This window comes from Bos indicus, chromosome 5 (genome assembly GCF_029378745.1).
Source record: "Bos indicus isolate NIAB-ARS_2022 breed Sahiwal x Tharparkar chromosome 5, NIAB-ARS_B.indTharparkar_mat_pri_1.0, whole genome shotgun sequence".
Classification (NCBI taxonomy): Eukaryota; Metazoa; Chordata; class Mammalia; order Artiodactyla; family Bovidae; genus Bos; species Bos indicus.
Genome location: NC_091764.1, coordinates 104,102,065 through 104,235,169, shown reverse-complemented (window position 1 = coordinate 104,235,169; position 133,105 = coordinate 104,102,065). Strand labels below are relative to the sequence as shown.

Genomic DNA, 133,105 nt, shown 5'->3' with positions numbered 1-133,105 from the left:
ACAGCATCATATTATAAGATTTGAAATAGCTCAACTGGAATTCCATCACCGCCACTAGCTTTGTTTGTAGTGATGCTTACTAAGGCCCACTTGACTTCGCATTCAAGGATGTCTGGCTCTAGATGAACGATCACACCATCGTGGTTATCTGGGTCATGAAGATATTTTTTGTACAGTTCTTCTGTGTATTCTTGCCACCTCTTCTTAATATCTTCTGCTTCTGTTAGGTTCATACCATTTCTGTCCTTTATTGTGCTCATCTTTGCATGAAATGTTCCCTTGGTATCTCTAATTTTCTTGAAGAGCTCTCTAGTCTTTCCCATTCTGCTGTTTTCCGCTATTTCTTTGCACTGATCACTGAGGAAGGCTTTCTTATCTCTCCTTGCTATTCTTTGGAACTCTGCATTCAAATGTGTATATATTTCCTTTTCTCCTTTGCCTTTAGCTTCTCTTCTTTTCACAGCTTTTTGTAAGACCTCTTCAGACAACCATTTTGCCTTTTTGCATTTCTTTTTTTGCTGATGGTCTTGATCCCTGTCTTCTGTACAATGTCATGAAACTCTGTCCATAGTTCTTCAGGCACTCTATCAGATCTAATCCCTTGAATCTATTTGTCACTTCCACTGTATAATCATAAGGGATTTGATTTAGGTCATACCTGAATGATCTAGTGGTTTTCCCTACTTTCTTCAAAGATAAACATACAGACTCAAGAAACTTGGTGAGAGCAAACAGGATACGCTCAAAGAAATCCATGACCAGACACATCATAATCAAATTGCTGAAAATTAAAGACAGAAAAACACTCTAAGGCCATTCAGAGAAAGACAATGCGTTTCATATACAAAAACATATATGAAAAACAATGATTCAGATTACAGAAGATTTCTCATTAGCAGCTACAGAAGCCAGAATAAAGTGGAACAATGCTTAAAGTCCTGAAAGAACATTGTCAACTCAGAATTCTGTATCCAGTGAAAATATCACTCAGGAATGAATGTGGAATAAAGACATTCTTGGGTGGAGGAAAAGTATGAGAATTTGTTACCATTGGATCTACTGTAAAAGAAATGCTAAAGGGTGATCTTGAGACAGAAGAGAAATAACAGAAGAGACTTGAGATGTCAAGAATAAAGAAAGAGGTCCTTCCCTAGTGATCCAGTGGTTAAGAATTTACGTTTCCACTGTCTGGCATCAATCCCTGTTCAGAGAACTAGGTCCCATATGTCGCAACTAAGGCCCAGTGCAGCTAACTAAACGAACAAATAGTAAAAAAAAAAAAAAACGTAAAAGGATGGGAAAAGAAGTACCATGCAAATACTAATCAAAAGAAAGATGAAGTGACTGTAGTAACATCAGACAAATGAACTTTAGAGCAAAGAAAATTACCAGGGATGAAGAACAACGATAAAAAGTTGTTTTCCAAGAAGACATAATTCAAAATGTCTCTGTGTCTAACTACAGAGCTTCAAAATACATGAAGCAGAAACTGATATATATCAAGGAGAAAATGGACAAGTCTACAGTTACAGCAAAAAAAAAAGTCAAAACTGCTCCCCCAGTAATCAATGGAACAAGGAAACAAAATCAGTGAATATATAGCTGTATAGGGCAACCCACTCCAGTACTCTTGCTGGGAAATCCCAGAGCCTGGTAGGCTACAGTCCATGGGGTCGCAAAGACTCGGACACAACTGAGCAACTTCACTTCATAAAACTGAATGATGCCATCAAATACCAGGAACTAATTAAAATTTCTAGAAGACTCCCACAAGATAGTATAATACACTTTTTTTTTTCTCCAAGTGCACACAGAGCATTTACCAAGATAGATTATATCCTGGGTCATAAAATTAACAAATTTAAAAGGTCATACAAAGTATACGTTCTGAGCATAATATAATTAAAACTAGAAATCAGTAACAGATAAAAAGGAAGTTGCCAAACACTTGGAAATTAAACAACACACTTCTAAACCCAGAGTCCAAAGGTAGTCTCAAAAGAAATTAGGAAATATTGTGAACTTAACAAAAAGAAAAATATAAAATATTAAAAATATGTGTAATCACTAAAGTAGTGATTACAGGAAAAATTAGAGTATCAAATGCTTGCGTTAGAAAGGTCTAAAGTCAACAATCTGTACCTCTCTACCTTGAGAAGTTACATAAAGATGAGCAAAGGCAAGTAGGAGGAAAACCCAAGAGCAGGAAATAATGAATATGAAAACCAAAAAAAAAAAAGCAATGAAATAAACATTGATTCTTTGAAATGATCAATAAAATTGATAAACCTCTAGCCATACTGAACAAAAAGAAAAAAAAAGAGAAAATACAGATAACCAATATTAGGAATAAAAGGAGATCTCACTGCACACCCCACAAAGATTAAAGGTTAGTAAGGGAACTCTACAAATAATTCTACACACAAATCCAACGGCTTTGATAAATCAGACCAACTCTGAAAGTCATAAGTTACCAAAACGCAACCAAGGAGAGATGTAAATACAAATGTACAACCAGAAGACTTTCAGAAAATAGCAGAAGAAAATCTTAGTCAGATACCAAGAGTTCGGCAAAGTGTCCCTGGATAGGACACCAAAATCATGATTCATAAAAGAAAAAAAAAAAAGTGAGAAGTTAGACTTCATCAAAATTTAGAATTTTGCTTTGAAAAAGACAACACCAAAAAGAGGAAAAAACAAACTACAGAATGGGAGACAATACTTGTAAATCCCTATCTAACAAAAGACTTCTAACTAGAATACATAAGGAAAGCTTGAAACTCAACAATAAGAAAATAACCCAATTTTGAAAAAAGAGCTGAAAGCCTTAGACATGTCATCAAAGAGGTTATAATGATGACAAACAAGTGCATGAAAGGCTGTCCAGCACCATTAATCACCAGGGAAATACAAATTAAAACCATGGTGAGATGTTTATAAACGTTTCACTGTGCATGAAAGAATGCCCACACATCTAATAGAATGGGCAAAATAAAATAGAAGCTGACAATACCAGCTACTGGCAAGGATACAGCAACTGGAACTCTTCGTACATGGCTGCTGGGATTGCAAAATGGTCCAGCACTCTGCGAAACAGTTTGGCATTTTCTCACAAAGTTAAATATGCACTTCCATATGACCTAGAAATCCCATGCCATTTCACTCCTAAAGAAACTAAAACATGTTCACACACGTGTACATGATTTTTTATGGCAGTTCTATTCATAATTGCCAAAAACTGGAAACAACTGGAATGTTCTTTGACAGACGAATGGATGAACAAACCATAAACACACAGTGAAACAGCGCTTGGCAGTAGGAAGGAGTGAACTATTACTATGCACAACAACATGAGTGCCTCTTAAAGGCTTTATGCTGAGTGTAAGAGTCACTCTCCAAAGGTTGCATAGCATAGCAACACCTTTATTGCTGGTTTGGTTCCGGAGTGAGTCAGATGAATTTTTGGTTTCCCAGTGCACATAAAAATTATGTTTTCACCATATGATAGTCTATTATATGTGCACTGGCATTATGTCTAAAAATTAATTAATTTAAAAATGCTTTATTTTAAAATGCTCCATACCTTACTTTAGAAATGCTTCATCCTTAATTTAAAATGCTTCATCGCTAAAAAATCCTCACCATCATCAGGGCCTCCAGCAAGTCGTAATCTTTTTGCAATAGTAACATCAAAGGTCACTGATCAGGGTCTTCCCAGGCGGTCCAGGGGTTAAAACTTCACCTCCCAATGCAGGGGATGCGAGTTTGATCCCTGGTCGGGGAACTAAGATCCCACATGACTCTTGGCCAAAAAAACAAAACATAAAGAAAAAACAGTATTGTAACAAGTTCAATAAAGACTTAAAAAAGCTCACTGGCCACAGATCACCTTTGCAAATATAATGATAACGAGAAAGTTTGGATGTTGCCAGAATTACCTTCTCCAGTGGCTCAGCAGTAAAGAATCCACCTGCAATGCAGGAGCCAGAGGGGACATGTGTTCCATCCCTGGGTCCGGAAGATCCCTTGGAGGAGGGCATGGCAATCCACTCTAGTATTCTTGCCTGGAGAATCCCATGGACAGAGACACCTGGCAGGCTACAGTCCATAGGCTACAGTCGCAAAGAGTTGGGCACACTGAAGCATCTGAGCACGGCATAGAGACATGAAGTGAGCAAAATGTCGGAAAAAATGGTACCAATGGCCCTGCTCAGTGCTGGGCTTCCACAAATGTTTAATTTGTTTAAAAAAAAAAAATGCCAAAAAACAGAATCCGCGAAGTAAATAAAGCAAAGCACAATAAAACAATGTATGCCTGTGTATCATTTCATTATATGACATTCTGGAAATGGTACATTTGTACCAGTGATGAACACATCAGTGGTTGCCAAGGGTTAAGATTGGGGGAAGGGGGTGGCCATAAAGAAGTAGCAGAAGAGGGTTTGGGGTGACAGAACTTTCTTTAGAAATGTCTATGTATGTATTTATTTGACTGTGCCGGGTCTTAGTTGCAGCCTGCAGGATCTTTGAACTCTTAGTTGCGGCCTGTGGGATCTAGTTCTCTGACCAGGGATCGAACCCAGGGCCCCTGCACTAGAAGCTTGGAGTCTTAACCACTGGACAACCAGGGAAGTCCTTTGAGGGAATTATTTTGATCCTGATAGTAGTGGCGCTTCCACAAGTCTGCAAGTGCTCAAACTCATAGAACTCATGCACAGAAATTTTATTGTATGTTAAAAAATATTGAAAAAAAAGCACAAATAAACCAGACATACTGTGCCACTGGCATCCATCATTTTAAACACTATGCTTTGACTTGGGTAAATGTTATAAATTTGAAATTAAAAAAAAAAGTCAAGGAATGTTCTATTTAAAGGACCCCCACGGGGAATCATGCCGCACAGCACGTTAGTATGGTTTGTGTCTGTCTGGACTTTGAGTCCTGGCTCTTGAGTTCTGCTAGGTAGCTGTATGGGGTTCAACAAGTCACCTGTTACTTAAGCAGTGAAGCAGAAGCAGGGGTTTGGAGGGCATCTGTAATTGTTGCTAGGCTGCACTGGAATCCTCTTCAACCTTGAGATTCTGCTTTAGTGAGTCTAGGGTGGTGGTTCTGATCAGTTGCCACTTTGGGGAACATCCAGAGAAGGTGATCTCAAAGGTCTCTTTCAACTCCACGAGCTGTTATATCATATACTGGCTTTGCTTGGAATTAAGATCTATCTGTGCCACCTTCCCTGTGAATTGGGAATTGCCCCCACTCCACATCTAGGCTAAGTTCAGCGGTGGTTTTCTTAGACTCTAGTTTTGTTTACTTTGTTCTTTCTTTTTAAAAGATACGACTTTTAAAATAATTTTATAGGGCTTCCCAGATGGCACTAGTGTAAAGAAACTGCCTGCCAATGCAGATGAAAGAGACACAGGTTCGATCCCCAGGTTGGGAATATGCCCTGGAGGAGGGCATGGCAACCCACCCCAGTATTCTTGCCTGGAGAATCCCATAAACGGAGGAGCCTGGCAGGCTACAGTCCATGGGATTGCAAAGAGTCGGACACAACTGAAATGACTTAGCACACATTTATTTATTTTTGGCTGTGTTGGGTCTTAGTCGCTGTGAGGGCCTTTTTTCTCTAGATGGGGTGATCAGGGGCTACTCTCCAGTTGCAGTGTGGAGGCTTCTCATCCTAGTGGCTACTCTTGTTGTGGAACAAGGGCTCTAGGATGCTTGGGCTTCAGTAGTTGCGGTTTCTGGGCTCTAGAGTGCAGGCTCAGAAGTTGTGGTGCACGGGCTTATTTGATCCGCAGCATGTGGGATCTTCCAGGACTAGGGATCGAACGTGTGTCCTGCATTGTCAGGTGGGTTCTCTACCACTGAGCCACCAGGGAAGCCCTCGCTCCGTTTTCTTTCATCAAACCATTTCCTACATCAGTGTCACCTTGACCTTTCCCCCAGTATTTCTGCTCCTTCTTTTAGAGACTCAACCCCACTCCATGGCCCTTTCTCACACCCGTTTCTCTCCCATCCTCCAGCTTCCTGTGCCCAGATGTCCTAGCCTCAGACCTTCAGACACTTAGTTGGTCTCCATCTGGAGAAAACTGACATCTCAGGGATAATTGTTCAGACCCTGCACGCGATCCAGGTGGCAGGTAACAGAGCAGATGAGGAGAATGGGCTGGATGCTGGGAGAAACCAGGGGTTTAGTGGTGTCTGACTCTCTGAGACCCCCTGGACTGTAGCCCACCAGGCTCCTCTGTCCATGGGATTCTCCAGGCAAGTATACTGGAGTGAGTTGCCATTTCCTTCTCCAGGGAATCTTCCTGACCCGGAGATTGAACCCAGGTCTCCTGCACTGCAGACAGATTCTGTACTGTCCGAGCCGCCAGATGGAGGACCAAACGTGCAGGACAGGGGCAGGGTCACAGGGGCAAAATCAGGTGTCTGTCTCACGCAGAGTCAAACGCATCCTCTGTGCTCATGCACCCCACTCTCATATTTCTGAGCTATGAATCTGTGTCCCCACTGCCAATAGGGCCTGGAAAAAGGCCCATTTTACAAAGCAGGACACCAACTCTGAGAGGTGAAGACTCTTCCCCCAGGCTTGCTCCTGCCGGTCTGTACTCCTAATTTCACCCCTCTCTCTAATTCATAGTCTCCCACCAAGTCTCAGACTCTTCCACCCTGTCATTTTCTCGGGTGGAGGAAATCGTCCAAGTGAGTCTGGCCACATTCTCTGGACACCTGGCAGGTCGAGGCTGGGTCATGGCGACTGAGCCATTTCAAAGAGCTGACCTGGAAATGAAACATCAGCATTCCTCCTGCGTGCTTTCCTGCTCCCTGACCCTCACCTGCCATGGCAGACAGGTCAGGAAAGTGCCAGGGGGCTGGGTTTAGGGCATTTCATTCAATTTTGCTAGTGCCTAGTTTCCCACCATGTATCTTAGCTGAAGAATACCATCACAGGGCTTGCAAATATGAGCTGGGTTTGCAGGGTGGTCATCACCCAGGAGCTGGGAGCAGGGGTGAAAATTGATTTATTCGTGTGTTTGAAGCCAGGACCCAAACGGCAATGCTTGTGAAACCCTGGATGACTCACCTGGATAGAAACCAGGGCAACCCTTGGCCTGCTCCAGCCCCCACTCAGAACTACACCCAAAGAGCGTGGGCACTGGAGCGGGAATCCAGGGTGAGAGGTTGGGCTTGAGCTGCAGCCTGAGACGTTGGAGTGAGAAGGGACACCTACTGCTGCAGTCCAGGGAAGGGAGGTCTTGCCCAAGGCCACATGGCTGGGCTGGTGGCAGAGCTGAGCCAAAGAGCCTGGGGGCTCCTTCTACACTCCCATGCTCTTTCACCTGCTGCCTCCTCAGGAGATTGATGACAGTTCCTCCACTCCCAGAGGAAGAAACTAGGGGCGACCTGGACAGGGCACAGTTTACACTGGAAGTTGAGGACTGGGGACGCTTTGAGCTCCAATTTAGCATCCCAGGTGGAGATGAATTCTCTCCTGTTTGACTTCTGGGATTTCTGGATTCATCACTGGTTAGTTCCTTTGACCCTGGAAGTGCATCGTCAGTGGCTGGGTGACTAAGACTTAGTACCTGATCTGAACAGGATGTCAGTGCTTGGTTGCTCACGAGCTCACCTTCGTCTGCCCATTGTGTGTCTGGATAAATCTGCTTCAATCTGTTTGCCTGTCAAGGACACGGGAAAATCTCCTTCCCAGAGAGGACCCGGTGCTGTTTTTACCTTTGATTTATCAACTGACAAGGGCAGCAGATGTTTATAAAGCAGAAACCACCCTCAGACTCTCACAGGCACTCTCCATCACTGGTGAGTTCCCGGGAGGGACAGGGTGACCCATTTGCTGAGCCAGGTCAAGCAGGAGCGAATGTCTTGAGAAATTAGAGCTTCTCAAGCTGGTCCAGAGCTGCTCAGGTTCCAGGCTAATTTTCTTCCCTGGGCTCAAATTCTCAACAACTGGGGCTGGAGGTTTTGAAGAAAACTGCTGCCTCGAGTTCCTCCCGTTTGAAGACTGGAGCGGGGTCCTTCCTGCTCTGTACCCCAAGTGTTCCTGCCCACAGTCCAGGCAAGAAATGCCCAAGCGACAAGGGGCAGAAAACTTGTCGGACACCTACAGGTGTGCCCCGCCACCCCCTCAAAAGCGAGGAAGCCTGCAGGACAGTCGCCCTCAGTCTCAACCGCAACCCAGCCTGGCCACACGCATTGCTGCTTCTCATGAAGCACTGACAGCCCCACTGCGCGACCACGCGGTGCTGGGCTTGAACGAGTTAAGAAGGCCGCACACGGAGACAGAGGGAAGGTAAGGCGACTAGAGAAGGAAATGGCAACCCACTCCAGTATTCTTGCCTGGAAAAGAGTTCATGGGGTTGCAAAGAGCTGGACACAACTCAGCGACTAAACACAAGGTGACTAGGAGACAGGAGGGTTGAAACTGAACATGGAAGAGATCAACAAAGCCAGACACAACACCATCAATCAACTATACTTTAATAAAATACATTAAAAGAAAAAAAAGTAAAGCCAGATGCCTACTTGGTCTTTTTTCCATTCTCCTTTATTTCATAAACACCTAGTTACAAGTTGCACAAATCAAAAAATAAAGGCAGAGAGGGTATGGGGAAGACCTTTGTGATGTGAAGCGGGTTGGAAGGGAGAAAGGGCTGGGGACAGGTCCTCTCCCTCCACACACAGCCCTGGACGAGGGCTGTGGCCCCTACAGTAGGGGATCCAAGGAGGAGGTGGGCAGAGAGCCAGGGTCGCTGGGGCCCCTAAACCCAGAGCTCACCCTCAAAGCCCCTTCAATGCATGGCAGGAGTAGAACAAGGAAGGGAGGGAGATTCAGAGATGGAGTAGCAAAGTGAAAAATCAAGTCATCCTGGTAAAGAGGTTTAAGAAGGAAAGGAAAAGGGGCAGTGAAAGGTTCTCCCTGAGACCCCCAGGGAGGGGCTGGGGCCAGTTTGCCTGTTAATTTAATATTAAATTGGGAGTGGGAGTTGAAGAGGAAAAGTTATCTCAGGGGATGACGTCTCAGCCTCTCAGCTTGTACCTGGGATGGGAAACAGAAACACACAAATTAAAAGGAAGACAAGACACAGAAGCCAGGAGTTCTGTCTTTCTGTACCAATTAGAACTTCTACTTGGGGGCTTCCCTGGTGGTCCAGTGGCTAGGATTCTGTGTTCCCAATGCAGGGGGGCCTGGGTGTCATCCCTGGTTGGGGAACTAGATCTCACAGGCCATAACCTAAGACCTGGTGCAGCCAAAATAAATAAACATTAAGGGACTTCCCTGGTGGTTCAGTGGCTAAGGCTCTGCGCTCCCAACGCAGGGGACCTGGGTTTGATCTCTGGTCAGGGAATTAGATCCCACATGCTACAACTAAAACTTGATAACAGCCAAAATTTTAAAAATTTTTAAATAAATACAAAAAAAAAAAAAAAACAAACCCAAAAAAACCAACCTCTTCTACCATCCAAGGTGGTGGTTGCTGGGTACCTAGGCTGCTTCTGCCTCAAGGCTGAGTGACGCTCACATTACACGCCTCACCCCCTCCTGTCCCTGCCCACCCCCTGGTACTTACAAGAGATACAAGACAGGCTGAGGGCCCAGGGCCCTCACCAGTCGTAGCGGCGCGACTGTCGGGATGGGGAGTCCTCAGGTCCCTGTATAGCCAGGCGGGGAGGCCCCTCAGCCCTTCGTCCTCCACCCCCAGAAGCCTCATGCCTCCGAAATTCCAGAGGGCGCTGCTGCCGGAATCGGGAAGTCTCTCTCCGCCACTCGTCATCAAATGCTGCGGCCTCACCTGAAGAGGACATGGAGACCACACAGGGCACCTGAGTACCACCCCACTTCCCAGGCAGACCCGTGCCCGATGCAGGCTTGAGCCACAGTGTCTGAGACCAAAACCCAAGGCTGAAAGGCCTTGGGGCAGGGAGGTGGGGGGAGGGGAGAAGGGAAGTTGGATTCACCATGGTTTCCCAAAGCCATGAGCAGGAAATCAGAAATGGATACTTAGTTAAGGAGCATAATCCCATACACACCATATTTAATACATGTTGGCTGATTTGAAAGAAATAAAGATGAGAAAGGAAGACACTGATGGAATAGGGTAGATTACTATCAATATCTGACTTAGGTGACAAGAGTTTGCCCTCCCCGGTGAGGCCATCTCCTGTACTGACTTAGCCCTAAGCTGACAAAGAGGCCCCGAGTAAGTGAAGAACATGGAGCTCATCCATAATGTTGCCCAAGAAACACGTACAGAACTAGGGAACATGCGTGAGGGCTCAGTCGTGACTGACTCTTTGCAACCCCATGGACTGTAGCCCACCAGGCTCCTCTGTCCATGGGATTTTCCAGGCAAGAATACTGGAGTGGGTTGCCATTTCCTTCTCCAGGGGATCTTCCTGACCTAGGGATCAAAGCAGGGAGAAAAAGCTGCCATTTCTCAGCTCACGAGAAGGGGGCTAGGGGCTGGTGGCAGGAAGCCGGCAGGCTGGAGCTGGAAGGGGGCTTACTCTCGTCCAGGTTGATATAGTCCTGTCGCTCCTCCTGGTCCCCCGTGCGGTGGTTTCGGGAGCGCTGGAGGATGTGAGCCCGATCCCGGATGTGATGCCCAATGGACATCTGCTCCAGCCCGCTGTCGGAGTCGCGCACGGTCCGCCGGGTCTCCCGGATCTGGTGGAGGCGGAGAGCCACATGCTCAGTTGATCCTTCCAAACCTGGCTTCGCCAGCCGGGAAACACCACCCGAGACCTCCTCTTGAAAAGAGCCAGCCAGGCCACCTGACCGTGCCTCCCTGGGATAGGATGAGCCCTCCAACTCACCCCGCCTGGGGCCGAGCGCATCTCTGACGTCTCTTGGTAGACCTTGGGGGCTCCATCGCCAGTGTTGGAGTAGGAGATGACAGTGGAGGAGGAGAAGGTCTGGCAATTGCCTCCGGCTGTCATGTGCTCCTGGGGAGGGAAGGGAATTGCAAGGCTGAGTGGGCAGGGCCTGGCTTCTGGAGCAGGGATCCCTCCCTGCAGCCCCGAAGCAAACTGAGGACTCACCATCACCCCCCCAATCCCTCTGAGTCCAACAATAAGCCAGGCAGACCTGGAGAGACCGAGCCTTAACTGCCCATTTCATGAGATGCCCGCCGCTGCTTCCCACTCAGGACCCCTGCGCTCCCCGGGTCTGGCCGTCTTATCCAGCCTGCAGGCCTCTGTGAGCACAGCCTTCCCCACTCCCACCTCCAGGGACTTGCCAGGGGAGGTGGGACACAAGACCCTCACCATGTTGCCGATCATGTCGTTCATCATCCCAAACATGTCCATGAAGCCGCCTGACTGGAGCAGAAAGGAAACCGAGTCAGGTTGCCGAATTCAGGCTCCCATAGGCTACCTGGCTACACGGTCCCTCTCTCCCCTTCCTTCACATCTGGCAGCGGCTCCTCCTCATTCCTCGTGAGCAGGAGCAGAACAAGTGTGCCTCTCTCGACGCTTCTCTTCCCACCCACCCCGCCCTCCTCCTCAGGCTCTGTGGCTACTAGGATCCCGTCTTTTTCCTGCCTGCCTGACCTATTTCCTCCTACTTTTAAGAAGCAAGTCTGTGTTACTGGAGTCTAACCTATAAAGGGGTTGTTTCTGAAGCTGTAGAAAAATCTCCTACACATCATCTCTAGTTGGCCCTCCAACAGCACCTCCCTCCTCAAAGACATTTTGCCAGGCAATTATATCTCCCTGATGGGCATGACTCCTAGAAGCACAGGAGTCAGTAAGTTAGCTTCATCAGCTCACAGGACTCAGCACACAGCAGGCCCGGAGATCTGTGAGCACATGAAGACTCTAGGGTTACCCATTAGCCTATATTTCAGAGAGACAAATTTGGAACTAATATCTAAGGGTTACAGAGCATGTTTGAGATGGAAGGATGCAGGGAGATGAAGACTTACCATTCCCAGCATTCCAAAAGGGGAGACAGCCCCAGCCTACGGGAACATGTCAGGAATAGAAATCAGAGGCCACATGCGACCTCACCCTCCCAAACCAAGCCCATGGCCTCCCTTGCTTTTTTCCATCCTCCTCTCAAAGGAGCATCACAAAGCCTGTCTTCCACACCCCTTTCCCCACTCCTAGAAGGCATACCACTTGCTAAGTCAGCCAGCATGCAAGAAAAATGAAGCACTGCATTAACCACCCTCCCACCTTTCCTCGAGTCTCAGGTCTGTGGCAGCACCATTACCTGCATCCTGCGGCTGGCAGGCCGGGTCCCTGGCAGATTGCCATCTGTGATGCTGAGGAAGGGGCTATATCCAAACCCCCCTGACAACATCCGGTTCATGTGCTGACGGTGAATGGCAAAGGGGTCCCTGTGCAGGGAGAGTACAGAGCAGATGGCAGAAGGGGCAGCGGTCAGCACCTCCCCGCTCCCCCTCCCCCGAAAGAAAAGAGCCATAGGGAACCAGCGGCACAGACATCCCCTCCAAGACTAAGCTGGAGCTTAGAGTGGCCACCCAGGTGTGATCTGAGCCCGCAATAGGAGCCCAGGTGTCTGTCTCAACTACTCAGAGACTGAAGTGGACGGATGTATGCTCTGGAGCAAGAGGGGGAGGGGATACTCACATCAGGAACATGGGGTCCTCGGGCTCCACGTCCCTCATGAAGCGAAACATCCTGATTTCAGCTCCAGGGAGCTCCACACTGTGAAAATGTGGAGGCTCAAAGGTTGGAAGCGGCCAGGCTTTTTGCACACCCGCTCAGGGCAGAGACTCTCAGAGCGTGATCCCTTCCAAACACTGTAACTGGCCCCCAAACTCCAGGGAGACCCTTCTCCAGGTGTTCAACATCAGCTTCTAGGGAGAGCAGAGCTCTTAACCCTCTCTCCGACGGGGGACCATGGAAAATTTTCCCGAGCCTGTTTTCTGCCTCCCCCACTCAGAGCCATCCTCTTCCCAAAGCCACCGCCAAAGGCACACTCCCCCAACCCCCGACGCCACCTTTCCGGATGCGAATCTCAAGTGCCGCCCCCCACCCCCGCCCCATAAATGACCCCAAACACTCCGCTCCCCCTTCACACCCCGGCCGCCGCCAGACCTCCCCCGGGTGGGCCTCATCGTCCCCGCCGAGCCTGGCGCCTGGCCCCCTCACCCCGAACCCTGCTTTCCTGCCGGGTGAGCAGGAGAGGCAGGCTTGACCCGCTCCCCTCCCCGCATCCCAGGCTCCCGGGGACCCTGCAGCCCGGCGGGCCGCTCCCGCCCCGAACCAGCTGCCCGGTCCGCTAGAGCCTCACCGGTCCCCGGTCCGGGCTCAGCGGCCCATCCGGCCGGTCTCGCCTCTCGTGCGCGGCAGGATCGGGGCTAGCGGCCCGGGACGCTGGACTGGTCCGGGCGTGAGCTCCTCGGCCTCCCGCACCGCCTCCTCTCACAGATGCCACCTCCGTGCACCCCCCGCCCGTCGGCCCACGGAGCCCGAACCCCAGCCAGGCCCGGACGGAAGTGACGTCACGATGGGACAGCCCACCCCAGGCCGGGCCTGCGGAGCTCCGCCCACCGGCGGGCGTGGGGCGCACGCGGGGCCGGCTCCCAGGCCTAGCTGCTGTGGGCCTCGGGGTCCTCTGGGACTCGGGGAGCGGAGGCCTCGTTAGTAACCTGGACTTGGGTTCTGTGGCCCCGAGGAGGCTCCCTGTCAGGGTGCGGGGGAAGGAGCAGCGGAGTCCATCGCCGGGAGGGGAAGAGGAGGGAAGAGGACGGGGGCAGATTCCCCCGGACAGGGCAGGCTCTCAGTGGGTGACGAGGTGGGGCGGATCCCTGGGGAGAGCTTTCAGCAGATTTCTACCGGGGAAGCATTCATCGCGAGCGGGAGGAAGGACGGCAATTCTGCGGGGGAGGCGCTGGGGCCAGTCCCCTCGGGAGGAGGCGCGTTCCAGGCCGGGGCGGCGTCCTCGGAGTGACGTAGCGGGAGGAGGTGACAGTGCTGCCCAGGTCTTCCTCTAGCTTCGAGAACTCGGGCTGGGGCACGGAGGATCCAGGCTAGGGATCTGGCCGCCAGATGGCGCCCTTCGGCCGGGCTAGAACTGCAGCCCCTGGGGAACTGGCGTTGGCGGGGCTCTAGAGACCACCCCCCGCACCCCCGCCGCCCCCAGTTACCCTGCTGTGAGGAGTCAGACTGGGGAGAGAGTTCTGAAATCTTTTCATTGAATGCCAACCTCCCCTTTCTTTTCTCTGAGTATCCTCAAGAGCTCCCAGTCCGCACTGATCTTTCTTGTCTCTAGTCAGGCAGGTTGCTAGGTAGGTCGAGGGAGAAGAGAGCTCCCGGTTCACCGAACTCACCGAGGGGCAGAGTTGCGAACAGGCCCAGGAGACCTGACTCAAAGGCCAAAAGCTGACACTTTGACATACTAAATGTGTTGCACAAAATCCGGCCCAACTGGAGAGAAGGGCCCTCCCCCTGGGTGTCCAGGGATTTGGGCTGTCCGGGCTGGACTTTAGACTGGACTCATCCGGACGCCAGTTCGCCTAGTTCTTTACACTGGCCGCTAGCCACGTTCGTGCTCTGTGGGCCTGACAGCCAGAGAGACTTGTTCCCATCTCCAGCACTTGCCTGGAGAGGAAGAGGGGTTGCTCCCTGGTGACTCAGGAAAAAGTGGTACGAATGGGGCTTCTCAGGTTTCTTTGGACTTGATTATTATTAGAGAGGGAAAAACAAAATAGTGGCAACAGAGGGGAACAGAGACAGAGAAATTAGAAGCTGGCAGACTGGCAAAGCCAAAGATAGAATAAAAGAAAATGTGTTTTCCATTGATATTTCTGGGGAATAGACTTAGTAAAAGCTTTTGTCTTCCAAATGATCTATCTCTGAACAGCCCACCATGCCAGTGCCCCTTTCCTCTTGCCTCCAAACAAAAGCATTGTGACAAGTGGTTAAGAGTTGTCCCTGTGAGAGTTCTGCAGCCCAAACTTAGTGAAGTGTGGGCCTCACCTTCCAGCATCTCCGTCCCGGTTTCATCATGTCCAACCTACCCAGAGTTGGATAGGAGATGCAGCTAGTCTAGCCTTCTCCTTCCGTCTTCCATTGCTTGGTGTTCCGTGTTGTTTAGTCACCAAGTCATGTCCAACTCTTTGCAACCCCATAGACTGTAGCCCATTAGGCTCCTCCGTCCATGGGATTTTTCAGGCAAGAATACTGGAGTGGGTTGCCATTTCCTCCTCCAGGGGATCTTCCTGACCCAGGGATTGAATCTGTGTCTCCAGTGTCTCATGTACTGCTGCTGCTGCTGCTAAGTCGCTTCAGTTGTGTCCGAATCTGTGCGACCCCATAGACGGCAGCCCACTAGGCTCCCCCGTCCCTGGGATTCTCCAGGCAAGAACACTGGAGTGGGTGGCTGTTTCCTTCTCCAATGCATGCAAGTGAAAAGTAAAAGTGAAGCTGCTCATTCGTTTCCGACTCCTAGCGACCCCATGGACTACAACCCACCAGGCCCCTCTGTCCATGGGATTTTCTAGCCAAGAGTACTGGAGTAGGTTGCCATTGCCTTCTCCGCTCATGTACTGCAGACAGATTCTTTTCCACTGAGCCATTGGGGAAGGTGCCTAGTAGAGCTCTTTTTCTTCTTCCTTCCAAGACTTAGGAATCTGATACTGGGGACTTCACTAGCCATCCAGTGGTTAAGATTGTTTTCACTCCAGTGGCCATGGGTCCCATCCCTGGTCAGGGAACTAAGGATCCAGTATGCCACAAGGCACAACAACAACAACAACAACAAAAAAACAACCCTGATATCAGTCATTTTTACTTTTGCATGATTTTTAATCAATCACCTCCCCTAAGAATAATTACAAATGACAGTTTAGCATCCATCTATGACACAAAGCTCTAAACCTAGGCTTTCTCTCAGGTTAAAAAGAGAGCTTTGAAGAGGTGGGGATGAAGGAGGAGATGCAAGAGTTCATTCTCAGCATGCTCAGCAATGGACTATATAGGCAGCCATCCACTCCAGGAATTGAAGGAATGTAATTTTACAAGCAACCTTTCTGTCCAGACAGAGTTTGTATCTGTTTTCCTTCTCTGTCACCTTCCTATTCTTTCCCTTCCCTCCCCCATTCACTGCCTTCTCTTCCTTTCTTCCTTCTTTCCCTCCTTCCCTTCATCCCTCCTTCCTTCCTTTCTTAAATATGTCTCTGTCCCGTAAACTCTGATGAACAGAAATTCCTCAGTCATCAGAGTTTCCTGTAGATGATAAAATGTAGGAGGGAGGGTGGGCCCAGTCCTGGGTGAGGCTGAACTCGAAGGGGATAACCATTGTTGGGAGGAAGAGAAACAGTTTCTCCTCACTGCTTTATGTGATGAAGCCAAAGTCGGGATGTCCTTGAGAGGGGAAAGAAAGTGTTAGTTGCTCAGTCATGTCAGACTCATTGTGACCCCACGGGCTGTAGCCCACCAGGCTCCTCTGTCCGTGGGATTCTCCAGGCACTAATACTGGAATGGGTTGCCATCTCCTTCTCCAGGGGATCTTCCCAACCCGAACCCAGGTCTCCCGCAGATGGAATCTTTACCATTTAAGCCGCTAGGGAAACTCAGAGGGGAGATCTAGGTCAGAAAAGTGCCCTTGTCAGATGTGAGGTCTGGCATCTGGAACAATCCCAGGGCAGCTGGCTTCTGGAGCAGAGTGAGGATGGGGTGATGGTGGACTTACGGGACACTGGATTCCAACTTGAGCTAACATGGATGGGTGTGACTGAGTGTATGTGTGTATGTGTATTGGAAGAGGGAGATAAATCCTGACATTGAGCATTAAGTTGCCCCAGGAAGAGAGAGTGAGTTGTATAGTGGACACCAGATCAGAATGAGATTGAAAAATGGCTTATGAACAGTTTTTTAAGTCCATCTTTTCAGTTTGTTTTATATCCATGTCCACTTAACAAATATTTATTGAGTACCTACTGTGTGAGGCTTCCCAGGTGGCGATAGTGGTAAAGAACTCGCCTCCCAGTGCAGGCAACATAAGAGACGTGGGTTCAATCCCTGGGTTGGGAAGATTCCTTGGAGGAGAGCATAGCAACCCACTTCAGTATTCTTGCCTGGAGAATCCCAAGGACAGAGGAACCTGGTGGGATACAGTCCATGGGGTCACAAAAAGTCAGACACAACTGAACAACTAACACTTTCATTTTTTACTTTCCAGTGGTTAGAATTCAGAGCTTTCACTACTGTGATCCCAGGTTCAATCCCTGGCTGGAGAACTAAGATTCCCTACAAGCCATGAGGCATAGCCAAAAATAAATAAAATAAAAATAAACAAAATTTTTAAGTGACTCTGGGTTTTTTTTTGATCTGGGCAATCTGAATGAGAAATAAATGACCATTCTGTATCAGGACAGGCTTGAGAACATATGGAAATTACGTCTGGCTGAAATTGTGATCCTGACCAAGTGGCTACACAGGGTAACTGAGTGGACAGTCTTCTCTTTACTATTATTTTTTTAATCTATGTATTTTATTTTACAGCCAGGGCATGTGGCATCTTAGTTCCCCGATGAGGGATCAAACCTACACCCCCTTGCTTTGGAATCGCAGAGTCTTAACCACTGGACCACTAGGGAAGCCCCACAGTCTTCTCTTTAGAATTGAGCCACCTGAAGCGGAGGAGGGTGACAGGAATCCAGGAATCCTGAGGCTAGTTCGACTATCAGATATGAGATGTTGGATCACCTCGGGTAGATATGCTAATATTAATGGTTGGCATGAGCACTGGAGTTTTAAGTCTTAAGAACTTCCTGTTGTCCCTTGATCATTTCAAGGAGCCATCCCTAAGGAGGCCATGTATCTCATGATTAACATGGGCTTTAAGGATTGAAGTTGGTGCTACCTGTGTGGTGAAAGTGAAAGTCACTCAGTTGTGTCCAACTCTTTGCGACCCAATGGATAGTCCATGGGATTCTCCAGGCCAGAATACTGGAGTTGGTAGCCTTTCCCTTCTCCAGGGGATCTTCCCTACCCACAGATCAAAACCCAGGGTCTCCCACATTGCAGGCAGATTCTTTACCGGCTGAGCCACATGGGAAGCCTGGGTGGTAGTTCCTGTCAATAAACATTTATGGGGCTCCTACTATGTGCCAGGCACAGTGCAAGGTGCTGGGGATGAAAGACAAATAAGACATGGTCTCTGCTCAGCAGGGTTCACAGCCGCAGTGAGGTGACCAACATGGAGTCAATGATAATCCAGGGATGAAAGCCGTCATAGAAAGATAAAGATGTATATTCAAAGGGGAAAGGTGGTTGAGAAAAGGGAGAGGGTGGCTTGGGAACTGGGGCAGGGCAGCCAGGAGAGTATTCTAATTTTTTGGGGGGAGCCACCCCATCTTCATATGGGACCTTAGCTCCAAGACCACGGATCAAAACCACACCCACTGCATTGGAAGCATGGGGCCTTAACCACTGGTCTGCCAGGAAGTCCCCAGGAGACCATTTTAGGTTGAAGGTAAGATCAAAGCAAAGGCACTGGGACTCCTCTGGCCATCCAGTGGTTAAGACTTCATGGTTCAATGCACGGGGCGTGGGTTCCACCTCTGGTTGGGGAACTAAGACCCCACATGCTGTGCAGTGTGGCCAAAAAAATAAAATAAATTTTAAAAAGAAAAAAGCAAAGGCACAGAGGTAGGCTCCATTGGGGAGGAGCTATGAAGAGTTAAAAAAAAATGCCAAAGCAAAACTTTTGAGGGAAACTTGGTGAGAGCCAAGGCTACAGAGGTTAAAAGAGACCAGATCTTGAAGAGCCATATTTACTTCTGGACTTTATCATTGGCCTGGGGAAGCTATCAGGAGGTTTTGTGGAGGGAGATGACAACAGTCTATTTGTATTTTGGGTAGAAAGGCAGTTTATACATTTCAGCAAACATTTCTGAGCCACAATACACCATATACCGAGTTAGGTGTGAAGATCCAAAAATTCTTAAATCATGACTGAAAACCCAAATTAATTAAGCTTAAAGTCAAGTGAGTGATGTTGACCTCTGGAGCAGGGGCAAGACTGGGCTTGGAGAGAAGAGAAGAAGCTCAAGGAATCTTTAGAAAGTGAAATGTGAGGAATCTAGGGAGGGAAAGAAGAAGCCATGTCTCAGATGACCATTTGGCATGAATGAATGGGTGGAGAACAGGACCTTTAACTGAAATAGAAAAACGAAGGAACTGCAGTTGGAAGGTGTGGGGTTGAGGCACTGTGGAGGATCCAGGGAGAGAAGACAGAAGAGAATTGGAGTCATGATTCGTGCTCAGGAGTGAAGCAGGCACTGGAGGTGTGAATTTGAGAGTCATCAGGGTTTTTGTTGTTGTTGTTTTCAATGGTTTTTTAATTTACTTATTTTAATTTTTGGCTGTACCCTTCGGTATGTGGGATCTTGGTTCCCCGAACAGGAATGACCAGGGATCAAACCTGCACCCTCTAGATTGGAAGGGGGAGTCTTAACCACTGGACTGCCAGAGAAGTCCCTGAGAGTCATCAGGGTTGGAGGTCTGTGCTGGCAGTGGGACTTAAGCCACTGGAGATGCATGATGGAGTCACTTAGGGAGACTGAAGGCAGGACCCCCGAGACCCAAGCTCTGGGGTTTCCCAGGTGCACACTAGTGGTAAAGAACCTGCCTGCCAATGCAGAGACCTGAAACATGGTTTCAGTACCAGGGTTGGGAAGATCCCCTGGAAGAGGGCATGGCAGCCTCCTCCAGTGTTCTTGCCTGAAGAATCCCATAGACAGAGGAGCCTGGTGGGCTAAAGTCCATAGCGTCGCACAGAGTCGTACACAAATGAAGAGACTCAGCATGTGTGCATGACCAGATCATCTCCTAATTTCTCAGTTACTTAGGCTCTTTGAGGAAAAGTATGTTCATTCACCTGAGATCTGAGCCACCTGGAAGGGATCAGTTGACCCGGCAATCGCCTCCTCCCGGTTGTGAAGTCCTCTCTCGGCCTTTTACCTGCTGGGCAAAATAAGCCTCTAGCTGTCACTCCTGGTCCGAGTCCCCTAGCCTTTTCTATTTTTTTTCATGATAATTTAGTTTACTTCTGAATATTTTAAATATAATGGAAACAAATATAACAGTTTTGTTTCAAAACTCGAGGTATCAACCATTAAAAGATGGGGATTTGGTAAAAAAAAAAAAGTGGTTTATTGAATACTTACAATGTTTACACATTTAATATTAATTCCACTTAGTTTTAGAGGATGGAAGTGCACAAAACAAGGAGCTGTTGGAAACATCTTCAAAGTGGGAACCACAGCAGATGGAACCGTGGTGCCAGACATCCACCCCCCGTGGTGGTGGTGGCTCAGTCGTATCTGACTCCTGCAACCCCATGGGCTGTAGCCCCCCAGGCTCCTCTGTCCGTGGCATTTCCTAGGCAAAAATATTGAAGTGGGTTGTCATTTCCTTCTCCATCCCCTAGCCTTTTCAATTTCACTTTCCTCTCCTCTGGGTCAGCCACATAGTCTATTTCGTCTGTGAAAATGTGGAAATTCTGAGCAAACATGCATCTGTGGTAAAGTACATGACAAGAGTGGCCCACGTGACCCTCCAACACGGCAGCCAGAGTTGCTCTTGACTTTTCTACCTACCGAACACTGGGATGGAGATGGAAAAAGAGGCAGAAAAAGAAAAGGAGGTTTAGGACCAAGGTCTGAAGTGGTGCTGCACCATATGGTAGCCACTAGGCACAGGTAGTATTTAAATTTAATTAAAATTGGGAATTCCCTGGCAGTCCAGTGGTTAAAACTCAGCAATGTCACTGCTGTGGCCTGGGTTCAACCCCTAGTCAGGGAACTAAAATCCCACAAGTCAATTAGCACAGCTGGAAAAAAGAAAAAAAAAGAGTCAGACTTATTTTAAATACATAATACATTTAATGAAAATTAAAGTAAAAAAAAAATGCAGTTCTTCAGTTGCACTAGCCACATTTCAAGTCTTCAGTAACCACACATGGCTCATGGCCACTGTATTGGAAACTATAGATATAGAACAGTCCCACCACTGTAGAAAATTTTACTGGACAGAGTCAGAAAGCATTTATAAATACTACCTTCTTCTGGACTTTTTTGAAGGCCTGTGAAGGCTTTTGGAAAAGAAGAAGGGAAAATTGGATGAAGGCAGTCAAAAGGTATAAGCTTCCAGTTATAAGGTAAATATGAGGATGTAACATACGTGATAAATATAATTAGCAGTGTTGTATGCTATACATGTAAGAGTTCTTACACAATGAAAAAAAACTTTTCTAATTCATTAATTTTGTATCTGCATTTGATGATGGATATTCACTATTCACTAAACTTGGCCCTTCCCAGGTGGTAAAGAACCTGCTTGCCAAAGCAGGAGACATATGAGACACGAGTTCAATCCCTGGGTCAGGAAGATCCTCTGGAGGACAGCATGGCAACCACTCTAGTATTCCTGCCTGCAGAATCCCATGGACAGAGGAATCTGGCGGGCCACAGTCCATAGGGTTGCAAAAGAGTCGGACACAACTGAATGAACTTAGCACACATGTACGCATGTTCACTAAAATTATTGTGGGTATCATTTCACGATATATATAAAGTCAAATCATTATGCTGTACACTGTAAACAAACAGTGCCAGATGTCAATTATATCTCAGTAAAACTGAAAGAAAAAAAAAAAGAAAGAAAAGCACACATAAAGGGGAGAAACTGAAAGGAGGGGAGCGAGGAATTGGGCAACAGCAAACTCTTAAGTATAAAAGTGAAGGAGGTCATGAAGGATGCACAGAGAATAAGAAAAGCCAATCGAAGAATCTAGAGGAGAGCTATGATGATAAAACCCATGATTTTTTTAAAGTTTTTTAAAAACTTTATTCATTTTTGGTTGTGCTGGGTCTCTGTTGCTGCACAAGGGCTTTCTCCAGTTGCAGTGAGCAGGGGCTAATCTCTAGTTGCAGTGCTCAGGCTTCTCTTGTTGCAGAGCATGGGCTCTTAGGTGCATGGGCTCAGTATTTGTGGCACATGGGCTTAGTGGCCCCGAGGCACGTGGAATCTTCCCGACCAGGGATCGAACCCGTACCCTGCATTGGCAGGTAGATTCTTAACCACTGGACCACCAGGGAAGTCCAAAACCAATGATTTTTGCTAGAAAGAAAACTCATGAGGAAGTAGGAAAGCCATAGAAATTTTTATTGTGATGCCGATATCGTAAAAGACAGACTGACCACCAGGACACCAGTAGTTGCTGAGAAGACCCCAAGTCAGAGAGAGACCAGCCCATACCCTGATGCATGCCCTGTGCTTCCACAGCTGCTCAAGGAAGGAAAGCTGAGAGCGCTCTGAGGCAGAATCGAAGATGCGGTGTCAGGGTTGTACAACTCAAGGATGTACTGAACTTTTGCTCCTTTGTGCCTAGCCTTGTGCCAGACACCCTTCTCAGGAGAAGGAGACATCAGTAAGGGTTGGGGAGTGAGGAAGGCAGTCTGGAGTTGGGAACAAGAGGTCTAGAATCCAGAGAGATCAGGGAGGTACCCCAGAAAAGGAGCACCCCTGGACATGGGACGGGGTGCTATCCGGCGCAAGACAGTGCTGGACACCTGTCCTTTTTCAGGTTTGTACTTTGAATGACCTCTCCCATCTCTTCCTGGAGGGCACGGAGGGACCAGATCTTTTCCATTCAGCTTTGTGTCTCCATCGCATAGCACAGGGGCTCATCACAAAGAGGAAGCAAGCAAGAGCAAAAGTGAAAGTCACTCAGTCGTGTCTGACTCTTTGCGACCCCATGGACTATACAGTCCAAGGAATTCTCCAGACCAGAATACTGGAGTAGGTAGCCATTTCCTTCGCCAGGGGATCTTCCCAACCCAGGGATTGAACCCAGGTCTCCCACATTGACAACTTGAGGGGGCATGTTCCTGACAAACGTGGCTTCATGTTGTCATGAAGATGCTTTCTTGGGACTTCCCTAGCGGTCCAGCAGTTAAGAATCTGCCTTCCAATGCAGATTCGATCCCTAGTGGGGGAACTAAGATCTGACACGCTGCAACTACTGAGCCCGGAGAAGCTCAACAGGAAGAATAAAGAAAGATGATTTCTTTAGGAACACTTCTGTGGGTAACATCATCAAAGCAAACTTGACCAAAGTTAGGCTGGTTGAAATCTCTTTAGCAGTCTGTCTCCTCTTGACTCTGACTCCCCACTGTCCTGAGTTTTGAAATAAAAAAGTTTTTTTTTTTTTTTTTTTAGCAAAGGAAAAATGAGGAATAGCAAATGAGGTCATTGGGAGTGGAGTGAGATGAAGAGCATAGTGAGGAGTGGAGGGGTCCAGCTTTCAGGTTTCTGTCCTCCCACCCTTGAATAATAGCTAACTAGGCCTTCCTTAGCACTTTAACTAACAAATAGGCAAGCTAGAAAAAAAAAAAAAAAAAAAAAAAACACACCAGGAAGCTAGAGAGGGAGAATTAACTTAAGAATGAGATGGAAATAGTTGGAGTTGAACATCTTCCACACAGTGGTTGAGGGAACTGCTAGGATGTCGGAAGGCAGAGTTTCCAGGGGGCTCAGGCCTCCCCTTTTCTCACCTGGCCTCCCTTTTCCCACCTCCAGAAAATGTGTAAGAAGCAGAATTTCCCCCCATTCAACTAGTGGAAAATTCTCTGTTGAGCTCTAGAGTAAAAACTCTAGAACAGGCAAGGCCTCAGAGATGGTGCTCTCGAAAGGCGAAAGGCGCAAACAGACAAGGTGGCATCATTTAACTCTCGTGGCCCCAGAGATCAACCCCAAGGAATAGGAGGTGCGCTTTCAGCACCCCACTCATTCCAAATTCATCCTAAGTGTCCTGTCTAGCTTTTCTTTCGTGAAGCCAAGGCTTCGGGAGACTGATCTGCTGTCCAACCAGGCAGCGAGGGCTAAGGGGTGCTTCTCTCAAGCAGGAAAGGACTTAGATCCAGGCCTTCTGCTTTCTAGATCTTTTTCCTTTGGTCCCTGCGGACCCTAGTGTCCAAACTCTTAAATTCTCAAGGCTCTCCCTTGGGCCTTGGGGCAGGATTCCCATTCTCTGTCTCTCCATCTCCCTGGAATTTTCCACTGCAGCTGCCTCCGCTCCCAGACACCCCTCCCTGGGCAAAATTCCCGGCTCCCTCCGCCTCCCCTTCCCTAATCACACCTCGATCCCACCCCTCGGCCCTTAGGCCCAGCCCACAGTCCAACCCACAGCCCACACAAACCCCGGTGGTCCCAGTTAGAGAAATGGGAGGCCAGACCCTTATAGAAGGGTGAGAGGGAGGGACCCAGGCTCCCTCCGGGGAAGGGAGAAAGGGCAGTGGAGGGGTTGGCCCCCTGTGGGGCTAGAATGGGGGGAGTGGCCCTCCTCAAATCCCCATATAAGGCAGGGCAAGCAGTGAGGCTCCTGGATTGGCTGATTCAAATGAGCATTCCACCTGGCAACAGGGTTTCTATTGGCTCTCAGGAAAAATAGGAGGAAGGTGGACGGAGGTTGTTGGTGGCGGTGATTGGAGGGGGGGAGGGGAGTGGAGGTGACCGGAGTGGGGGGCGGTTACCAGGGCAACAGGGTAAGAGCCCAGCAGGGTGTCCGAGACAGCAGGCGGGGCTGCGAGGTGGAGAAGAGGGGAAGAGGAAAGGAGGGTGGGAGGGAGAGGAAAGAGACTGACGGGGAGGGAGCCAGACAGGGAGACTGGGGCGGGCGGGCGGTGGGGGGGGGGGGGGGCGGGTTGGAAAGGAGGGGGAAGAGGGAGGTAAATGAAGCCAGAGAGAACAGAGATGGAGAGGGTCAGTGATCGCTAAAGACATCAGCGAGTGTGTCAGAGAAACAGAGAACGAGAGATGGAAAGATCTGAGCAAGATGGACAGAGTTCGGCAAGGAAAAACCTGGGTGGGGCTCCAAGATTTTTGAGGAGTCAGAGACTGAGAAACTGATAGAAGAGTCAGAAAGAGAAATTGGGAGGTGTGGACACCAAAGGACCAAAAGAGGGAGTATTAATGGACTCAAAGACTAAATGGTGCTGATGAGTCGGTTATGTCTTTTTTTATTAAGAAAATGAAAATGATGACTGAGGGACAAATACAGGAGTGCACATACACCAAAGATATCTTGGTTCCAACCCTAGCCTTCCATTCCATCCATCTTCCCCACGACCTTTGCTACACATCCCAGCTGCTGTCCCCTCCTGAAACTCCAAGCTTCTCAAAATGACCCAAAGAGACTGAGACTGAGGGCAAGGAGCTGAGGGTGCATGGAACAGTTGTGGGCTGGAAACCCCTGTAGAGGAGGCAGTTATTAATATAATCCAGAAAGGCTGGGGAAGATGGCAGCAGAAGAAGGAGACACCAAGAGAGGGAAAATGAGGGAAATAAGGACGTGAAGAGGAGTTGAGGAAGATGAGCTAAAGATGCAAGGCCGGTGACAGACTCAGATAAGACAAGAACAGTGTTGTCTGGAGAGAGAGGGAAGGCAAACAGAGATGGGAGGTAGAAGAGGGCAACTGAGGAGTGGAGAAGAGGCGACAGAAGATGAGAGATGTGAGGCAGAAATGGATGAGAAGGGATGAGGAGAGATGGAAGGACCAGGCAGAGAAAAGTGAAGTGGGATGGCCAAATAAGAAAGGTCGAAGATGAAAAAAGGGAGAGGAGATTGGAAGGCCTCTGACTTCCCTCAGATTCCAGACAAGAGCAGGAATGGAGGAACCCAGCCGGGGTCACAAATGTCAGCCTCGGGCAGGACGGAGAGTGGGCTGCCTTTTCTGCTCTTCCACCCCCTCTCAAGGCCACCCAGAGAACGAAGATGCCGGAGGAGAGGGGAAATCCAGCGAGAAGTGGAAGTAGCTCCCGCCCTCTTCCTCCTCTTTCAGCTTTTGGTTTCTCAAATACCTGCCCGGCCTTTCCATCTGCTTCCCCCCCACCCCACCCCATCCCTTAGCAAAATCTCAGGGGCTTTTTTTGGCGGGGGGGGGGGGGGGGGGGAGGCGGTCGGCAGGATCCAGGCCATCCCTCCAGTCCGCCCCCAAAACCCAGACTCGACGTTCGCAAGCAGTGGGTAGGGATTCGGGGAGGTCCCTCCCCGCAGGAACCCCACCCCTTCCCACCTCCGCGCCCCACTCCATTCTCCGCGACCACAGTCTCTCCATTTCCCCCTCCTAGTCTAGTGCTCCCTCCCGCCTCGCGCGCGCTCCCTCCCCTCGCTTTCATCCTCCTATCCCCACCTCTCCAACCTCCGCTTTCATCCCCCTCCCCTCTCTTCTCCTCCCAGCTCCCGCCTGCCCCACCCCTGGGAAGCCCCTCCCGTCGGGCAGCGCCGCTTTATAAGCGGGTTCTCTGCCCGGGGGCGGCCGCGGCTGGTCGGCGGCAGCTCTGCGGGTGCGGGGGCGGCGAGCCGAGGACCGAGCGACCGCGGCCTGAGCGCGCCGGCCACCGCCCGCACCCCCCTTCCGCCCGCCCTCCGGTCGGCCGCAGCCCTGCGGGTCTCCGCTCCAGACCCACCCCCGCCCCACCCCGCGCGCCTCTGCCGCCTCTTCCTGAGCCCCAGCTTGCCGAGCGGCCGCCGCTGCCGCTGTCGCCGCCGCCGCCGCCACCGCGCCAGGTTCCGGCCGCGGCCAGCCTCTGCCGTCCAGGGCCCTTCCGTCCAGGCCCCGGGACCCCGACTCCCCGCCAGCCCCGGCCCCGGCCCCGGCACCATGTCGGAGAAGAGCGTGGAGGCAGCGGCCGAGTTAAGCGCCAAGGTACGGGCGGGGTCGGCTGCGGCCCGGCACCCACGCGCCCCCGGGCTCCGCGCAGTCGTGCGCCCCTGGCCGCCCCCGACGGCCTCACATTGCTGCCCGGACGCGGGGTCCTCGTGGACCCCACTCCGCCCTCCCCCCGCGCCCCAGCCTGGCGCTGCCTGCCCCGTTCCGCGCGGCTCGCGCCAGCGCCCTCTAGCTTCCCGATCGCCGCGCGCCCGGCTCCCGGCCCGGCCGCTCCGGCCCCGCGCGGTCCCCACCCCTCTCCGGCCCCGGCTCGCGCGCTTCCACTCCGGCCAGTGCCCGTCGGAGCTTTGCGCGTCTCTTCTACCCTATCCCCTCCCCCGCGTCCCTCTCCGGTTCCCAGTCTCCCGTCACCCCTTCCAGTCTGACCTCACCTTCCTCTGCTAAGCGGTTTGAGAGCCTCTGGTGTAAACAGGGCTCTCCCGGGAGGCTGCTCCTCGAGGCCCCTCCCCTCGAGGCCCGACCGTCTCTCGATCCTCTGCTGAGACAGCTACTGCCTCTGTTTTCTCTTTTCATCTGTATTCATTCCTTCCTCCACTGGCCTTCAGGTTTCCTAGTCCCCATAACCGTCCTCCAGCATCTCCCCCAACACTTAAAGAATCTTGAATTCCTAAATATCACAAGAGGGCCGGCACTAGCCTTCGAAAAAGCTGGGGCTGCTTAGCACTGCATGGCATGGCATCGCGCCGCCCCTGCTCTCATCAGCTCCCTTCCCCGGCCCCATCCCTTCGCCCTTGCCTCTCTTCCAGCCTTCCTCTAATTTCCCTAGGGAACCCGCTGAGTGTCGCTTGGGGAAATTAATTCGGCCAGGGTTTGGGGGCTGGGAGCCCGACCTTGGGCGGGGGTGGCTGCTGAGGAGGTCACAGAGGTCTCCCGGAGGCCGGGGAAGTGAAAGGGGGAACCAGTGGGATTGGAGGCAGTGGGAGAGAGGAGCTCCGTGTGAGAGCTGACAAGGTGTGCCAAGTGGCCCTCCGGTGGCATGTGACTTCACTGAGTAGGTGTCTTTGTGTGTCTGAAATCCAGCGAGTGTGTGGGACTGCCCGTGTCAGTTACATGTGTGCATGCAGAGACGTAGCTGTTCCGGGGCCCTGTTGCTGCTTTGTGAGTGCCGAGTAGCTCCACTGTGCCCTTGTGCTGCCTCGAGAGTGTGTGCCAGAATGCCCAAACACCAGGCCATGTGTCTCCAGATCGCGTGGGTGCCCCTCTGTGCCGTGAGTGTGAATCAGTGTCAGCCTGTGTCAGTGTGTGTGCTTGTGCTGAGTAAATGAGGCCAGAGAGTTGCTTAGCACAAGACCTAGGTCACATACCCCCCTGGAAAAGGATCATAAAAGGACAGTGACCAGAAGGACGGGTCGGGACCAGACAGGTTAGGAGAGGGCCCGGCCCCTTGGACTTTGGCCTCTGGTAGACTCCCTCCCTCCCTGGCACTCACTCACTCTCCCCCACTGCATCAGCCCCATGAGAAACTTGGGCCAGGGCCACGCAGATCTGGTGCTGGGACCCCCAGAGAGAAGCCAAGACTCCCCAGGCCAAGGCTGTAAGGGGAAGCCCACCAGGTAGGAGAAATGCCATAGTGACCATCTGGCAGAGAAATGAGGACAGCAAAGTGGCATGGAGAAACGCAGTTGGAGTGAGAGGAGCTAGTGTTTTGCGTGCCCCGGAAAGGGAGAAGGGAATTGAGCGACCCGCCTGGCCAACCACCCCCACACCAAACCTCTGTCCTACCCCCAACCCTGCTCCAGAAAGGACACACCCTCCCAGGGTGATCCACTCACCCAGAAAACTTCCATCCCCATGGAATCGGATATAGAGTTGCACACCAATACCAGATCCCATCTGATCATCCAGAGCACCACAGTGCCTGCCAAGGGGTGGGGTGGAGAGAGCACAGGAATGTCAATGGGAAGAACCGCTGTGGTGTCCCCAGAGAGTGGGGACTCTTGTGAGCACCTCTCTCAGCCACATCACATCAAGACAAGACATCAAAGGTGTGCCTGCTGGGGTCTTGAGGAGGAGAGAGGGACCAGTGTGTGGAGGGAGGGGACTCCAGGCAGGTACCTTATTCTCACCCGCTTTCCCATCCCACCCACACAGACCTTATGTCTCTTCCTGTACCATGTCCTGTCCCATAGACTTCCCCTTCCACGTTTCCCTTACTCTACTCCCCCTACATCCCCCAGAAATGGTCACTCCTGCCCTTCTACACACCAGTGCACACACCACACCAGGGTACACCTTGTGCCCATGCGCACACTCCAGGTGGTCGGGAGGAGGAAGCCCCCTTGGCCAGGAGTGGGCAGAGGTGAGAGGGGACACTGGGAGTTATTCCCCCGGGGGCTCTCCCTATTCCTGTAGTGTTGGGCCAGTAGGAGCCTGAAGATGAGGGGGGCACACAGACTGAGAGAAACAAAGGCTTTCGAAGCTGAGGGGGAAGCAGGAAGGGATGCCCAGGAGAGAGTCCTCCGGAAAAGGCCCCAGAGGTAGACAAAAGGCAGAGCTGGGCCTGCAGTGGGAGGGGGCAGGCGAAGGAGGGACCTCAAGAGGGGGTGGGGCGTCAGGGCTGCGAGCAGATGGAGGGAGATTTGCTTTGCTGAGCTGAACTCTTCAGCCGGTGAGGCTGGGCAGAGCTTGGTGGGGGTGGAAGGCGATTACCTTGACTGCCTTTCCCCTGGCTTCATCACTCTTCCTCCTCCCTTGGGGAAGCAGTCTGGTCTCAGCCCCTTTGCGGCAGCAGCGACCTTGGGACCTCTGCTGTGTCTCTGAGCCGCCCTGGCCACCTTTTCCATTTTCCACCCCTCTAAGCTTACTGGGGCTTCCCTGGTGGTGGGCTCGACGGTAAATAATCTTCAATGTGGGAGACCTGGGTTCAATCCCTGGGTTGGGAAGCTCCCTGGGAGAAGGGAATGGCAACCCAACTCCAGTATTCTTGCCTGGAGAATCCCATGGACAGAGGAGCCTGGCGGGCAACAGTCCATGGGGTCGCAAAGAGTCCGACTGGACTGAGCAACTTGACACGCAAGCTCACTGCAGAGGGAGAAGTGCAGCTGGAGGGAATTAAGGGCAGCAGATCCTGTGTGGTCAGAGGAAGGTGACCTCTTTCTCTCTCTTGTAGGACCTGAAGGAGAAGAAAGAGAAGGTGGAGGAGAAGGCAGGCCGGAAAGAGCGAAAGAAAGAAGTGGTGGAGGTGCGCAGGGGTCACCTGCCCACTGGGCCCCCAGCCACGTTCCCCCGAGGCCAGCCTTTCCGTGACCCCGCCCACCAAGTCGCCCTGCCCCGGGCCCCGCCCAGGCCCCTTGCCATTGGCGGGGACGATGGGTGGAGGCACTGGGCTAGCCTGACGCCTCCCTCTCCCGGTCCCCGCAGGAGGAGGAGAACGGCGCAGAGGAGGAAGAAGAAGAAACTGCCGAAGACGGCGAGGAGGAGGATGAAGGGGACGAGGAAGGTGGGGAGGGGCGGGGAACCGTCAGGGTGGGTTTGAAGAACTAAAAGCAGGGCTGAGGGCCGCCACAGGGGGTCTCTGCTGGAGCTTCCAGCCCTTCCCCCAATGACCCATTTCTGGCTCCTCAGATGAGGAAGAAGAAGAAGATGAGGACGAAGGGCCCGCGCTGAAGAGAGCTGCTGAAGAGGAGGTTTGGGCTGGGTTGCGGGTGTGAGGGGCTGTCAGGGATACAGCAGGGCCGGGAGCCCTTGGATTTGGACCGAGATGCCGGTGGTGCAGGGATGCAGGGCGGGGTGGGCTGGAGCAGGACAGGGGGCGGTCCCTCTCCTGGTTGACAGCTACCCTAGCTCTTTCCCTCTCCACAGGATGAAGCGGATCCCAAGCGGCAGAAGACGGAAAATGGGGCGTCGGCATGAGCCCCCTGCCAGTGGGCTGGGGGTGGTGGGAGGCCCCTCGGGGCCCGGAGGTGGGGGTGGGGAGCGCCGCGTGCAACCACTTTTCACCTGGCTCCCTGCTCTGAGCCCCGCGCCAGAGTTTCTGCCCTCTCTCCCCCCCAGCCTTCTCATGCCGCACCTACATCCTCACTGCCATCTTCCACCTCCTTACCTGCTCCATCTGAGCTCCCCAGCTGGTCCCCAGTCACCCCCTTCCCTCTCCTTCCTCTCTCCCTGCCCTTCCCACAGCCAGCCCCTCCCTCCTTCAATAGCCTCTCCTTCCTAACCTCTGCATCCCAGCCTCATGTCATCCTGCCCTGCCCGTCCCTACCCTGCCTGATCCCTGGGTCTCCTTCCTCAGATCCCTTTCTCTCAGACAGCGCCAGGACGGGGTGGGGCCAGGGTTGGGGCCGAGCCCCACAGTTGCCCCCCTCCCCTCCCCTTTTTTTGTATAATTTAATAAAGAAACGGTCGCGCTTCTGTTTTTAACCTGTCTCCTGCTTTCCCGGGACAGAGCGAGGAGGGTGGCCTAGGGCACATTCTGTCTGGACCCTTCCCCTCTGAAAAAGCAGCGGTACCTTCCTACCACCCCACCCTCCACCGTCTTGAGAAGATAACTGCTGCACTCCGGGGTGGACAGGGGGCGCTGTGGCTCTGAGAGCCGACTGGCGTCCTGGTTTTGAGTTCCTGGTGATGCTCCTCCCAGCCATACACACCCCCTGTGCTGCGAGCCCACACCAGGCTAGACACTGCTGAGCCCAGTGGAAAGCTACCAAGCCCTATCGTGCTGAGCCAGGCACAGAAGTAGCCTCAGAAACAGGAAGTCCTGCCCCTGAAGTGGGAGAGGGCAGGCAGCCTAAATCTGGGCCTCCTTGGACACAGTGAGAGTTGGCTGGCACCGAGGAAGTCAGCTACCTCCTGGTCAAGCTGGGAAAACTCCAGGGCCTCTTGTGGTCCCAGGCCTGCTTGAGTTTTGGCTCCTTTGCCTGGGCGGGGTAGGAAGCATGAGTTCCCCTCTGGCCTTCTCAGGCTTCCTTTCCTAGTTCTGCCTCAGTTTTTCCTGAGTTTGAGCTGCAGGATTTCTGCATTTTTTCCATATCACCCTCTTAGTTAGGAAGCTCTGGATTGGGAGAGCCTGCTGATTACACAGAGGTCTAATCACAGGAGTGTGTGATTAATTGATGCCATTCACCCCAAAAGATGAGAAGACTGGGAACTTCATTGGCAGTCCAGTGGTTAAAACTACAGGCTTCCACTGCTGGGGGTGAGAGTTTGATCCCTAGTCAGGGAACTAAGATCCCGCATGCTGCATGGCCAAAAAAATAACAAAAAAATAAAGATGAGAAGATACGTATAAGTCACCTGGCATCAGGACTACACACACACACAACTTTTGTCTTCAGACTCCCTGACCTTGGCAAACTGTTTAATCTATGATCCTGCCTCAGTTAACGCATCTGTACAATGGGGGATAAGATTAGATTTCATGAGTTAATGCCCTGCATTGCAGTGCCCAGCACATAATGAAAGCATAATACAGTATAGCTATTCTATCCCCTGTGCTTAGGGTGCCCTTCAGACCTAACACCTTTTAGAGTTCAATACAGCTTCTAGGGGTCATTTGACGGGTAGGGAGGCAGGTGGACAGGGTAATGAAGTTCTGGGACATTAAGGGATGAGCACCAAGGGAAGGGCTTGCCAAGACAGTATGAACCTGGGGCCTGGGGAGGCAATTCAGAAATGAGCAAGTGGGTACTTCGAGGCAGAAGTTCCCCCGGGAAAGAGAACAGTCAGGGTGGGGGAGGGGGAGGGGGCGGTGGGGACACCCAGGACTGAGGAAATAAACAAGGGGAGCGCCACCACAAGGGTGGAGGGTAACGCTGCTGGGAATCAGCCCCCTCAGACTTTCCACTGCGAAGCGAAACCGTGAGCCCCGTGGTGTTGGGGGGGGGGGGGCAATGGGGAGGGGAAGTGGGGAAGGTGGAGGGAAGGCAGAAGGGACAGGGGCCAGGGCCCTGGAAGCAGTAGAACAGCCTCCAGCTCAAGACAGCCACCGTGCCTCCACTCTGCCTGCACCCTGCCCTTTCCTGGGGACCCCCACCCCTCCCCTGACCCCCACCTCAGGCTACCTGATCTGTCTGGCTTTCCTCTAGACTCCAGCTTCTGGTCACTGGTTCCTCCCTCTCTCTCCAAGCCTCCATCCCTCTTTTTTCTAGATTCTCTTCCTCTGACTCCCTCATTGCAGAACCTCTCTTTCAAACTTTAGTCCTTCCCCACTTTCCGAACTCTTCCCTTTGGAGGGTTGTGTGGTCCAGGCCTCGAGGGAGATGCTGTGGGAGGCTTGGTTCCAGGTCTGGCTGTTTCTGCAACTCCTATGGGCGGCTGCAGGTAAGATGGGGACTACTCTCTGGGAGGGTTGACCTCCAGATCCATAGCAGAAGTTCAGCAGGGAGCTCTCGGTGACCACACAGATGCCAAGGTCCTTAGATTGGGTGGATTCTCCTATGCCTTCCTCGGGGCCATTTCAGCCCCCCAAATCTCTCTTCGTCTCCCCCTTGGCAGTGAAGGGGCAGAAACCCAAGGTCTCCCTTCTGCCCAGTTTCTCCCTCGGAAAAACTCGGAGGCTCCTTCTCTGCTTTGAAGTCTCTCGGCTCATGGCCCCTCCCCTTGGCCTCTCTTTTCCTCCCCAGTGGAGGCTCCAGAGCCCGGGGCAGAGGTCCCAGTGGTGTGGGCCCAGGAGGGGGCTCCTGCCCAGCTCCCCTGCAGCCCCACAATCCCCCTCCAGGATCTCAGCCTTCCGCGGACAAGACAAGTCACTTGGCAGCATGTACCAGAGAGGTATGCACCCCAAACTGCGATGACAGGGATCCCCAGATTCAGCGGTAATGGCATCTAGATTTAGGCTCTAAAGCCCAACCCAGCCCTCTGTAAATACAGAGGCGCCCCCCCTATTCCTGCCCCTCCCCCCATCCTCTGCAGACTGCTACCCTCACACCTGCATCCCCAGGCACGGCTGCCTCTCCGGTAGTGGATGGTGCTGGCCCAATTGGAACGAGGGGACAGGACGGTTAGCAGTTCAGAAATCTTCCCTGTGGGTGGACTCCCTCATCCTCAAGGTGTGGTTGGACTGCCTCTTCCCCGGGGCTTCTTCCCCTCGGATTTCTCAGTCCCATCTTTCTCTCCCGTCCAGTGGCTCCGCGGCGCCCACCCCCCGGGGTCCCGGGCCCCGCCGCTACACAGTGCTGAGGCTGGCCCCCGGAGGCCTGCGCATTGGCAAGCTGCCCCTGCAGCCCCGCGTGCAGCTGGAAGAAATGGGCCTCCAGCGTGGGGACTTCTCGCTGTGGCTGCGCCCGGCCCGACGCGCCGACGCCGGCGAGTACCACGCCGCCGTGCGCTTCGGGAACCGCGCCCTTGCCTGCCGCCTCCGTCTGCGCGTGGGCCAGGCGGCGGGTAGGTGGGGGCGGGACGCGGGGAGCGAGGCTGGGAGGAGGGCGCCCGGTATCCCGCGGCCCAGGAGGCAGGAAGGGCAGGGCATAGGCTGCTTGTGCTTCTAAGGATGCGCCCCTGGCCCTGCCGGAGAGCTTCCAGCCCAGGGGCGGAAGGGGGTGGTGAGCCTGTCTGCAGGATGGGAGGTGCCCCCAGAAAAGCACGTCGGGGTGGGGGGGGAGGGTGGAGGGCGGGCTCGGTGGAGAGATCGTATCACCCCTTGAGCTTTCCTTCCCCCACCCACAGCTGGAGTGCCAGGGTGGAGGAGGGGAGGCACCCCTTGGAGGGGAGACTGAGGGGCTGGAGTGACTCAATTTAGATACCTGTAACTCAGAGAGTGGGCTTAAGGAGATCCTCAAGGAAGATCTGGAGAAAGGGAGGGTAGGCCAAGCCAAGTGAACTGGAGGCAGGGGGCGGGGGAAGTAGGCACCGGACTCTTGGGCTTGTATTTGAAGCACCTCCAGGGGCCAGGCTCTGGGCTGGGTAGGTGGTCTGGAGGAGGGTTGGGAGGGAGAAGACAAGGAGGTCTACAACCAGGCGCCTGTTTCCAGGAGCTTCCAGCTTAGCTGACCTGATGTGTTGGGCAAGCAGGCTGATCAACCTTCTCTGTCTGTCCAGTGACCGCCAGCCCCCCAGGGCCTCTGTGGACCTCCAGTTGGGTGGTCTTGAACTGCTCCTTCAGCCGCCCTGACCTCCCAGCCTCCGTGCACTGGTTCCGAGGCCCAGGCAGAGTCCCTGTTCAGGAGTCCCCACATCATCACTTAGTTGGAAACTTCCTCTTCCTGCCCCAAGTCAGCTCCTTGGACTCTGGGACCTGGGGCTGCAGTCTCACCTACAGAGATGGCTTCAATGTCTCCATCACGTACAACCTAGCTGTTCTGGGTAACTCCTCCAGTCTGCCTTCACACTTGACCACAACCCCTTCCTGCCCCCCGACACCTTCTGCTGACTTCTGAGCCCCCAGATCAAGTCTCTGGCAGTGGATGAAACCTGTGATTACTCTGGGCCTCGCTCTCCCACCCCTTTCTTTTTCCCTTTATGGTCTTTCTTTAGCTTCTCCCCTTCGAGTTTTTCCCTGGGCCATCCAGCCTCCCGTGCCAGTCTTTGGTCTTCCGCTTGCCGGCCTGCCTTGGGCATTCTTGGCATCCTTTGTTCATCCACCTTGTTCTGCTCCTTAGCACCCTTTAAACCGGACCACTTCCTTCATGTTTCTGCCCGCCTCCCCCGCAGACCTAGTGCTCCAGCCCCTCTGTACTCCTCAGCTGTAACTCGGGGTTCCCTTTTCTCCGCAGGCCTGGAGCCCCGAGCCCCTCTGACAGTGTACGCTGGAGCCGGTTCCAAGGTGGAGCTGCCCTGCCGCCTGCCTCCCGGTGTGGGGATCCAGTCTTCTCTCACTGCCATGTGGACCCCGCCCGGGGAAGGCCCTGATCTCCTGGTGGCTGGAGACCGGAACAACTTTACCCTTCGACTGGAGGCTGTGGGTCAGGCTCAGGCCGGGACCTACACCTGCCGCGTCCACCTGCAAGGGCGGCAGCTCAGTGCCACTGTCACTTTGGCAGTCATCACAGGTTAGCAGGTGGGACAAGACAGGAAGAGCAGGTTGGTTGGGCAAAGACTGGGCAAGTCCACCTCATGATGCCAGCCCCCTGGGCACAATTGTGCGGGCTGCCCCCTTGGCCTCTTCTTTTCTCGCCCCCATATAATGAACAGAAACTGAAAATCTCCCCTGAGTCACTGGATGAATGTTCCACTCTTCTGTAAGGGACTCCCCAGCTCTGAATTGGGGGGAGGGTCAGAGACGTTAGAAGGAGAGGTCACAGAAGTTTGAATGGTTCCAAAGAGGTGGAATATTTATTTTCAGAATCCTTGCCCACTTTGGAGCCAGGGATTGAGTTAAAGTTGCAGGAGGCAGTCTGGACTGGGGGGAGTTGATAAATCAGTCCTGTAGTCAGCAAATAGGGCTTCCCTGATAGCTCAGTTGGTAAAGAATCCACCTGCAATGCAGGAGACCCAGTTCGATTCCTGGGTCTGGAAGATCCACTGGAGAAGGGATAGGCTACCAATTCCAGTATTCTTGGGCTTCCCTGTGGCTCAGCTGGTAAAGAATCTGCCTGTAAGGCAAGAAACGTGGGTTTGATCCCTGGGTTGGAAAGATCCCCTGGAGAAGGGAAAAGCTACCCACTTCAGTATTCTGGCCTGGAGAATTCCATGGACTGTATGGTCCATGGGGTTGCAAAGAGTCAGACACAGCTAAACGACTTTCACAGTCAGCAAATATTTACTGAACAAGGGCTTTTCAAGACAGTGTAAAAGAAACATAGGAGAAAACACCAGACTCAGAAAGTATGTGTTGATTGACTGGTAACTATCACAGCTTGTCCGTGTCTGCAGTGCTCATCTGTGGCCACTAAATGGTAGTGCCACATAGGTGGTGCTAGTAGTAAAGAAGCCACCTGCCACCACAGGAGACATAAGAGACGCTGGTTCGATCCCAGGGTCGGGAAGATCCCTTGGAGGAGGACATAGAAACCCAGTATTCTTGCCTGGAGAATCCCATGGACAAAGGAGCTTGGCAGACTATCGTCCATAGGGTTGCAAAGAGTCAGACATGACTGAAGCAACTTAGCATGTATGTGTGCACATAGTAGGTGCTTAATAATGTATATTGGTTGAATGAATAAATGAATCTACTAATAAATAACCCATATCTCAAAGACCAGGGCTGAATTTCCACTTGTTTCCCACGTATCTCTACCTAGATATGGTACCCACACTCAGCCTCACTCTGATCCCCATCTTTTCCTCATACCCAGTCCTCTTGCTAAGTCACTTCTGCATCAGTAACTCCAATCATGTTCTACTCATCCTGAAACCTGGCCTCCTTCCTCCTAATCAGTTGCCACAGTCTACCAGTTCTTTCTGTCCAAAGTCATCTTCTTTTTTATTATCATGAATTTTAAAAATATCTACTCACGTCATTGTGGGGTGTGGGGTCTTCGTTGTGGCATACCAGCTTCTCTCTAGTTGTAGCATCAGAGCTCAGTAGTTGTGGTGCAAAGGCTTAGTTGCCATGTGGGATCTTAGTTCCCTGACCAGGGATCGAAACTGTGTCCCCTGCATTAGAAGGACGATTCTTAACCACCGGACCACCAGGGAGAAATACTGTTGTCTGTGTTTTACAGAGAAGGAACTTTCTCAAAGTCACATAGCTGGGAAGAGCCAGGTTGGGGCTAAACTCAGGTATCTATGCCATCAAGTCTTCAGGGGCCTGTACACCACAGTCAGCTCAAGGTCCTTCATCGGTTGTCTCCTCCTACCCCCATCCCTCACCACATGGCTTCCAGTGCTCTGTCTCTAGACCCAGGGATCGAACCCAGGTCTCCTGCATTGCAGGTGGATTGTTTCCCATTTGAGCCACCAGGGAAGTCCCATCTCTAGATCAGTTGGTCTGCTTTCTAGACATTCAGAAATGGGAACAGGGTTCATTTAGGGGACACAGATGTAAGCCATAGCATGGAGGCAGAAAAAGTGCAAAGTCTTCTGGGGACCAACTCACGTGACTGATATTGGGGGTTCTGAGTCTTTGAATAAAAGTCACAAAAAAGAATCTGAAAAGATACCTGTTTATGTGATCCCTCCGGGCCAGTTTGAGTTTGAACATTCCCCCCAAGGCTGTAGGGAGCCTGGAAAGTTTGGGGGTAGCAGAGTGACCTGATCAGAGCTTTGTCTTGAGATTAATTTGGCCTTGACCCTGATCTCCTCTCCTCAAGTTCACCCAGTCAGAGCCCAGGTGAATAAAGACTTGGGCAGAACCTATGCTTTCAAGGAAGGGGATCAGGTCCCCCAAAGATCTCTTCCCTCTATTTTTTCAGTCACTCCCAAGCCCTATGGATCATCTGGCAGCCTGAGAAAACCCTTCTGTGAGGTGACTCCGGCATCTGGACAAGAGCGCTTTGTGTGGAGCCCCCTGGACAAGCGGTCTCAGAGGCGTTCCCCAGGCCCCTGGCTGCTGACACCGGACGCCAGACCCCTCTCTCAGCCCTGGCAGTGCCATCTGTACCAGGGGGAGAGGCTTCTTGGGACCGCGGTGTACCTCACCGAGCTGTCTCATCCAGGTCCGAGACCCACAGCGCCACAACCCCAGCTCCAGACCAGCCCCCTCCATCCCACTTCCAGACCGAATCCCACCCCCACTCTTCCCTTTCCAACCAGGGAGCTGACTACGAGCTCTTGTCAAGGCCCAACCCACTTCCACCACGAATTAGCTGAGTGACCCTGGACAAGTCCCTTAAACTCTCCGGGTTTCATTGTCTGTAAAATATGGCAGTGTGGCTAGATGTCCTTCCAGCTGAGACCCTGTGTGTGGTGTGTGTGTGTGTGTCTCTGTTCCAATCCTGTCCTCTCTCCATAGGTGCCCAGCGCTCTGGGAGAGCCCTGGGGGCGGGGAGAACAGCTCACCTCCCTCTCCTCATCCTTGGTCTCCTGTTCCTGCTTCTGTTGGTGACTGGAGCCTCTAGCTTTCACCTTTGGAGAAGACAGGTGAGCCGGGAACCTCCCTCCCCAGTCCTCAGCATGCTGTCTGGCACCCCTTTCTGAGGAAGATGAGCAAAGTGGACCCTGAACTTGCTTCAGAGTCCCTCTTCATGAGCCTCTGCACACCAGGGATGCCTTGTGCCCAAAGGACCCAAGGAAGGTTCACGGGGCGGGGTGGGGTAGGGGGTGCTGAATGGCCTGGGACCAGATGGGCAGGGAGGGAGCTGGGAAGAATAGCTTCTTCCCTTTCCCCTCTTCCTCCTCCTACCCTCCATGTCTTCTTTCTGCAGTGGCGACCCAGAAGATTCTCTGCCTTAGAGCATGGGACTCACCCCTCTCAGGCTTCGAGCAAGACAGGGGAGCTGGAGCCAGAGCTGGAGCCAGAACCAGATCCGGAGGTAGAACCGGAACCGGAACCTGAGCCGGAGTCTCAGCCACAGCTGCAGCCAGAGCAACCCTGACCTGCAGCAGGCAGCCATCCTCATCTCCTCAGCTCAATCCAAATAAACTCCCCGTCAGCAGCAAGCCTGATTCTGGTCCCTTCTTGCATAGGGGATGTTCTGTCTCTGCCCAACCTCTGGGGCTCCCTTCTCACACTGGCCTTCTGACCTACTTTCCCCAGCCAGGCTCACCTCTTCCCCTTTTCCGTTCCTGGTTTCTTGGAGAGTCTCTCATCCTGGTCTCTCTCTCTCTGTCTTGCTCTTTCTCTCTCCTGGGTAGTCCTTTTCCTGAACGTCTGAGAAGCCCTCACTCCTCTAGTCCGTTCCTCCATCCTTCAGCTCACATTGTGCTGGCTGCCCTGGTTTCCTTTATTTTTGCTGTTTTGGCCCCGCTATGCGCGCCTGACCCTCAGCACTGTCCTTGGCCCTTTGGCTGCAACACACACACACACACACACACACACACACTCTTGGAGCAGCCCTGCCAGTCGAGTCCTCTCCGAGACGGGTGGTGGGGGGTGTCTCTCAACCTTTCTGAGTGGCAGCCTCCACCCCACCCCCATGTTCCACAGCCATGGGTGACCTGTCTATTCCCAGGCACGAGAACACACTGCCACCCAGCGGTCACTGTGTGTCACACACCACCGGAGGTCACAGAGCCGGGGCAGATTGGCAGTGCAGGGACCTGGGACCAGGGGGCTCAGCAGCTGGTGGGCTGGCTCTGTCTCTGTGGCTGCACTGTCCACGGTCTGCACATGAGCATGACCTGGCATCGGTCTCCTGCCTTGTGCACCCTCAGGACACGTCACCGGGTCCCCAGGGGAGTCCTGGGAACAAGTCCCCAAGTAGGGAACAAAAGCAGACACTGGCTGCCACTAAAGCTTCAGAGGTCAGGAGACCCGGCTTCTGATCCTGGATGAGCTGATGTGACCAGAGCTAGTCTCTGAGTCTCAGTTTCTTCACCTGTTAAATGGGATGATGATGCACCCAAAGGGGTTGTTGCAAACATCAGATGATAAAAGGGCCAAGCATCAATTTGTGAAGGAGGAAAGCAGCAAGCCCGCCTGTCCCTCTCCCTCTGTCTGTGTTTGTCTGTCTAAGAGGGGAATGTTCCTCTGGGGCTTGAGAGACAGTGCTTTAGCAGAGCACACGCATACACACACACACACACACACACAGCGGGACTCAGCCCAACCGCACCCAGAGAGAGACCCAACCCTCTGCCTACAGTGTGTGGGCACCCAGCCTGGACTCAGGCTGAAGGGTCTGTCACCCTGGTTGAAGGGGAAACACAGGGCAAGTGGGCAGGAGTGGTTGTGCACCAGTGCACAGATGTGGGTTGTTGCAAAGGGACAGCCTGCTGCTGTCCCCTGCCCCCACCCCCTGCCACTTCCCGACCTGGTGTGCCCTGCTCAGCAACACAGACACAAACCACGCAGCTGAAGACCTGCCCTGTGGAGGCACAATGGTCAGAGACTTGGGGACAGAACAGGGAGAGGGGCCTCTTCGTGGCTGCAGAGCCCTGGTGGGGAGGGGCATCGGTTTGAGGGCACCTGAGGTCCCCAACCTTAGGATGGTGGTGACCCTTGTCTTGTCACAGGCAGAAGTGCACAAAAGAGGCTCTGGGCTAGCCAGGGATGGTGGCACTGTAAGGAGAGGCCCAAGGTCTCTTTGAGCATCCTGTTAAACACCATCCCCACCCCTTGCTGGGGGGCTGCCAGGAGACCCAAGACCTGCTCTTTGGGCAGGTTTTAAAGGGGCAGGGGTTTCCTGGAAAGTTCTGTGGGTGGTATTTTCCTCTCTATGGGGTGACACCCTCTTGCCCTTTGGGCTTCTGAGAGGAGTCACTGAGGATTTATGGGCTCCGTACAGGGACTTCCCCAAGTTCCTGCATAAAGGGGACAGGGAGGGGACAAGAAGCCACCTGCTCCTCCACCCACTGAGGAAGAGAAGAGCAGAGGGAGGAAGGAAGAGCAGGCAGGGGGTGGGGGCAGGGAACAGCAGCTCTCCTTTGATTAATTCTCCCCTCCCACTGTCTCTGTGGGGTCTCTCCTAGGGGGGGTCTCACATTCCTCCTCCTACCCCTCTGGCCTCCAGCCCCAGTCCCCATCCAGCAAGATAAGCTTGGACCCTTTTTGTGTCCTCTTAGGGCCTTCCAGGGAGCCAGGCAAATCCACCCTGTATTAGCAAGTTTATCTCCAAACCGATGTTCCAGGCTGGAGGGAGGGGAAGGGGCGACCAGGAGGCAGGGAGCCCATGGGGGCTGTGAGAGGAATCAGCTTCAGTTCAGTTCAGTTCAGTCTCTCAATCGTGTCCGACTCTTTGCAACCCCATGAATCGCAGCACGCCAGGCCTCCCTGTCCATTACCAACTCCCGGAGTTCACTCAGACTCATGTCCATCAAGTCAGTGATGCCATCCAGCCATCTCATCCTCTGTCGTCCCCTTCTCCTCCTGCCCCCAATCCCTCCCAGCATCAGAGTCTTTTCCGTTGAGTCAACTCTTTTTGTGAGGTGGCCAAAGTACTGGAGTTTCAGCTTTAGAATCATTCCCTCCAAAGAAATCCCAGGGCTGATCTCCTTCAGAATGGACTGTTTGGATCTCCTTGCAGTCCAAGGGACTCTCAGCTTAGGTCCTTGTTAAAAAGGAAGGGAGAGGAATTCCCTGGTGATCTAGTGGTTAGGATTCCAGGGTTTCACTGCTGGGGCCGGGGTTCAAGCCCTGGTCTGGGAACTGAGATCCCACAAGCTGCGTGACACAGCCAAAAAAAAAAGAAGGAAGGGAGTGTATTAGTTGTCTACTGCCGTGTCACAGGGGTTTCAGAGGTAAAGAATCCACCTGCAATGCAGGAGTCGCAGGAGATGCAGTTTCCATTCCTCCGTCGGGAAGATTCCCTGGAGGAGGACATGGCAACCCATTCCAGTATTCTTGCCTGGAGACTCCCATGGACAGAGGAGCCTGGCAGGATACAGTCCATAGCATTGCAACAAAGAGTCAGACACAACTGAAGCAACTTAGCACGTATACCCTAGAGTCCATGCTCTGCAATAAGAGAAGCTATCACCGTGAGAAGCCTGTGCTCTGTGACTAGAGAGTAGCCCTGGCTCTCTGAAACTAGAGAAAAGCCACGCAGCAATGAAGACCCAGCACAGCCATAAATAAATGAAAAAAAAAATGTTTTTTTAATGGTCCACATAAAAAAAAAAATCTTAAAAACAAAAAGGAGGCAGGAATTGTAGGGGCTTTCTTGCACCCTGCCATCCTGGTGGGGAACAGTGCCTGAAGGAGAAATAGGCCAAGACGGGGAAGAGGCCTCTCTGAGTTCCCCATCCCCAGTGCTGCAGGGACCTGCCGGCCCCCTCCAGGTTTGCCATCCAGAGTTCTGCCAAACAAGGTCCAGGGCTTGGCTGAGTGAAGTGTGTCAGCCGAGAGGCCACCCGGTACTCCTTCGGGTCTGCCAGAGTGTCCCCCACCCTGACCCGGTCTGCTCATCTCCTCCGGACAGGACAGTTCCAAAAAGTTCTCTGCCCCATCTATCTCACCGGCCAGAGGTATTGGGGTTCAGGCGCACACAAAGGAGGTGACTTAGGTTTCCCTGGGAGGCCCCACCCCATGACAGGGCTCAGCCTTTGAAGGGAGGGAGGTAGGGGTGGGGGCTGGGCTCTGCCTGCTCCACTCTGTGACTGACAGTTTCTTCAGGGCCTGCAGCTGCCAGCTGGCTGGGCCCAGGCTGGGCTCAGAAATGTGCCTGTTCACACTGCCTGTGGGGCGGGAGGCCTGGGAGCCACCCTCCCAGAGTTGCATAAAGTCGGGAGGAATGTGGCCAGGGCGGAGGAGGCTCAGCCTTGCCAGACTCTGCCTCCCTAGGAACAGCTTCGGTGGTGACCCCTCCCCATCTCCCCCCAGCCCCCAGCCCCCAGCCCTGCCCCACCGCTTTGCAGACGTTGTGAGTGCAGCTGCAGAGTAACTGGTGAGGAGGTCACCGCAGGGCCCCACCTGGGACTTCTAACCTCCGGGCTCTGAGAGCAGCCCAGCACTCTGTCAGCAGCTTGGCCTCCATGTCTTGTTCCCCCACCCCGACTTGGCCTTCCCTACCACCTGAAGGGAGGCAAAACACACACAGTAAAAATAGCTTCGTATCAAGAACTGTATCAGGAGATTTCTGGAAATCCCCATGCTCCATTCCTACAGTCATGTGAGGGGGCAGAGAGCTTAACTGTGGCTTCTTTTTATGTAGAGTGAGGATAGTCGCATTTGCTAACAAATGTGAAAGAGCTGTGAAAACGGAAAATCTCTCTCTAGGTGTGAGGGATCCTGGTGAGGCTGCCTCAGAAGCCCCACATGACCTGATGGCCTCACACCCCCTCCACTCCCTTGGCCTCGTCCTGGCCTTTTTTCTTTCTCTCTCTCTCTTTTTTTTTTTTTTATATACTTTCTTTCTTTTTTAATATTTATTTGTTTATTTATTTGGCTGCACTAGGTCTTTAGTTGTGCACTTGGGATCTTCAATCATCATTGTGGCAACCAGAATCTTTAGTTTAGCATAGGGGGTCTAGTTCCCTGACCAGGGATCGAACCTGGGTGCCCTGCACTGGGAGCAAGGAGTCTTAACCACTGGACCACCTTTCTTTTTTCATTTGAAGTACTGTTGATTTACAATATTATATTCATCTCAACAACATTGTGATGCAATATTTTTATAGGTTATGCTTCATTTAAAGTTATTACAACCTACTGTATAGCTCAGGGGAGAAGGCACTGGCACCCCACTCCAGTACTGTTGCCTGGAAAATCCCATGGATGGAGGAGCCTGGTAGGCTGCAGTCCATGGGGTTCCTAAGAGCTGGACACAACTGAGCGACTTCACTTTCACTTTCCACTTTCATGCATTGGAGAAGGAAATGGCAACCCACTCCAGTGTTCTTGCCTGGAGAATCCCTTGGACGGAGAAGCCTGGTAGGCTGCAGTCCACTGAAGCGACTTAGCAGTATAGCTCAAGGCACCCCACTCAGTACCCTGTGATGACCTAAATAGGAAGGAAATTCAAAAAAGAGGAAATATATGTATATGTATGGGTTCGATCCCTAATCAGGAAGATCTTCTGGAGGAGAGCATGGCAATCCACTCCAGCATTCTTTCCTGGAGAATCCCATGGCCAGAGGTGCCTGGTGGGCTATAATCCATGGGGTCGCATAGAGTCACACGGAGTCGGACACAACTAAAGTGAGTTAGCATGCATGCATGCGTGTATAGGTATAGCTGATTCACTTTGCTGTGCAGTAGAAACTAACAACATTGTAAAGCAACTATATTCCAATAAAAAATAATTTAAAAAATAGTTATTACAAAATGTTGGCTATATTCCCTGTGCTGTGTGATATGTTCTTGCTCCTTATTTATTTTATACATAGTAGTTTGTGTCTTTTAACCCCACATCCGTATCTTGGAGGCCTCTCCCACTCTGCACTTTCTTACTGCAGAGGAGAGCCAGTAGGGTGAGGGGGGACCATCCACGGAGGTAAGTTCAAATCCATCAGCTGTGATTACTAGCTTTGTGACTGCTAGTTCCCTGGTGGCTCAGCAGTAAAGAATCTACCCACAATGCAGGAGACACTGGAGACCTGGGTTTGATACTTGAGTCAGGAAGATCCCTTGGAGGAGGAAGTGGCAACCCATTCCAGTATTCTTGCCAGGAAAATCCCAAGGACAGAGGAGCCTGGCAGGCTACAGTCCATGGGGTTGCAAAGAGTCAGACATGACTGAGCGATTGGGTATGAACAAGTCTCTTAAAATTTTCAAGCCTCAGTTTCCTTATCTGTATGGTCTGGAAAATAATACTCATGCCCGACCACTGATATAACAGTTAAATAAAATACACAGCTATGGAAATGTTCTAAATGTTCAATACATTTAGAAAAAACTTGCTGTCTCTTCCCCTTTTCTTTTCCCATTTCAAAACCCCAAGGACCAATGCCTCAAGAGCCAGGTCCTTTGGGCATCGCTTCCTGGGAATGCTTCTTCACAGGCAGTCACGGGCCACAGACCAAGAGCTGGGTGGCATCACACAATCTGTCTGGTCCATCGGTTGCAAACTGGTGGGCCTTGAGCTCCATCCAGCCCTTAGAAGGCTTTGGGTGATTTATTCAGTGTTAGAACAAAACATAAAATTAGTTGCCAACACCAAAATGAGGAGATATTACATAAATGTCTGGTTTTCCACCTTCTCTTGAAATTTTGGCAGAGGCTGGAGACTCTGGGATCACATTCCAGCACAACCTCCACTGTCAGCTCAGCTGGAGCTGTGCGGTTGGTGGCTGCCCTCCTTAGCTGAGGCAGGGCCTCTGTTTACCTCGGTCCTCACCCCTCTCTGCTGTTACTACCAGCCTGTTTTTCTCAGCTATAATACCAGTAGGCTCCTACAGACCTTTAAGTCTGTGACCCTTATTTCAGCCCCTCCGCATTCATTCAAAAAGTATTTAACAGCCCAGGGCTGGGGGAGGGGGAAGCAGAGAGTTAGGTTTAAGGGGGACAGAGTTTCAGTAGGGGGAGATAAAAAAGTTTTGGAGATGGATGCCAGTGATGGTTGTATAACAGCATGAAGGTACTTAATGTCCACAGAAGTGAACATGTAAAAATGGTAAATTTAATGGGATGTGTATTTACCCTCATAAATTTGATATTGATCAATATCAATAAAATTTAATATCTAAGAAAGTATTCAAAGGGTGGTCCAGTGGTTAGGACTCCATGCAGGGGATATGGGTTTGATTCCTGGTCGGGGAACTAAGACTCTACGTGATGTGAGGAGTGGCAAATATATATATATATATATATATATATATATATATATGTTCGACAAGAATTAACAGTCTACCAGGCCCAAGACACTCTACTGGGTGCTAAGACTGACAAGGTCCTCCTGCAGCCCCTGAAGTGAACTGAAATGAAGTGAAGTGAAAGTCGCTCAGTCGTGTGTCTGACTCTTTGCAACCCAATGGGCTGTAGCCCTCCAGGCTCCTCTGTCCATGGAATTCTACAGGCAAGAATACTGGAGTGGGTCGCCACGTCCTTCTCCAGGGGATCTTCCCCACCCAGGGATCGAACCTGGGTCTCCTGCATTGCAGGCGTCTTTACCATCTGAGCCACCAGGGAGGAAGCCGGTGCAACAGATACTAAACAAGAATTTCATAATTATTTCACTTGGACAATTGCTTTCATGGGAGAAGCTACACAGTGTTCTGGGAGATCTTACCATAAAGGGACCTTCATTCAACTGGGGCGCCTTGGCATCCTTCTCAGACTATGAGGAGGGGTCATGTGGAGGATGAGGGTGTGGAGCAAGATACAAACAGCTGATCCTGCTGCTGGGGTCGGTTTGCTGCTCCCCACCCTTACCCTTCACCTCTGGATCACCCACCTCCAGGCTTCTTTCAGAGGAGAAATTAATTTCAGTCTCATTTCGGCCTCTGTTGTATTGAATTTTCTTTCACTTTTCAGTTCAGTTCAGTTCAGTTCAGTCACTCAGTCGTGTCCGACTCTTTGCAACCCCATGAATCGCAGCACGCCAGGCCTCCCTGTCCATCACCAACTCCCAGAGTTCACTCAAACTCATGTCCATCGAGTTGGTGATGCCATCCAGCCATCTCATCCTCTGTCGTCCCCTTCTCCTCCTGCCCCCAATCCCTCTCAGTATCAGAGTCTTTTCCAATGAGTCAACTGTTCGCATGAGGTGGCCAAAGTATTGGAGTTTCAGCTTTAGCATCAGTCTTTCCAAAGTACACCCAGTACTGATCTCCTTTAGAATGGTTACTAGGACATGCTTTCTGTAAGCTTTTCTCAACACCCCGGTTGAAATAAAGCTCCCCGGGACTTCTCTGGTGGTCCAGTGGTTAAGAATCTGCCTTCCAATGCAGGAGTTCTGGGGAACTAGGACCCCAATACGTACGGCAACTCCTGAGCCTGCGGGCTCTGGAGCCCCCGTGCCGAAAGAGCCCACACACTGCATCTAAGACCCAACACAGTCGAATAAATATTTTTTTAAAAAAGAAGGAAAGGTTCCCTATGATAAGCTGCCCTAGCACCCTGTGGGTCTCCCTTTGTAGCCCTTCTCCAGTTGTGATGGAATTATTAAATACGTAGGGTCCATGCCACAGGCTTGAGAGTAATCATGTTTGGTTTATTTAGCATAACATCCCGGGGTTCCTTGGACTTCCCTGTGGCTCAGTGGTAAAGAATCTGCCTGCAATGCGGGAGAGGGAGGAGACATAGAAGACTCGAGTTTGATCCCTGGGTGGAGAAGATCCCCTGGAGGAGGGCATGGCAACCCACTCCAGTATTCTTGCCTGGAGAATTCCATGGACAGAGGACCTGGTGAGCTGCAGTCCAAGGGGTCACAAAGAGTCTGATAGGACTGAAGTGACTAAGCACAACAGCATACCCTGGGTTCCAGCAGATGCCTTGGACTGGTAAACATGGCATGCTTATTGAATACACAAATGAATGGAGAGAATTGGGCCGGGTCAGGGGTCACAATCTTGAATGCTTACTGGAGCCTGCGAGGCCACATAAATGAGAAAAACAAGCAGGTGGTGTGTAAGATGGGTGTTTACATTCTTGCCTGAAGGAGGACACCCACACTCCCTTGAAGGACATGCCCTAGAGCTCGCACCTAACACCTGCACTTACAAACTTATATCCATTAACCAAAACGGAGTCGTCCAGGGACTTCCCTGGTGGTCCAGTGGCTAAGACTCCTCGCTCTCAATGTAGGGGACCCAGATTCCACCCCTGGTCAGGGAACTAGATCCCACATGAAGCAACTAAGAGTTTGCAAGCCTCAACTGAAGACCCTGAGTGTTGCAACAAAGACCAGCCCAGGCAAATAAAAAAATATAAAAAAAAAAAAAAGCCCTGAGTCATTTAGCCATACCCAGCTGAAAAGGAGGTTGGGAAATATAACTTAAATATTACGTAAATCTGGGCAACCATGAGCTCAGCTAAAAATTGAGGCTTCTATTATCAGGAAGAAAGATAAAATAGGTTTGGGGGACAACTAAAGGTCTGTGCAGAGAGATAACTAAGACTTGAAGAGTGGATACAAAATTTCCAGATTAGTGGGGTTCTCACTGTATGATCCATGGGGACCCTGAGACCCTTTCAGGGAGTCTGCCAGATCAAGCCATTTTCATAAAAATAATAGGACATTATTTGTCCTTGTCACTACCTTGACATTGCAGAGATGTTGCAAAAACAATCTAGGTTAGACTGCTGCCTTAGCACAAACCAAGGCGGTGGTGCCAAACCCTGCTAAGGTCATTGTACTTTCCACTGTCAGGCACTTGTAGCAAAAAAAAAAAAGAAAAAGAAAAAAAAACTAATGCCAGTTTCGATTTAGAATGCTCTTGATGAAGCAGTATATATACTAATGTTATTAACTCTCAACCTTTGGGTATACTGTGTTATGAAAGAAGTAGCAGAAAGTGCTTCAGCTGCAACAAAGCACAATGGTTGTCTCAACAGAAACACTCGTATTAGTTGTTGGAGTTGAAAACTAAACTAGCAACTTTTGTTGTCAGTAGGGGAATGCCATGATGACAGGCGCGTACTGGAATGATCACTCAGGCTGTTGAGCAGATGATGGTCTGCAAGAAGGCAGGAGGGAGACACCAGGAGACCAGGGGGAGGCAGGAGCTGTTGACCAAGTGAAGGGTGAAGATGGCACCCTGGACTCGAACGGTGGCGGTGGGGCCGAGTGATTCCGACAGACTTCAGAGCTACTTAGAAGTGATGTCCCAGGGAATTGGGAAACAAATACTCGGGAGGTGCTGGCTGAGGAACGAGTCAGAGATTACACACAGGGACTTCCCTGGGGGTCCAGGGGTGAAGAATCTGCCTTGCAATGCAGGGGACGTGGGTTCAATCCCTAGCTGGGGAATTTAGATTCCACATGTTGCCTGGAGAAGACCCTTGAGAGTCCCTTGGACAGCAAGGAGATCAAACCAGTCAATCTAAAGGAAATCCACCCTGAACAGTCATTGGAAGGACTGAAGTTGAAGCTAAAGATCCAATCCTTTGGCCACCTGATGCAAAGAACTGACTCACTGAAAGAGACCCTGATGCTGGGAAAGATCGAACACAAAAGGAGAAGAGGGCAGCAGAGGATGAGATGGTTGGATGGATCACTAACTCAATGGACATGAGTCTGAGCAAACTCCGGAGATAGTTAAGGACCAGGGAGCCTAGCGTACTTAATCCATGAGGTCGCAGAGTTGGACATGACTTAGCGACTGAACACCAATGTCATGTGGTATGGTAAAAAAAATACAAGAACAACAACACAAAAACTCAACCAAACAAACAAACAAAAAATCAAATTAAAAAAAGAGAGAGGGGGCGGGGCTTTCCTGTGGTCCTGTGGTCCTGTGGTTAAGAATCTGCCTTGCCATGCAGGGGCAGCGGGTTTGATCCCTGGTTGGGGAACTAGGATACCACAGGCCATAAGGAAACTAGGCCCTCAGGCTACAACTACTGAGCCCGAGGACCATAATGAAAGATCCTGCATACCCCAACTAAGACCTGATGCAGCCAAATAAATAAATATTTAAAAAGAGATTCCACCCAGTTCCTTGGGTTTGAGCAGCTGAGTGGATGGTGGGTCCCTCGCTGAGTGGGGAAGTTGAACAAGGAGTAGGTTTGGCGGGTAGTAGCGTGGAGATGATGGGTTTGTTTTGGGAAGCTGTTTGTTGGGTTTGAGTTTGCTATGTCTGCTGAACATCCAAACGGAGAGACCCCCATCTGGTGCTCTTGAGAGATCTGAACCAGAGAGAAACATTTTCGGACTGGCCAGAAATGAAGGCTCACAGGAAAGAAGCCCGGTCCATGGTCACTCTGATTGTCTCAGGTGCCCCTTCTTAGCCCCGGCCCTTTCTGCCACGCAGGCCCAACTATGATGCCTTTGGTGAGGGAGCCCTGGAAGCACCTGCTGAACAGATATCCTCTGGCCCTGGAGTTCGATGCTGTGTGTGGCTGACCACAGCAGTTATTGTGGTTCCTCCATGTGCCTCCCACTTCTTGTTTCCCTGAAGCCCTGGCCAGACTGTAATATCACTGGTCCATCAATGTTTTTCTTACTAGCCACCAAAAGCACATTGACGCTTTTTCTTGCCATCCACCGAGAAGTGGGACCACATTCTGGGCTCTGGCCGGGTTCTGCGGAATTTTTTCCCTTGACTTTGCCATTTTCATTCTGACATCTTCCCCAAAAGGCAGGGGGTGGGGACCCCAGTCCTAGGTGGTGACGTTGGGGGCTGGCCCAGGCCTGGGGAGTGGAGGAGACTCGCTACCAGGCTTCCTGTCTCTCCTTCTAAGCGTATCTCTGTCTGCAGAAGTAACAGGCGCCCTCCCCAGTGGGCTTCTGCTCCCAACCCTCACAGAGACACACCTGCGCTAGAAGCAGAAGGGAAGAGGGACCCAGGCTGGGAGGTAAGAGGCACAGATCAGGCTTCGTTCCTTTCTGAGGGTTGGGGATGGGAGGGGAGCGAGGCAAGAGATGTGTTGGCGTCACAGGTCCTGCCCAGAGCTCTGGCCATCTTCTCCGGCATTTCCCGAGCCACACTCTCCCCCTGGAAATGTGAGCTTGCAGAAGCCAAGGGATTCTGCCATGCTTCTCTTCACAGCCCCACTGCACACAGCTCAGCTCCCAGGGCGGAAGGGTGTTGACTCGGACTTGGAGATCAGAGAAGAAATGGGCGTTTGAGGGCCCCGGGCTGAAAAAGGCCACTGGTCATGGGGAGTAGAGGAGATAAAGACAGGGAGAGGGGAAAAGAGGGGGGAAAAAGAGGAAAGAAGAAATGAGAGAGACATAGAAAGAACCCACAAATATTAAAGAGGGAGGAGGTCTAGGAAAAAGAAAGGAAAAGAGAAGACAATATAAAAGCAAGAGAAAGAGAAGTAGAACCTGGTCTAGAGACATTTCTCCCCTCAAATTAATTTTCCCAATGACTTACTCACCAAAACTCACACCAGAAATCATATTTGCAGCATTTCATAAGCCATATGACTGATGTAGCCTCCTTCGACTCAGGTTATGTTCCTACACTTTTGTTTGCTTTTCGTGCCTTTTTAGTATTTTTGAACAGTATATCTAAAGACACTTCCACTTCAGCTTAAAAATGATTAATGAGATGACTGAAAGCTAAAATTCTGAGAAAGGGGTAAAGCCAAGCTCCTGGGTGTGACATGTGGTAAAAGGGAGAGAGACGTATTTTTAGGCCACTACATCATTAGAAAAATTGGTTCTAAGAAATCAGTGTTAGGGTCTCAGCTGCTCTAGAAAAGGAGGCTGGTGGCAGGGGGTGGTTAGAGAAGGACTTGCAGACCCTCCCTGGGCTTGGTGGGGTGTGTGTGGGGGACACACAGGAGGTGACACCTGTCAAGCAGAACGCTCGGAAGGACCCCAGCCTCCCACCTCTACATCCTCAGTCCTCCCCCTCTCCTGAGGCCTCCTTGGCCTCCAGCCCTGTTCCCCAGGGTGTCCACTGTCCTCCCATCCTGGCCGAATTCTGTGTATGTGCGGATGGGGGCCTCCTCCCTACAGTCAGATCCCTCAGAATAGAAAGGCCCCACTGTCACTCACTCAAAAACACTGCGCTCTGGGTGGGACAGCTCTTCCTGAATGTCCTGCCCTTTCGGGGTGGGCTTTTCGGGGTGCAGGGCTGAGGGTAGAGCCTGATGCCGGGGAGGTCCGTGCACTGCGTGTTTGACAATTTCTTGCGCTGTGTAGAGTCTGGGCTGGAACAAAATGGCCGCCCTCCTCACCTCAGAAGAAGGGGTTCCCAGAGGACCGTGGATGTCTCCCTCCTTCAGTGTGGGGGCCTCAGGCAGAACAGGTCCAGCTCAGATAAGACTCCCTCCCATCAACCGGTTCTGGGCAGAAGCCCCATCGCCCTTGGACCCTGATCCTGGCCCTGGCATGGCATCAAGGAGTTGGGTAAACAAGGGCCTGGCCGCTTCAGAGCTTCAGTGAGTCTTGGTTGAGTGAAATGCCTTTGATGAGGGTGGGTGTGCGGAGGGGCCAGGCAAGGGGCTGGGGTTTGTGGGCTCCTTGGCTGAGGTCGACTCTGCACCTCTCCGGGATCGTGGAAGGAGAGGGGGCGCTCCGTTCCCCTCCCTGTGGGCGGCGGAGGCAAAGGAGAGGATGGTGGAGGTTTGCAGCCACCGAACCACAAGGGTCCCTTCGAGGGACCATGTCTCTAGGAAGTTACATTCGCACAAAGCTGGAGCGCAGCAGAGGGGCGCATGCAGTAGGGGGCACATCCGCGGCGGGCTGGAGGGGGCTGATGGGGGCCGTGCGGAGGAGATAAAAGTGCCTATGGGACCACAGACTGTCATTGCGGTGGGGCTGTGCCCTCTTCCCCCCAGCCTCGAGCCTCGCTTCTCCGCCCTGCCCGGGGTAGGGGGCGCTGGGGCCCCGAGGGCGAGCAGTGCGTTGCCTTCTTGGCTTCTCCTTGCCTCTCAGTGCTCTGCTCCAGGCCTGTGTCTTGTGTCTCAGAATCTCCTTCTTTCCCTCTGCCCTACCTCGTTTGTGCTACCCTGGGCCTTGTGTGTGAGGATTGTGTAAATGTAGCTGCTGCTTTAATGAGCTAATCTGGGTCCCTCCCCGCCTTTCTCTTTCCCTCCCACCCTCCCGTCATCCTCCCTTGGGACTTCTGTGTGTTCCTCCAAGGAATCTGTCCTTTTTCCTTTGTCCACCCCACAGCCATCTCCCGGGCATCTATCCTGGGCCCCAGGCTGTAGTCTGCAGGTTCTCTTCACACAGAAGCTTGTGGAGACTGCAACCCTCCACCCAGAGGCCAGGATGCTGGTTTCCAGGCCAGGAGGGACTGGAGCTTAGTGGCTGCTGGAGAGAGAAGGGATTCTGAGGGAGAAGAAGCAAGGGGCCCCGCAGGCAAGCCAGGAGAGCTAGAACTGCCTCCTAGCAGAGGAGGAGAGACAGACACAGGGAGCTGAAGGCAGAGGTGAGGGGAAGCACAGATGCGAGCAGAGAAACAGGGAGAGAGAGAGGAGTCAAGGCCTCGGGGACCAGTGGGCCCTCCCGCCAGCCTCAGGAGCCTGCGGTGTACACTGTACAGGATGCTACTGTACCGGGGCAGAGCGCTTCTGGGGAGGCTGAGGATGTGGGGATCAAAGGCCAGCTCTCTGGGGCGGCAGCGGAAGCCCCAGGCATCAAAGCAAACAGCGGCTGGAAACCCAGAACCTCCTCCACCGACCAAGTTGAGCCCTGGGGTGGTGGGTTGGGGCAACACAGGGAACTGGGGGGTGGGAAGTGGGCCTTGCACTGAGGCCAGGATCACCGAGTGGGGAGGAAAAATTGACCACACCTGGGGAGGGACAAGAATGTCCGTAGTCTTGCTCAGGCGTCAAAGCTGACTCTGAACCTCAGGGAAGGGCATCTCACATGGAGACTCCCTCACTCTCTGCTCACCCAGGACACGGTAAGTCTAGGATGGGCGGACAGTGGGACCTACTTTCAGATGTAAGAGTGCTCCGCCCTACTCTCTCACCCCAGCCTCCTGCTGTGTGCCTTGTGGTCCCAGGCCAACTGGTAAACAACTTCACCCGTGACCTAGCCTCCCTCTTCCTTTCCTGGAAACCTCCTCCTCCTTCTTCTTTTTTTTTTTTTAAGATTTATTTATTTATTTTTTGGCTGTGGTGGGTCTTTGTTGCCACATGCAGGCTTTCTCTAGCTGGGATGAGCGGGGACTACTCTAGTTGCGGTGCGTGGGTTTTTTACTGCGGAGGCTTCTCTTATTGCAAAGCTTGGGCTCTAGACGTAGGCTCAGAAGTTGTTGCGCACAGGCTTAGTTGCTCCGCGGCGCGTGCAATCTTTCCGGACCAGGGGCCAAACCGTGTCCTTTGCATTGCAAGGCAGATTTTAACCACTGGACCACCAGGGAAGCCCCCAAAACCTCCCTCTTGACCACTTGTCTTCCTATTTACCTTGTTTTAAAAAAATTCGAGCAAGTTCCTACCAGGCGTTAGGCCCTGAGTAGTTCCTCTTTCAGGCAGATGAAGCAACATCAAGTTGGCCCTTTCCGCTTCAGGACTCTGCCTGCTGCTTTGGCATCTGGTGCCTCAACACCTCTTGAAGAGAAGGCTTCCCCTGCCCAAACCTCACTAGGAGGGTCAAGCCCTTAGCACGCATTCAAGTGCTGCCTCCTTATCATGGATCAGTGGACAACAGAAAACAGAATCCATCTCAGACGGTTCAAGACCACCCCAGAAAGAGCGGTTCCTAACTGGAACCCAGTTAGGGCTTGAATTGCTATTAGGGGGCCACCTGGCAGGAGCTGTTGTCACCATGGGAAGAAAAGGGCAAGGGAGGGAATACAGCTGATGCCAGAAAATATGCCCTGAGCCAGGAGAGAACAAGGATAAAACACGCTAACCTCTCCTCTCTCCCTGGCCTGCTCATCTCTTGTGGGTGCTTCTCATTGGCCAACCCCAACCAGGAGCTGAAGGGCGAGGGAGCCTGAGTGACACAGTGTATAAGGTGTGCAGTGGTCAGCCTTCGTGTGGAGAGCAGGGCAGAGAGCATGGAGAATGCCTGGGGGTTGGGGGTGTGGGCTTCCCTTGCTGGTCAAGTGATTAAGACTCTGTGCTTCTAATGCAGGGGGCGCAGGTTTGATCCTTGATTGGGAACTAAGGTCCTACATGTTTCGTGATGTGGCCAAAAAATTCAAAAAATAAAAAAAAGAAGGTGGAGGAAGTGGGTGGGAGGTTCAAGAGGGAGGGGGCATATGTATACCTATGGCTGATTCATGTTGATGTATGGCAGAAACCAACACAACATTGTAAAGCTATTATCCTCCAATTAAAAATAATTTTAAAAGAAAAGAGAATACTTGAGAGGACTGGCACAAGAGTAGGCTGTGTGGATGGTGATGACTTGGCTTCATCCAGGCCAGGTTTGGGTGTGTACAGACACTTTTTAGTAACAGAATTACCATGTGGAGTCCAGAAAAAAGTAATCGGTGATTTCCCCTCTCTGTTCAATTCAATTTGGTTTAAGTTAACCAAATACATCCCAAGACCCTTCTCTGTGCTCCAGATGGGGCCAGCGGTGGCCTTGCTGGCTGGACCATCATTTCCAGCCTAGAGATCAAGTTGGTGGAGGAGAGTTGTTATTATTCAGTTGCCCAGTTGTGTCCAACTCTTTGCAACCCCTTGGACTGCAGCACGCCAGGTTTCCCTGTCCCTCACCATCTCCTGGAGTTTGCCCAAGTTCATGTCCATTGGATCGGTGATACCATCCAGCCGTCTTATCCTCTGACACCTTCTTCTCTTCCTGCCCTCAATTTTTCCCAGCATCAGGGTCTTTTCCAATGCGTTGGCTGTTTGCATCAGGTGGCCAAAGTATTGGAGCTTCAGCTTCAACATCAGGCCTTCCAATGAATATTCAGGGTTGATTTCCCTTAAGATTGACTGTTGGTGGAGGAAGGGCGGGAACTGAAACTATGGTAGAAGGTGGGATGTGCACATAAAGGGGTCAGAGTTGGAGACTCTGGGAGTTCAGAGCAGACAGCTCACTGAAAGGTGGTCCCCAGCAGAGAGAAAGACCAGGCTGGGGGTTGGGGTTGGGGGAGAAAAGTAGGTCTGGATACACAAGCTGCGTGCCAGGTGTGTGCTGACAGCCCCCAAGGCTGTCACTGCTCTGAGGCCCGCCCTCAATCTGAGGCCAAATTCAGACACTTTAAAAAAAAAAATTGAAGTACAGTTGATTTACAATGTTGTGTTAGTTCCTGGTGTACAGCAAAGTGATTCAGTTATATATACTATACTCTTTTTCATATTCTTTTCCATTATGATTTATTGCAGGATATTGAATATAGTTCCCTGTGCTATACAGTGGGACCTTGTTTATCCATCCTGTATGTAATAGTTTGCCTCTGCTAGTCTCCCAGACTTCTAGTCCAACCTTCCACCACCGCCTCAAAGACACTTGAGCCTGGTCCCGCCTGCCTGCGAGGCACTGTCTGGTGGCCTTCCTTTTGGCTCTACTTCCTCCGTGTCATCTGGTCCCCTTACCATCTGATGGAGCTTCCTAAAGCTCTCAAAGACCTTGTCACATCTCTGCTCCAAAACGAGCAGCGGCTCCCAGCGCCCTGCCGAGCCCAGCCCTAACTCTCCGGCCTGCCCAGCAAGATGCGAGATCAGGCTCCACTCCCCAAGACTTCGCTCCACAGCCACACACCCCACCCCATCACCCCCGATTCCGCAGACTGTGATGGGTGCCCTCCCCTTTCTTTTCCAGCTGTCTCAGGGTTGTCAGACTTGAGCGTGCACCAGTCCCCCAGAGGGCTGTGAACACAGACAGCCGCACCCAACCCCAGCTCCTGATCCCAGAGGTCTAGGGTGGGCCCCAGAGGTTGCCTGTCTCACAAGTTCTTGGGTGATCACACATGGGGAGTCACTGCTCCAACCCAGTGCCGCCCATTCCTCCAGGTCCGTGCAGAGCCCTTCTGCGACCCCCTCTCCCACGGGCCTGTCTGTCTTCCAAGCCCACAGAAACTCCAGAGTATCACCTTTTTGCTTGTCCCACTCAGAGGCCTTCTAGGGAATCACCCTCTGCCCTTTCCCTGACCGCATCCCTCATGCTGAATCAGACTGCAGGTCCTGGGGGTTTTCTTTCAGAACTCCTCCCTTAAGTCTGTCTCTCTGAGTTCAGGCCTCATCTTTTCCCACCAGGATTCTTACAATCCTGCCTCCCATGCTTGACCTCCTCCAGGTCCTCTTCTGCTCAGCAGCTGGAGGGATCCATCCTATAAGTCTACTCCTGTCCTTCTCTAAGTAAAGCTCCCTCGAGCACCCAGGGTCACGGCGTTCTGGGACCTTCATGACCTGGCCTGACTCCCTAGCCCCAGTTCCTACCAATTTGCCACCTTCTCTGATAATTCTTTTCTTCTTTTTTAAAAACTTTAATTCACACCAAAGGCCATTCACTCATTTTATTTTGTAATTCATTGATTGAGTAATAATTTTTGGCTGTGCTGGGTCTTCGTTGTTGGGCACAGACTTTCTCTAGTTGCACCGAGTGGGGGCTACTCTCTAGCTGCGGTGTGAGGGCTTCTCATTCTGGTGGCTTCCTTTGTGGGGCACAGGCTGTAGGACACGTGGGCTTCAGTTGCTGTAGCATGTGGGCTCAGTGGTTGCAGCTCCCAGGCTCAATAATTGTGGCGCAAGGGCTTAGCTGCTCCATGGCATGTGGAATCTTCCTGGACCAGGGATTGAACCCACGTCCCCTGCCTTGGCAGGTGGATTTTTAACCATTGGACCATGAGGGAAGTCTTTTGAGAATCCTTTTCTGATTCCCCCTGGCAAAAAACCCACCCCTGGCCCAGGCACAGCATGCATGGCATGTAACCCGTGGGTATCTTGTTCAGGGGCCTGCACGTCTAGGTTCCCGCCTGGCTGTCTGGGTCATGAAGGGGACCCAGCCAGATGAACGCCTGCTAACTGCTGACTGGTGTCTCCCCCAGGCCCTGCCCTTTCTTCGGGGGAAGGCTCAGGTCCTTGTCTGCCTCAGCAAAGCCACAATGGGCCCGGGGACCTCTCTTAGGCACCTGTTCTTGGTGCTGCAACTGGGTGAGTGCTCAGACTTGGGGTCCGGGTGCAGGTGGCTTGGGAGGAGGGGCTGGTTGGGGAATGCCAGGTGGGGGATGGGGCAACCACAGCCTCAAGGCCCGACCCCCCTGTTTTTCCACCTAGCGATGCTCCTGGCTGGCACTCAGGGAAAAACAGTGGTGCTGGGTGAGGCAGGAGACAAGGCAGAGCTGCCCTGCCAGGCTTCCCAGAAGAAGAACATGGTCTTCAGCTGGAAAGATTCTTCCCAGTCCAATATTCTGGGGAAGCGTGGCCTCTTCTTTTACAAAGGTAGGTAGGTTCTGCTCCCTGTTTACAGAAGAGAGCCCTGGGGAATGAACACCCCCGTGGCAGGGCCTAGCTCCTAGTCAACTCTGGGGTTCTGGAGGGTTCTGCCATCAGCCAGAGTCTCAGGGACTCCCCAAGTCCAGAACCGCCCTCTGTCAGCTATTGGTGGGCTGGGGAATGGCTTCTGGTGGTCTAATATAGTTTCATTATTTTAATATTGATGACCTTATTTTAATGGATATTAGAAAAATAGCTACCATATGAAACCCATGATTTCATGAATATTGTTGTTACAGACCAATGATGATACTTTGTTTACTTCCATTAAGAGCAACAGAATGTTTTCGCCTAGCTTTTTAAAAAAATAATGTATTTATTTTTGGCTGTACTGGGTCTTCATTGCTGCGTGGGCTTTTCTCTAGTTGTGGCGAGCGGGGGGCTACTCTCTAGTTTATGTGTGTGGGCTTCTCATTCCACAGGCTTCTCTTGTTGTGGAGCACCGTCTCTAGGCAAGGGCTTCATTAGTTGAGGCATGTGGGCTCCAGAGCTCAGGCTCAGTGGTTGTGGCACATGGGCTTAGTAGCTTCTCGGCATGTGGGATCTTTCCCCACCAGGAATTGAGCCCATGTCCCCCGCACTGGCAGGCAGATTCTTATCCACTGCGCCGCCAGGGAAGTCTTTTTCTAGCTTTCAAAGTGGAAAGAATTAAGATTTCAAAAATTCTTAGGAACATTATTTTGCAATCTTATTTTTTCACGTAAATTTTACCCTCATGCTCCTGTTTAAGTAACTCTTCTTTCTTCTGGGTATGGCTTCTAATATTCAGTACATTATTGAGTGGGAGAAAGTCACAGAGTCAAAAGTAGAAAAATGCCACCAGTGTGAAATGTATTTATTCTTTATAAGTTTATTTGATTTATTATTGTTTGCATTTCACTGCTTATTTTTTTTAACATTTTCTCTTAATTCAAATGTATATAGAAGTTGAATAAGTATATAATGAACCCCTGTGTATCTCTCTCAGCTTTAACAATGATCAATTCATGACCAATGTTTGTTCATATAACTGAATCATTTCGCTGTACACCTGAAACATTGTAAATCAACTATATTTTGATTTAAAAACACATCTATAATATCATCATCAATGCTTTAAAATTAATTCTTTTATGACCAAAATTATCCAGTGTTCAAATTTTCCCAAATGCCTTATAATATTATTTTTACATCTGGTCTGTTTGAATCAAAATTCAAATAAAAATTCATGCATGGTATTTGCTTGATATGGCCCTTGAATCTCTTTGAATTTATACATTTACTTTCCTTTTTCTGCCCCCTATTGCAACTGATATTTGAAGAAACCAGGCAATTGCCCTATAAGTTTTACATTGTGGTAGCATTTAACATGTTCCTCTGTCCCTTAAATCTCCTAGAAATGGTGACTAGATCTAGAGACATGATCAAGTTTACGTTCATTTTTTTCTCTCAGTGACTTATTTAATAACTGTACTCCATATTACAAAGCATTATAGCCCCATCTTTTTTTAAAATTGAAGTATAGCTTCAATTGCGGTGTTGTGTTAGTTGCTGGTGTATAGCAAAGTGATTCAGTTATATCTATACACTATTCCTCCCCCTTTGGCAACCATAAATTTGTTTTCTTTGTCTGTGAATCTGTTTCTGTTTTGTAAATAGGTTTATTTGTATCATATTTTAGATTTCACATATATGTGATATATGATAGTTGTCTCTCTCTTTCTGACTTACTTAGTATGACAATCTCTAGGTCCATCCATGTCGCTGCAAATAGCATTATTTCATTCTTTTTCATGGTTGAGTAGTATTCCATTATATATACCTTCTTTATCCATTCCTCTGTTGATGGACATTTAGGTTGTTTCCATGTGTTGGTCATTGCAAACAGTGCTGCTATGGACACTGAGGTGCACACGTTTAATCTTTTGACAAGAGCATTTGATAGATGGTGTTTTATATTATCATTTCATCGCATTAGGAGGCATGCAATATTTATTGCTTCTTTTGTACTATTAATACAAAACAATCAGTGGCTCAAGTTTAGTTTATTTATTTGTGCTTCCTAGGTGGCGCTAGTGGTAAAGAATCCACCTGCTAATGCAGGAGACTTGCAGGAGACTTGGGTTCGATTCCTGGGTTGGGAAGACCCCCTGAAGTAAGAAATGCCAACCCACTCCAGTGTTCTTGCCTAGAGAATCCCATGAACAGAGGAGCCTGGCGGGTTACAGTCTATGGGGTTCCAAAGGATTGGACACAACTGAGCAACTAAGTCATTAAGAGATATTAATAAATTGAAAGATTAAGAAGCATATCCAACAAAGACTAGTATCTAGAATATGAACACAACTCTCAAAATTCAATACCAAAAAACCCAAACAATCCAATTAGAAAATAAGCAAGAGACACGAAGAGATATTTCACCAAAGAGGATGTAGAGATGGCAAACAAACACATGAAAATGTGTTCATCATCATTAGTCATCAGGGAAATGCCAATTAAAATCACAAGGAGATATCACCACACGCGTATCAGAATGGCCAAAATTAAAAAAAAAAAAAAGTAACATCCAGTGCTGGTGAGGATGCAGACACCAGTTACTCTTACATTGCTGGTGGGAGTATAAAATGGTACAGCTGCTCTAGAGAACAGTTCAGCAATTAAAAAAAAATTTATTTACTTATTTTTGACTGTGCTGGGTCTTCATTCCTGCTCAGGCTTTTCTTCAGTTTCAGGGAGTGGGGGCTGCTCTCTAGCTGCAGTGCGTAGGCTTCTCACGGTGGTGGCCTCTCCTGTTGGGTAGCAAGGGTGCTAGGCCTTGGGGACTTCAGTTGTTGCGATTCCTGGGCTCTAGAGCACAGGCTCAGTAGTGGTGGCACACGAGCTTAGTTGCTCCATGGAATGTGGGATCTTCCTGGACCAGGGATCAGACCTGTGTCTCTTGCATTGGCAGGCAGATTCTTTCCCACTGAGCTACCAGGGAAGCCCTGGAAATTTCTTTAGAAAGCTAAACTTGCAACAACCTAGCAATTGTACTCCTAGACATTTACCCCTTAGAGAAATAAAGACTTATGATCACACAGAAATCTGTGTAAAATTGTTGACAGCAGCTTTATTAGTAGTAGCCAACAACTAGAAATAACCTGCTGCTGCTACTGCTGCTAAGTCGCATCAGCCGTGTCCGACTCTGTGAGACCCCATAGACGGCAGCTCAACAGGCTCCTCTGTCCCTGGGATTCTCCAGGCAAGAACACTGGAGTGGGTTGCCATTTCCTTCTCCAATGCATGAAAGTGAAAAGTGAAAGTGAAGTCGCTCAGTCGTGTCCGACTCTTAGCAACCCCATGGACTGTAGCCCACCAGGCTTCTCCATCCACGGGATTTTCCAGGCAAGAGTACTGGAGTGGGGTGCCATTGCCTTCTCCGAGAAATAACCTAGATGTCCTTTAATGGGTGAATGGTTGTATGCATACTATGGATTATTTTTCAGCAGTAAAAAGAATGAACTATAGTTTCGGACCACAACCTAGATGACTCTCCAGAGGATTATGCTGTATGGGGAAAAAAAAATGCCAATGCCACAGACTAACATACTATATAATTTCATTTATATAACATTCTCAGAATGACAAATTATAGAAATGGAGAACAGATTAGTGTTTGCCAGGAGTCAGGGCGAAGGGGTCTGGGAGGGAAGAGGATTTGGCTAGAAAAGGGTAACATCTTTATAGTGCTAGAAATGTTCTGCATCTTGAATTGTGTCAATGCCAATATTCTGGCAGCGATACTGTGCTTTATAGTTTTGCAAGCTGTTACTTTTGGGGTGAGCTGGGTCAAGGGTATTCCAGATATTTCTGCGCTATTTCTTATGGTTGCATGATTTTCTCAGAAGAAAACGTTTAAAGAATCATCACAGTAAAATGATTAGCTTTCATAATGTCAAAACAAAACAAACAGAATGAAGAAGCTCCACACACACACACACACTTAGAAGGATGTCAAGCACATTTTGTTAAGTGGAAAGTAAGCTATGTATGTATCAATAATAGAGTCCCATTTTAATTTAAAAATTCAATGTGGGGGCTTCCCTGATGGTCCAGTGGCTAAGACTCAGTGTTCCCAATGCAAGGGCCCTGGGTTTGATCTCTGGTCAGGGAACTAGATCCCCCATGTGGCAACTAAGACCCAGTGTAGCCAAATTAATATTAAATAAAAATAGATACTAAAAAAAAAAGGAAAATTCAATGTGTGTAAATATATAGCTACACAAACAGAAAAAAGCATGAAGAAATCCACAGTAAGTTGTTTGCAGTAGTATTGAGGGTGGGCAAGGAAAGAGAGAAATATTGAGTCTGTGAGTCTGTATAATTTTTGTAGTTCAAATAACTAACTGAAAAAGTAAAGATGATCTTAACACAACTTTAAAAATGTATATTATGAATGTTTTCCATTTTATTGAAAATTATTTATAAATGTCATTTTTAGTGCTCACCTAATAGTTCATCAAGTTAGTATGCTCTAATATGCAGCCATTATCTTTTCATCTAATCTTGCACCCTATTAAGAACGCTGTAATTATTATTTTTGTACCTACATTTTGGCTTGAATTTTAAACTTATTAAGGATAAAGTTCTAGAAATGAAATTAAGGATATGAGCTTTAAAAAAAAAAAAAGTTGGTGTATATAGCCAGATTGCTTCCAGAAAGGTTCTATCCATTTACAGTAAGTCTAGATAATAATGTCACTGTGTGTGTTTCTCTCTCACTGGAGCCCTTGCTGGCACCAAATACTAATATTTAAAACCTTCTCTCTTTTATTTTTTGCTAATTTTGATAGTTGAAAAACATATCATCATTGTTTTAATTTGCATTTCTATGATCGCCTGTGAGCTTGAAACACTGTGCTCCTTTCTAAAAATTCTCACCTCTTTTGTGTTGATGTTTTTGTTCTGTTCCTAAGATCTGAACTTCTTCCAGAATGGCTTCCCTTCCCAACTTCCTGATCTCTGACAACAGCAGGATCACTGTCCTAACTGCTCCCAATTTCTGACCCAGAGTCGATTTTTTTGCCCTACTTCAATCCCTGATTTCCCCTCGGTCCCTGCCTAGGGCCGTTCCTTCCTGTGGAAGTGTTCTTCCGTTTCACCCTCTTTGTTCTCATGGGAACATCTCATTAGCCAAGGCCACCTACCCCTCCCCTGGGTTACAGTGGGAGCTTCCTGGCAATTCCCTTTGCTACTGGTCTCTCCTACTTTGCTTCTCTTCCTCCTACTGCAGCGCTGACTCCCAACACAGTGCCAGCCACTCCCTATTCCACTAGGCTAAGCCTGGAAGAGCCTCTGCCAGACGTTCATTCCCTCAGTATGGGTTCCCGCAGCTCCTCAGCCGGACACCTCACACCCAGATATTGTCCTGACTGCTTGGAGGTGGCTGCCTGTATGACTTTCCTGGAACTTTACCCCCTTCCTAGACATTCTTGCTGCAACACTTTCCTCTAGCTTACTTCTTTTTTTTTTTTTAAAGAAAAACATTTATTTATTTGGCTGTACCAGGTCTTAGTTGCAGCATGCAGGATCTTCAGTCTTTGGCCTGCGGGATCTTGAGTTGAGGCAGGCAGAATCTTACTTTAGTTGAGGCAGGATCTTTAGTTGAGGCATGTGAACTCTTAGCTGTGTCATGTGGAACCTAGTCCCCCAACCAGGGATCTAACCCAGGCCCCAGCACTAGGAGTGTGGAGTCTTAGCCACCAGATCACCAGGGAAGTCCCCTGCCTACCCTTCTTTTAAGGCTTTGTTCTGTACTGGTCTCCTCCAAGAATTGATCCCAGACTCTCTCACACTCTTAGAACTTTCACAAAGTAGAATCGCTTTTACAAAGTATAGAACAGTCTGGACAAGGGGGTCTTGATGAGACCCAGAAGAGCTTTTAACAGGGAAGCAAGGAGGACAGGTTATTTTAGGGAAAGGGTGTTAGATTTCATTTGTAACCAGCTGAGTTTTAGGGTGATGGCAGAACATCCAGATGAAGTCATTCCTTGGGCCATTGGAAACGTGGGCCCAGGAGGAAGGCGAGAGGTTAGGGCTGGGAGTTATCTGCTGAGCGGACATGGGATGCAGGTGAAGTTTTTTTTTTAAATATTCATTTTTATTTGTCTGTGCCAGGTCTTAACTGTGGCATGTTGGATCTAGTTCCCTGACCAGGGATTGAACTTCCTGCATTGGGAGCTCAGAGTCTTAGCCACTGGACCACTGGGGAAGTCATGCAACAGACTAAATTTTAATCCTAGCTCCAGCACTTACTGGAGTTAAAATTCAATCAGTAGCAAAAGGCATAAACGGAAAAGCTGTCTCAGACCTGTCTCATAGGGTTCACTTCCTCTCCCCAGTGACAACAAAGGCGACCATTTCCTTGTGTTCACCTCTACAAATATTTGTTCGTTTATAAGATAGATAGATAGACAGATAGAAATATAGGTAGATAGATGATAAATAACTTTCCCCCTCCTTTTCAAACAGTGGTAGCCTTGAAAATATCTTGCTTTATTCAGTTAACGGTGTTTTTTAGATATTATTCCATCTCAGAATATAAACAGCCTCCTCATTCTTCTTTTATAGCATTCCACTGAAAGGGTGAAGTCTACTTATTTAACCTCTTCTTTCATGGTGGACATTTCGTTCTGTATGTGCATTCGTAATTCTGGGAGTATTATAAATTACCTTCCAGGGGAATGGATAAATTGGGAGATTGGGATTGACATATACACACTACTATATATAAAACAGATAACTAAGAAGGACCTACTGCATAGCACAGGGAACTCTACCCAATACTCTGTAATGACCTGTATGGAAAAAGAATTTTTAAAAAGAGTGGCTATATGTATACGTATAACTGAATCACTTTGCTGTACAGCAGAAATTACCATAGCATTTTTAAATCAACTATACTTCAATAAAAATTTAAAAAATAAGAACAAAACAAATTATTTTCCAAAGAAATTGCACTGGTTTATGTTCCTGCCAATAATGTGTAAGCAAGAGTTTGGACAACTACTCAATTTCTCTAAACCTCTGTTTCCTTATCTGCAAGATAAGCAAAATGGTACCTATTTCTCAGACTTGTGACTGTTACCTGAGATGATGTGTGTAAAGTGTTGGCCTGTAGGAGCTGGTGGAGCTTCCCAGGTGGCTTAGTGGTAAAGAAGCCACCTGCCAATGCAGGAGACTCAGGAGACATGGGTTAGATCCCTGGGTAGGAAAGATCTCTGGGAGGAGGGCATGGCAACCCACTCCAGTATTCTTGCCTGGAGAATCCCATGGACAGAAGAGCCTGGTGGGCTACAGTCCATGGAGTCACAGAGTTAAACATGACTGAAGTGACTTAGCGTGCACACATGTAGAGGCTGGTGCTCTCTAAGGGAGGTTACGATTTTATTTGGGGTTAGTGAGATGCTGTCCTGGCCAGGTAAAGAAATGTGTTTGGACCTCCTCACCAGTCTGGGGTTCTCAGATTAGGACCAGGGCAGATTCTATTGGACATCAGCAACTCAGATCAGAAGAGTCGTGGGTACCACCCTTGCCAGGGATGCACTGTCTCCAGGGTACCCCAACCTCCTCCATACGGGATCTGCTCCCAGGTACCACTGAACTGAGCCATCGAGTGGAATCCAAAAAAAACCTGTGGGACCAAGGATCCTTTCCTCTGATCATCAAGAATCTCCAAGTAACTGACTCGGGGACTTATACCTGTGAAGTGGACAAGAAGACACTCGAGGTGGAACTGCAGGTGTTCAGACGTGAGTGGGGCAGCCTGGGACCTCCAGCCAATTTCCCTTCCTCCTTGACTCACATCCCTGCACCCAAACCAGGGCCTGAGCTGCTGGCATTGCCACAGTCTGAAGACAGATCAGATAGGCCGCTGTGTCTCCTCAGTGCCTCCTCAGGCCTTGGGTCAGGCAAGCAGAGACAGAGACCTGGGGGTGAGCGGGAGGTGCAGGGGCGGAAAGGCAGGAGACAGAGGGAGGAGAGAGAGAGACAAGGAAGAGAGGAGAGCGGGAGGGGAGAGGAAACCCTGCCTTGGGCTGGAGGTGGACAGAAGGGAGATGTTGGAACAAGAGTAACTGCAGATTCTCAGATGGCTCAGTGGTAAAGAATCCGCTTGTCAATGCAGGAGACGCAGGTTTGATCCCTGGATCGGGAAGATCCCCTGGAGAAGGAAATGGCAACCCACTCCAGTGTTCTTGCCTGGGAAATCCATGGACAGAGAAGCTTGGCGGGCTACAGTCCATGGGGTCCCAAAGAGTCAGACACAACTTAGCAACTGAAACAATAAATGGACGACAGAGCGATACCCTAGGCTTCCTAGCTTCTTCTCTTCTTCTTGGGGAGATGGTGTGTGTGTGTGTTTGTGACACAGTTCACCTGCTCCCCTCACAGTGACTGCCAGCTCAGACACCCACGTGCTGCTGGGACAGAACCTGACCTTGACTTTGGAGAGTCCCTCTGGGAGCAACCCTTCCGTGCAATGGAAGGGTCCAGGGAATAATAATAAGAGAGACGTCAAGAGCCTGTCACTGGCCCAGGTGGGGCTGCAGGACAGTGGTACCTGGACGTGCACTATCTCCCAGAGCCAGCAGACACTGGAGATCAAAATACCCATCGTGGTGCTGGGTAAGAGGGGCTCCCCCTTCCCCACAGGCACCCCCTGCCTGCCAGACCTTCCTCTGCCATCACTGCTCTGCTCCGGGGGGTCTGGTTTAGGGGGAAGGGGAGGCTGAAGTCAGGATCCCCTGGAGCAGAAGTCTGCCCTAAGAGACACGCTGGCCCTCTCTTCTTCACAAGCTATCCTTGGGGGAGTGGACATGGAAGAAAGAAGGGACGGGGGTGTAAGGATGTCAGGGACCCCAGAGACCCAGGAAGAAGCCCCAGAGGAGGGCTGTCAAGGGCATCTGTCTTCTTGGTTGCCTCAGCTTCCCCCTCCCACCAAGTTGCAGTTCCACTAACTCAGAGATGCTCACAGCAACAAGGCAGCCCTGATGAAACTCGATGTTGCAGGTTCAGAGTCCTGAGTAGGCACTGGGAAGGAAAAAAAAAAAAAAGCCCAGAGGGCAGGTGCTACCCCAGACCCTGTCCTCTGGGTGACTCTTGTGACACACAGGACGGTAGCACGGTGATGAAGTTCATGGGCTCTGTCTGAAATCCTGGCTCTGACTTGACTGTGTGGCCCTGGGCAGGTCACTGGAACTCTCTGTGCCTTGGACTCTGCATCTGCAAAATGGGGATGATCTAACCTACCTTGTCCAGTCATGAGGACAAGTAACGTATGAAGTGCCCTTGGAACAGCGCCTGGCACATAGTCAGCCAGTGTCTGCGCTTACCTTGAGAAGGGTGATGAATGTTGTACCCACGTGGTACAGGCCAGATGCCCTCTGTGCTCCGGGATCCTGAGGAGGGAGAGGACCCCTGTGGCTGGGCTGTTCTAGGAGGGCTTCTCCAGGGAGGGGGTGCTGCTGTGGCAGAGAGTGGAGGTGCAGAGCAGAGAGAGGAGAGGAGATGTAGAAGGAAATTGAAGGGCTCGAGTGGCAGCCCAAGTATTTGGACTCACCTGGCCCCCTTTCCTGCGCCTGCCTCGCCCTGTATGGACCCAGGTTCTCTCCCTCCCCCTCCAGCCTTCCAGAAGGCCCCCGAAACAGTCTATGTGAAGGAGGGGGAGCAGGCGGAGTTTTCCTTCCCACTCACCTTCGAGTATGAAAATCTGAGCGGGGAGCTGACTTGGCAGCTGGCGAACGGGGATTCTTCCTCCCAATCCTGGGTCACCTTCACCGTGAAGAACAGAGAGGTGAAGGTGAACAAGATTCCCAACGACCCCAAGCTCCTTGTTGGGGAGAAGCTACCACTGCGTCTCACTCTGCCACGGACTTTGCCTCAGCACGCGGGTTCTGGAACCCTGACCCTGGATCTCACCAAGGGGAAGTTGCAGCAGAAAGTGAACCTCGTGGTGATGAAAGGTGAGGAGCTAGGCTGAGATGGCGAGGGTGGGGTCAAGGGCCAAGGGACCTGGCTCAGGGTCCCTCCAAGTCACGACAGACCCTTCAAGAGAGTGCCTAGGCCCTGGATGCCTGGTGGAGTCCATCAAGGGCCCTCTGGTTTGGGGAATTTTTAAAAAAGAATGTGGGTGTGCTGGGTTCATTGTGGCAAGGAGGGTTTCTCTAATCGAGGCACAAGGACTTCTCTTGTGGAGCATGGGCTCTAGAGCATTGCAGGTCAGTCGTTGCAGCTCGAAGGGTTTAGTTGCCCTGCCACATGTGGGATCTTAGTTCCTTGACCAGGGATCCAACCTGAGTCCCTTGCATTGGGAGGCAGACTCTGAAGTCCCTGGGGGTAAGTCCTTGGGGGTTGGTTCTGAACTGAGGTTGGAATCCTCATCGAAAAAGCAAGAAAGTTCCAGAAAAACATCTATTTCTGCTTTATTGACTATGCCAAAGCCTTTGACTGTGTGGATCACAATAAACTGTGGAAAATTCTGAAAGAGATGGGCATACCAGACCACCTGACCTGCCTCCTGAGAAATCTGTATGCAGGTCAGGAAGCAACAGTTTGATCTGGACATGGAACAACAGACTGGTTCCAAATAGGAAAAGGAGTACGTCAAGGCTGTATATTGTTACCCTGCTTATTTAACTTATATGCAGAGTACATCATGAGAAATGCTGGGCTGCATGAAGCACAAGCTGGAATCAAGATTGCCGGGAGAAATACCCATAACCTCAGATATGCAGATGACACCACCCTTATGGCAGAAAGTGAAGAGGAACTAAAAAACCTCTTGATGAAGGTGAAAGAGGAGAGTGAAAAAGTTGGCTTAAAACTCAACATTCAGAAAACTAAGATCATGGCATCTGGTCCCACCACTTCATGGGAAATAGATGGGGAAACAGTGGAAACAGTGTTAGACTTTATTTTTTTGGGCTCCAAAATCACGGCAGATGGTGAATGCAGCCATGAAATTAAAAGACACTTACTCCTTGGAAGAAAAGTTATGACCAACCTAGATAGCATATTCAAAAGCAGAGACATTACTTTGCCAACAAAGGTTCGTCTAGTCAAGGCTATGGTTTTTCCAGTGGTCGTGTGTGGATGTGAGAGTTGGACTGTGACGAAAGCTGAGCACGGAAGAATTGATGCTTTTGAACTGTGGTGTTGGAGAAGACTCTTGAGAGTCCCTTGGACTGCAAGGAGACCCAACCAGTCCATTCTGAAGGAGATCAGCCCTGGGATTTCTTTGGAAGGAGTGATGCTAAAGCTGAAACTCCAGTACTTTGGCCACCTCACGCGAAGAGTTGACTCATTGGAAAAGACTCTGATGCTGGGAGGGATTGGGGGCAGGAGGAGAAGGGGACAACAGAGGATGAGATGGCTGGATGGCATCACTGACTCGATGGACGTGAGTCTGAGTGAACTCCGGGAGTTGGTGATGGACAAGGAGGCCTGGTGTGCTGCGATTCATGGGGTTGCAAAGAGTCGGACACGACTGAGCGACTGAACTGAACTGAACTGGAATCCTCTGTCCCTCCCTGACATCCTAGAGCAGGCCTAGGGTGAGCTCCACTAGAATTCCCGAGGGCCTCACTGAGAACCAGGCTCTAGTTCTACCTCTGCCGGGACCCTCTCAGATCCCAACTAAGCCCCTCCCCTCTGTGGGTCATTTTTGTCCTAAGGAGGATAAGAATATGACAGTGATGGTGACAATGTCAGGTGTCATATTGAGTTCTTCCCCTCCTTATCTCCTTAATTACCATAACAACATCACCAACAATAATGGCTTAGATTGGGTGTTTCATACAAGTCAGGCCCCATTCAAGAGCTCTACGTGTATCTTTCCATTTAACAATTGTGTGGGGCTCTCCCTGGTGTCCCAGGTGTAAAGAATCTGCATTCAATGCAGGAGACCTGGGTTCAGTCTTGGGTGGGGAAGATCTGCTGGAGAAGGGAATGGCAACCCACTCCAGTATTCTTGCCTGGAGAATCCCATGGACAGAGGAGCCTAGTGGGATACAGTCCATGGGTCACAAAAAGTCGGTCACCACTGAGTGACTAACACTTCAGGTTGGTAAGTAACTTGTTCAGGGACTCACAGATTGTAAGCAGCAGGGCTAGGGTTCAAATCTAAGACTGTTGGACCTCAGAAGCTGTGCTTCCTCCATTTTAACTGTATGAGAATGTGCTCTGAGAGGCTAGCAGAGTGGTGCTGATGTAAAGCATCATCGTCATTGTTCTACGGAATTCCTGGAGGTCCAGGGTCCCTGTCTCAGTCTTTTGTCCCTCTGCAGTGACTAAGTCCCCAAACAGTCTGACCTGTGAGGTGCTGGGGCCCAGCCCGCCAAAGCTGACCCTGAACTTGAAGATGGGGAATCAGAGTATGAAGGGCTCAAATCAGCCGAAGTTGGTGACACAGCCGGAGCCCCAGGCTGGGATGTGGCAGTGTCTGCTGAGTGACAATGGCAAAGTCCTGTTGGAAGCCAAGATCGAGGGTGAGTCAGGGCCCATGTTCCATGGTCTAACCCCGAGCCCCTGTCTCCTCAGCTGGGGGACCCTCCCAGGGCTGGTGGAGACCACCCAGCCTCCCAGTTGCTCTGAGATGGGTAGGGTGGTAGGTGAGGTGCCTAGGACACGGGGATGATGAGGTGAAGTCGGGTGTGGCCCTGGGCTCCTGTAGCCCTACAAGTTCCCACTTCCCTAAGGTCTACCACCCAGGAGTGGGGCTCACCTGACCAAGAGCCCCCCTCCCTGGCTCCTCTTCAGACCCAGACATACACGCACACCCGAACATACAGACATTCGTGTGCATAGCAAGGGTGGGGACTGTTGGTCTAGCTCCTCAGAAAGCAGAGTGGTGTGTAACCTTAAAACCCCTTCCCCAAGGGAGCCTTGGGATAGAATGGATACACGTATATCTATAGCTGAGTTCCTTGCTGTTCACCTGAAACTGTCACAACAATGTCTTTTTTAAATTTTATTTTTAAACACCAAAAAATAAAATGGTAAAAAAAAACAACAACAAAAAATCCTTCCCCAGCCTTTCCCTTCCAGTTCTGGTGGCCCCTAAGGGGCCCATGTATCTTGCCTGGCTCTCTCAGCGCAAGGACCAGACCCAAGTGTGGCTGGGCAGTGAGACCCTCTCTCCTGGGCCCCCTTGTGTGCCCTTGCCCTGACGATGGGCAGGGAGCTGAGCATGCCTCTCTCTGTCTGTCAGTCTTGCCTTCAGAGTTCACCCAGGCCTGGCCAAAGCTCCTGCCCATGGTGTTGGGGGGAATCGCAGGTCTAGTGCTTTTCACTGTTTGCTGCGCCTTCTGTGTTAAATGCTGGCACCGCAGGGTGAGTGAGCCCTCCCCGACGTCCTCACGCCCCCATGGGACGCTCAAGACCCTGAGGCTGGTCCGGCCACGAGGCTGTCCAGTGTCTGTGACCTGCTTCTCCTCTGGTTCCCTCTGCCCACCGCTCCCTCCCTCACTGCTGGCTGGGCCCCGTCCCAGATCCCATGAGGAGGGAGAGAAGGGAAGGCGCAGAGTCAATTCTGGGACAGATGGCCTCCTCAGCCACAGCCCTGGCCTCTCCCCTCCCAGCTTTCCCTTCCGCCCTGCGCCTCCCCCCTAAGGGGCAGCTCCCTTTCAGAGGCCCAGGGCCCTCACAACTCGCCTCCTTCTCCCTGGACAGCGCCGGGCAGAACGGATGTCTCAAATCAAGAGGCTCCTTAGTGAGAAGAAGACCTGCCAGTGCCCCCAGTAAGGAACTGGGAGGGGGGAGCGGAGAGGGAGGGGAGGGTGGAGGAGCGGGAGGGGAGGGAAGGAGACAAAGGCTAGAGGGAGGTGGTGCAGAGGAGAGAAGCGGGTGGGGATGGCCCAGGAGGTAGGAAGCTGGCAGGGGAATGGAGGACCAGGTGAGGGGCAGGGGGCCCGGGGTATGGCTGGAAGCCAGCCCTGCGCTGGAAGAGAAAAGCAGGCTCTGGGAACCACAGAGGGCCTGGAAAGCAAAGGGCTGGGAGGCACAGACTTGTTCCTCTTATTCTTCGTCCCTCCAGCCGGCTCCAGAAGACCTATAGTCTCACCTGAGGCCCTGACCAGGAGGAGTTTCTCACCTGCAACCTCCCCACCATGCTCCACCGCCCCCCCAACCCCACCCCTGCCACATCTCCTATCGGGCCCCTGGGCCTGGGGACCAGATGAATGTAGCCGGGGCCTGTGGCCGCCTCCCTCCCTCCTGGTCGAGGGGGCCTTGGGTCTGCTCCTCCAGATGCTCTCCTCCTCGTCCCCATTTTCTACTCCAACCCTAACCCTTCTCTGATGACTTCTTCTCTCTCGATTCTCTCCCTCACCACTGGCTCAGATCCCGGGCAGCACGAGGGACCAGCCCAGCCTGGCCTGGAGGGTGAGGCTGGGTGTCTGCAGCACGAAGCTCAAGACTGTCATTGTACGGGGAGAGGACCCTGGGACCAGAGAGGGCAGGGACTAGCCCAGGATCACACAGCTAGTCAAGGACAGATTCAGATCCAAAGTTCCTCCTGACTGCCAGCCAGCAGCATTTCATTCTGCCTGCATCTCACTCTGCCTTGGCAGAACCACAGACTCACATCCTGACCTGGGCACAATCAGGCACCCTGGGCACACTCGTGCACAGACATGATTCCTTATCACCTCAGCAGCACGGCTCTGTTTACAAACCAGTTCCTTTGGGCTTGTTTGTCTATGGGCTTCCCTGGTGGCTCAAACTCTAGAGAATCTGCTTGCAGTGCAGGAGACCGGGGTTTGATCCCTAGGTTGGGAAGATCCCCTGGAGAAGAAAATGGCAACCCACTCCAGTACTCTTGCCTGGAGAATCCCACGGACAGAGGAGCCTGGCGGGCTACTGTCCATGGGGTCTCAAAAAGTCGGACATGACTAACAATGTCTATTTCAGCCTCACGAAAATCCTGCAAGGCTGGGTAGTGACAAGACCAAGACTAGCATCTCCAGTGTATCGACCAGAAACAGAAGGCAGAGAGGTACATGATAGTTTAGCTTCACACAGCTAGTACGTGGACTAGCCCAGGTCTCTTGGCTGCTAGTCCCACTGCTATGTCTTGAATAGAGGGACAAATACCATGCAGGTCTCTGCCGCTGGCTGGTCACAGATGCCCGGTATGTCCCTTGTCCCTCCATGGGAGCCCTTCTTGGCAGGAGTTTGCCTCAGAGAGTTCAGGATCAGGCAGGAGGGCCTCCCTGCCTAGAATCCCTCCTTGGTCCCCTGCTGGCTGCAGAATCCTGTTACCAGGGAACAAAACCTGCAGTTCTCCTAATCAGGGCACAGGCCCTGTGGGAGAGAGTGTCCAGTGACCGCCACTCACCCTCTCAGAACCTTCTGGAAGGTGAGTTTTGCCCGGGGCGGGGGAGAGGTGGGGAGCTGGCTGGAAACTGAACCCTCTGAGGGCACCTCCTGTGAAGGGTGATACCCCTGGGCCTCAGTCTCCCCACCCTGCACCCCCTTCTTTCTTCTTCCAAAAGACTCAGGATACAGAAAATCTCGGGGTTACAAGTTTTCTTCTTCCTCTTCTTGATCCATTTCTCCCAAGATCCCCAGCCTTCTCTGCCCCACTCTCCTCCCTTCCCTTTCTCATCACCTCCCGCAATCCCCACCCTTTCCCCTTCTTTTCTTTCCAATTTGCCTCTTTCAGGAAGAACACCCAGCTGTCGCCAGGGGTCCCCATGGCTTGCTTGTATTCCTGACCTATCCCCACCCCTGCCTCCCTGAGCTGATAGAAAAATACAACAGACTTAACTTTAAGGAAGATGCTCTTCATTTGTGCGTATGTGTGTGAGAGAGAGAGAGAGAGAAAGAGAAGGGTGGGGGAGACATTGTGTGTCAAGTCTCTTCAGTCGTGTCCGACTCTTTGCGACCCCACGGACTGTAGCCCACCAGGCTCCTCTGTCCATGGGATTCTCCAGGCAAGAATACTGGAGTGGGTTGCTATGCCCTTCTCCAGGGGATCTTCCCGACCCAGGGATGGAATCTTTGAGGGGGAGGCAGAGGTGGACTCTTTCCTGGGGATCTGGAATCTTCTGATTTGTGGGGTCAGACCCAGAGGACAGGTTGCCAGGTTTGCCCCCAAGAAGCAGATCAAGTTTCCCTGGGGAGGGAAAAATCCTCTGGAGGTGGTTAGCCACCTCCCCACCCCAAAGGGCCCTGAGTATGCGCGTGTATGTGTTCTACTGAAGGGGAGAGACTGCAGGGACCGTGTGTGCGCGCGCCACGTGAGAAACTGCGATGTGTGCGTGAGAACTGTGTGTGTCCCCCACACAAGTGTGAGTTTGTGTTTCAGGAGGAGGCAGCAGTGTATTGGGGGGAGGTGCATCCTTCTAGCCCCTTGTATCCCACAAGCAGCCCCAGCATGGCCACCGCCCCTCACTCCTGCAGCCTCCAGCACACGCTCGCGTGAGCCTTCATCCTGGGAGCAGCCCTTACAGATACACTGGGGAACACACGCGTCCTCCTCCCCGGGCCATACCAGCGGCCTCTTGGAGCCTGAGTTCGCGGGGAAAACCGGGTGGGGTGGGGGCAGGACTCGAGCCAGGTCACCAATGAAGCCGGTTCCCTCCCGGCACCTGCCTAGCCCCTCCCCCGCCAGGTCCCCACCGTCCGGTCCCCCCGGGCTGGCCTCCATCCCGACTCCGGACTGCGGGCAGTGGCGGGACCCCGGAAGAGAGGGGCCGGCGGGCATGTAGGGGGCCGAGCCGAGAGGCTGGGACGGGCGGGAGGAGGGAGGCCCCGGGGGGAGGAGGGAGGAGGGCCGAGGGCGGCGAGCTGGAGCCGGCAGGCGGCGGGAGCCCGGGCGAGCCGCGTCGCTCGGGTGCGCGGTCTCCAAGGCAGTCCTGGGCGCAGCCCGAGGTAAGGCGACCCTGGCCCGCTCCCCCGCGGGCCTCTCCCCTCTCTCCCCGCAGCCCCCCGCCCCCCCCGCCCCCACCGGCTCCTTTCCCCTCCGGGCGGCCCCTCCTCCCCGGCCACCTGCTGTCTCTGCCCTGGAGACCGCGGTGGGTGGCAGGCAGGAGGGAGGAGCCGTCCGACCTTACCCCTTCACCCCGAAGGGCAAGGGACCCCTGTCCGCCCCGGTGTCCCTTCGCACGCCCTCCCACCTTCCTCTGATTTCTCTCCGTCCTTCACCTCCTCTGTCTGTCCTTCACATCCTTCCTGCCTGGCTCCCTCTCTGAGTCCCCGCTGTTTCTTCCCGAGCCCACCCTCTGGGCCTGGGTGGGGGTGGGTGGGAAGGGGTCCAAGGCTGTCGCGGAGGGTGCGGGGGGGGGGGGCTCTCCTGACCAATTCCCTCTATCTTCCTCTGGCTGGCCATTGCCATGGCAACTAGGGTGTACTGGGCTCCCAGGGAAGACAAAGGTGGGGGATGGACGAAGGACCTCTGGGGGAGGGGGCAAGGGTCTAAAAGTGTACAGGAAACAGACCTTCCACTGCTGCAGCCCATTTTTATTCGGTTTACCCCAAAGCCGCTATGCCCATCTTTCCTGCCTCCACTCTTTCCAGGGTTTCCTCTTAGCCTCCTCGCCGGGGCTCAGTAAGCTCAGAGTCAACACATCCAGAACACCTTCCTTACCATTAGAGTTAAACGGAGGCTCCGGGCAGGGGAGGAATGAGTGGGGGTCCACGGGTGGGGGGAGTCCGAACCTTATTGAACACCGGGCTTTTCTTCTCAGCCTCCCTCCCCTCTGCTCCCTCCCTCCACCCACCCCCGCCTCTCCAGGGGTCTCTCGTTTTATTCTATTTTCAGATACTATCACTTTGCCCCCTCTTTTTCTCTCTTCTGCTTAAACTCTCCTCCTTCCCCCTGGTTCCCCCCTTTCCATTTCTGGATGCTTCTGATGTCAGCGGTTTCCCTGCCTTTGGGTTCCCTAACCACCCCCCTCAGTCCCTGCCTCCTTTCTCCCGTCTTCCCAGATCCCTGGTGAGTGGGAGGGTGATCGTGCAGGCTTGGGGAGATGGGGCTGAGCATCAGGACCCCTGGATCCAGGAGTCTGGAAAGCGGGGGAGAGGCCGTACACCCTATCCCAGTTTCCCATGAGCCCTCGGGAAGAAACAAGTCGTGCTTGCCACGGCCGACGTGGCTCTGGGGAGAGACTCGGGGATGTGAAGATAGCGGTTGAGTAGTATTGAGCAGAGGACAGAAAGAGGGACCTGAGGGAGGAAAAATGGCTGACGGTGGATGGGAGATGGGAAGTCAGAATACCTTCTTTCCTGGAGGTCTGGAAGGCAGGGCTCTTATCCGTGTGGAGTGTTGGAGCTCTTATCCGTGGAGGGGGTTAGGGCAGGAGAGTGTTCTGAACGACCTGTGACCCGGAGTAACCAGTCGTTTCTATAATTTCAAGAGAAGAGGGGATTCAGAGCGACTTGGAGACCAGCCCAGGCTCTGCCCCTTCCACACCTCATCTCTCCCTTGCAGTGAGTCCAGGAGGCTGAGCACCACCCCCAGGATCCTTGGGGGCATCTGGAAGACCTCAAGTGGTCAAGAACCAGAGGAAGAAGGGAGCTGGAAGTCCTGGCATGAGGACCGGGGCTCCCCAGCCAGTTTCCTAGTGGGGGAGCTATCAGCTTGTCTCCCCGTTAACGACAAGGATACTTCTGGAAGGGCCCCACCCAAAATGGAGGCTGAGGACCACCTCTGCTGACCCTCAGTCTCCTTCCCTGCCCTCCCGCCGGACCTCAGCTGGGTCAGTCATGCAATGCTGAGCAAGAGGGGTGGCCTAGGGGCGGCCCACCTCACTCTGGGGCAAGGACTGTGGGCGTCATGGGGGTGCGTGTGAGCGGGGCTCCTGGGTGAGACCCAGCCCCCACCCCCAGGAGTTCAAGGGGGGTGGGGGGACTGAGGAAGGATGGCTCGGGGCGGGGCGGGGGCAGAGGAGGCCTCCCTCCGCTCGAACGCGCTGTCCTGGCTGGCCTGCGGGCTGCTGGCGCTGCTGGCCAACGCCTGGATCATCCTTAGCATCTCAGCCAAGCAGCAGAAGCACAAGCCACTGGAGCTGCTGCTCTGCTTCCTGGCGGGCACGCACATCCTCATGGCTGCCGTGCCCCTCACCACCTTCGCTGTGGTGCAGCTGCGGCGCCAGGCCTCCTCCGACTATGACTGGAACGAGAGCATCTGCAAGGTCTTCGTGTCCACCTACTACACGCTGGCCCTGGCCACCTGCTTTACCGTGGCCTCCCTCTCCTACCACCGCATGTGGATGGTGCGTTGGCCCGTCAACTACCGCCTCAGCAACGCCAAGAAGCAGGCACTGCACGCTGTCATGGGCATCTGGATGGTCAGCTTCATCCTCTCCACCCTGCCCTCCATCGGCTGGCACAACAATGGCGAGCGCTACTACGCCCGTGGCTGCCAGTTCATTGTCTCCAAGATCGGCCTGGGCTTTGGCGTCTGCTTCAGCCTCCTGCTGCTTGGGGGCATCGTCATGGGGCTGGTCTGTGTGGCCATCACCTTCTACCAGACGCTGTGGGCCCGGCCCCGGAGGGCTCGGCAGGCCCGGAGAGCGGGGGGTGGGGGTGGGGCTAGGGGGGGTGGGCCAGGGGGCTTGGGTACCCGTCCAGCCTTCGAGGTGCCAGCCATCGTGGTGGAGGATGCCCGGGGGAAGCGGCGGTCCTCGCTGGATGGCTCTGAGTCGGCCAAGACATCTCTGCAGGTCACCAACTTGGTCAGCGCCATCGTCTTTCTCTATGACTCCCTCACAGGGGTACCCATCTTGGTGAGACTGGGGCTCCCTCAAACCCACTCTCTCTCTGATATCCAGACCCCAGCATGATCACCTGACCTCTGACTCCATCAGCCACACAAGCAGCTCCATCATCCATCTTCTCATCTACTCAGCCCCGCTGTGAGCCCCCGTCTCCATTGTCCATCTCATCTCCTAGTTCCCACTATCCCCAGCTCCATAGCGTGTTCTCCAGTGACCAGTACTCAACTCCATCACCTGTGCTCTGTCCATCACCCTGTCCTCTGGCTTCATCATCTATCTTGCAGGGCCACTATTCAGCCCCCCAGAACTATCAACCCGGCTGTTAGGCTCCTTGCTGCACCCCTGAATTCCCTCTGGATGCAATAGGGTCCTGAGCATCCTGGGTGGCAGCCCCACAGAGCTCACCCCACCCAACCCTCAGCTTTCTGCACCCCTGGGTGTATGTGCTCAGTTGCTCAATTGTGTCCTACTCTTTGCGACCCCATGGAGTGCAGCCTGCCAGGCTTCTCTGTCCATGGGATTCTCCAGCCAAGAGTACTGGAGTGGGTTGCCATGCCCTCCTCCAGGGGATCTTCCACACCCAGGGATCAAACTCATGTCTTTTACATCCCCTGCATTGGCAGGCGAGTTCTTTACCACTAGTACCACCTGGGAAGCCCTGTGCATCCCCCTTCTAGTCCTTATTCCTGAATTTCAACTTGTCTTCAAGTTTCCTACACACCTCTGCTCCTCCTCTCTAGACCCCTGGGCTTTCTCTCTGGAACACTCTCCGGATCTTCCTCCCACTCGGTTCATCCATCTTCACTCCAACTTTGCTCTGAGCTCATCCTATGTGATCTGGGCCATCCCTTCCTGACTTCCTACCTCTCCCCTCCCCCAGCTGCACTAGGATGTGGGGTCTGGGGTCGAGGAGGAGCCACTTCGGCTCTGGGCCCTCACCCGGCGCCCTTCCCCTTCCTCCTGCCAGGTGGTGAGTTTCTTTTCCCTGAAGTCGGACTCGGCTCCCCCCTGGATGGTGCTCGCTGTGCTGTGGTGCTCCATGGCACAGACGCTGCTGCTGCCGTCCTTCATCTGGTCCTGCGAGCGCTACCGCGCCGACGTGCGCACGGTGTGGGAGCAGTGCGTGGCTATCATGTCCGAGGAAGACGGCGAAGACGGTCAGAGGAGGGGCTGGGCTTTCGCTTTGCCTCGGCATCGGCTCTCTTTCCTGCCCTTTTCTACCAGCTCACCTCGGGGGTGGGGAGGGGGCTGCTCTGGAGTGCCCCCTGCTGGACAGAACCTGCGGTTTCCTCTGGATGGACTGATTCCCTCTCCCCAAGCATCTCCCCATGCCCACCCACTGATTCCTCCACTCTACTCCCCCTGGAAGCCCACACTACCCAGCTCTGCCTCCACCAGGCAGAGAGACTGAGAAACAGTCTAGAGTCCTAACACAGCCATAAAGGAAGGCTGTGGAACCAAGAGGAAGCTAAGCCTCCCTCCGGAGACTTCCCAACTTCAGGGAGAGTGCCTGGGGGTGGGTGGGTAACTATTTCAAGTAAGCATGTCTGTGTGTATGAATCACTAGAGATTCAGCACTGAACGCAACAGACACTAGCCACTCTTGCTTCTTCTTGGAGCTCACAGACTAATGGAAACAGGAGGATTCTCTGGGGAGCTTCTCAGGGAGTGGGAGCTCTAAAAGGGGGTGGGGAGGTGGGCATTCCCTGCCTCGAACCACTCTGCCCTTTTTCTCTTCTAGATGGGGGCTGTGATGACTATGCAGATGGCCGAGTGTGCAAAGTTCGCTTTGATGCCAATGGGGCCACAGGGCCAGGGGGCAGGGACCCCACCCAAGTAAAGTTGCTACCTGGACGGCACATGCTCTTTCCCCCTCTCGAGAGGGTCCACTACTTACAGGTACGGGACCCAGCAGTACATGTCCCGTTCTGGGCATCCCCTCACTACTTTTCTCCAGTCTGTTATCCCTCACACCCCTCCCTCATCCCCTAGCCCTGGCCTGCAATGCATGGACGAGGAGGTGGGAGGAGGTGGAAGGAAGGCCTGGTTAGGGTGGTTCCCCATCAGTCAGACCACTCTGAACCAGGTTGCCCCTCAGAGGATGTTTTGCAAAAGTTTAGGGAGTAGAGCCACCTTGCAGGGTCCCCACTTTGGTCCCCTCTTTGTCCCCGCAGTGCTTCAGGGTCTATTTGCTCCTCTCCCCAGGTACCTCTGTCCCGCCGTCTCTCCCACGATGAGACCAACATCTTCTCTACTCCTCGGGCACCAGGCTCCTTCCTGCACAAGTGGTCCTCCTCTGATGACATCCGGGTCCTCCCAGCCCAGAGCCGGGCCCTCGGGGGCCCCCCTGAACACCTGGGACCAAGGCAGAGGCTGGAGGACGAGGAGGATGAGGAGGAGGCTGGAGGCGGGGGGCTGGCCACCCTCCGCCAGTTCCTGGAGGGTGGGGTTCTAGGTTCAGGTGGGGGACCCCCACGGGGTCCAGGCTTCTTCCGAGAGGAGATCACCACCTTCATCGATGAGACACCTCTGCCTTCTCCAGCCGCCTCGCCGGGGCCCTCTCCTCGCCGGCCCAGGCCTCTGGGGGTCTCACCCCGCCGACTCTCCCTGGGGTCCCCTGATAGCCGAGCCATTGGACTTCCTTTGGGGCTCAGTGCCGGGCGACGCTGCTCCCTGACAGGAGGCGAAGGGAGCACAAAAGCTTGGGGAGGATCCTGGGGCCCAGGGAACCCCATCTTCCCCCAGCTGACCTTGTGAGCCCAAGTGGGCCTGCTGGACTCAGAGAAGGGGGCCTGGGTGGGGAACACCTCTTTCCATTCCTGAGCCTTCAGACTCTGGGGAGATGGGTGGGAACCGGGGCCCAGGAACGCCGGCTGGCTCCCATCCCAGTCACCAGATACCTGCCTCACCTGCCATCCTCCCTAGCAAAATGTATTAAAGTCGAAGTGTTACCATGGAAACCTGTGTGTCCAGTGTGCTGTGGTGGCAGAGGGGATGGTCAGAGGCTTCGGTGGGTGTCCCTGTCATAAAGGACAAAATAGAGCAGGGGTAGTGGACGGAGGCCCAGAAATACACCCGGAGAGAGACAAGTATGCAGACAGTCACAGAGATGGGCTTCTGGGAGCATCTTGGGCTGGGGTGGAGGGGCACGGGGATACACTTGAGTTTGCTGGTGTGAGGTGTGAAGGATCTTTGTTGAGATCTGTGAAGGTGGTTTTAGAGGTTGTCTCTCTCTTCCACGGGCTTTCCTTGTGGCTCAGAACATAAAGAATCTGCCTGCAATGCAGAAGACAGAGTTTGATCCCTGGGTCGGGAAGATACCCTGGAGAAGGAAATGGCAACCCACTCCAGTATTCTGGCCTGGAGAATCCCATGGACAGAGGAGCCTGGCGGGCCACATTGCATGCCTCAGCTCTCCTCCTTTTCCCAAATGTGTATGCGCCCACTTTCTGGGCAGGAAAACGTTTGAGCAGACTTGGTGTCAGGCCTGGAGTTTACCCTCCGCCCTGCAGCATTCTAAAGCTCTTTTTCTTCTACAAGTGTGGGTGGGTGTGCGGGAGGCTTCCACCCTCCTTTTCCTGGGCCCAGAGTGGAGGGGAGCCCAGTCCATCATAGCGATTCCTGTAGGATGGGCCCCCGAGTTTGGAGTCAGGGGTCCTAAGAGGCTCCTCAGGCCTGCTCCAGGTCCGGCTTCTGCCCTGTTCTCTCCACCGTCTGTTTCTCGCTGGACGCCACCCAGCTTGACCTAAAGCCCACGTTCTCCACGTTCTGCCGCAGCCGCGGGCGTCCTCTGACTCCAGTCTCTCTCTCACCCCGGCCTCTCCGGGCTGGGGCTCGGGCGCATCAGCTCCCGGCGGCGCTCCTCCCTCCTCCCCTCCCTCCTCCCCATCCCTCCTTCCTTTCCCCTCCCTCTTCCTTTCCCCTTTTCCTCCCTCTCGCTCTCGGCTCCCGCAGTTCCCTCCTGCAGCCGGCCGGCGGCTCTGGCACGATGCTCCGGCCCCTCCGGTGGCTGCTGCTCCTGTTGCTCCTGCCTCCCCCGGGGTCCCCCGAGCCCCCCGGCCTGGCCCCGCCGTCCCCAGGGGCGCCTCCCCAGGCCCCCGACTTGCTCTACGCAGACGGGCTGCGCGCCTACGCGGCGGGGGCCTGGGCGCCGGCGGTGGCGCTGCTGCGGGAAGCGCTGCGGAGCCGGGCGGCGCTGGGCCGCGTGCGGCGGGATTGCGGGGCGCACTGCGCGGCCGAGCCGGGGGTCTCGCTCCCCGCCGCCCCGGGGCCCGACTCCGGGCCGGGGGCCTGGGAGCCGCTGCTCCTCCGCGCGGCGCTGCGGCGCGCCGAGTGCCTGACCCAGTGCGGGGCGCGGAGGCTGGGCCCCGGGGGCGCGGCGCGGCTCCGGGTGGGGAGCGCGGTCCGGGACGCCTTCCGCCGGCGGGAGCCCTACAACTACCTGCAGAGGGCTTACTACCAGGTGCGTGGCCCGGCCCGGGCCCGGGGTCCTCCTCCAGCTTCCAGGAAGGGGCGGCGAGCAAACGCCGGGACTCGGGTGCGGCTGTGTGGTCAAGACCTCGCCTTTGGAGTCGGTCCTGGCAAACCGGGACCAGTACCTACAGAGTGGGGCACGGCCTCGGGAGGGTGGGAGCAAAGTTGGAAGGGGGTGGAAGCCGACCGAAGATGGAGGGCAGGGGCCTGGAGTTCTAGGAAGTCTTACTGAGACCTACGTGGAGTGACAGCGCCTCTTCCCAGGAATGAAGGGGGGCGGAGACAGGGGCGAGAGACGCAGCTGGAGAGAGGGAACTGGGGGGCGGGTAGCGGGTGAGCACGAGCCTTCGCTTGGGGCAGGAGGGAGCTTTGGGAAAGAAAGAGCAGGTGGGCAAGGTTGAGGGCTCTGGTGTCCGGTCGTGGGACCCTGCCCAGCTACCGGTGTGGTAGCTGTTGCCTACTAACGCCTACGTGGCCGGGGAAGGGGGGCGCCGGTCACACACACCTCAGCTCAGGGTCCTAGAGACCTGCGGCTTTTGCTGGCGGCTAGGGTCACCCCTACATACCCACCTTGCGTGGCCATCACTTCTGCCTTGTCTCTCCAGTGAGGTCCCTCTGCCCACACCCCACCCACTCCAGTCTTTGAGACCCCCTTTCGGTGGCTACCAGACTCCTGAGAGTCCCCACTTACTGGGGGTCTGGAGGTTGGGTGGTGGGCAGCTTTCACCTACCAGTCTTCCAGAAGGCTAGGGTGGGGATGTTGGGGAGGGGCAGACTCTGACACCCCTACCCTGGGGGCTGACTCCCCCATCCCTCCCGTGCCTCAGCTGAAGAAGCTGGACTTGGCAGCAGCCGCTGCGCATACCTTCTTTGTGGCAAACCCAGCACACCTGCAGATGCGGGAGGACATGGCTAAGTACAGACGGATGTCAGGGGTTAGGCCCCAGAGCTTCCGGGACCTGGAGACGCCCCCATATTGGGTGAGACCCTCAGCTTGACCCCAGCCCACACCCCCAGCCTTTGACTGATGGGATACATAGGCCTCGCCCGGCTGTACACTGTACTGGGCATCAAGAAATCCGGGTATGTCCTCTGTGACCCTGATGGGAGGGTCCCTCTCTGGGACCTAGTTTTCTTCCTGAGATTCGCAGTCTCATGTGCTAACATTCGGATTCTCAGGCCTTCCCTGTATTCCCCAAGGTGACCTGAGACCTGGAGTCCAGGCCCCCAGTGAGGCCAATGCCCCTCCCCTTCTTTCTGTCTCCCAATCTATCTTGGCACCCTCCACCCCCGCCCCCAGGATCTTGGGTGACTGACCTCTCCCCTCCCCAACAGGCAGCCTTTGACACCGGCCTGGAATATCTTGGGCGCCAGGAGGCAGGCCTGGCACTGCCCTGGCTGGAGGAGGCCCTGCAGGAGAGCCTGGCCCAGGTGGAGAGCTGCCGGGCTGGCTGTGAGGGGCCGGAGGAACAGGAGAGGGAGGCAGAGGAGGAGGAGGGGACCGGGAGCCAGGGGGGCCTGTATGAGGCCATCGCAGGTAAGGGGCTGGAGTGTGGGGGGCAGGGATCACAGTGTGGTGGGGCGGGGGGAGGTATATCACTAGCTGAATCCCCCTTGTGTCCCCCACAGGGCACTGGACCCGTGTCCTGCAATGCCGGCAGCGCTGTGTGGGGGATGTGGCCACGCGTCCTGGTCGCAGCCTCCCTGTTCCGGACTTCCTTCCCACCCAGCTGAGGCGGCTGCACGAGGCCCACGCTCAGGGTCAGTGGGGGGGAAGGGTGAGCCCCAGGTGGGTGGACTGGGGCTGGGACCCGGAGAATGAAGGCCTGTCTCTGATGGTACCCGGAGGTCCACCTCTCCATCCTTCCATCTATCTCTGCATCTGAGTAGGTCGGGACTCCCTGGGGACCATAACCTCGGAGGACTCTGGCTCTCCATTGTGGGAAGCTTGGGAGCTGGGTCACAGGGCTCCTTCTGTCCTCGCTGCTTCTCACTTTCCTTTCTTCTCTCCTCTCTTCCTCCCCTCTGAACTCTGCCCATACAGCCCAGGTATGTTCCAGGAAGCTTTGGAAAGAAGCAATGGATGAGCCTGTCTGCCGGGTGGGATGGGTCACTGGGAGACCACCTTTTTCTGGTCTGCCTCTGTCCCCTGGCTCTTGGCCCTGCCCAGGGATGACTGGGGTGCTTGGTCTCTGGGCCGCACCCCCAAGCTGTTGCTCTGTCCCCAGTGGGGAATCTGTCCCAGGCTATGGAGAATGTCCTGAGCTTCCTGCTCTTCTACCCAGAGGATGAGGCTGCCAAGACAGCTCTGGACCGGTACCAGGCCCAGCTGGGGGAGCCAAGACCTGGCCTCGGGCCCAGAGAGGTACCCCCTACTCACTTACCCTGTTGATGTGTGCTAAGTTGCTCAGTTATGTCTGACTCTTTGGGACCCCATGGACTGTAGCCCACCAGGCTCCTCTGTCCATGGGATTTCCAGGGCAATAACACTGGAGTAGGTGGCCATTCCCTTCTCCAGCTCACCCTGTGAGGTCGTCCTAAATCAGACAAATACAGTGGAAAAGTCACCTGGACCCACCCCCCCATTCTGGCCAAAGGCGACCCCAAGTCCAGCATCTGGCCTTGTCTCCACTCCCTGCTCCCCACTTCAGGCTATCTTTCTTTTTTTCTTAACTTATTTCAGCTGCACTTGGTCTTCATGTGGCCCACAGGCTCATCTCCTTGGCACATTGGTTTTCTCCAGTTGGTGCACGCCTTCTCTTGTTGCAGTGTGTGGGCTTAGTTGCCCTGCGGCTTGGGGGATCTTAGTTCCCTGACCAGGGATCGAACCCATGTCCTCTGCATTGGAAGGTGGTTTCTTTTTTTAGCAGAAACATTACTGACAATGGTTCACATAGTCAAAGTGAAGTGAAAGTGAATCACTTAATTGTGTCCCACTCTTTGCGACCCCACTGACTGTACAGTCCATGGAATTCTCCAGGCCAGAATACTGGAGTGGTAGCCTTTCCCTTATCCAGGGGATCTTCTTAACCCAGGGATCGAAACCAGGTCTCCTGCATTGCAGGTGGATTCTTTACCAACTGAGCTATCAGGGAAGCCCTCCCGTATAGTCAAAGTTATGGTTTTTCCAGTAGTCATGTATGGTTTTGGAAGTTGGACCATGAACAAAGCTGAACACCGAAGAATTGATGCTTTCGAACTGTGATGCTGGAGAATACTCCTGAGAGTCCCTTGGACTGCAAGGAGATCCAACCAGTCAATCCTAAAAGAAGTTAGTCCTGGATAGTCATTGGAAGGACTGATGCTGAAGCTGAAGCTCCAATACCTTGGCCACCTGATTCAAAGAACTGACTCACTGGAAAAGACCCTGATGCTGGGAAGGATTGAAGGCAGGAGGAGAAGGGGATGACAGAGGACAAGATGGTTAGATGGCATCACTGACTCAGTGGACATAAGTCTGAGCAGGGTCTGGGGGTTGGTGACGGACAAGGAAGCCTGGCGGGCTGCAGTCCATGGCATCACAAAGAGTTGGACATGACTGAGCAACTGAACTGAACTGGGTTGTTTGTTTATTTATTTATTTTGGCTGTGCTGATTGCTGCATGGGCTTTGGATGGAACCTGTGTCTTCTCATTGGCAGGCAGATTTTTTGTTGTTAAGATTTTTTTTTTTTAATGTGGACAGTTTTTTTTTTTTTAAGCCTTTATTGAATTTGTTACAGTCTTGTTTCTATTTTATGATTTTTGCATTTTGGCTGCAAGGCATGTGAGATCTGAGTTTCCCAACTAGGAACTGAATCCTCACTCCCTGTATCAGAAGGCAAAGTCTTAACTACTGGACCACCAGGGAAGTCCCCTGGCTCTACTCCTGAGTCCAAGCCAGCCTTCTTCCCTTAAACTCACCCCTGCTTGCCCCAACCTGTGCACAAGTGGGCACGTGTGTGTACACACACACACACACAACTCCCAGTCTGAGCTCGGAGACCCTAACTGCCAAGGGAGGAGGGTTGGACAGAGCGGCAGGACCAGGGTTGGGGAGCCTGTGGGCTGCCCTGCTCTCTTCCAGCCTTAACTCTCCCCCTCCCGCTGTCCACTCCTGCTGTCCCCAGGACATCCAGCGCTTCGTCCTTCGATCCCTGGGGGAGAAGAGACAGCTGTACTATGCCGTGGAGCACCTGGGGGCCAGCTTCAAGGATCCCGTGAGTGACCCCGCTTCTCCCCCTGGCCGCCCCCAGGAGGGGGACAGCAGCAGTGCCCTACAGGAGGTGCCACGTCCCTCCTCAACAGCACGTCTCATTTCTCCACAACCCCATGAGGCTTGGAGAGGACTCTGTGCCCCAGGGTCACAGGCAGCTTTGGGATCACACAGGCCTAGGTGTTGGTGTCTCTGCCGCAGACAAGCTCTGCACCTTTGCTCGCTCGGCCTCAACTTCCCTGTAAAATGGGAGCACCATACTTACAGCTCTGTTGAAGCCGTGTCACTTGCTACGAAGTACAGGAAAGTCTGCTGCTGGTTTTCGTACTCTTCTTTCTGTGGTAGTTTTGAGGGGAAACTGAAAGGCAGAGATTATTCTCCCTAGTGCTCCAGCGTCAGGCAGGCTCCCCCAGTCTTCTTGCTATCTTGCTATTTTTGAAGCCGGTATTTCCTAACTGGGAGAAAAGGGGCTGTCCCTACTCTGCCCGGTAGGTGTCGCTAGCATCCCTGAGTCATGGCCATCAGAGATGTTTGCAGACATCGCCCTGTCCCCTAACGGACAAGTCTGTTTGGGCACCGTCGCTTAAATCCCAATCCTGTCTTTATGGGCTGTGTGACCTTGGGCATGTTACTTTATGTCTTTGTGTCTCAGAGCCCTCAACTGCAAAATGGGCACATTAATACAACCTGTTTGATAAGACTATTGTAAACTTTAAATGATAAACTCCACATCTGTATAGAAAGCTCTTCCCCGGTGGCTCAGATGGTAAAGCATTTGCCTGCAACGCAAGAGACTCGGGTTCCATCTCTGGGTGGGGAAGATCCCCTGAAGAAGGGAGTGGCAACCCACTCCAGTATTCTTGCCTGGAGAATCCCATGGACAGAGGAATCTGGCAGGCTACAGTCCATGGGGTCGCAGAGTCGGACACGACTGAGCGACTAACACACATATAAAGCTCTTAAAAAAGCACCTGGCAAACAGTGCTTTGTAAGTTGTTGTTATTATTATTGCGGTGTTTGGCCCAGTGCCCATGGCTCCTGACAATGAGTCCAGGGCTTCCCCATCTCCACCTTCCCCTCTGGAAGCAGGAGGACTTTAGTATGGTAGCCCATGGTCTACCATCAAGGACTCAGAGGTGGACTTGGCAGGTGATGGTTCTTTTCCTGACCATCCCAGGACCCCTGGACCCCAGCTGCCTTCATCCCTGAGGCCCTCAGAGAAAAGCTCAGGTAGGAGGTGCCTTGCGGTAGGAGGAGGGGCGTGGCCTGGGTGGGAGGGGCGTGGCCTGGGTGGAAGGTAAGGGGAGGAGTCCTAGGAGGCGGGGTCTGAGAAGATGGGTCTGGACTGGCCTGTGTTCACTGAGCATGTTTCTCACCCCTGAGAGAGGATCAGGAGAAGAGGCCGTGGGACGATGAGCCTCCACAACCGAAGCCCCTGACTCACTGGAAGGGTGAGTTCCTGGGACAGCAGGAGGCAGGAGCCTGGAAGGGGCTGGGTCTGCCCTCGGGGGACCATCAACCCCCTGCCCTGTCCCTCCCCCGCAGATGTCCTCCTCATGGAGGGAGTAACCCTGACCCAGGACGCGAGGCAGCTGAACGGGTCGGAGCGAGCCGTGCTGGACGGGCTGCTCACCCCGGCCGAGTGTGGGGTGCTGCTGCAGCTGGCCAAGGTGAGAGGACCTGTAAGGAGGTGGCACAGTGCTACTGGAGGAGCCTCAGGCACAGCTGCCTGCCCCCTTGCTCTTGGCCTGTCCCCTCCTCGCCACCCTCCCCACTCCCCTGCCCTCTCAGACCCTCCAGTGGGGACTGCTGAGGTTCTCTCCCTCCAGAGGACAAGTTCCTTTTCCTCTCAACTTAACGAACATGGGGCTTCCCCAATGACAGCTCAGCCGGTAAAGAATCCACCTGCAATGCAGAAGACACGGGAGGTGCAGGGTCAATCCCTGGAAAAAGCCCCTGGAGGAGGAAGTGGCACCCCACTCCAGTATTCTTGCGTGGAGAATCCCATGGACAGAGAAGCCTGATGGATTACAGTCCAAAGGGTAGCAAAGAGTTGGACATGACTGAGCGACTAAGCTGACATGGCATAGCTGTCATGGGCTGGACATTTTACAGAAGTTTGCTAGAAACTGATAGGAAGAACAAAACAAAAACCGTAAATGCATCAAAAAGGGTGGGTGTGCAGGTGAAGATGCCTTTGTTGGCTGAGAGCTTAGTTATTGGCTCTGCACACAGACAGGCTGCTTCTCCATCATCACGTCTCTCCTAGATGGGGCTAAATGATCTGTATTCACCAGGTTGAGTCTGCCAATATATGAAACTTCAGTCTCACTCTGGGTTTGTTCCTCTCTGAGTCCCTGGTGTGTACTGGAAGTACCCAGGTTCCAGGGAGAGGCAGATAAACACAGACTGTACCTTTGGGAACTCAGTGTACAGAGAAGGCATCAGGCATGGAGACATAATCACAGCAGGTGGTGAGTTTGATAAAAGATGTACTCATCCAATTAGAAGCACCAAGATGAAAGTCACAGAAGAATTCCTGGAAGGGGTGGCATTTGAGCTTCATCTTAAGCATGAGTTAACCAGACAGCATGAGTTGCCAACATCCGTTGGATCATAGAAAAAGCAAGAGAATTCCAGAAAAACATCTACTTCTGCTTCGTTGGTTATGCTAAAGCTTTTGACTGTGGAGAAACAACAGCACACTGTGGAAAATTCTTAAAGAGATGAGAACACCAGACCACCTCACCTGCCTCCTGAGAAACCTGTATGCAGGTCCAGAAGCAAAATTTAGAACCAGACGTGGAACAATTGGGAAAGGAGTACATCAAGGGTGTATATTGTCACCCTGCTTATTTAACTTCTTTGCAGAGTACATCATGTGAAATGGCGGGATGGATGAAGCACAAGCCAGAATCAAGATTGTCAGGAGAAATATCAATAACCTCAGATATGCCAGTGACACAACCCTTATGGCAAAAAGCAAAGAGTAACTAAAGAGCCTCTTATGGGGACTTCCCTGGTGGTCCAATGGCTAAGACTTCGTGCTCCCAGTGCAGGGGGACCGGGTTCTATCCCTGCTGCAAATAAGAGTTCATGTGCGGCAATGAAAGATCCTGAGTGTTGCAACTAAGACCCGGCTCAGTAAAATAAATAAGTAAATAAAATATTAAAAAAATAAAGATCCCCTTATGATGATGAAAGAGTAGAGTGAAAAAGCTGGCTTAAAACTCAACATTCAGAAAATGAAGATCATGGCATCTGGTCCCATCACCTCATGGCAAATAGATGGGGAAACAATGGAAACAGTGACAGACTTTATTTTCTTGGGCTCCCAAATCACTGCAGATGGTGACTGCAGCCATGAAATTAAAAGATGCTCCTTGGAGGAAAAGCTATGACAAACCTAGGTGGCATATTAAAAAAGCAGAGACATTACTTTGCCAGCAAAGGTCGGTCTAGTCAAAGCTATGGTTTTTGCAGTAGTCATGTATGGATGTGAGAGTTGGACCATAAAGAAGGCTGAGCACTGAAGTATTGATGCTTTTGAACTGTGGTGCTGGAGAAGACTCCTGAGAGTCCCTTGGACTTCAAGGTGAAAGAATAGAGTGAAAGTGTAGAGTTGATCCAACCAGTCAATCCTAAAAGAAGTTAGTCCTGGATATTCATTGGAAGGACTGTTGCTGAAGCTAAAGCTCCAATACTTTGGCCACCTGATCCGAAGAACTGACTCACTGGAAAAGACCCTGATGCTGGGAAAGATTGAAGGCAGGAGGAGAAGGGGATAACAGAGGACAAGATGGTTGGATGGCATCACCGACTCAATGAACATGACTTTGAGCAAACTCTGGGAGATAGTGAAGGACAGGGAAGCCTGGCGTGCTGCAGTCCATGGGGCTGCAAAGAGTCAGACTGGACTGAGCGACTGAACAACAGCAACAACAACCAGATAGAGAAGGGAGGAAAATCAGGCTGCCGGGAAGAAAAATGAGGGGGCGGGGTTTGGGAACTGGAGTGGAGCACAGGAGTTCAGAGCATGGGCATACCCAGCAGGAATTACCTGTGTGGTCTTGGGCCATGTATTTCAACATCTGTGAGCCTCGTTTCCTCCTCTACAAAACAGGGCTAAACACAGTGGTTTTGTTGTAGGGCTGTTATGAGGATTAAATGAGTCAGTACATGGTAAAGCTCTTGGAAGAATGTGCAAATACTCAGTATGAGCTGTTGCTATTATCATCAGGCTGTGTATTATCCAGGGGCAGGAATGGGGAGGAGGTGCGGGTTGAGAGATGGGTGAGGACCTCTGTACCCTGCCAAGGAGTTTGGGCTCTCTTTGTAGATGGTGGACAGTTTACTGAAGGATTTAAGGAGGTGTGGATTGTTGTCTTCTGCAGAACTCCAAAGTGCAGGGTCTGGAGACTTCGTCCTATAGGACCGGGAGCGCCCTCCAGTGGCAGCACAGAGAATGCAATGGAACAGGGAAGTGAGGAGGAGCTTAGGGGTGACAGCCCTAGGATAGGTCTCATTTCAAGGCAGTGAAGACGAGGACAGATGAGAAATATTTAGAAACTCAAAGAAAGAGAATTTAAGGACTAAATCAATGTGTGTATGTGGGGGTGCTCAGTCTTGTCCAACCTTTTGGGACCCCATGGAGCCACCAGGCTCCTTTGTCCATGGGGTTGTCCAGGCAAGAATACTGGAGTGGGTTGCCATTTCCTCCTCCAGGGGATCTTCCTGACCCAGGGACTGAACCTACATCTCTTATGTCTCCTGCATTGGCAGGCGAGTTCTTTATCACTAGCGCCTCAGAGGAAATCTATGTGAGTGATGAAGAATGAACTCAAGGGGAACTCCCCAGTATCAGCTATCCCCTAACCTCTGCCAGGGCGCTTGCAAGGTTGTAACTCTGCTTTAATTTTCCATGTGATACATCACTGTCTGAATTGACTTGGTTTGTTTATCTCAAAATATGAAGCCCATAGTAGCAGGGACTTTTCGTGTTCACAGTTGAGTCCCCAGTGCCCAGAACAGTGCCTGGCACATGGGGCTCAATGCCTACTGAATGGATGGATGAATGAATGAAAGCTTGAAATGAAAGCTCTGAGAGGCTTAAATGGCCTCTCAGAGATGAGGCTTATGTATGGGGTAACTAGACAGTGGTACTTTGAGCTTCAAAAAGCAGACTGAATAGAAAAAAGGAAGAAAAAGCAGACTGAAGAGGTGTCAGTAAAGGGTGATGAGAGTTGTGGAGGCAGCTGGGGAATTTGGAGTCAGCATCAAGGGTTCCCACATTCTCCAAGAGTGTGTCAGGTGAGAAGGGATGGGAGAGAGATGTGTTGGCTGGTGCCATGTCCCCACTTCAGGTCCGCGAAGACCCGGCCCAACTGTCAAACCTCTGGCCAGGGTCTTGCTCCAGAAAGACTCCTCTGTTCTCAGCCCGTCAGAACGAGCGTTTGAGCCCTTCCTGCCCCTTTCCCTGCTGTCCTGACCTCCCGGAGGCCCTTCCCCACTGTAGGAAGCCCTCCAGAGTCCTATGCACAGTCCCCTTGGCCAGTGGGGTTCCAGATGTTTACCAGGAGTGACCACTCAGACATGGAATTAGTCATTCTCTGGAAGGGGCAGCAGCTCAGAGAACCGCAGGAGCTTCCAGCCTCTTCCAGGGACTGGCTGGTTGGAGGGAGGGCTGTGTAGCCCTGTGAGGTGGGCGGTAGCCCAGGTCTGGGCAGGGTGACCCCACAGCCAACTCCCTCTCTGCTTAGGATGCAGCTGAGGCTGGAGCCAGGTCTGGCTATCGGGGTCGCCGCTCCCCACACACCCCCCACGAACGCTTTGAGGGGCTCACGGTGCTCAAGGCCGCACAGGTAAGAGGAGACACGGAACTGGAGAAGAGGGCTGGTCTCTCTGCCTGTGGAGGGCTCTTCTGGGACTCAGAGGAGTTCTTGGCCCAGGACTGATGGAGGGGGCTCCCCACTGAGGGACCCAGGTTGTTGTCACGGAGACAATGGAAAGAGCGGTCTGGGCTGGGTTGATGGGCAGCTGCAAGCCCCAAACCGTGGGTGGAGTGCAGTGGAGGTGGGGTAGGGGCTGGGACCAGCCTTGCCACATCTCCCCTTCCCCACCCTTTATTCTCTGCCACAGCTGGCCCGGGCTGGGGCGGTGGGCAGTCAGGGTGCCCAGCTGCTCCTGGAGGTGAGCGAGCGGGTGCGGAGCCTAACCCAGGCCTACTTCTCCCCCGACCGGCCCCTGCATCTCTCCTTCACCCACCTGGTGTGCCGGAGCGCCATAGAAGGTAACCGCCAGGGCCCCCCACCTCAGGGCCCCTCAGGGCCCTGCACACCCTCAGTACCCCTGCTGTGTGGGTTTCCATCTTCACTGCAGGAGGACTGACTCCCCTGCCCAGCGGGGGCTCAGCTGTGACCCTGGATCTGTAGGGTGGGTGTGGGTGGGCGCCCACCAGGCCCTTGGCTTCCCAGGGGAGCAGGCGCAGCGCATGGACCTGAGCCACCCGGTGCACGCCGACAACTGTGTCCTGGATCCTGACACCGGGGAGTGCTGGCGGGAGCCCCCAGCCTACACCTACCGAGACTACAGGTGGGCGGCCCTCCAGGGGTTGGGCGGGGTGCCTGGCTGGGGTCTCACTGCCTGCCTCCTGTCTTCCTCTCTCCCCAGTGGACTCCTCTACCTCAACGATGACTTCCAGGGCGGGGACCTGTTCTTCACGGAGCCCAACGCCCTCACAGTCACGGTAACTGATGGGAAGCGGGGCAGGGCGGGGAGGGGAGCAGGGAGCCCAGCCATAGGCTGGGGATTCAAAACAGAGGGTGCCCAGAGGCAAATGCTGGGAAACGGCAGGGGCCACCTTTGTTGTTGTTTAGTCGCCAAGTTGTGTCCGACTCTTTGTGACGCCATGGACTGCAGCAGGCCAGGCTTCCCTGTCCTTCACTATCTCCCGGAGTTTGCTTAAACTTGCGTTCATTGAGTCAACCCTCTCCTTTCCGGCTTCTGCAGCATCTCCCCACTCTTGTCTGTTCAGGGGCTCTCCTAGCCCCTCCCAGGAGACCTCCAAGGGGCCCCTCCAGGCCCTGCCTTCAGTGATCACCTCACTTCCTATAGGAGGGCAGGTGAGGGACTTCCCTGGTTGGTCCTGTGGCTGAGACTCTGTGCCCCCAATGCAGGAGGCCCTGCTTCGATCCCTGGTCGGGGAACTAGATTCTGCATGCTGCAACTGAAAAATCCCGTGTGTTGTAACTAAAACCCAGTACAGCCAAATAAATAAATAATAAATAACTAAATAAATAATAAAAAAAACTCAAAAATAAATAAATAAAGGAGGGCGGCTGAAGCACAGGACTCTAAGCCTCTACTCCAGGTAGAAGCTCAGGTCTAGGACCAGCAGAAGGACCGGAGCAGTGATTTTTCATTGTGCATTGCTCTGCCTTATCCGTTTAGCTTCTTCTCTGCTCACCACCACCAGCTGCCCATCATCCAATCCCTCTCTGGGGTGGAAAATGTCCCCAAGACCCTGATGCCCAGAACCCAGAGTCTGGTTGGGCAGAGGGTGGGCAGGAGAAGCAGGGCACAGGGGCAGACAGAGTCCCTTCTCCTTTTGCCTCCAACTCCTCCAGCCTCCAGTCTGGCATTCAGTGCTCCCAAGTGGAGGCCTGGTTGCCACTTGCCCCAAGATAGTCCCTGAACTACGGAGGGGACGCAGTGGGCAAGAAAGCTTCCACTGTCTGAGCCCCAACCCCGTCCTGCTCCAGGGAGTCAGGGTCAAGGTCTCTGAAGACCTCTCCCTGGAGCTGAATCTGCCATCCACCCCCCCAACCCCAGGCACAGGTTCGTCCTCGCTGCGGCCGCCTCGTGGCCTTCAGCTCAGGCGTGGAGAATCCCCACGGTGTGTGGGCCGTGACACGCGGGCGGCGCTGTGCCCTGGCACTGTGGCACACCTGGGCCCCTGAGCACAGGGAGCAGGTGAGCAGGCGGTGGGGCTTGGCACCCTGGCGGGCGAGGGGCGGGGCTGAGATGACCCAGGGAGAGTCCTGGGAGAGGGCGGATGCTGGTGGGGGGAAATCAGCCTCGACCCTCCTCCTCACTCTCCAGGAGTGGATGGAAGCCAAAGAGCTGCTGCGGGGGCCAGAGAAGGATGAAGGAGAAGATGTCGCCAGCAGGGACCCCGGCCCAGAACCCCCCAGCCGCAGGCTTCCGCGGCTCCAGGACAAGGCTGGGAAGCCGCCTCGCATTCGAGAGGAGTTGTGAGGGGGCTGGCCCAGATCCTTGGGGATATGGCCACTTGACTTGTGGAGGGTCTGCCTTAATGCCGGGGACCTCTGGGAAGCCCCCGTGTGACCACCGCAGTACAGCGAGCCCTCCATCCCTGTACCCTGCCATCTTGGGGATCACCAGGGCCGTGCAACCCTGAACTCAGAGGACCCTTTACAGACTTAGCCTGGGGACTGGCCTGGGGACTGGCCTGGGCCCAGCCAGGATGGACCTCCAGGCCTAGGACAGACAGAAGATGGGCAAGGCCGAAGTGGAAAGAACTGGCAGGGGGTAGGGCCCGAGCGGGTGCTGTAAATGAGGAAGATGAGAGAGAGGGTCGCCCCCGCCTGCCTTCCTCAGCCTGTCAATAAAGATCCTGACCATCCCTCTGCTGGGGCCAGTCAAGTGTATCGTGGTTTCCATGGTGGTTGGAGGTGGGAGACGCTGTGGCTGGCCTGGCAGGAGACAGGTATCCTGGGCCTCCCGGAGATGGGCCCCTCCAGCCCGTGATTTGTCAGGGAAATCTCAACCACCTGCCTCCCTTATGCAAATGAACCCTGACCCCTGACAGCTGCTCCCGGGCCTCTTACTCTAAGCCAGCGTCTTCCCTCTCTGAGCTTGGCTGAGACCTAGGGCAGCCTGATCCCTTTGCTTCTTGCCTTCACGGCCCCAGCAGAGTCCCGCGAGTCGTGAGGACCCAACACCAGATGCGAGCAGCGCATGGGCTTGCTCTCCACTGCCGTCCTCTGCACCCAAGGCTGGGCCAGGCCCATCCGTTCCTCCTCTTTGGGTCTCCTCCTCCCAACCCCCCAGGATCAGCCCCCGGGGGCAGCTGGTTGGGGTTTGTCCTGAAGAAGGATTATCCAGATCAGTGCCTTCTAATCTCAGCTCCTGCCTGTACCTCCCCACGGCCACCATAGCCCTCTTCCCCACCACCCTGAGCTCGGGAGCACTACTTCGGGTGTTGACAATGGGCCATCTCTCCCGCTCGCTCTCTGGCTCCTGGGCTGGTTGCTAGGTAGGCCCTGATGGTGAGGATCATCACCATGCGATGGGGGGCCAGGCCTGTGGGGGGACCCTGGAGCATGGTCGGGCTGCTCCTTTGCCCCCTCCCAGACCCAACCCTTAATCCTCACAGCTTTGCTCTAATCCCGTGGGGCCTGATGCTCTGCTCTCTGCCTGGAGAGGGACTGGCCAGGGAAGCATCCCATCCCTCCTCCCTCCAGGGCTTGTTGTGGGTGCGGGGGGGTGGTGGCGCTGTGCCCTGCTGTAGCCCCACACTCCTGCTCCCACCCTCCCTGGGCTGGGCCTAGGCCCTCTACAAGCCACACACCTCCCTCCCTATCCTCTGCCCCCACCACCGCCACCCGCTGCCACCCGCCAGCTGATTTCATTTGCCTGACAGTCGTCATTGGCCCTACCCTTCCCTGTCTGCACCCCCCCGCACCCCCCGCCAAGTGGGGCCAGGCCAGGCCAGCTCCTCTGGCAGCAGAGCCGGGGCAGGTGACGGGCGGGTGTCGCAGCTGAGGGAGCCAGGAGGCGCCTGGGGACCAGAGCTGGAAGCTTAAAGTCAGAGCCCAAGTAAGAGGGGCTGGCCTGGCTCTGCCTTCTGGGGCTGGGGGCTGCGGGGGGTGTGGGGGAGGCCCGGGACTCCAGATGTGGAGGGGCTGGCAGGGGAGGCGGTGCAGACCACCCAGTCCTGGCCCAATGTGGGGAGGGGGCTCCAGCCCCCCATGAGGAGTCTGGTGTGGACATGAGGAACACAAATGTGGCCTGGTGCGGGTTCCCCTACACACACCCTGTGTCCCCGGCAGGAGACTAAGGAGCCACCCCTCAAGCCGTCCGCCATGGGGGAGATGGAACAGTTGCGGCAGGAAGCGGAGCAGCTCAAGAAGCAGATCGCAGTAACCCCACAACCCTCCATCCCACCAGGGGACATGGGAAAACCAGGAACCGAGGGTGGCTCCCGGGGGAAGGGCTGGCTTCACCCTGACTGACATCTCAGAGATCCCTGACCTGGAAGTGGCCAGAGACTTCCTGAACTTGGAGCTCAGATTTGAGATGTACCCCCCACCCCTCAAAACCCTAGAGCCCCAAACCCACCCACCTAGACACCCGCGCACACACCCTGCCCCTACCCACGCCCATGTCTGCTTTCCCCCTCAGGATGCCAGGAAAGCCTGTGCCGACACTACCCTGGCAGAGGTGAGCCCCCGCCACCCCCCGACAGGGCCAGAAGGGAGGGATGGAAGGGAGGGGATGGCGTGGGAGCCCCCTGACCAGCCACAGCTTGGCGTCCAAGCTCCAGTACAGTGCGTCCTTGGAATGAGGAACGACATGAATTAATTCATTCAACATTTTGTGAGGTCTGCTATGGGCCAGGCCCGGAGTAGGAGACCAGGGAGGCAGACGCTGTCCTCATCCACAAAACAAGAGCGCCAACCCCTCCTGGCTGGCTGGCCAGGATGAAGAGGACTAGGGCTGTTAAACCAGAAGCCTTGGAGACTAGTTGTTGTTGTTTAGTCGCTCAGTCCTGTCTGACTCTTTTTCGACCCTGTGGACTGTAGCCAGCGAGGCTCCTTTGTCCATGGCACTCTCCAGGCAAGAATACTGCCATTTCCTTCTCCAGGGGATCTTCCCAATCCAGGGATTGAACCTGCATGTCCTGTGTGTGCAGGTGGATTCTTTACCACTGAGAAAAGCCCAGACAAGACTCTTAATTACGAGCTGACTGATAGTGCACTTTTTCAGTCCTGGATGCATTTTCCCCCCACATTTTGACATCCTGGAAATTGAGATGCACCCAACAATGATCCTTACAGTTATAATCGGTAGCACTTTTTCTTTCTTAGTGATCCATAAAAGAATGGTTCTTCTTGGAGCTGGTGCCATCTTAGATTGAATTAAATGTTAATAATAAGGGTAAACATTTACTGAACATGAGCCAGGCACTGGGCTAATTTGCTTAAATACATAATTTCATTTAATTTTCCTGACAACTCCATAAGTCTGGTGCTAAAAACTTCCTTCATTTTACAGATGGAAAAGGGGGCTCAGAGAGGTTAAGTAACTTGCCTGAGATAACAAAGCAAATAAATGGCAAGTCAGGTCTTTTGACTCTGGAGCCCCAGTCTAACGTCTAGAAGGTCAAAGGAGCCTCAGGGGCATAGGACCCCAAGTTTCAGGAGGGTGCAGTTCAGTGCCATGGTGCTGCTCTAGATACCACTTAGCCCTGGCCGAGCAGCCGCCACGGGTGAGGGCAGGCTCCTAGCGGCTGGGTTCGACCAAACGTGTGCATATCATCCCAAGTCCATATATGGTGGACTCACATTGGCAGTGTGAATTGGTCAAGGTGGGGGTGTTTACGTGATGGAACCCCCCTTCCCCTTCGCCTCCACCCAGGAGAGGTGGTGGTTAAACCCTTAGCCACACACCCTGGCCTTGCCCATGTCTGTCTCTACACTTCTCAGCCCTCAGTCGGGCTGGAGGCCCAACTTCAAGCTGGGCATGGAACAGAAGCTCACACACAATCCTGGCTCAGACGCTGACGTGTAGGCATGCACCCTGCTCACCCTGATTTCTTTATTTTTATCTGTGCTGTGTGGCGTGTAGGATCCTAGTTCCCCAACCAGGGATTGAACCCATGGTGCCTGCATTTGGAGCACAGAGTCCTAACCACGCACAGGGAGGTCCACTCCTCCTGACTTCTGACACCCCCTTTCAGCTTCCCTGGTGGCTCAGATGGTAAAGAATCTACCTGCAATGCAGGAGATGTGGATTCAGTTCCTGTGTGGGGAAGATCCCCCAGAGAAGGGAATGGCAACCCACTCCAGTATTCTTGCCTGGAGAGTTCCATGGACAGAGGAGCATGGCGGGCTACAGTCCATGGGGTCGCAAATAGTTGGACACAACTGAGCAACTGAGCTAACTAACTTCCTGCAGCTGGTGTCTGGCCTCGAAGTCGTGGGACGCGTGCAGATGCGGACACGGCGGACCTTAAGGGGACACCTGGCCAAGATCTACGCCATGCACTGGGCCACCGACTCTAAGTGAGGCTTAAGAGGCCTGGGCCAGGGGGTGGGGGCGGGTTAGGGGGAGACGGGCAGAAAAGGAGGGTTGGGAGACACGTGTGTCTCTCCTCTGCCCAGGCTGTTGGTAAGCGCCTCGCAAGATGGAAAGCTGATCGTGTGGGACACATACACCACCAACAAGGTACCAGGCCAGCCCACGGCCCCGCTGTCACCCGCCTTCCTGGGGGCATCCCACGCCCTTCCTGTGCCCCCCACCTGGGAGCTCAGCCCAGGCCCCTGCTACCCCACCCCTGCAGGTCCACGCCATCCCGCTGCGCTCCTCCTGGGTCATGACCTGTGCCTACGCCCCGTCAGGGAACTTCGTGGCCTGTGGGGGGCTGGACAACATGTGTTCCATCTACAGCCTCAAATCCCGGGAGGGCAACGTCAAGGTCAGCCGGGAGCTGTCGGCTCACACAGGTGAGCAAGAGGCAGAGGGTACCTGCGGGTTGTGCCTGGCAGCCAGGGCCCTGTCCTAACCGCCTCCACCCCTTGACCTAGGTTATCTCTCCTGCTGCCGTTTCCTGGACGACAACAACATCGTGACCAGCTCCGGGGACACCACGTGGTGAGGCCCGGGCGCCCGTGGGTGCGATGGCTGGGGAGGCGCCTCTGTGCCGGCCTCGCTGGGTGACAGTGTGTCCCCCCACCCTGCAGTGCCCTGTGGGACATCGAGACTGGGCAGCAGAAGACTGTGTTTGTGGGGCACACGGGGGACTGCATGAGCCTGGCCGTGTCCCCTGACTTCAGACTCTTCATCTCGGGGGCCTGTGATGCCAGCGCCAAGCTCTGGGACGTGCGGGAGGGGACCTGCCGGCAGACTTTCACCGGCCACGAGTCGGACATCAACGCTATCTGCGTGAGCCCCCCCTGTGCTTCAGTGCCCTCCGGGGACCACCTCCCCACCCCACCCCCAACTCAGCCTTCATCCCCTCCCATGGCCCCCTGCCCCTTTCCTTCTGACTTTTCACTTTAAAATAATTTCACCCACAGAAAAGTTGCAAGAATAACAGAAACAGTTCCCGTCTGCCCTTCACCCATAGTCACTGTCACCTCTTTGCCACATAGGCTTTTTGGTTCCCTCTCTGTAGAGGGAGGGAGGGAGGGATGGACAGACACACAGACACACACCCATCTTAATGTAGGTATAAATACTCTTGGTTATTAATTTTTTCCCTGGGTTCTTTGACAATAAGTTGCAGACCTCACCCTCCTTTAGCCCTTGAATACTTCAGTGTATTGGAGAAGGAAGTGGCAACCCACTCCAGTATTCTTGCCTGGAGAATCCCATGGAAAGAGGAGCCTGGTGGGCTATGGTCCCTTGGGTCGCAAAGTTGGACACTACTGAAGTGACTTAGCATATACACACTTCAATATATACTTCCTAAAATCAAGGCCATTCTCTTCCATAGTCATAGTCCAATTCTTTTTTTTTTTTAACTTTTGTAAACTTCTATTATTATGTTGTGATTTTTATTTTTATTTTATTGCCGCATGACTTGCAGGATCTTAGTTCCCCCATGCCCCCTGCAGTGGAAGAACAGAGTCCTAACGCCCAGACCACTAGGGAATTCCTGGCAGTCTAATTCTCAAAATCAGGAAGTTTAAATTGATGTAATACTAGTCTACAGTCTGTATTCCAATTTCACCAGTTATCTCCAAAATAGCAATGTTTTCTCTGTCCACGAACATGTGTCGCATTTCCTTGCCTTGTCTTTTCAGTTTCTTTTAAACTGGAAACCTTTTTTGCCCTTTTCCTGTCTTTGGTGACATTGACACTTTGGACGAGTACAGGCCAGTTTTCTGTAGACTTTCCCTCCGTCGGGTTATGAGACGTTTCCTGAGGATGAGATTCAGGATATGCTTGTGTACTTGGTCCTGTGCTGACACACTGATCCAGGGCCTGGAGATGCTGGCGTCTGGGACAGCCTCCACCCTTCTGACAATGTGACCGTGGGCACGCTGCCCACCCACCCTCAGCCCCGTGCTGTCCCCTGCCGTGTGGCAGTACTGCGGAGCCAGGGAGGGTGTAGGGAGCCCGGCTGCAGCTGGCAGGCCACAGAAGGGATGGAGCAGGAGCCAGAGAGGCCGAGGGAACTGGCCTGGAGCAGGGAGAGGGCAGGAGAGGTCGAGTGCTGCCCAGGTCTGAGTCCTGACCCTCACCAACCCCCCACCCCGACCCCGGCCACCTGTATCTGCAGTTCTTCCCCAATGGAGAGGCCATCTGCACGGGCTCAGACGATGCCTCCTGCCGCCTGTTTGACTTGCGGGCTGACCAGGAGCTGACCACCTACGCCCACGAGAGCATCATCTGTGGCATCACGTCTGTGGCCTTCTCGCTCAGCGGCCGCCTGCTCTTCGCAGGCTACGACGACTTCAACTGCAATGTGTGGGACTCCATGAAGTGCGAGCGCGTGGGTAAGAGCCCGCCCGCCGTGGCCACCTGGGCTCCCCTGTGGGCACCCTCTCACTGCTGCTCCCTCATTACTGGCTGACTCTGAGCTCTGCCCCTAGAGCCAGTCCCTTTGGTTCCCAGTCCAGAACCATCTCCTCTCAAAGCGAAGTTGCTCTAAGTGGCCCTTCGCCACGGCTCACTGCTGCAGCTGCTCCCCGCCAGAGGAGCTCCTTCCGGTCACCCCCAGACCTGTAGACCTGGGCCGTCCAGTCAGGGCTGGGTTTCAGGGGCCTCCACGGAAGGGAAGGGCCACCTTGGGGATTTTGCAGTGACAAGAGTCCAGGGGATGGGATGTGACTTGAGGGCCCTGACCCCAACCTGGGTGCTTCTCTGGGACTGGCCTGGTCTGAAGTTGAATCGGATAGTGTGGCTTCCTCTCTTGGGAGAGGCTGGGTGCCCAGGGAAGAGAACACTGGCCAGAGAGTCAGGATCCAGACCTTAATTCCACTGCTTACTGTCCGAGTGCCCTTGGCCGAGTCACTCGTCTCAGAGCCTCAGTCTCCATTTGGAAGCCCTCCTCCCCCGTTTTCCCGGTCAAGGTGCCCTTGCTTTTCTCTCAGCAGCTGACACATGTCTAACTCTCCTGTCCCTCACCCACCCCAGATCCTGGAGGGGAGATTGGCCTCCAGGGAAACCCCGCCCCTTAGGACTAATCCACTTTCCTCATTTAGTCAGATGCCCCGCCCCCCTAACCTCTAACCCCGGCTCCCTAACACCCGCCAGGCTGACTCCTCTCCCTTTTTCTTAAGGCATCCTCTCTGGCCATGACAACAGGGTCAGCTGCCTGGGGGTCACAGCTGATGGGATGGCTGTGGCCACTGGTTCCTGGGACAGCTTCCTCAAAATCTGGAACTGAGGAGGCTGGACGAGGGGATGTAAAAGGCCATGAAGACATTCACTCAGCTGCCCCTGTCCTGCCCAATTTAAGGTTTCTTTGAGCTTTTCTCTTCTACACCCCAGCTTTCCCCCTTTGAGGGCAGTGGGGAGTATGGGGAGCGTGCCTTTGGGAGGCAGCATCAGGGACTCATGACGGGCAGGGAAACTGCCCCATCTCCTCCCAGGCCTCCCCTCTCCATGGTTCTGACAGCTTCTCCCTTCGTGAGCAAGGACAATGGACCCCCACCCCTCCCTAACCCTAACTTGGCAGACCTAGCAGGCTTCGTGTCTGAGGCCGCAGGCCCTAGGATTCCTCCCCCAGAGCTACCACCTTGGTCTAGACCTGGTTGGCACAGGGTGCTCGGCCCCGTGACTATGGCTCTGACACAGCTGGGGTCCTGGCCCCCATGCTTTCTCCTTTGTCTGCCTTCTTGCCTCTCCTCAAGCACCTGCAATAAAGTGTAGCGCCTTGTATGTGTGTGATGTTTGTCTCCCACCCTCTCCTCTTCCGGAAAGACACAGGTCCCACTTAAGTAATGCAGTATTACAAGTGTGGTGATAGAGGTTGGGTACCAGATAGCTGCAGGCAGAAGGGAGAGTGGAGGCAGAAATTCAAGCCTCAGGGCCAAGGCCTGAGATGGGTCAGGAGGAGAAGGTGGCTGGGGTGGGGTGGGATCTGCACGACAGCTCAACACCGCCTGCCTTTGGTGTGTACAAGTGTGTTTGCACAGAAAGTTTATGTTGAGAAGGAATCAGATTACAAAAGGTCTATAGAAAGCTATAGGCAATGGGGAACAACTCAAGAGTTTCGAGCAGAGTAGTAATAATCAGTGATGCTTCTTGGGAACATCGCCCTCATAGTAGTGTAGAGGGATGAAGTGGGGGTGGGGGAGCCCCGAGGGAATGGAGGTAAACAAGGCAGGAGGCAGGTGGCAAGACATGCAGGAGTGGAAGGACAGAGTAGGGAGGGAAGGGACGGGAAAGAGAGGAAGATATGGAATCACCAGGAGGAAGTGACCCAGGGCTAGGATATGGGATATTCGGAGGGGAAGATTTGAGATGATGGCCAAGGTTAGGGCTTGGCAACCGGGTGGAGAGTGCTGTCATTCACCCGGTGAGGGGAGGAGGAGTAACTCTGGGGGAAGAGCACACATTCAGCTTCAGACAAGTTGACTCTGAAGTGCCTCTGGGGCAGCCGGATGAAGGTGAGGGTTAGGTACAGAGACCTGGGTGTTACCAGAAATTGGGTGATGGACAGTTGAAGCCCCAGAAATGGGGGTAAGGGGTGGTGGTGGGATGAATTGGGAGATTGGGATTGACATATATACACTACTGTGTATAGGATCAAACCAGTCAATCCTAAAGGAAATCAACCCTGAATATTCATTGAAAGGACTGATGGCTGAAGTTGAAGCTCCAATACTTTGGCCACCTGATGTGAAGAGCTGACTTACTTTCCTTGATGCTGGGAAAGATTGAAGGTAGGAGGAAAAGGCAACGACAGAGGATGAGATGGTAGAATGGCATCACCGACTCAACGGACATGAGTTTGAGCAAATTCCAGTAAACAGCAAAGGACAGGGAAGCCTGGAGTGCTGCAGTCCATGGGATCGCAAAGAGTCAGACTTGAGTTAGCGACTGAACAACAGCAACAACAGCAATGTTAAAATGGATAACTAATGAGAACCTACTGTATAGCACAGGGAACTCCACTCAGTGCTCTGTGGTGACTTAAATTGTAAGAAAATCCAAGGAAGAGGGGATATATGTATATGTATGGCTGATTCACTTTGTTGCACAGCAGAAACTGACACAGCAGTGTAAAGCAACTACACCCCAATTTTAAAAAAAAAGGCCCCAGAAGTAAATATCCAGGGACAGCAAGAGGAAAGGGCCAAGGTCAGCACACTGGGGAACCCTGGGATTCAGGGGAGGTGTGTAGATGAGGCTTGGAGGTGCCAGCATGGGGACAGTCAGGCCAGGGAACACAAGCCCCCTCCAGGCTTTCTGCAGACAGGAGGCCCAGTGCACAGTTTAGGCATAACACTTAAAAATATAACTTAAAATCACTGGCTTTAATATACAGAAGTACATCAGACACAAAGAAAACCAACAAAGCTCTGAGTCCCAGGGTTGGCAGTTTAGGGGGAGTTAAGAGAACGAACCTTTCCAGTCTCCCAGGGCAAGAAGGGGTGGGAGGACCCAGAACACGGCCAGGCTCTTGGGGAGTCTGGTGCTGGGGCCATGCACGGTCTAGTTCTCCACCAAAGGGAAGTGCCGGTTTTCCTTGTCATGACCCTGGCCTTGCTCCCATGCTCGTCCTCCAGTTTTCAGAAGTCGTCCAGTTCCCAGAACGGCCCCTTCCTTTAGCTCCCTAAAGTTTTCACTCAGGGAAGGCTGCTTACCCTGCAAAAGGCATAGGGCAAGGTGAGGGAGGGCAGGAAGCTGTTCGGGGAGAGAAGACTGGGTGGGGAAAAGGCCCCCATCATTACTCTGGATTTCCTAGTAACAGCTTTCACCCGCTCGCCCTTTACCTGTCGTGGGGTCAGAGCCCCGGGGGAGTTGTCATCCTGCAGGACGGTGAGAGGAGACCTCCCTGGCACTTTGCTGTTTGCTTTCCGCCTGCTGCGCTTAGAACCTTGCAGGAGACACAAGAGACACGAGTTTGATCCCTGGGTCAGGACGATCCCTTGGAGGAGGGCATGGCAACCACTCCAGTATCTTGCCTGGAGAATCCCATGGACAGAGGAGCCCAGCAGGCTACAGTCCACAGGGTCGAAAAGAGTCAGACACGACATAATTAACACACACACACATACACGCACAGGCACACACACATAGAACCTCAAGTGAGTAAGGAATTAAAACAAGCAGCCAAGGTTATGGGCTTTCAGGTTATTCCTCCTCTGTCCATCTGTGGACGTTATCCCAGAGTGCTCTTCCCCATCCTGTGCCCTTAGATTCTGTACCTGAAGATCGAGGAGTCTCGGGGTCTCGCAAGGGCTTGTCTGAGACCTGGCTGGCCACAGGCGTTTCTGAGGAATGTCCTGTTTTCTCCTTGGCAAACACCTGCTCAGCAGGGAGCTCAGTCTGGCTCCCAGGAGGCACCTGGTCTTCAACAGAAACCTGGGTGCCCAGAGGCAAGTCCAGTCGAGGAGATGAAGGTGTCTCTAGGGGCAGAATAACTTCGGGGGGGAGGCTTAATTTGGGGTCTTCGGTCTCAAATACATCACTCAGTTGTTTCACCAGTGGACTTGGGGGATCTGGGGAGGGGAGAAGTGACATGAGATAGTGACCATCTGTCACAAATCATTCAGCAAGGAGGAAGGGATACATGGGCCTTAGGATTCGCGCCCTGGTCAGTGAGGGATTGGGAGAACAGAAGTCATTGAGAGACAGCAAAGTGTTGAGAAAAGAAAGACGTGGGTTCAAAGCAGGAGGATGACAGCATTGGGCCCAACACTTACCTCCGCTCGTCTTCATAGGTGTCCGTGCAATGCCAAGGGTAGGGGAGCGGGGATCTGAGTCCTGGACCAGCTTATGTCCCTCCACCTGCTCCCCTGATGGCAGGCTTGGCTGTGGGGAGCTCTCTACCTATCAGGACCAAAGGCTAAAACGAGTCTGGGCCCTCAACTCTCCCTTCCCAGGTCTGTAGCCTTAGATCCATACTGCAGACGGGAATTGCAAAGGCCCTCAGATATTCAGCCTACTTCACCGGGATTGAGAATATGGAAAATAAGGCCTCAAAGGCGAGGGGTACTGGGGGAAGGGAGAGTTCTCTTAGACTAGGACTCTCTTAGGGACTCCGAAACCGAGACAGATTCGCTGCCTCCTCCATGCCACCCCTGTGTACCTGGATGGGAGTGCGCAGGATGCCGGCGCTGGGTGAACGGGGGTCCGCTACTCGAGCCAGAAGCTTGTTGTGCGGCGGAGGCCGCGCTGGAGTGACTGGGACGCTCTTAGCTGAGCCCATCGTAACCAGCAGAAATAGGATGGGGCAGGGCCCGGCCCAGGAGAGGAGGTTATGCCTGCAAGAAATGACTCAGGTCTCAGCCCTTACGGCGACCACGTTCGACCTTTGACTCCAGACCACCCGATCTCCCCCCGTTCCCCACTGAGAAACGGCCTGGCCGCCGGGCCAGAGGTCTCTGAGGGGATGATGACTAATACAGTAGACAAGGCAACTCCTTCAGGCCTGCTGGGCCCTCTAAATTATTCACTAATTTACTCAAATCCCTTACCGGGCCCCAATTCCACCTCTGGGTTCAAAGTGGCTCAATCCTTAACTCCCGAAGCTGAGTTTCAAACTTCCCGCCACGCCCCTGCCCCGACCCTATTGGCTGAATCGATGCCGGCTCCTATAGGCCGTCCCTGTGAGTCCCGCCTCCAATGAAGGAAGCCATCGGGCTGCCTGAACGTCTATCATGGGTCCGTGGGGCCAATAGGCAGCGGCTTGAGTCGCCGGGGTGACGCCTCCTTGCTAAGGGGACTTTTGTTCCGTACCCGGCTGCCGGTTGTGAGATTTTGCGGGATGCTAATCTTCGCGTAAGAGACCTTCGGTTTCAAATGAAGTGATTTTATTAAAAAATAGAATCATGAGTTAGTACGCTATTATTTACATATCCCGCTGGAGACGGAGTTACGAACATTTTTTTTCTAAGGCCAGAAAGATAGTAATCCTCATTGGTCGACGTAGTTAGCAATCACTCAACACGAGCCCTCTCGAACCCCGCCTCATTGGATAGCCCCTTTTCAAATACCAAGACTACAGCTGCCCTTTAATTTTCCCACTGGACAGGTCTCCCAGGAAAGTTTCTGGGATTGACTGGTTTAAACAACCATCAGTTTCTGCTCTTCAATAGAAGATACGCGAATGCACTGTAGGGTCCCAGAGTCTCGGCAGCAAAACTCCGGGGCCCACCTCGCTGTTCTACGTGCGCTTTGCCCTGGAGGAGTGGGATTGGCTCTTTCGACCATCGATTGCATTAGAAGCGCTTTTCATTGGCGATGGTCAAGAGGCGGGCAGAGGGCGGAGCACTAGCGGGCAGGCTCGGTCCAACTGCCATTCTCGCGCGTCTTCCCTTCGGCGCATGCCCCTAACGAGTGGTGCTCATTGGACGGAAGGGTAGGGGGGACTAGAAGCGGTGAGAACCGCTGTGTGTGGAGGAGCTGGTGCCGGTGTCATGGCGGAGCTGAGTGAGGAGGCGCTGCTGTCAGTATTACCGACGATCCGGGTCCCCAAGGCTGGAGACCGGGTCCACAAAGACGAGTGCGCCTTCTCCTTCGACACACCGGTAAGCCCATTCCCCACGCCCGCAGCGAGCACGACTTCCATCTCCCTGGTCATTCTGCCGGGGCCTGCAAGGCTTGGGCCACCGCCTCCCTGCGGTGCACCATGGGACTTGTAGTCTTCCACGCTACTCCTGCCGTTGCTTTGAATTCGTGCGAGCTGTCGTCTGACTACCACTCCCGAAAGCCACCGCGCCCTCCCCATCCGCTCCTCGTCTCGTGGAGTACTGTGGGGATTGTAGTCGCTCACTCCCCTCATTGACGTTCTAAGCTAGAGGCTCCACCCAGTTGCCGGACTACATCTCCCACGTGGACCCCTGGGAAAGCCTGGGAGTTGGCCTTGCCTGTCGCGCATGGCTCTCCGGGTTTTGTAGTCTCGTGTGGGAGGGATGGGGCGACCCCCCCCCCCCACTACCACCCCGCTGTTCTGAGCCCGGGTTGGGGGTAGTAGGGTGGGGACTGCAGTTCCCAGGTGCCTAGTAGCCTGGAAGTGGCCTTGAAGAAGGCTGGTTCTGAGAAAGGCTGAGTTATAGAGCCTCCACCCATGGTTAATATGGTCAGGGGGCGGGGAGGTGGGTCATTGGGTGGGGGGTGGAGGAGGGGGGAAGAGGAGAGGAAAGCTCTAGTCGTTTCTCCTTTGAGGTGAATCATGGCCGCAACCCCCTTTCTTTCTCCCGTCCATCAGAGAGAGCAGAGGGAAACCTTTGAAAAGTATTCCCAGAGAGATGGTTTCTTTCGTGGGGGACACTAAGGCTTCTTTCCTATCCCACTCCCACTCCTGACTAGTTAGACAAAGCCACCACCCACACCGTGCTTCACGTTTGGCAGGCTCCACCCGGTACCTCCCTTCCTGCAGTTCTGCCTTCCTGTGACACCGTCAGGCAGACACAAGCCTCTAGCCAGGCCAGAGCCTGAACTGAGGGCAGCAGCCTGGCTGGGATCCGCCCCCCCGACCCCTCCCTCAAGCCGCTGTGGGCCCTGCCCAGGGTGTTCAGCCAGACCAACTCATGGCTGGGAAAACTGCAAGTCAGAGTGGAAAGGCTTCATTAATGCATCGCCAGTGCTGAGTATAGCAGGGTGATCTAAGGCCCATTTCAGGGTCATCACTGTGATTTGTGGGTTGCTTGGTTTGCTAGGCTTTGATCTGGGCCTCAGACAACCATGCTGCTTCTCTGAAGTCTAGCTTTGGCAGAACGTAAAGAGGACAGCTGCTCAGAGCAGAACTCTGGGGTTCCCAGTCCTTGGTGGAATCAGCATCTTTTATTGGCAACAGAGGAGTTTAATCACTGTAGAGCTCCCACAGGCCTCCCAGTTTATCAAGTGCATGGATGGTGAAGCGCTGTCTTTCTCAGGAAGAAAAGATTTTTTCCTTAATTATCAACAGATGGTAGAAGTCTCCCTTTCTATACTCCTGTCTCTCTCCTTAGTAATGGTTTGAATAATCCAAAAGGGGTTTTGATCTCTTTATACTTTTCTTCTCTCTTCCCTGTCAAGAGGTCTCCATTGGTTGGCTTTGGTAACCAACTTCCGGCATATTTGATTATCTTTAAATTGGGTTCATGGTAGAAAGAGTTTATGTGACATCCCTGATGAGAAATGCTCTATTTGTTCATAAATTTTGTAACCCGCACAGTTCTCAGGAGTGGTACAGAGCGATCTATGGGATGGAGAACTGCCCTATTTTTAATTCCCAGCAGAGAATTTTTCAAGGCCACTGAGGCTTTAATTCCAGAAAGAACATGCCTTGTTGTTGCTTGGATCTGAGAGAAGACTCTGTAGTCTCCAGGTTCCTTCTCCCCCTTCTCCAGCACCCTCTTCACAAGGGCACTGGTAGACTCGCTCAGGTTGGGGAAAGCCCATGTCCCCTCCTCTGCTGTGATTTACAGTGGACACTTGTCTTTTCCCTGGTTTCTTCCTGGGCAATGTATATTCTAGCTGTCTCAGAAAGTGTTGCTAGATTGTTCCAGAAGGGGAATGGCTTTGAAATTGGAGGTTGATGGGACCTCTTGGAGATTTGGTTATTGGCCGGGGAGGAGGGGGGCGGCGGGGGGCGGGGATGGGGTGGGAGAGGCATCCAGGTGGTGGCTGGAGAAGGCTGGGCTTCATGTCCTTGCCAGACGGGGTCCTGGTTCAGCTGTGAGCCCCAAGCAGCACATGGGTCCCTTGGAGCCAGCCTTTAGCAGGAAAGAGGAGATGAAACCAGTGTGGGCCAGGGTTTGATCACCTGGTAGAGTGAGGTAAAGGAAAGGTCTGATCTTGCTGGCAAGCCCAAGGGTTAGATGTCATGTTCAGATGCTAGTATCTCTTCTCCTCTAGTCTTGAAGGTTTGCTGAATCTTGGTGGTCAGGTGGGGTTGGTCATGGTGTTCCTGGTTTAGGTTCAGTGTCTGACATGGAGTTCTTCCCAGGTCTGTAGTAGTTGATCCCGACTCACTCTGGATCTCAAGGCTCCAGGAAGGAGATCAAGGGAGTTCTTTGCGTTGACTGGAGGGCTTCAAAGAAGGAAGAGGAGTGGTGACTGACAGGCATTGCTCAGCCCTGGTGTCCTTGTTGGCCGTTGCCAAAGTCACAGGAGGATGGGGAGACTCTTAGCCATGTACCAGGTCCTGAAAGGCTAATAGGTGACTTGCCAGAGGCCACACAGTGTTTGAGGACAGACCTTGCTTCCGGAAGCCACCCATTTCTAACCCCAGGTCTTGCCTTCCCCTGGCCAAGCTTCATCCCGCCCATGTTTCTGCCCCTGCCTGTTGTCCTGCAGGAGTCTGAGGGTGGCCTCTACATCTGCATGAACACATTCCTGGGCTTTGGAAAACAGTATGTGGAGAGACATTTTAACAAGACTGGCCAGCGCGTCTACCTGCACCTCCGGCGGACCCGGCGCCCGGTAAGCAAGACCTGCTGCCCTCAGGCTCATCCTGCTGGGCCACCAGGTTGAATCTGTCTATCCCGTCCTGACCTCCCAGGGGCCTCATTTCCGCCCCCCCACCTGCTTTTGCTGGGGCCATTAAAACTCAGCACGTGTGATTTTTTTTTAGCTCCCTTCTCTTCTGAGATTAACCCACTCCATCCCCGTCCATCCATTGTCCGTTTGTCCCTTCCCTGGTGCTGGGGCTGATCGTGCCCTTCCTGCCTCACTGTAGAAAGAGGAAGATGCGACCTCAGGCACTGGAGACCCTCCCCGCAAGAAACCCACCCGACTGGCCATCGGTGAGCGTCACTGGCATCCTGTTCTCTTCCCTGAGCTGGTCTTTGCTGCTCTCAGAGGTGCTAGGAAAGCCCCCAAAGGAGGGGCCTGGTCAGTGGCCCTGGGACCCTGGAGGGGGCAAGGTGAAGCACTGTATCAGAGGAGGGGAGTCCCCCTGCGGTGGTCATCCTACTCGCACTCCCTCCCCCATTACCCCACCCCACTGCCCCTGCTCCTTTCTTGTCTCACCAGGTGTCGAAGGCGGATTTGACCTCAACGAGGAGAAGTTTGAATACGATGAGGATGTAAAGATCGTCATTCTGCCGGATTACCTGGAAATAGCCCGGGATGGGCTGGGGGGACTGCCTGACATTGTCAGAGATCGGGTACAAATACCTTCCCACCCTACTGAAGATTCTGGGGCAGGCGGGGTCAGAGCAGCAGTGTGGTGGGCAAGCTCCAGGAAAGCTGAAGACCGAGGGGCGGGTGGGGTGGGAACTGGGTCCCGCCTCTGACCCTCTGCTTCCCCCAGGTGACCAGCGCGGTGGAGGCCCTCCTATCAGCCGACTCAGCCTCCCGCAAGCAGGAGGTGCAGGCCTGGGATGGGGAAGTGCGACAGGTGTCTAAGCATGCCTTCAACCTCAAGCAGCTGGACAACCCTGCTCGGATCCCTCCCTGGTGAGGCCTGCCCCTGCCCCCCAACCTTGGGGCATGACCTGCAGAGCAGGGGCGAGCGATCACCCTCCTGGAAGTCTGGAGGGAGAGAGGCTCAGGAGCAGAATAAGGAGGGAGACTCATGAGGAACTGGACTGGGGGAGAGGATGTCCCAAGGAGAGAAGATGAGAGAGGCCTTGGACCAGGGGGGAAGCTGCAGAGCCCCGTCTGCCCATCAACCGCTCCCGTAAACCGCTGACCTGTACTCGGCTCATTTTCTTCCCTGGGGTCAGTGGCTGGAAGTGCTCCAAGTGCGACATGCGGGAGAACCTGTGGCTCAACCTCACGGATGGCTCCATCCTGTGTGGCCGGCGCTACTTTGACGGCAGCGGGGGCAACAACCACGCTGTGGAGCACTTCCGGGAGACGGGCTACCCGCTGGCTGTCAAGCTGGGCACCATCACTCCCGACGGAGCTGGTACACCCCGCCCCCTCCACGTGGACATCACTGGGTCTGAACCACTACTCATTTCACATGACACGAACAAGGCATGAGTGCAGTCTCCTGATAAACAATGAAAATATTGCAGATGAAACAGAACTTTCAGATAGCCCCCCAAAACCCCAGTCCCCTTCCTAGTGGTGACTGTCATTCTCTCGTAAGTAAGAGAGTAAGTCTTCTTCCAAACTCACTTCACTCTCGAGCCTCCTCCTGCTGCGTGGAGACACAACCAGTTCCAGCCCTCACCCTGTTGACTGCATCTTCTCTGACAGCCAATCCAAGAAGGGCTCGAGGCCTCACTGACGCTTGAGGGAGCCAGGAGCGTTGCCCTCTGGGCTCGTCCAGCTGTCCCACCAAGCCTCTCAGGGCAGGGGGTGGGCTTGGTGGTCGGGTGGGGGCTGAACTGCCCTCCCCCTACTCTGCTCCTGCCTCCCACACTAGATGTATACTCGTATGACGAGGATGACATGGTCCTGGATCCCAACCTGGCTGAGCACCTGTCCCACTTTGGTATCGACATGCTGAAGATGCAGAAGGTGAGACCGCCCTCCGCTCAGATTCTCTCATCCCTGCCCGTCAGGCCTGCCTTCCTTGCCCAAGGCTGAGGGTGAGGCGACAAGGTGGGGAGAGATGCCACGGTAACCCCAGTTCCCAGGATTCGTGGGCTGCCTGTGAAAAGCCTTGTAGAATCATTTCATCATTCAGCAACTATTACTGAGCGCCTACTGTGTGCTGGTCACTCTGAATGAGGCAGGGGTGGTCCTTGGCTTGTAGGCTTCTACCAGGTGAGACGCAGGCGTCCCTTGTCTGCTTGTGCAGCAGGGAATGACCATGACTGTGCGCAGTTTCTAGCAGGGGTCGCCGGGCCCAGGGGACCGAGGAAGCGATGCTGGGATGGGGATCTGAGTGAGAAGGGGTGGCTTCAGGGTGGAGGAACATTTCAGCTAGGGGATGTCATGTTCATTTCATCCCCTCATGTGGGTGGAGGCCTGTTGCCTGATGGGCCCCTGGACGGTTGGTTGCCTGTGGCCTTCCAGAACTTGCACTGGGGGATGCCCAATAGGCCTTCCATGTCTGGGTCCATAATTCATCACGTTCCAGGCTCTCTCCAGCTGGCTCTCATCCTAGACTATGTTTTAGAACATAAAGGACACAGGTCTAGGGCTTCCCTGGTGGTCCAGTGGCTAAAAGCCCGTGCTTCCAGTGCAGAGGGCCTGGGTTCAATCCCAGGTCAGGAAAGTAGATTCCACATGCCCCAGCTAAGACCTGGCTCAGCTAAATTAAAAAGAAAAAAAGACGCAGGTCTGAAGTGCCTCCTCCCGTGCAGACGGACAAGACGATGACGGAGCTGGAGATAGACATGAACCAGCGCATCGGCGAGTGGGAGCTGATCCAGGAGTCGGCGGTGCCGCTCAAGCCACTGTCCGGGCCCGGCTACACCGGCATCCGCAACCTGGGCAACAGCTGCTACCTCAACTCGGTGGTCCAGGTGCTCTTCAGCATCCCCGACTTCCAGAGGAAGTGAGTCCTCCTTACCCCCGCCGCCAGCCCCCGCCCCCAGGCCCTCTCTCCGCAGCCAGGCCCCTGGCTCTGTGCCCTGACCCCCAGCTCTCTCCTAGCGGCCAGCCTCTGGGCGCCCACCTCTGGTGCCCTCAGGACCTCTGTTCTAGCTCAGTCTTGGTTCTTGGTACATGCCAGGGAGCAGGTTGTGAAGTTGTTTATATACGAGCCCACTGGTAGGGCCAGATGCTCAGTCCCAGGGCTCTTCCAGGCCTCCTGATGGGCTCAAGGGCCAACAGGTGCTCTTTATTTTGGGCCAGTGACATCAGATGAGCACCTAATGGGGGAGAGGGGAGGGCTGGGACATGGAGACAGAAGAAAGGCAAGTTAGGGTTAGGGAAGTGAGCATCCTGTCTAAATAGGAAGGCCTGAGACACATGTGAAAATTTAGAACATATTGACACGTTCTATTCAAAGAATATGAACTGTATTTATCCTTCTGAGTGTCTTCTCCCATCCCGTAGCTCCGTCTCGGGGCAGAGGCTTGTGTACCCTGCATGCTGACCGGTTTGGGAAGGGGAGGGAAGGCGTGTTGCTGGAAAGACGTGGACCCCAAGTGTCAAACACATGTCTCCCCACTCTGGAGGGACCTCTTCCCTGAACTGGTAGATGACCACTCCTTTCCCTTTTCCTCTGGGCCTGGCCACAGCCCCTTCAGTGATCCTTCCCTTGGCTCAGGTACGTGGATAAGCTGGAAAAGATCTTCCAGAACGCCCCAACGGACCCCACCCAGGACTTCAGCACCCAGGTGTACGTAGTCGGGCCTGTGTGCCCTCTTTCTCCTCCACGACCCCCTGAAGGGAGCAACAGTGTAGCCTCTGGCCAACTAGACACTTTCCGATGGCTGTCTTGTAAGCATGCTGTCTGCCTTGAGTTGGGTTCCCATGGAATCTAAGGTGGTTCACATTTAAGAGAGTTGTCTAAGGGGGTTTGAGCAGGGGTTGAGTTGGGGAGGTAAGGGGTAGATTGGTGGTGTCAGACGAAAACTAAATGGTTCTCTTGGGTGATGACACAGGGCCAAGCTGGGCCACGGCCTGCTCTCGGGGGAGTATTCCAAGCCAGCACCAGAGTCGGGTGATGGGGAGCAGGTAACGGAGCAGAAGGTGGGTCTGGACCTCCGTCCCTCTCAGGCTCTGGAATGGTGGGGAAACTAAGATCCATCTGGGAGGTGTCTAAAGAAGGCCACTTGGTGGCCTCTTGGGCCCTGGCTGAATGGCTGCCCCAACTCTGCCTAGGAAGTCCAAGATGGCATCGCCCCTCGGATGTTCAAGGCCCTCATTGGCAAGGGTCACCCCGAGTTCTCCACCAACCGGCAGCAGGATGCCCAAGAGTTCTTCCTGCACCTTATCAACATGGTGGAGGTGAGGACAGGGAAGATGGGGCGATCTTCACTCTCCTCCTGTCTACCTGCACTTCAGTTCACTCCCTTCTTCCCGCTGCTCACTTGTTCCTCCTCCTCTGTCAGCCCCAGCCCAGCCCCACCCCAGTGACCCCGAGCACTGAGCCTTTCCTGAGAGTGGCGTTTGCACCTGAGGACACTTGTTACGCTTGCAGCCTGATGAAGGATGCTCCCAAAGAAAATGATAGGCGAGCACTTGGTGCTTAGAAAGAAAGTACAGGGGACTTCCCTGGTGGTCCAGTGGTTAAGACTTCGCCTTCCAGCACAGGGGGGTGCAGGATCAATCCCTGGTCGGGAACCCAGGATCCTCCAGGCCAAGAAACCTGAAACAACCGATATTATAACAAATTCAATAAATTTTTTTTTTTTTTTAATATTTAGTGCTGGTCTTAGTTTTGGCGCACGGGATCTTTAATCTGTCATCGTGGCACGTGAACTCTTACTCGTTTCCACAAGTGGCATCCAGCTCCCCGACCAGGGATCGAACCTGGGCCCCTGCATTGGGAGGGTGGAGTCTTAGCCACTGCACCACCAGGGAAGTCCCCAGTAAAGACTTTTTAAAAAAGGAGGTCCACATTAAAAAAAGAAAGTACCGGCACTTTCCCACGCAGTCTTGCAGTGCCAGGATGGGCCGGAACTGGCAGGTTGATGAGGGAAGGTTTCTGCTCTGCTCTTCCGTCCCTGCACCTCTTTGTGCCCCTCTCCCTTCCGTTCCCCCCTCTCCCTGACCCCCCAGTGACTCTTGTAGGCCCCCACCCCAGTGCTTGGCTGTCCAGACCTCCCCACCCTGACTCTTCCCCATAGAGGAATTGCCGGAGCTCTGAAAATCCTAACGAAGTGTTCCGCTTCCTGGTGGAGGAAAAGATCAAGTGCCTGGCCACGGAGAAGGTGAAGTATACCCAGCGAGTGGACTACATCATGCAGCTGCCTGTGCCCATGGACGCGGCCCTGAACAAAGGTGGGTGCTCTGCTACCCTCCCAGGGCCTGGGGTCTGAAGCCTGGCAGTGATGGGGCTTGGGTGCCTTTCAGGAGCAGAGCCCGCAGTAGCCCTGCTTGTCGACCAGGCGGGGGTGTGGGATTGACCTTGCGTGCAGCTGGTCAGCTGAGCTGTGCTGAGAAAGAGGCCAGGTCACAGGCAGACGTGTGTCTGGTGGGTTTGGGGAGGCAGAGGAGCTGAGATAGCCGTGGACTCAGAGGCAGTAGGCCAGGGCTGAGGGGGGATGTGGCTCGGCCCCTCTGAAGGGTCCACCTACTGCTTCTGTCACCAGAGGAGCTTCTGGAGTATGAGGAGAAGAAGCGGCAAGCTGAAGAGGAGAAGCTGCCTCTGCCTGAGCTGGTTCGGGCCCAGGTGCCCTTCAGCTCCTGCCTGGAGGCCTACGGCGCCCCCGAGCAGGTGGACGACTTCTGGAGCACGGCCCTGCAGGCCAAGTCAGTCGCCGTCAAGTAAGTCCTATGGGTCCCGGCCTCCGTGAGGGTCATCCCCGAGATGCTGTCAGCCTCTTGTGCGTTCTCTCATCCCTTTGTGGTCAGAACTCAGGCTTCCGTGATTTGGAAGGTAACATGAGGCAGGTAACCTGGGGCCTGAGGGGAACCGAGAGGCCCTGGCAGGAGTGGACTTGGATAACTGCTACATGTCACCTTGACCTGCCCCTGCCAGTCTTCGTCTGTCTTGGGGTGGATGGGGCCACTTTTCAGGAAGCCTCTGTCTGCTCACTTCCCCAGTGCTAGCAGAGCATGGGCACTTAGGAACAGTCGTGGACAGAACTGAGATTTCTAGCACATAGTCTTACTTTTTGCTCACCCGTCACTGGCGTGAACTTAAGATCTGAGAGAGTGCTTTGGTCTCCGAGATTTCAGCCACCTGCCCCTTTGCTGTTCCTGAAGACCCCCCTATTCCCCTACTCCCTACCTTCTGCTGCCGTTCGTCTGCAGACACTCTGATGCCTGTCCAGGGCAGGAAAGGAACATGAAATTATCTTCAGGGTGGTTAGTTCTACATATGAGAGGCTGGACCCGGGTGGGGCTTTCAGGACAGCTTCTCTGGGTACCAGGCCATTCTCTCTTCTCTAGGACCACACGATTTGCCTCATTCCCCGACTACCTGGTCATCCAGATCAAGAAGTTCACCTTCGGCTTGGACTGGGTGCCCAAGAAACTGGGTATGGTGGCCGGGACGAGCAAGGGAGGTTAAGCAGAAAATGGTAGAAAAAGAAGGGGCCTTGCCGTGTAAACTAGGGCTTCTTCAGCTTTCCTCTGAAAGGGGAAACATTACTAAGACTTCTTTGATTTAAAAAAAAATTTTAACTACCTTTTTTAGTTGAAGTATCATTGACTTACAACATGGTGTTACTGCTGTAGAGCAAAGCTGTTCAGTTATATTAAATACATATATATTCCTTTTTAAATTTTTTGGTTCTGATTTATCATAGGATATCGAGTACAGCGTGCTGTGCTATACATAGGACGCTGTTGTTTAAGACTTCTTTGATTTTACAGTTATGGCTTGCACAAGCAAAAGTGGTTTTCATAGTTTTACTTTTATACAGTTGGTAAGATGTTTTCATCTTGATAATCTTGAAACAGTTTGTTTTCACGGGTCTCATAGGCCCCTGACGGCTTTGCCAATCCCAGATCTAGCTTCATTTCCTAGAGAAGTTGAGCCCCACGGAAGTACAGAATCGTTCTGTGGCACGGTCAGAGACCCTGCTCTGGCTCATGGCTCATTGGTGGTAGATCTAAGGCTGGAATCCTGTTCACTTACCCCCCACCCCCCCACCCAGCCTGTGGTTATTTTTATCACACGGCAGTGGGTCCTGCTCTGCCCATCATCTTATTACAGAGCAAGATGGGGGTAGGGGCCTGAGATTCCTAGAGTGCTCTTCCCAGGAGGGCTTCGGGGATCTGCCCAGGTGACCTTTGTCCTGCCGTACGCTTTCTAGATGTGTCCATTGAGATGCCCGAGGAGCTAGACATCTCCCAGCTGAGGGGCACAGGGCTGCAGCCTGGAGAGGAGGAGCTGCCCGACATTGCCCCACCCCTGGTCACTCCGGATGAGCCCAAAGGTAGCCTTGGTTTCTATGGCAACGAAGACGAAGACTCCTTCTGCTCCCCTCACTTCTCCTCTCCGACATGTTAGTGACTCTTTTTCCTGCCTGTCTCTTTCCCTTGCTGATGGGGGTCTTCTCTGCCTGCCACCCCTTGACCCTGTCCTTCGTGCTCCTCCTGTCCTCCCTTTCAAATTGTCTCTGCCCCCTTGATGGACGTGAGGATTGAGAGAGCACCCCAGCTTCTGTTCTCTGTGTGGGTGGAGCAGCGCTGGCTAATTGCCTCTGCTCGTGTAACCTCGTGGCCTGGGGGCGGGGGTGGGGGCTCCAGCTCATACTCCGGAAACAGCCTGTTGTGGGAGAATGAACTGGGAAGCGGCTCCCTGGGGCGCCTCTGGCCTCAGTTCTGTAGACCTTGAGGATAGTGCTGGCCCCACATGAGGCTGTGTTGCCATTTTAGTTCTGGAATAAGGTGCCAGGCCGTGGAGGAAAAAACGCATGGAACGTGTGGTTGGGAGAGGGCTGGGGGGAGGGGCAGGGAGTGGCCCAAGGAGTCAGGCCCCTGTGCCCATGCTTCTCCCCCGCAGCGCCCATGTTGGATGAGTCCGTCATCATCCAGCTAGTGGAGATGGGCTTCCCCATGGACGCCTGCCGCAAAGCCGTCTACTACACTGGCAACAGCGGGGCCGAGGCCGCCATGAACTGGGTCATGTCACACATGGACGACCCGGGTAGGCAGGGCTGGGGAGCTGGAGCCGGGGAGGGGCGTGGCGGGCAGGGCCAGCATCTCCCCCAAACACTTGAACCGCTTCCATCCCCAGATTTTGCAAACCCCCTCATCCTGCCTGGCTCCAGCGGGCCCGGCTCCACGAGTGCAGCCGCTGACCCCCCACCGGAGGACTGTGTGACCACCATCGTCTCCATGGGCTTCTCCCGGGACCAGGCCCTGAAAGCCCTGCGGGCCACGGTAGGGGTGCCCCCCAGCTGAGGACAGGTCCGCTGGGAAGATGGGGGCGGGGGTGAAGTTCCACCCCTCAGGAGCAAGTGAGGACTACCCCTGTGGTTTGGCCAGTCTGGGGCTCCACTCTTGAATGGCTGTGATGAAGGAGCAGAGGCCTTTGCTGGGGTTTCTCAACCCTGACCTTACTTTTTAAAAAAGTAACACTTCCCTCCTCCCCAAGAACAACAGTTTAGAACGGGCTGTGGATTGGATCTTCAGTCACATTGATGACCTGGACGCAGAAGCTGCCATGGACATCTCAGAGGGCCGCTCGGCTGCCGACTCTATCTCCGAGTCCATTCCAGTGGGACCTAAAGTCCGGGATGGTCCTGGAAGTGAGTGTCGCGGGGAGAATCTAGCCAATCTGCTCTACTAGGTCTTCACTGCCAGGGGGCTCTGCTTCCCTCAAGAGGGTGCAGCATTAGAAGTTTCTTTCCGTGGACGTGACTCCTGAAGCTGGGGTCCTGGGAGGCTGAGATAGACGGGCCCAGCCTGTCTGCCGTCCCTGAAATCCCACCCTGGTCATGAGCTGCTGGACACATCCCCCTCCCTCACTGTCTGCTCTGCCCTCTCTCCCTTTCCCCAGAGTATCAGCTCTTTGCCTTCATTAGTCACATGGGCACCTCGACCATGTGTGGTCACTACGTCTGCCATATCAAGAAGGAAGGCAGGTGAGGAGCCAGCCCGTGCCTTCTGAATGGGGGAGTGGGTAGGGGGAATGGGTAGGGGCATCCTGGAAGACCCTAGAATATTCGTGGGGTGTGGGTGGGAACATAAGGGACTGCCTGGTGCAGGCCACAATTCACCAGAAATTGATGGAAAGCCTGAGGGCAGAGATGGGCAAATTAGGGCTCCAGGGCTGAATTGGGCCACTCGCTTTTATAAATAGTTTTAACGACCACGGCCACATTCATTTATGTATCATCTGTGGCTATTTTCACACTGCTGCAGGCAAATTGCATAGCTGCATAGACCAGGTGGCCTGCAAACCTGAAATATTTCCTGTCTGGCCTTGACAAAGCTTGCTGACCTCTACCGTAAAGGAATAGATGGGGGTAGGCTGTAAAGACAGCACAGGGGTCCGAAGACACAGAGTAGAAATGACCTGTGAGATGGGACACTCCCTTCAGACAGGAGGCAGCTGGGCTGAGTCTGGGGGCCCAGGCAGAGAAGGTTGCGAGCCTTTGCCTCTGAAGGCAAAGGACACACGAGGGTCGAGTCCAGGGACCACATCAGACAGACACACTAGAGGATGCCTGGGTCGTTCACCCTTCTCCCCACCCCCTTCCCCAGGTGGGTGATCTACAACGACCAGAAAGTGTGTGCCTCTGAGAAGCCGCCCAAGGACCTAGGCTACATCTACTTCTACCAGAGAGTGGCCAGCTAAGAGCCTGCCCTGAGGGCACCCGGGGGACGGACCGCCCAGCATGAGGAATGGGGCTGAGGGATGGACACCTCCCTGCTCGGTACCCCTTTTCTTTTCGTCCCCAGCAGCAGGGAAGAAGCTAGAGGCCAGGAGAGAATGGCCAGGCAAAGCGTGGGGTTGGGGGGGGCTCCGGGGAGACCTTGGGAATGGAGTCGGAGGGGGCGGGAGGGGCCTGCCGCCTGTCTGTGAGGAGACTGTTGCTTCCCTGCCCTTAACCCCACAGCGCTCTGCTTCTGTGATCCCGCCTGCCCAGTGTGGAGCGGGCTTGTTCGTGTGTGTGCGTGGGTGTGGGTGGGCGTGTGTGTGTGTGTGGCGTGGGTGTAGCTTTGTGCTGCCGCCTCCACTGAGGGGGCTTCTGTGCCTCCCCTCCCCCTTTGTGTGTGCTCCCCGTGTGGCAGGGCCAGGAGGGATGTGAGGGAAATGGGGAGCCAGGCCCCCCTCGCCCTCCTGCCTCAATCTTTGCCCCACCCTGTCTCTCCCTGTCCTTCTCTGGAAAATGCCAAAATACAGGATGTGAATAAAAGTTACGTGGCTCAAGCGTGTCCTGTTTGATATCTGGGGGGAGACTGTCTTTCCTGGGTTAGCAGGAGGGTCAGGTTTTGAGAACCACGGGCCCTGCTCCTCTGTGCCGCTCTGCGCCCCCTCCCCACCCCACTGCCAGGCAGTTCTATACTTTTTACTGCTCTTGGGAAATTGGGGGCTGAGTGAGGTGCTCACGGGGGCAGGAGAGGGAGGGAGGCTGAGGGGTGGGGGCTGTCATGCAGGGAAGTAGAGGAAGGTCACGTGAGAGGGGGCCCAAATGGGTTCTTCTTGAGTGTCCCCAGGCGCCCAGTGGGGAGCCCTGGGCACCAGGCCTTGCAGTCCCTTGTCTGGCCCTGGCCGCTGGAGCAAAAAGTGAGGTACTCCTGGGGGCAGGGCAGACCTCTGAACTGCCTCTTTAGTAGCTGCACGGTGTCCAGCCCACGTGGGTCGTCCCTCTGCCTGTGAACCCTGTTACTTGCCCAGTTAACTGTGGGGCTGGGCTGGCCCTGGGTAGGTCAAAGGTGCCTGCTCAGCAGTCAGGGATGTGGCCGCTCTGATGGGGGCAGGGGGGGTTCCTTTTCCCGGAGTTGGAAAAATGCCCCTCACGGCTCTGAGGCCAAGCCTGGAGTGGAGTGGAGTGTCCAGGCCTTCAGCCAGCCAGCGAGCGCCCCTGGGGGAGCCTTCTAGCCCTCTGTGGGGCGGGGGGGCTGCAGCCGTGAAGCGGGGGTTCCCCGGAGCGCGGGGCGCACAGTTCGCGCCTTCTCCCTAAAGTCAGGCATTTCAAGCTGAAAGCGACCCAAGCGAGCCCGCGACAGCCGTGGAACGTTGCTACAAGAAAGGGGGTAACGTCAGAACCTCGCAACGCGGGCGGCGGGCGGGATCAGGGGCAGGGCTGCGGCGGGCGGCGGGCGGGGCCGGGGGCAGGGCTCCCGCGGGCCGGGCCAGCCATGGACGAGGACGCAGAGGGGGCGGGTTTCTGCATCTCCGCGCTCTATATAAGCGGCCAGTGGACGCGGGGGCGCGCTGCTCCTGACCTTCAGCGTGCCTGCTCCTCAGCCATGGCGCCCTCCAGGAAGTTCTTCGTTGGGGGGAACTGGAAGATGAACGGGAGGAAGAACAATCTGGGGGAACTCATCAACACTCTGAACGCGGCCAAGGTGCCAGCCGACACCGGTGAGCCCTGGCCAGGGAGGGCCAGGGTGGGCGGTCGGGCGTGGTCGCCCTCTCCGGAACTCAGCCCGGGTCCGCGTGGCCCTGCGTGCAGGGCTGGGGTCCAGGGCTGTCGGGATCTGGGCCTGAGCTCCGCGGCCGCTGAACCGGGGGTGTTACGGCGGGGAAAGGCGGGGCCGCATCTCACGGTACCCCCTGGCTGTGGGTCGTGGGGCGGATGGTGGCCCCGGGGCGCAGACGGGGCCTGCACCGGCCGGGACTGAAAGGTGAGCCCAGCCCCTGCGGGCGATCGGGAGAAGCGGGCGGCTGCCCGGTGCGTGGGGGTGGAGGCTGCCTGCCGGCTCCGGCTGCCCCCTGGGCGCCGGCTCCGTGCGCCGCCGCACGTAGCCCGCCGGAGACTCCTCCCCGCGCCTCGCCGGGTCCGCAGAGCTCCCCTACCCAACCACGTCGGCCTCCTGAGCTATCGCTCCGATCCAGTCCTCTCGGCGTCCTGTAGGACTCCGGCCTTCCGCGGAAAGGGGCAGAGCCATTTGGGAATGAGGCGCGCTCCTACCGTTTTCTCCAGCCTAAAAACGGGAAAGCGCAAGGCCTCTAGGAACTGGTCGACTCGCTGCCACCCACGGCCTGCGTCCTTGTCCCCTCACCCACCTAAGTCACAGAACCTCGGAGCTGATCAAGAGGCATCCTCTTGTGGTTTATTATCCCAAAGACCCTAGTACAAATCCCAGGAGTTGGCTTCTGCTTTTGCTGAAAATCCTGGCCTGGCCTAGGGGAGGTGGTGATGGGCTATTTTAGAAGGGAGGCGGGGTTGGCCCCCAGAGAATGCTGAGTCTAAGAGGTGCTCAGGCCCAGAATAGCCTGGGGAAATCAGAGCCACAGCTGCTAAAGAGCAGAGGGCAGGGCAAGGGCCATGGCCTCTCAGGGGTACCTGGGAGGCTCAAAGACTTGGGTACAGGCCCAGCCTGGGCTGCAAAGTGGACAGAGATGATCGTGCTGGGGTGAAAAAGGGCAAAAGCAGAACTAAGAAAGTGGTGAAGGCGAGGGGACTCTGGAGCACAGGATGGGGTCTGGGGAATGAAGATTTCCCTGTGATCTCATCCCGTCTGTCACCATCTCATCCTCAGAGGTGGTTTGCGCACCCCCCACCGCCTACATTGACTTCGCCCGGCAGAAGCTAGATCCCAAGATTGCCGTGGCTGCGCAGAACTGTTACAAAGTGGCCAATGGGGCCTTTACGGGGGAGATCAGGTAAGATGCTAGTGGCAGAGGGGTGGGAGGGGGACCCCCAGCCCTCACTGTCCTCATGGAGGGGACAGCGACAGGGTGGGCTCCCTGCTGAACCACGGCTTTTCTCTTCCTTTAGCCCTGGCATGATCAAAGATCTTGGAGCCACGTGGGTAGTCCTGGGGCACTCCGAGAGAAGGCATGTCTTTGGGGAGTCAGATGAGGTTAGTAACGGGGCGGGGGGAGGAGATGAGGGCTGGCTTGTTCCTAGACGGGTGCTCACCAAGTCCGTTCCTCAACAGCTGATTGGGCAGAAAGTGGCCCATGCCCTGGCAGAGGGACTTGGAGTGATTGCCTGCATTGGGGAGAAGTTAGATGAGAGGGAAGCTGGCATCACGGAGAAGGTTGTTTTCGAGCAAACCAAGGTCATCGCAGGTATCTCTGGAAAAAGGGGCCTTTGAACCCAGGGCTATGAGACACAGAGGGTGGGGTCGGATGCCCTGCAGCCTGAGCCTATCTGGTGCTGATGCAGGAAAGGGGAGGGTGGGAATCCTGTATCCTTCCTATTACTTCTACTCCTGCCTCTAATGTCACTTTCCTATAATAGCCACCAGGGGGCAGTAGGCCACCAGCACTCTCGTTCTCTGGGAAACCACTGGTTATGTTCTTCCTTGTTTTCACCCTGCCACCTGTGATCTCTGTCCCACAGATAATGTGAAGGATTGGAGCAAGGTTGTCTTGGCCTATGAGCCTGTGTGGGCCATTGGTACTGGCAAGACGGCAACACCGCAACAGGTAACCAAGCCCAGGAGCCCTGTCCTCATCCTCCCCTGTCTTGATAGAACTGGATGACCACAGAGACCACCTGGGCCAACCCCTCATTTAAAAGACAGGAGAGGGACTTCCCTGGAGGTTAAGACTCCACTGCAGGGGGCACTGGTTTGACCCTAGTCAGGGAACTAAGATCTTGAATGCTACATGTCAATCCTGCATGCTACACGTCAAGACTAAATAATAAAAGGAGAAAAGAGAGTTACTTGTCCCAGGATACCCATTCCAGGGCCTGGGTGGGATTGAAGCCCCAGGGTTCTTGCCCGCAAACCACATTGCCTGTCTCCACTGGAGCCCAGGGTTTTTTCCCCAGTGAGTGAAGGTCTTAGTCTGGCTTCTTGTTCTAGGCCCAGGAAGTACACGAAAAGCTCCGGGGATGGCTTAAGTCCAACGTCTCTGATGCAGTGGCTCAGAGCGCCCGCATCATTTATGGGGGTAAGTGGGTTTGGCTCCAGCCTGAGGTGGGGTGGGCTGAGAACCAGACCGAGCCCTCCTTCAACCTGGAGGTCGGTGTGGAGTACCCTCATATCATCGCTGACCACTCCTGCTCTTGTCTCCCTTCCCAGGTTCTGTGACGGGGGCAACCTGCAAGGAGCTGGCAAGCCAGCCTGATGTGGATGGCTTCCTTGTGGGCGGTGCTTCCCTCAAGCCTGAGTTCGTTGACATTATCAATGCCAAACAATAAGCCCTGTCTATCTCCACTACCCTTCCTGCTGAGCCAGGGACTAGGTAGCTCAGAAGCCTAGTAACTGTACTGCCCCCCGACCTCCACACATGCTTCTCGTGGTGTCGCCTGACCCCTCTCGTGGCCGAATCCAAAGTACCTCTTCCTTTACCGTTTACACCCTACCTTGTCATGGTTGGGACCAGAACAATCCCGCCTCCACTTACTGTACCCGTTGGAACTAAACCTGTCACCAAGGTGGCTGCTTCTTGGCTGAGAGGTGGGAGGGTGGTTTGCTCGTGGGTCCCCTCAGTCCCCAGTGAAGACAGGAGAGAACTGGTCCTGTCCCGTCTCCCGCCATGAGGCCAAGGGCTGAGAGAAAGCCCTGTCCTCAGCTGAGGCCAGGGCGCTGCTCCCTCCCACGGTGCCAACGCCTGTGTGTGTTGCGTCTGAGCAGTCCCGCGTGTGGGGGAATAAACACCTGGCACTGAGCCCTGTGGTTGTTCTTCACTAAACTTGCCCCCATCATATCTTTGCCTTTCTTGGGGCAGCTCGGGGACCCTTGTGCCCCAAAATACCACAGACCAGTTTCTACAGCAGCACATCTCTTATAATTTTTACTTGCAAAAATGTCTTGTGTACCAGGCTGCCACAGCCTTGACTAACAGCTCCATCCCTTCCACCCTCTGGGTGGTGGCTCTGGAGGGCGGCACTCAGACCTGAGGTGGGAGTGGGGGTGGGACCCAGCCTTGCCTGCCCGCAGTCTCCCTGGTGGTAGGTAGCCAGCAGTGCCTCCTGCCCCCGAGGGGTGAGTCAAGGCCCCAGGGCCACGTGTGGTTCCCCGAGTCACTGGTAGAGCAGGTAGCGCTTCAGGGCAGGGGGCAGGGGCAGGGCGGAAACGAGGCCTAGCCGGGTGTCCCCCAGGGCGTGGCGCACGCTCAGGCGGCTCAGGTGCCGAAGGGAGTGTGGTTCCGCTGGGGAAGAGAAGGAGGGAAGGTGAGTAGGGGTGCGACCTCCAGCCAGAAGTCCTCAAACCACGGGGTCCTGCCCAGGTTCCCTCTCTTCTCCGGCTGCAAGTCCACTCCCACCACGGTTGAGCGGGAGGCCTAAGGTGCCCTTAAGTTGTGTATCTGCTCTGGGGGAGGCATCTCAGATCTCACGCATCCCCAGTCAGAGCTGGGGTGAAGCCCTAAGGCCCTCTAAGCAAGGGGCCAAGGGGGCTCTGACAGTGGGGCTGGCCCAGGCTTTGAATCTAGAGAGGTCTTGGCACTGGGGCTGGTGAAAAAGGCAGGCCTTCTTCACTCTACAATGGTTCCCATGGGCTACAGTGGGGAGAGGCAGCCACCCTCCACTGAAGACTTTGCAACTGCAGAAAGGCCTGGCTCCCTGGTTCCCCAAGGAGGCCTCTGCCCGCAGCCCCACCTCGAGGCCTGCCTCCTTCACTGCTCTCCTTCCAGGTGCCCCAGCCTCAATGGCTCCTTCCTGGGGTTTGGTGGAAGAAGGAAGTAGGTGTGTGTCACAGAGTCAGAGCCCAAAGAGCCAGGTACACGCCCTGGGTGCCTGGCACCGCAGGTCCTCTTCCTCCTGGAGTTGGACTCCTAGCTCAGGGCAGATTTAACCCTTTGCACCTCTTGTTCCAGGGGCTGAGCTCTCCTGAGAAGCCCTAATCCCTGGGGTGTGTCCCTCCGTTCTGAGGATTCACCACCTACTAGCAAGTTGCTTTCCCAACTTTTACTTACTTTTACCTCTAGGACTGTTAGGAAGATGAACTTAGGTAACAGCTGTGAAGTCCCTTAGCCAATCCTGGCACTGAACTGAGTAGCAGACCAGTCAGATGATGGCCCATTCCCTCTGTGGTTGTAAGGTGCTGAGCATCCATCCCAAACCACAGCCACCAGGGACCGAACACTCGCCCCACACCCGTCCCAGGCCTCACCTCTCCTTTCGCCCAGGTAGTTGATGCGGACCTGGCACTGGCCCCAGACCGCGCTTACTGCTGGATAGAGGGTCCTGCCCTTCAGTCCGCGGAAGGCCGGTCCCAGGTAGGTGCCCCCGACAGCGTAGCCCAGAGTTCCCTCCTCCATGTCCAGTACCACCAGCAGCCTCTCTGGCACCTCCAGCGGCTCACCCTGAGGTCCAGGTGGATACTGGGGGGCCCCAGGCCCCTTGCTCTGATGGTACAGTTTCCCCCGCCCAATGTCCCAGCCCCACGACTCGCTGTTGCTACCCAGCAGCGCCGCATAGTGGTCAGCCTGCAGCGGGGCGCGGGCTGTGGCCACGCCCACCACGGCGTGGGTGCCCCTCTGTTCCCGGGGCCAGCTGATCTCCCAGGCGTGCAGGCCGCTCGAGTAGCCCCTCTTCCCTCGGGCCCCATCAGTGCTCTGGGCCACGGGCCGCCGTTCAAAGCACAAGCCCCCTTCCTTGACCTCGATGTTCTCCGAGCAGTCCTTGGGGTTCCAGCCGTGGCGCCTCTGGGCCCCCAGGTCAGGAGGGGGAGCAGACAGCAGCTCCTCCAAGCCCTCGGGACGAGACCTGTCAGGGTACAGGGCCTGTGGGGTGGAGGGGTCGCTGCTGCCCCCTGCCAAGGCCGTCTGGCCCATGGAGATGAGGAGCTGGACGATTCCCCGAGAGAGGTTTGCTGCGGCGTCTCTCTTCTGAAAGTTGAGCTCCGGGTCGGGATCGACCTAGCGAGGATTTGGGAGAGAAGAGGGTGTGAACCGAGGGATCCTGGAGGGGACTCGTCACTCAGGTTTGCATCCATCCTTGTCCCCAGGTTTGCTCACCGCTCCTCTCCTCCCTTTTCGCTCCCCTCAAAGCTCCTAGGCCCATCGTTACCCTGCCCTCACCTACCTGTCCGGGCCTCTCGAGACTCGCGAGTTCGCCGCCTTTGAACCTGCCCAGGGACCGTCCCCTTCACCCGCTCCGTGCCCCTGTCACCGCCCCCGAACCTCGCCCGGCTTCGCCCGGCTTCGCGTGCCCGGAGGTCGCCTGCCCTCCGGAGGAGCCGAGCCGAAAGTTACCGAAGCGCGCAGGGGGCAGAACCCCTGCCGCTTCCGCCTTCGGCCCCGCCCCCAGGCCGCGCCCCCAGGCCCCGCCCACAAAGCCCTTTGGGGCGGTTAACCCTCTCGCTGCTGCGCCAGGTCGAGTCGCGCCCCGAGGCCACGACCCCCGTGGGGGCCCTAGAGGGTAGTTACCACTTGGCTGAGGCGGGGGCCGTCGGGGCCCCGTGGTGCGTAGAGGCCACTCACGGGCAGTTAACCTCTGGGCAGCGTGCAGGCCGCCCCCGAGGCCATCTGCCCGGCGCTTAACCCATTCTTGGCCACTAGGGAGTCCGCCCCAGGCAGCCCAAGCTCAGAATTAACCCTTTCATGGTATCGTCGCTTTGAGGTCCCTGGAGGTCTGTTCTTCAAAAACTTTGAGTCGCCTGGGCAACCAGCTCCTGAGCCCCTCGGGATACGGGACACGAGGTCAAGGAAGGACCTCCATTGTGGTGCCGTCTATTTCCGAGTGCTGCTGATTCTAGGTCATGTTACTGGGCTGATCTTTTTCTGACCTGGGGTGTGAGTCAGCCGGCTGTAAGCCTGGGGCTCTGAAATCTGAGTTTCTGGCTCTGCATGCATCACCCTACACATGAATCCACTGCTGAGCTAGTGGCCTCATCTGGTAGTGCAGTGGTTAAGACCTTGCTTGTGCGAGAAGCTACTGCACTAATTAGCTCTGTGACCTTGGAGAGGTTGCCAAACATCTCCAGAGCTGTTTTCTCCTATGTGATATGGGAATAATGATGGTGCTTACTTCACAGGGTTGAGACAATCCAGGCAAAGTCTGCTAGTAGTATGCACTCAACTAAGCATAGCTATTTCTGTTTCCATAACATTTACTAAGGGCCCGTTTTATCTTTTTAAAAGTATTTATTTGACTGCATCAGGCCTTAGATGCATTATAAGAAATCTTTCACTGCAGAGCACAGATTCTCTAGTTGCATCGCATGGGCTTAGTTGCTCTGAGACATGTGGGATATTAGTTCCCTAACTAGGGATCAGACCTGCGTCCCTTGCATTGCAAGGCAGATTCTTAACCACTGGGCAACCAGGGAAGTCCCAAGTGCCCATTTTATAGAGATGCAATATCCGTGACTCAGCAGTAAATAATTTCTCAATGAGGGAAACACCGATCTGATCCCTGAATTGGGAAGACTCCCTGCAGGAGGAAATGACAACCCTCTCCAGTATTCTTGCCAGGAAAATCCCCATGGACAGAGGCATCTGGAGGGGTACAGTCCATGGGATCGTAAAGAGTTGGAGACAGCTGAGCGATTTAGCACAATATAAGATAGTGGCAATACCTGCTGTGGAGACAGGCTGACTGGATGTGAATGCCTGAAGGCTTTTAGGCAGGGGACCTTGGGCCAATACTAACTTCCTCATGCCTGTTCCTCTGTCTGTAAAATGGAGATACTATTGGTTTATCTACTGCATAAGCTCTAGTGAGGATCCGGTGAGATTATTCAGTAAAGCACTTAGAACAATTTCTGGTTCAAATTTAATCATGTGTGCTGAGCACTAAGGACTAAGCAGTGAATCCTCAAGGAAGTTACAAGAACATTTATAAAACAGTTTATCATGTGTTAGATAAAATTCTGGGTATCTAGAAGGTACTAGGGGAGTAAAAAGGATAGGACTGCTAACCAGGGATCAAGCAGTTTAGAAAGGAAAGTGTCCTGGAGGAGATGACAGTGGACTGAATCTTTAAGAATGACAGGAGGAGATTTCCCTGGGTGTCCAGTGGTTAAGACTTCATGCTTCCACTGCAGGGGGCATACATTCGATCCCCGGTCAGGGAACTAAGATCCCTCATGCCACACAGTGCGGCCAAAAAAGGAAAAAAAGACAAGGAATTTATCTGACAAGTGGTTCTGCAGGACAGAGATTGGATTAGAGTCACTGCATGAAGAAGACATTCAGACTGAGTGGTCAACAAAAAACAACAACAACAACAAAAAAAAAACCAGGACTTCCCTGGTGGTACAGTACATAAGACTCTCCCTGCCAGTGCAGGGGATATGGCTTCCATCCCAGGTCCCGGGAGATTTCACATGCCACGGAGCACTTAGCCCGTGTGTCACAACCTCGGAGGCCCACGTGCCTAGAGCCTGTGCTCCACAACAAGAGCAGTCACTGCACTGAGGAACTCGTGCACTGTAATGAAGATCCAGTGCAACCAAAAAACAAAAAACAGAAGCAGTAGCGCTTGGAAGACTTCAGGGTTTCTGTAGCAAGAACGGAAGCTTGAGACACACAAGCCTAGGGAAGTGGGTGTGAGATCAGGAGGCCTAAGAATGCAAACGTTAACTGGTAGGACAGATGGGTAACGGGGAGCCACATAAGAAAGAAACTGGGGAGGAACATGGCGGAAAACTCCTTTTAGAAAGATCCCCCTGGCAGCAATGGAAAGCAGGCTTCAAGGGACATAGATGGGAGCAAGAAGATTGGTTCCAGTGGCCCAGTTGACAAAGTGTTGAGAGCCTGGAATAGGGCAGTTGAAATAAGGATGAAAAGAATTCAAGAAACACTGATGAAACGGCAAGATCTGGTGACTGATTAGATGCTAAGGCCAGGAGGAGGAAGGAGAGAAAGGGAGGTTTCCTTTTTTCATTTTGACTGCACGGGGGAGGGCGGGGGGCGCCTCTTGTTGTGGAGCATCAGCTCAAGAGCTTGTGGGCTCAGTGTTAGGGCCCACAAGGGGCTCATAGGGTATAATTTAAAAATGACCCATTGTGGCGACCTGACAACAAGGGACGAAGTCACAGTGGCCACATTGCCCTGGTGGCATCCTATTTTTCCCTTAAGGAGATATCCTGTTTTTCCCTGCTGGTGCCAGTTTCTCAAGACTACGTGACAACCCAGCTGTGAGACCCCTCAGACTACATGATCACAAGACCCCAGGTGTGGGCTAAAGATAAACTAAGGCCCCCTCCCTTCAGGGCACAATTTCCCACCAATGGGTATAAGAAGGGTTGGCTGTAAAGGGAGGGCACTGGTTTCTCTCTAAAGCCGGTCATTTTCTCTCTTCTATAATAAATCTTTCTCTGCCTGAATGCCCGGGTCGCTGTCTTTTTCTCCACGCTCTCCTTACACTTGGTAGTTGTGGCGCAAGAATTTTGTTGCCCCGAAGCATGTGGGGTCTTAGTTCCCAGACCAGGGGAACCCATTTCCCCTTCATTGCGAGATGGATACTTAACCACTACACCACCAGGAAAATCCAAAAGGGAGGTTTCTAGCCAGGAAGAATTTGTTAGAAGGTGGTGCCACAAGTGAAGGTGGAGATGACGAAAGAGGAGCCAATGGGGACAGGGCAGGAGGGTGGGAGAAAGAGATGGTGGGTTCACTTTAGGACAGGTTTTTGAGGTGCTGGAACAACTCAGTGGAACCATCCAGAACATGCTTGACAATGGCAAGTCTGGAAAAGAAAAAGAAAGGCCTGGGGATGGGGGGTGGAGTAGTGAGAAGCCTGGACTAGAGATATAAATTTGGGAAGTGTGTCAGCCAGGAGTTGAATTCCAGGAATCAAGAGGGGCCCTGGAGTGTGTGTGCAGAGTGTGAGTGTGCAGAGTTAGAAGACAAGGAGGACACAGCACAGCAGACAATTCAAGTCTGATTACATACACAATGTTTTCAGTCATTGGCAGCTTTAGTGAGAGAGCACGTGTGTGTTGTAGGAGGTGGGGGTCCAGGTTGAAGGTACTGCCTGGATGCCAGACACTGTGCTACATGCTTCACATTTTTAGAGGGTAGAGAAGCAAAGGGCCAATTGCGTCTCATAGTTAAAATTACCCTTGAAAATCCCTTACTACCCCATCTATTAGGTACAGCAGATGTTGTTCAGTCACTAAGTTGCTAAGTTGTGTCAGACTCTTTGCAGCATATGTTAGCTTCATGTAAAACACAATACAGGGCAGTACACATACAATGATGTACAGAATATAATTTTCTTTTCTCTTTCTGCCATGCCCCATGTGGGCTCTTAGTTCTCTGACGAGGGATCAAACCCACACCCCCTGCACTGGAAGCATGGAGTCTTCACCACTGGACCATCAGGAAAGTCCTTTATATTATTATAATTAAAGAGAAAGAACGCACATTAAAAAGAAAGATCCCACATGATGCAATAGAGATCCAGTATGCTTCAATTAAGATGACGCTGCCAAATAAATACTAAAAAAAGAAGAAAAAGAAAAAATTATAAACAGAAAGAAAGATGTGAACCTGAACACTTGTCATCCACCCAACCTGGATATTCTTGCCAGTGCGACAACAAAAATAAAGATATGTCTTGGCGGACGGATATCAAGCCGAATCCAAGGCCAACTCTAGCTCAGTTTGAGAAGCTGCACATGCTCAGCTGTTGGTGATTTCAATGCTTCTTCACCAATTGTTCCCGCTGACTCTTGAACTGCTCAATTTGCTGGTAATAGCTCAAATATCCCATAGTGCTACAAGTAATTTTAACTTTTTTTTTTTTTACTGAAATGTAACATATTGTCACCCTGGTTATTTAACTTATATGCAGAGTACATCATGAGAAACGCTGGGCTGGAAGAAACACAAGCTGGAATCAAGATTGCCGGGAGAAATATCAATAACCTCAGATATGCAGATGACACCACCCTTATGGCAGAAAGTGAAGAGGAACTCAAAAGCCTCTTGATGAAAATGAAAGTGGAGAGTGAAAAAGTTGGCTTAAAGCTCAACATTCAGAAGACGAAGATCATGGCATCTGGTCCCATCACTTCATGGGAGATAGATGGGGAAACAGTGGAAACAGTGTCAGACTTTATTTTTCTGGGCTCCAAAATCACTACAGATGGTGACTGCAGCCATGAAATTAAAAGATGCTTACTCCTTGGAAGAAAAGTTATGACCAACCTAGATAGCATATTCAAAAGCAGAAACATTACTTTGCCAACAAAGGTCCGTCTAGTCAAGGCTATGGTTTTTCCAGTGGTCATGTATGAATGTGAGAGTTGGACTGTGAAGAAAGCTGAGCGCCGAAGAATTGATGCTTTTGAACTGTGGTGTTGGAGAAGACTCTTGAAAGTCCCTTGGACTGCAAGGAGATCCAACCAGTCCATTCTGAAGGAGATCAGCCCTGGGATTTCTTTGGAAGGAATGATGCTAAAGCTGAAACTCCAGTACTTTGGCCACCTCATGCGAAGAGTTGACTCATTGGAAAAGACTCTGATGCTGGGAGGGATTGGGGGCAGGAGGAAAAGGGGACGACAGAGGATGAGATGGCTGGATGGCATCACTGACTCAATGGACGTGAGTCTGAGTGAACTCTGGGATTTGGTGATGGACAGGGAGGCCTGGCGTGCTGCGATTCATGGGGTTGCAAAGAGTCGGACACGACTGAGCGACTGAACTCAACTGAACTGAACTGAACATATACAAAGTACACTAACCTGAAACTGCTCAGGGAATTTTACATATTTATATATAGCAAAAAGATGAAGAAAATGTCCAGCA

The 133,105-nt window shown here is 53.4% G+C and overlaps 11 protein-coding genes across 22 annotated transcripts; 8 read left to right on the top strand and 3 right to left on the bottom strand.

Moving 5' to 3' along the window:
* Positions 1-8,552: 8,552 nt before the first annotated feature.
* Positions 8,553-13,502, bottom strand: MLF2 (myeloid leukemia factor 2). The gene is made up of 9 exons (XM_019960268.2): positions 13,287-13,502; positions 12,620-12,697; positions 12,240-12,366; positions 11,950-11,985; positions 11,291-11,344; positions 10,841-10,969; positions 10,532-10,691; positions 9,595-9,816; positions 8,553-9,062 (listed from the first exon to the last, which is right to left on the bottom strand). Exons 2-8 carry the CDS (start codon positions 12,667-12,669, stop codon positions 9,629-9,631), a joined length of 744 nt encoding a protein of 247 aa, XP_019815827.1. The 5' UTR covers positions 12,670-12,697; positions 13,287-13,502; the 3' UTR covers positions 8,553-9,062; positions 9,595-9,628.
* Positions 13,503-22,534: 9,032 nt separating this feature from the next.
* PTMS (parathymosin) lies at positions 22,535-31,095 on the top strand. The gene is made up of 8 exons (XM_070788787.1): positions 22,535-22,589; positions 25,761-25,815; positions 26,009-26,030; positions 26,140-26,712; positions 29,846-29,917; positions 30,097-30,175; positions 30,301-30,362; positions 30,538-31,095. Exons 1-8 carry the CDS (start codon positions 22,535-22,537, stop codon positions 30,586-30,588), a joined length of 969 nt encoding a protein of 322 aa, XP_070644888.1. The 3' UTR covers positions 30,589-31,095.
* Positions 31,096-32,585: 1,490 nt separating this feature from the next.
* On the top strand, positions 32,586-39,150 carry LAG3 (lymphocyte activating 3). 4 transcript variants are annotated; one of them, XM_070790217.1, is made up of 9 exons: positions 32,588-32,994; positions 33,297-33,444; positions 33,614-33,673; positions 33,797-34,056; positions 34,711-34,974; positions 35,385-35,660; positions 37,965-38,207; positions 38,504-38,631; positions 38,916-39,150. In XM_070790217.1, exons 1-9 carry the CDS (start codon positions 32,934-32,936, stop codon positions 39,084-39,086), a joined length of 1,611 nt encoding a protein of 536 aa, XP_070646318.1. In that variant the 5' UTR covers positions 32,588-32,933; the 3' UTR covers positions 39,087-39,150. The 4 variants fall into 4 exon arrangements, with proteins under 4 accessions (XP_070646319.1, XP_070646318.1, XP_070646317.1 ...); XM_070790216.1 differs by having other exon boundaries at positions 33,614-33,697; XM_070790218.1 differs by lacking the exon at positions 34,711-34,974 and having other exon boundaries at positions 32,586-32,994; positions 33,614-33,697.
* Positions 39,151-50,393: 11,243 nt separating this feature from the next.
* Positions 50,394-73,837, top strand: CD4 (CD4 molecule). The gene is made up of 10 exons (XM_070790207.1): positions 50,394-50,545; positions 57,601-57,706; positions 57,830-57,994; positions 65,659-65,817; positions 66,458-66,691; positions 67,690-68,028; positions 70,351-70,551; positions 71,274-71,395; positions 71,735-71,802; positions 72,099-73,837. Exons 2-10 carry the CDS (start codon positions 57,658-57,660, stop codon positions 72,127-72,129), a joined length of 1,368 nt encoding a protein of 455 aa, XP_070646308.1. The 5' UTR covers positions 50,394-50,545; positions 57,601-57,657; the 3' UTR covers positions 72,130-73,837.
* Positions 73,838-74,111: 274 nt separating this feature from the next.
* On the top strand, positions 74,112-80,744 carry GPR162 (G protein-coupled receptor 162). Its single transcript, XM_019960264.2, has 5 exons — positions 74,112-74,938; positions 76,497-77,793; positions 78,752-78,941; positions 79,526-79,683; positions 79,990-80,744. Exons 2-5 carry the CDS (start codon positions 76,927-76,929, stop codon positions 80,539-80,541), a joined length of 1,767 nt encoding a protein of 588 aa, XP_019815823.1. The 5' UTR covers positions 74,112-74,938; positions 76,497-76,926; the 3' UTR covers positions 80,542-80,744.
* A 951-nt stretch (positions 80,745-81,695) lies between these two features.
* On the top strand, positions 81,696-95,110 carry P3H3 (prolyl 3-hydroxylase 3). Its single transcript, XM_019960259.2, has 15 exons — positions 81,696-82,246; positions 83,085-83,237; positions 83,593-83,794; positions 83,887-84,018; positions 84,486-84,622; positions 86,366-86,455; positions 87,629-87,681; positions 87,835-87,902; positions 87,997-88,121; positions 92,211-92,312; positions 92,590-92,740; positions 92,925-93,042; positions 93,121-93,196; positions 94,282-94,422; positions 94,552-95,110. The coding sequence occupies exons 1-15, from the start codon at positions 81,773-81,775 to the stop codon at positions 94,705-94,707; spliced, it is 2,178 nt and encodes a 725-aa protein (XP_019815818.2). The 5' UTR covers positions 81,696-81,772; the 3' UTR covers positions 94,708-95,110.
* Positions 95,111-95,236: 126 nt separating this feature from the next.
* GNB3 (G protein subunit beta 3) lies at positions 95,237-102,585 on the top strand. The gene is made up of 10 exons (XM_070790208.1): positions 95,237-96,291; positions 96,525-96,614; positions 96,877-96,915; positions 98,653-98,759; positions 98,859-98,922; positions 99,038-99,200; positions 99,282-99,348; positions 99,438-99,639; positions 100,982-101,198; positions 101,985-102,585. The coding sequence occupies exons 2-10, from the start codon at positions 96,558-96,560 to the stop codon at positions 102,089-102,091; spliced, it is 1,023 nt and encodes a 340-aa protein (XP_070646309.1). The 5' UTR covers positions 95,237-96,291; positions 96,525-96,557; the 3' UTR covers positions 102,092-102,585.
* A 1,582-nt stretch (positions 102,586-104,167) lies between these two features.
* On the bottom strand, positions 104,168-107,127 carry CDCA3 (cell division cycle associated 3). 4 transcript variants are annotated; one of them, XM_070790215.1, is made up of 6 exons: positions 106,872-107,127; positions 105,965-106,139; positions 105,579-105,705; positions 105,081-105,374; positions 104,646-104,749; positions 104,168-104,517 (listed from the first exon to the last, which is right to left on the bottom strand). In XM_070790215.1, the coding sequence occupies exons 2-6, from the start codon at positions 106,082-106,084 to the stop codon at positions 104,365-104,367; spliced, it is 798 nt and encodes a 265-aa protein (XP_070646316.1). In that variant the 5' UTR covers positions 106,085-106,139; positions 106,872-107,127; the 3' UTR covers positions 104,168-104,364. The 4 variants fall into 4 exon arrangements, with proteins under 4 accessions (XP_070646316.1, XP_070646314.1, XP_070646315.1 ...); XM_070790213.1 differs by lacking the exon at positions 106,872-107,127 and adding an exon at positions 106,759-106,862; XM_070790214.1 differs by lacking the exon at positions 106,872-107,127 and adding an exon at positions 106,615-106,737.
* Positions 107,128-107,196: 69 nt separating this feature from the next.
* On the top strand, positions 107,197-120,706 carry USP5 (ubiquitin specific peptidase 5). 3 transcript variants are annotated; one of them, XM_019960253.2, is made up of 20 exons: positions 107,197-107,405; positions 110,158-110,283; positions 110,540-110,606; positions 110,836-110,969; positions 111,116-111,261; positions 111,531-111,715; positions 112,181-112,275; positions 113,067-113,260; positions 113,978-114,049; positions 114,315-114,387; positions 114,535-114,660; positions 115,503-115,656; positions 115,968-116,142; positions 116,770-116,858; positions 117,639-117,830; positions 118,331-118,474; positions 118,565-118,710; positions 118,925-119,078; positions 119,330-119,414; positions 120,037-120,706. In XM_019960253.2, the coding sequence occupies exons 1-20, from the start codon at positions 107,295-107,297 to the stop codon at positions 120,128-120,130; spliced, it is 2,562 nt and encodes an 853-aa protein (XP_019815812.1). In that variant the 5' UTR covers positions 107,197-107,294; the 3' UTR covers positions 120,131-120,706. The 3 variants fall into 3 exon arrangements, with proteins under 3 accessions (XP_019815812.1, XP_019815813.1, XP_019815811.1); XM_019960254.2 differs by having other exon boundaries at positions 107,198-107,405; positions 114,315-114,402; positions 117,639-117,761; XM_019960252.2 differs by having other exon boundaries at positions 107,198-107,405; positions 114,315-114,402.
* Positions 113,318-128,190, bottom strand: SPSB2 (splA/ryanodine receptor domain and SOCS box containing 2). Of its 4 annotated transcripts, XM_070790210.1 has the most exons (4): positions 127,431-127,634; positions 126,517-127,264; positions 114,829-115,021; positions 113,318-113,597 (listed from the first exon to the last, which is right to left on the bottom strand). In XM_070790210.1, exons 2-4 carry the CDS (start codon positions 127,178-127,180, stop codon positions 113,546-113,548), a joined length of 909 nt encoding a protein of 302 aa, XP_070646311.1. In that variant the 5' UTR covers positions 127,181-127,264; positions 127,431-127,634; the 3' UTR covers positions 113,318-113,545. The 4 variants fall into 4 exon arrangements, with proteins under 4 accessions (XP_070646311.1, XP_019815815.2, XP_070646310.1 ...); XM_019960256.2 differs by lacking the exons at positions 113,318-113,597; positions 127,431-127,634 and adding an exon at positions 127,775-128,190 and having other exon boundaries at positions 114,657-115,021; XM_070790209.1 differs by lacking the exon at positions 113,318-113,597 and having other exon boundaries at positions 114,657-115,021; positions 127,431-127,635.
* Positions 121,617-125,071, top strand: TPI1 (triosephosphate isomerase 1). The gene is made up of 7 exons (XM_019960255.2): positions 121,617-121,864; positions 122,986-123,109; positions 123,225-123,309; positions 123,388-123,520; positions 123,795-123,880; positions 124,264-124,351; positions 124,483-125,071. Exons 1-7 carry the CDS (start codon positions 121,639-121,641, stop codon positions 124,599-124,601), a joined length of 861 nt encoding a protein of 286 aa, XP_019815814.2. The 5' UTR covers positions 121,617-121,638; the 3' UTR covers positions 124,602-125,071.
* Positions 128,191-133,105: the final 4,915 nt, after the last annotated feature.

What these genes read in the sequence shown, in the direction of transcription:
- GPR162 (XM_019960264.2), top strand. Translation starts at nt 76,927, where the DNA reads ATGGCTCGGGGCGGGGCGGGGGCAGAGGAGGCCTCCCTCCGCTCGAAC. An exon ending in TCACAGGGGTACCCATCTTG is followed by an intron (nt 77,794 to 78,751) that starts GTGAGACTGGGG and finishes TCCTCCTGCCAG; the next exon opens with GTGGTGAGTTTCTTTTCCCT. An exon ending in CGAGGAAGACGGCGAAGACG is followed by an intron (nt 78,942 to 79,525) that starts GTCAGAGGAGGG and finishes TTTCTCTTCTAG; the next exon opens with ATGGGGGCTGTGATGACTAT.
- CD4 (XM_070790207.1), top strand. Translation starts at nt 57,658, where the DNA reads ATGGGCCCGGGGACCTCTCTTAGGCACCTGTTCTTGGTGCTGCAACTG. An exon ending in TGGCCTCTTCTTTTACAAAG is followed by an intron (nt 57,995 to 65,658) that starts GTAGGTAGGTTC and finishes ATCTGCTCCCAG; the next exon opens with GTACCACTGAACTGAGCCAT. An exon ending in AATACCCATCGTGGTGCTGG is followed by an intron (nt 66,692 to 67,689) that starts GTAAGAGGGGCT and finishes CTCCCCCTCCAG; the next exon opens with CCTTCCAGAAGGCCCCCGAA.
- USP5 (XM_019960252.2), top strand. Translation starts at nt 107,295, where the DNA reads ATGGCGGAGCTGAGTGAGGAGGCGCTGCTGTCAGTATTACCGACGATC. An exon ending in CATCACTCCCGACGGAGCTG is followed by an intron (nt 111,716 to 112,180) that starts GTACACCCCGCC and finishes CTCCCACACTAG; the next exon opens with ATGTATACTCGTATGACGAG. An exon ending in AGCAGGTAACGGAGCAGAAG is followed by an intron (nt 114,403 to 114,534) that starts GTGGGTCTGGAC and finishes AACTCTGCCTAG; the next exon opens with GAAGTCCAAGATGGCATCGC.
- SPSB2 (XM_019960256.2), bottom strand. Translation starts at nt 127,180, where the DNA reads ATGGGCCAGACGGCCTTGGCAGGGGGCAGCAGCGACCCCTCCACCCCA. An exon ending in CTACCTGGGCGAAAGGAGAG is followed by an intron (nt 115,022 to 126,516) that starts GTGAGGCCTGGG and finishes CGGTTGTTTCAG; the next exon opens with GTTTCTTGGCCTGGAGGATC.
- P3H3 (XM_019960259.2), top strand. Translation starts at nt 81,773, where the DNA reads ATGCTCCGGCCCCTCCGGTGGCTGCTGCTCCTGTTGCTCCTGCCTCCC. An exon ending in TGGAGACGCCCCCATATTGG is followed by an intron (nt 83,238 to 83,592) that starts GTGAGACCCTCA and finishes CCTCCCCAACAG; the next exon opens with GCAGCCTTTGACACCGGCCT. An exon ending in GCCCCTGACTCACTGGAAGG is followed by an intron (nt 87,903 to 87,996) that starts GTGAGTTCCTGG and finishes CCTCCCCCGCAG; the next exon opens with ATGTCCTCCTCATGGAGGGA.
- MLF2 (XM_019960268.2), bottom strand. Translation starts at nt 12,669, where the DNA reads ATGTTTCGCTTCATGAGGGACGTGGAGCCCGAGGACCCCATGTTCCTG. An exon ending in GAGGACCCCATGTTCCTGAT is followed by an intron (nt 12,367 to 12,619) that starts GTGAGTATCCCC and finishes CTCCCTGCACAG; the next exon opens with GGACCCCTTTGCCATTCACC. An exon ending in CTGCCAGCCGCAGGATGCAG is followed by an intron (nt 11,986 to 12,239) that starts GTAATGGTGCTG and finishes ATGTTCCCGTAG; the next exon opens with GCTGGGGCTGTCTCCCCTTT.
- LAG3 (XM_070790216.1), top strand. Translation starts at nt 32,934, where the DNA reads ATGCTGTGGGAGGCTTGGTTCCAGGTCTGGCTGTTTCTGCAACTCCTA. An exon ending in ACTCCTATGGGCGGCTGCAG is followed by an intron (nt 32,995 to 33,296) that starts GTAAGATGGGGA and finishes TTTCCTCCCCAG; the next exon opens with TGGAGGCTCCAGAGCCCGGG. An exon ending in GCGCGTGGGCCAGGCGGCGG is followed by an intron (nt 34,057 to 34,710) that starts GTAGGTGGGGGC and finishes CTGTCTGTCCAG; the next exon opens with TGACCGCCAGCCCCCCAGGG.
- PTMS (XM_070788787.1), top strand. Translation starts at nt 22,535, where the DNA reads ATGGGACGGGGTGCTATCCGGCGCAAGACAGTGCTGGACACCTGTCCT. An exon ending in AAATCCAGCGAGAAGTGGAA is followed by an intron (nt 25,816 to 26,008) that starts GTAGCTCCCGCC and finishes CCCAAAACCCAG; the next exon opens with ACTCGACGTTCGCAAGCAGT. An exon ending in AGAGAGCTGCTGAAGAGGAG is followed by an intron (nt 30,363 to 30,537) that starts GTTTGGGCTGGG and finishes CCCTCTCCACAG; the next exon opens with GATGAAGCGGATCCCAAGCG.
- CDCA3 (XM_070790213.1), bottom strand. An exon ending in TCCTGCGCACTCCCATCCAG is followed by an intron (nt 105,706 to 105,964) that starts GTACACAGGGGT and finishes TGGTCCTGATAG; the next exon opens with GTAGAGAGCTCCCCACAGCC. An exon ending in ACCTATGAAGACGAGCGGAG is followed by an intron (nt 105,375 to 105,578) that starts GTAAGTGTTGGG and finishes TCCCCTCCCCAG; the next exon opens with ATCCCCCAAGTCCACTGGTG.
- GNB3 (XM_070790208.1), top strand. Translation starts at nt 96,558, where the DNA reads ATGGGGGAGATGGAACAGTTGCGGCAGGAAGCGGAGCAGCTCAAGAAG. An exon ending in GGAGCTGTCGGCTCACACAG is followed by an intron (nt 99,201 to 99,281) that starts GTGAGCAAGAGG and finishes CCCTTGACCTAG; the next exon opens with GTTATCTCTCCTGCTGCCGT. An exon ending in AGCTCCGGGGACACCACGTG is followed by an intron (nt 99,349 to 99,437) that starts GTGAGGCCCGGG and finishes CCCACCCTGCAG; the next exon opens with TGCCCTGTGGGACATCGAGA.
- TPI1 (XM_019960255.2), top strand. Translation starts at nt 121,639, where the DNA reads ATGGACGAGGACGCAGAGGGGGCGGGTTTCTGCATCTCCGCGCTCTAT. An exon ending in GCAAACCAAGGTCATCGCAG is followed by an intron (nt 123,521 to 123,794) that starts GTATCTCTGGAA and finishes TCTGTCCCACAG; the next exon opens with ATAATGTGAAGGATTGGAGC. An exon ending in CGCCCGCATCATTTATGGGG is followed by an intron (nt 124,352 to 124,482) that starts GTAAGTGGGTTT and finishes CTCCCTTCCCAG; the next exon opens with GTTCTGTGACGGGGGCAACC.